Genomic DNA, 144,179 nt, shown 5'->3' with positions numbered 1-144,179 from the left:
TTAATAGTTGTTATGGAAACAATGGGTGGAATTTTAACACTGTGTAAAAATATGCTGGGCTGAATTTTGTGCGGACCTTGGCAACATGAACTGAGACAGTGGGGCGGACATCGAAGATCAGACATCGATGCAGCAAGCAAGCAATTAAAGTACATAAGAGACCTATTGACAGCAATTTTACTTGTGGTTTTAAATGTTATTAAAAGCACATGGGATTAACAGGGCTTCAGACACTTGCCTGGTTGAAGGAGGTGATATGGAGGCGGGAGCACAATGCTGGCTGCAAGGCGCGGCCTTCGCAAGAGGCAGCATTGACTGCCAGTCAGGGTGGAGAATGGAGGGCATCAGGCATCGTTGGAGGAGTGGGGGCAAAGGTCCCAGAATGGCAGGGGTGCCATTCCAAGGAGGACAACAGGCAAGTGTCACCTTGTCAGGGGTGACAAGTAGGGGAAGGAGGGGTCTGCTGGCAGTGAAGGCCTTGTACTTAGGGAGAGGCCATCTATCATGGGCGTCATTCATCCAGGCTTTGGGGACTCCGTTGAAGAGGAGGTGCAACAGCGGGAGGGAAGTCCAGGCACCTGCAGAAGCACCACAATGAGCTGTAAGGCCACAGCCTTCAGACAGTGGCGAAGGGTGCAGAGGGGAAAGACGGGTGGCTCTCCCATGCAGAAGGAGGCACCCTCCAGAGAGGGTCTCCAGTTGAGGCTACACTACCTGCAGATGTCAGAGAGGCAGTGCTAACAAAGATTCCGCCTCTCCTGGGAGGCCGTCACCTATCTATGTGCTATGATGCAGCATGAGCTGAGCCCAGGGGACTTGGTGGAAATCCAATGCCAGTGGCGCTGAAGGTCACCATGGCACGGAGCTCGTACACCCTGGATCATTCTAGGGATCTACTGGGGACATGTGTGGGATCTCACAATCTTCGGCTCATCGGTGCATCAAGGAGGTTCCTAATCCCCTTTCCTCAGGAGGGCCGGTGATTATGTGCACTTCCGCATGGACCCCAACTCTCAAGCTGAGTGGTCCATCGGTTTCGGGGCAATCGCTGGATTCCCCCAGGTGCAGGGGGTCATCGACTGCACGTATGTTGCCATCAAGGCTCCTGAACACCATCAACCAGAAGGGCTTCCACTCCCTCAACGTACAGCTGGTCTGCAACCATTTGGATCCTGCAGTTCTGTGCATGCTTCCCGGGAATTTGTGAGGATGCCTATATTTTGAGCCAGTCCATGTTGCCAGAACTTTTTCCGCCTCCTGCATGCCTTTAGAGATGGATCCTTGGAGATAAGGGCTACCCACTGAAGACATGGCTACTGGCACCTGTGAGGAATCCACACAGATACAGAGGAGAGGTACAGTGTCTGCCACGGGACAATGTGTGTAACTATAGAGCAGGCCATTTGTCTACTGAAGATGAGATTCAGGTGCCCAGATCAATACGGTGGAACCCTTCATTATGCCCCGGTGAGGGTTTCATGTATCATGATGGTCTGCTGTACACTGTACAATCTGGTGCTACAGAGGGGGGAGGCATTGAAGAATGAGGAATGAGAGGGCACAATGCCACCTTGGACAATGAGAATGTGCAGGAGGAAGCTGACCAAGCATTGCCCGATGAAGGATCCCAGGGACAACAGGAGGGACGCCATGAGATATGTGCAAGGGAGGCTCTCGATGCCCTTATACATTCTCATTTCCTTTGATCCTTACTGCCAGTTGTACATTGACCAATAAAGACTTACCTTTATGCAGCCCTGTTGTCACCTACTTTCCTTCAGGGAACAAATGCTCATTGATAAGTTGCACAGTGCTGAGCTGGCAAGGCTCCAGACTAGATCCCTCAGCTCGAGCCTCTTCAGAGAGGCTGGGTTGAAATGAAGCACCAAAGGCCTTACAGAATAGGAAGGAGATCTTGTTCATTGGAAAAAATTTTTTACTGACCGTGACAGCAAATGACACCCTTTCCATCGACAATACACCTTCACCCGTGAACATCCCATGCTTCTAGGTGCTCTACTTCATTCTTTTGCATGCACTCTTACATGGTGCTCCCCCTGTCAGCTGAAGTGAAGGCAGGCTGCTGACCTTGCTGTCCCTTGCTAGGGATGACGGTGGTCATCCTCTGGATGTATGTGGCCTGGAGGCCCCGGCATGTTGGGTGTCCTCCTGCATAGAAGCAGTAGCACCCTCTGTTGTCAGGGATGATGGAGGCCCTGGTATCACTGGTAGAGAGCAGAGGAACTGCTGGCTGCACCAGGAGCACCCTGAGAGGAACCCCCAGCAGTTGTGAGCAGCTGCTCCTCTTCCCTTACAGGCAAACCTGTGCCTCCCTGCTGACCTGAGAGGGTAGAGGACCTGCTGGTGACTCCAGGTCCCCTGTCCCTCTCTCGCCTCACCACTGTTACCTTGAGTGGATGGTCGAGGATATGCAGATCTGCATGCATGTCCTGCAGACACTGAGTCCTCTGCTGGATTTGACTTTCCAAGAGCGCCACAAATCTCTCAATGGAGAATGCCACTCGTACACCAGTCAGAGACAATGCAGCACTCAAGGCCTGGATGGATTCCTCCATCATCTGTACTTGGGCACACTTTGCCTCCGACATCTCTGCCAGATGTTGTCTGATCTCTCACTGCAGCTGCAGCATTTCCTGTGAAGTGGGCAACACCAGAGGCACGTCATGAGCCTGGGGCTTAGCTTGGGCCTGGCCTCCCAGTCTTCTAACTGTCAGAGACCTGGGATGTCACAACTTCCGTCAGCTGTTCAGGCAAGTGCGTGCTGTGCTCACCAGGTTGCACGCCCGAATTGAACCGCGAGCGCATACCCACGGATGTGAGAGCATCTGCGGTGCTGGAGGGTGCAGGGGTGTGAGGTAACGATGCACCGTCCGAGATTCTGGTTTCCCCCTCAGATGTGGCTGGCTCCCCTACATTCTCAAAGGTGGTTCAAGTCTGTCCTGTGTGGCCTGTATGAGAGAACAGAGACATTGAAAGATTGAGGGCCTCCCCTCCCTGCATAGCACACACCTCTACATTGGATATCCCTTTAGGCACCAGATGCGTGATGAGCAGAATGGCTGCATCACTGTAGATGCACCCTTGTGCCCCATGATGACCTTACTCACTGCCTTGGGAAGGTGCCCGTCTCTCCGTCCGCAACACTTTTTCTATCCTGGGGTCCAGCCAGCTGCATGGCCTCCTCCTCCATCGGGGTCAGGATGTGGAGAATCAGCAGTCCACCACCGATCTTGGCTGACTCTCTGCAATTGTGTGCAATCTTCTCCTGCAGACACAAGGATGAATGTTGTTGGTCTCCCAGTGGGGACAATCCCAAGACATACACTGCTGTTTATCCATCGGTGTTGGATGGGGGCACACATATGCCTCCTGTTTCTGGCCCTTTTCCAGGGATCTTGAGGGTCTGCAACGACAAACAGCCTCCTTTCAGGGCCATTTCGTTATGCCTCAGGCAGTTTGTCTGCATCCCTTGACCTTTGCCCACGTCTGGGTGGGCACCCCCTCTCCATTCAATGCTCCCTCCTGCTTTCCCAGATGCATTGCACAAGAGCTGAAAGCTTTAAGAGGTACTCACTTTTGCTGCCCGGATTAGGTCATTAAGCCACTTGCAGCACAATCTAGTTCCTTTGGGCGAGTCCATGGTTGCTGACCTCCTCCGCTATCTGCAACCAGGCTTGCTTGGTCAGATTCCCAGCTCCTCCTCCATTTCCTAGGGAAGAGAATCTCCCGCCTGCCCCCGGCAGCTTGTAAGAGCACATGGACGGAGGCATCACTAAAGCGTGGGGCCACCCGGGGGTCTACTGTCAGCCATTACTCTGCAGCCTTTCAGCATTCTGCAAATCCTCTCAGTGCACACAGCAAGATTGAATGCACGACTGGCAGCCCTTTAAAAATGGCTCCAGCACCCGCCGCAGCATCAGTTGACGCCAGCGTCTCCGCCCCTCCACCGACTACATAATTGGTCGGCCCATGCGCTGCATTGCCTTTAATTGGTCAGCCACCGCTGGATTTTGTGTGACCGGCCGCTCCTGGTCCCATCGTAACGTTCACCCACTTCCGGTCCCTGATGATGGAATAGATGTCTTCTAAACAAAATGCGGCCCACTGTTCTATGCAGTATTCAGAAAGGTAAATATGATAGGTGTTTTTCTAACATATCATGGTTAGTTATCTGAAATTGTAAAATATTTAATTTGGGCATAAGTTAACCACATTAGCTCTACAGTCCCTGGTCTTTTGCATATTGATGGTATGTGAAAATATAATGTTTTTTCCTGCCCTGCTACTGACTAAGGTTATAGCACAGGGAATAGAAATAGGCTCGGTGATTGTCTGATTATATTCACAAGAGAGACTGATGCATTTCCTCTTTCAGAAATATTGAGATTCAAGTCACTGAACAAAACCCACAGAATAACAAACCACACCCAACCCATTTTGTTTCATCTGATCTTTAAAAGCGTAAATCCTCAAGTTTTATTTCAGTGAATCCAAATGCGATGTACTGGACCACTGGTGTGGTGCACCATGATTGTTACAACATAGGCTCATATACATGGTTCTTCAAATGGTGAATTCCTGCTGTCAACTGAGTTATCTGAAGGGTCAACCTGTGCATATCTGCTGGGCACCTGCTGAAATCCACTCACTGAGGCCTCGGAGAAGTTAAAAAAGTAATGTGTGGAGAGGAGGGAGGGAAGATAAAAGGATGAATATTAACTCCAAAAATGGATGGGTTGGGGGTCTGTCAGAAGTTAAAATGCAAAAATCCTGAAACAGGAACCCAATGTGATTCAACTTCGCCCATTTCTGGCTTGAATAGAGGTGGGACAAGGGGCAGGTGACCAATATACTCGTGTGAAGTGGGTTGGACATTTAAATATTATAATGAGACAGCCTGCCCTCATTTTAACAGTCATTCTATTCTCAATTTCAGCTGGATTTACCAGGCTCCAGGATGTCTGTCAGCAGCAAGGAGGCAAGAAAGGCTGAATCCATAAGGTAAGTGCCTTTACGGCACTGCTTGTGGGCCACAAGGAGCAGGAATGTTTCCTCCAGGCCCAACAAGCTACCCAGTGAGTATCCAGCCCCTCGTGATCGGTCTGCTCCTCCCAACCATTGTCAGAACTGCTCGAACACCATTTGCTCCTCTGACCACCATCTGCTCTCCCCCAACCACCATTGAGCACCACCCAAGCATCCCACAATTGGGGCCACCCATACCACCACTGGACCAACCCTCCACAATTGGGTCCAACCACCCATGATTCAAACCCTCTTTCTCTGATTGGAGGGTTAAGATTGAAAGGAGGGGGGGGGGGGGGGGAGGGGGTTCCAATCTCTCTCACTCCCCCAGTACACCTGCCTGTTCTCATAGGTTTCAGCCCTTTGATGCAGGCGTCCATCCCCCTCCCACCCCAGTAGGCTTCCAGCCTATCACTCAGGCTTCATGTGGATGGAAACATGAAAGAGAAATATTTAAAGGGGCTCTGCAGTTGAAAACTGCAAGAGATTGAAGAACCCTGTTCTTCTGGGTTTCTCAACCACACAGCAGGCCCCTCATATGGAACTCGCCTCCAGGTCAACGAATTTAACATTGGGGAGAAAAAAAACTTAAGATATCCCTTTTGGACTTGGTCTAATATTAAATTTACTCAGTAGTTTACTCCATAGTTCTACATTGTGGTCTTTTTATCAACATTTTAGTTTCTATACACTTAGATAACTGTGATTATCCATATGAATTATATTTTTTAAAGCATTGAAGACCAGTAGGGAGATTTCATATCAAATCTGGTCAAGCGTACAAAATTTCTCCTGATGAAAGCATTCCTTATCAGAAGTTAGGGATCCTATCCATTGAAAAGTTAAGCTCTTGCAAGTGTAGAAGTGTGTGCAGTAAGTCAAGGAATCCATTGGACACTCATGGGGTAAAAATGATTGGGAAGTTGTGTACCAGTTTGAGGCTACTTTAACAACACTGCAGTTGAAGAGGAAGGAGACTGATTTTATTTCAAATCTTGCCGAGTGGGCACATTTAAAAACAAGTTTACTTGGAAGAATATGAGGTTTCAAGAAATGAAAAGAGAATATATAATTAAACAATGTAATTTGTTGCTCTAATATAATTAATTATTTCAACAATGTAAAGAAGGATGCACGCAATCAGACAAACCCGTGAAATTGAAATCAGCTGTACCTACAACATATCTGGAGTGCGTTCTCCCAGTGAATATTAAATTGTTCCTTTGATTTGATTGCTATAAAGCAACTACTGGGCAATAATCATCAAAAGAAATTGCTTCAATTTTTTTAATTGCATAAGCACATTTCATAATGTGCTTTCTAAAAACATTATTGACCTGTATTTAATTAAAGACATTAATGCCTTAGCTGCATCATTGGGGTCAACATCACTCAGTTTTCCTGTGTGGTCTTGGTTGCACATTTCTATACACGCTATTAGCCCAGCTAACTCAAAAAATGTTTCACTACATTGTATTCTGCTTTGCATATGCCTCTAACAAATGTGGTTTGTTCATTTCTGATTTTCTTTTCACACTGCAAAAAAATTCCACATAATTTTCCAAGGAACACCAATAGTTTGTAAGTGGAACAAATATAGAATTGATTTATGTTACAGATTTTATGACTCTGGGACTACAGTGGTTATTAATATTGAGGTGTCACTAAGGGGCGTAATCCTGCCTTTTACAACTGCATTAATGTGCAGCTACAAAAGCACCCGTTTGATTTCCAAGTTCAAGGAAAATGCACTAAGAACACCAAGACCATTAAAAAGCAATACAGCTTTGAGTCTGTGATAACTGCTCATTTCCAGCCTATTAATCTAGACATCATTTAATCACTCACAGAAATCCATTTTTCTTAACTGCTATTTTGAACTCTGTGCCCCATTGTCACAGGTACAGGTGACCTGTGACTCGATGGTATGAGCCTTTCTTTAAATTAGGACAATGCTGACATCCCTTTGGACATAACCAGTTTTCCTCTGAGAATCTGTCATTCAGTTGCAGTACACAAGCATCAGATGAGTTCAGACTCTAAACAAAGAATATTTCAGTTAAAGACAGCTGTTGGAAAGGCAATGAAAGGAAACAGAGGCTTATGGACCATAGGCAATTGGTTAAGTTCCTGTCTATGCAGCTCCTCATAGACTGGCACCATTTTAGTTCATTCCCTTGTTTCCTGTCATTCTTTTGTTTCCTAACTCAGTACAATGAACATCTGACATATTCACACAGTAAACTGAATGGTAACAGTTCAACATTTTGGAGGCTCAACTAGTAAAGCTATGTAGAATTTTTATTTTTCAAATTTGTATTGGTCTTTACATTTGTAGGATTGTAATTATTAATACACTGTTCAGAAAGAATTGCTTTTATGTATTTGTGGATATAGAAGTAGAGGTTGCCACACTTTTTTTCTGAGCACTCATGCATATCCCCATCTTCTAAGAAACAGTAATTTTATATAATTAAAGTTAGTGTAGATGTAACTGGTAACCCAGGACACCTCAGCAGTCTTGTCATAAGAGTTGTTTTAGTTCTGCTTCTTTAAACATTTGGATTTTAACACAAAGTCCAATCAGATCATTAGCATTCCTGGATGGAAAATTCCTCTGACCTGCTCCCCCTTCACCAGCATTACTTCACCAGAAGTACGACAGAAACATGAGCATAAATGGATAAATGGGGATGCTGCCGCAATTCCAGCCAAGTGTTGCCAGCAAAATAAGAGATCTGAGGAATTTCCTAGTCACTATGTTTTACTTTTTTGTTTATATGCTTTACATTTAATTGGATCTCTGAGTTGCTGTCCTGGACATGCAATAGAGGTGGACACAAAATCCATAATAGCTTTTAAATGCGGAGTGAATGAATATTTGAAATAGAAAAATGTAAAACAGTTATGGAGTTAGGCCAAGAGAACGGGAATAAGTGGATGACTGTTTCAAAGGTAATAGAACATGCACGGTGAGCCAAATTGCCTCCTTCTGTGCTATAAAATTCAATGAATTTTTGATATCAGCAAATTTCCTTTTTTTGGATGGAATTTTAAATCCACCGAACTGTTTTGGTTGCAAATGCTACTTCTTTCATATGCAAGTCGACAACATTTATATAGCACCTTTAGTTCAGAAAAACATCTCAGGGCACTTCAGAGATGTAAAAAGACAAAAATGAATACCAAGCCAAAGAAGATGATTATAGGAGGAGTGGCTAAAAGCTTGATCAGAGGTGAGCTTTAAAGAGGGTCTTAAAGCAGGAGAGGTGGCGAGGCAGACAGATTTAGAGAGGCAATTCCAGTGCATGGGGCCTGGATAACCACCCAAGGTGGAGCAAAAGGAGGGGAAGTATAAGAAACCAGAGTTGGAGGAACAGATTTCTGGTGGGGGTGGTGGGGGTTATAGGGCTAGAGGAAATAGGGAGGTGCAAGGCCATGAATGATTTAAATATAAGGATGAGAATATTAAATTGGAGACATTGGGTGACCACGAGCCAATGTAGGTCAGTAAGGAGAAGAGGGATGGTTGAGTTGCACTTGATGCAGGACAGATTACAGCAACAGAGCTTTGAATGAGCTGATGTTTATTGAAGGCCAGCGAGGAGAGCATTGGTATAGTCGAATATGGAGGTGAAAAAGACATGTGAGGGTTGCAGCAGCAGATGGACTGAGGTAGGGATGGAGGTGGCAATGTTACATAGATGGAAATAGGTGGTTTTTATGATGGAGATGATATGGGATTAGAATCGAAAAGAACACCAAGGTTGCACACAGTCTGTTTCAACCTGAAATATAGGCCAGGAAGGGGATGAAATTGGTGAGGAGGGTATGGAATTTATGATGGGGGCCAAGGATGAGGACTTTAGTTTTTCTAATGTTTAACGATGAAAATTTGGCTCATCCAAGACTGGAAGTTGGACAAGCAGTAGAGGGATTGAGTGTGGTAGTGCAAGGATAGACCTGGGTGTTATCAGTGTTCATGTGGCAATTGATCCTGTGTCTTTGACGGTGTTGCCAAGAATCAGCATGTACATGAGGAAGAGGAAGGGTCTGAGATCCTTGTGGGTGTCCAGAGGTAACAATGAGTGGGAAAAGAAGCCATTGCTGAAAGGCTGTTTATGAATGGGTGGGTGAGAGTGAAACCAAGTGAGAATGCGCTGAGTTAATATGGTGTCATTTGTGACTTTGATAGGGGACATTCTGGTACTGTTGCAGGGGTAGAGACCTGATTGGAGGGATTCAAATGTGGAGTTCCAAGAAAGATGAGCACAGATTTGGGAGGCAACAACATGTTCAAGGACTTTCGAGAAGGGGTGGACGGTAGTTTGCAAGAACGGTGGGGTCAAGGGTTGCTTTCTTTGAGTAATGGGGTGATGACAACAAATTTGAGGGAGGGAAAGTACCTGGAGAGAAAGAACTGTTAACAATATCTGCTAAAATAGGGATCAGGAAGGGAAGTTGAGTGGTCAGCAGTTTAGTGGGAATAGAGTTGAGAGAGCAGGAGATGGGCAGAGCATGGACAAGATGAGCTTGGAGAAGGCATGATGGAGATAGGAGAGAAACTAGAGAAATACATGGTCAGGGCTAGGGCAGGGGGGAGCTTCAGAGGAAGCTCAGCCCGGTTAGCTAGGGAAGGGAAGGAGGTGGCCGAGGTAGCTGATTAGATGGTCTCAATCTTAGAGGCAGCACGTCCATGAGTTCCTTGCACATTGTTGGAGGGGAGGGTAGAAGAGACAGGGGAAAGGGGTTTAAGAAGAGGGTTTGCAGTAGAGAAAAGCCAGGGCTAACCTTTGCATTCCAGGATAATCCAGGAATAATGAGCAGCTTTTGTAGATGAGAGCAGGACCTGATCTCTGGTCCAGCAGATCTGGTGACGAATGGCTAAACCAGTTGCCCGCCATATTTATTCAAGTCTACATCCCTTGGGCTTAAGGAAGCAGAGTTAAGCCTTACAGGTGCAATAGCAAGGGTGAGAGCAAGTAATGGTTTTAATTGAGACAATGGCATTAAAGATGGACATGAGGGTGTGGTTGAGCAAATCAGTAGCTTCAAAAATGAAAGCAGGGATTTTGAAAGTGCAGTTGTATGTGTTGTTTCCACATGCAGACACAGAAGGAAGTAGGATTGGGATTGGCAAGGGGGATATGGGTAGAGACTGATACAAGGAAATGATCAGAGAGAACATTTATTTTGTTATTTTCTTCCCTGCACCCCACACTATTCATGGCTGAGAGGCCTGATAAGACTTACTTACATTACCTCCCAATGCTGCTTTGGAACCTGTGAAAAGGAGGTGATTGAGGAGTTCCCTGTAATAACCTTGTCTAGGATCCCTCTTCAGAATGCCTGGTTGCTACTCAGGGCTTCCTGAGCAATACAGCCAAGATTGGGAAATCAGTGTTCTGGAGATCACAAACATAACCTCCATTTTATGGGTCTTTGGAACCGTGGAATGCTGCCCTGGAATGGCACTATATCAAACAAGATTGTTTAAATTACCTTCCATATACTAAAACATACTTAAATAGAGAAGTATTATTTGGATTTTCCAATAAATTTAATGTAGGTTTCAACTCTTCCAATAGCATTTAGGTATTTTCTGAGATACCAGATTGATATCAAAAAAGATATAAAGACATTTAAAGATAGAAAAGAAGAGATAATTGATAAACAAATCAAAATTAGAGAGGATAAAAACCCTGGTCCAGATGGATTGCTTTCACACATATTAAAATAAGTTAGAGCAGGGATAGCATAGGCACCATTATACACACACACATAGATATATATATATATATATATAAAAACAATTCATTAGAAAAGGGAATAATGTCAGAGTACTGGTGGACAGCTAATGTGATTCCTGTGTTCAAAAAGGGAGATAGAATAATTCCAGGAAACTATAGATCATTGGTGGTATGAAACATAATGGAATCCTGACCCAAAGACATGACAGAAAATAATCTAGAAGCTGAAAATACAATAAAGCATAGTCAGCTCAGATTTTAAAAGGGAAGATCATGCTTGATCAAGCTTATTGAATTATTTGAAGTAAGAGAAAGGGCAGGCAAGGATAATGCAATACATAGAATATATTTGGATTATCAAAAGACCTTCGATAAGATTCCACTTAGCAGACTCATGACTAAGGTCACACAGCATGTGGAGATAAGAGTAGTAGTAGAATGGATAACAAGCTGACTACAAAACAGAAAACAAAGAGTATTCATACAGGCAAAAGAATCAATGCTTGGAACACTATTGTTCACCATTTACATAGAGTTGGACTCTGGAATCAGAAGTCCAGTTGCAAAATTTGCAGACAATACTAAATTGGGGGTGTTAATACAGAGGACTACTGCAACAAGTCACAGAAAAACATTAATAAACTGGCAGAATGAGTGTGTAATTGGCAAATGAATCTCAATGTAGATAAGTGTGACGTAATACATTTTGGTAGTACGAATAAGGAGGCCACATACTCCTTTGAAAATAAGTGTCTAAATGGGGTAAAGGAGTAGAGAGATCTGGAGATACAGATACACAAAACACTAGAAGTAGCAACACAGGTTAATAAGGCCATTTAAAAAGCAAAGCACTGCCATTCATTTCAAGAGGGATAGAATTGAAAAGCAAAGAAGTTATGTTAAACTTGTATAGAACCTTGTTTAGACCACACTTTGAATATTGTGAATAGTTCTAGCCCCCATTTTATTAATGGGGGTGGTGAAGGTAACTGGAGAAGGTGAATAAAAAAATTACTGGAATGATAGCAGAACTGAGAGGTTATACCTATCAGGAAAGATTGGACAAACTGGAGCTTTTTTCTCCAGAGAAGACTTAGCCGTGACCCGATAGAGTTCTTTATGGTTATGAAAGGTAGACATAGAGATGTTTCCACTTGCAGGGGAGACCAGAACTATAGGCCATAAATATGATAGTCATTAATAAATCTAATAGGGAATTCACAAGAAACTTTTTTTTTACCCAAGCATGGTCACAATGTGGAACTCACTACCACAAGGAGTAGTTGAGGTGACTAGTATAGATGTACTTAAGGAGAAGCTAGATAAATATATGAAGGAGAAAAACATTTTGTCGGGGTTAGATGAAAAAGGATGGGAGGAGGCTTGTGTGGAGGGAGCATAAAAACTAGCATGGACCTGTTGGGACAAATGGCCTGTTTCTCTGTTATAAATACAATGCAATATACTTTTCAAGAGTGTAGCGGTATCCTAATGGCTCCATAAGTAGATAAATTATACAAATCAGCAAAGTCCAAGGTTCATTTCCTGGTATGGTGCTTGGTCAGGTAATCTAAGCTGCAACAGAATTAGGGATGCTATAATTTTCCGCAGTGCCTGGTTTCAGGAGAAGAAAAACAGCCAGAGTTCCCTCTGTGTCTGGACAGGAGCAAGCTAGACCATGATATCTCCAGGAGTACAATAGTTTGTTGATTTTTAGGCTTAGATTTTCTTCCTATATACTGCTCAAATTTCAGTAAAAAATTACACCAGGGAGGCTTCTTGCCTAATCCCAGCCTCTAAAATAGTCTTCCAGAACTTTTTTTCTATTTCCTCCCGCCACCCCAGAACTTCATTATCTAACTCGAAGGTAAAATCTCACCAGCCATTTTAATTAAGATGGTTTTCACATATATAAATGGCACATTCCAAACACCCAAAAGACTGGGTTCATCGATTAACCAATTAAAAGAAATCCTTCAAACATTACCTACATTTTCAAATTGTTAATTTAATCTTTTGCAACATTATTACACAAGGAAGACAATTAACATATTAATTGATTTTCCTTAAAAACTTTCCGATGGCACTAAATTGAATTCCAAAACAACTTCAGAAAGCCTAAAATTGGAATGTGTTCCAAATCAGTTTGTGTAGCTTTGAGATCAGAGCAGGATAGAAAATGGCTGCTGTCACCTCAGTCAGTAAAAGCTCAACATTATACATCAACCACAACAGCAGTGAGGTGTGGTTCAGATTTAGTAGTAAAATGGAAGTAATTAGTAGGGTTGCTAGCTAAAACATACCTAAGGATGACCTTGTATCACTCTGGTCAGGATGCAGGAATTGAAATGTACACTGAAACGGATACAGATGCTTTTATAAATTAAGAAAGCTTTTTAAGATATGCAATTAAAAGTGCATAAATTATTCTTATCAGTAATTGTTTCCTACATGAGTACACCATATGGATTTTGCTGATAATCTGCATTTTTATATATTCAAATGCTTTTACTGGTTGTGCAGAAAGCTTTTTACTGCTCTTCCTCTACCTGTGTCACTGGTAATCAGCTATTGCAATTAGAGAGCCTCATCCAAGCTGATTTGTAATGCACCTTCCAGCATCAATACATGATGTGAGAATTCAATATTTTTCTGGGATAAAAGGTTTGTCAACTTATATTAGTGTCAGTTTTTTTGTTAAAACAAGTTTAGTTCAGATTGAAACACTTTCAGTATAAAGCACTTGCCCCATTCTGTTCAAAAAGATTATCTTCCCAAACTCGTGTGTAAACGTGAACCTTTTAGAGAAAAACTGTTTTTAACACATTTAGTAAATACTAGAAGAGCAGATGTGCTTAGTTGGTATCAGCTACATAGACATCTGCTACACAGTCTGGAGAAAACCACCATTTTAGCTCATGGATATAAATTGGGAGCCATCCTGGCTTCCTAAACCAATAATCCTAAATTTTGTTGTTGGCCGGCTGCAAATACATCAAAATTGTGTGTATACCTGTTTAGGAATTAAAGGTCCAGAAATTTGATTGCATTTTTCAGGTGCTGCAGGACCCTATATGGACTGTGAATGCTCAGTCTGCATTTGAAATGCATCACACATCATATTGGCTAGGGTGCCCTATTATTGTCCAGGGCAATTGTCTGAGGCCCATAGCTTGTACAAATTGACAGGTTAGCGTCTGTTCCTGGCCCATTTGTAAAACTGGATTGTCACTGACCATAGCATGCATCGGTAAGCCCTGTATGCTGTGGTCAGTTTTCTTAGGTACACAGCAGCAAAACCACCAGTCCTTAAATGAACCTCTGAAGGCTGCCACCCAAAAGGTAAGTTTTAAATTATTTACTTACCTGAATGTCGAGCCAGGGGGAGCAGGAGTGCTCAGCCTTGCTCCACATTTAAGCTATGGGCTGTGCCAGGCACCACTTGCCCCCAACTCCCGATTGCCCACACCACATTGGACTCAGCCGAGAACCATGGCCTGTGACTCAACCACCTGAATTCACACTCCCTCAGCACCTAGCAGACTGCCTCTGCATTTGAATACTTCCATCAATCATTCTGTATCTAGACTTTTTTCCGGGTGTCAACGGTTTTTATTAAGTTAGATTTGGTAATCTTCCGGGTCGTAGAGTTCACTCATCAGCCAGTAGCTGTAAGAGCAGTTTCCCCCAATGTTGGAGATGACCATAGTGATCAGATGTTGAGTGTTTAAATTTATCCTCTACAGCACATACTGTGATATATAAACACGCAACCCATCCAGTTGTTAATATATGTCCAATTGTATTTAGTAGTAAATCTAGCCCCGCAGCACATTCTCGGAATCCATTTTAGTTTAACAACTGCAAAATTTATCTATAAATGTGTGAAAATAATTGAAGCTATTCAGATCTATAGCATTGCCAACTGCTAATTCAGTCTTGTGATTACCTCAGAGATGCTGATAAAAGACAATACACCGTCCAAATGAACCTGAACCTCTCCCTTGTTGGATAGTGCTCAGGAGTGGAACTCCTGGGTGATTAATCCCATCTAGCCGAAGCCATTATTGACATGTATCTATTATAGCTTACAGTGAGCACCAAATCCAATCACTAGAATACTCCAAGTGCAGCTTTTCAGGAGAACTACTACCAATGACTTATTTCCTACTGTATAGTCAATTTATTACTCCATTTACAACATTCTTTTTATACCCCAAAGGTTTTCACATTGGGCATCTGTGAGGAATCTTATCCACTATTTTCTTAAAGTCATAACATATGCTAACCATAATATAATTAAGATGATTTTAGGTTTTTACACCACATGAATTTTCTCTGAACAGAGCAGTTGTTTCCTTGAAAAAGGAGTTCTTAGATGAACTAGCAGGCCTCAACATTTTGGACAGCGTACTATGTCCGTCGTCTGGAGAAGTAACTGGAACGGGTGGGAACAGTTGCTTTATATGTGGTGAAGAATTGGAATGTGGGCAGGATCTTACTGCTGATAGGTCATTACATGCTACTGTTCTTGCTACTGATTGGTCAGCTAATTGTGCCTCGTGCTAAGTCGATACATACTATAGTTCTTGTCATGGTATGTTGGCTGCAGAGCAGGCCACTGTCTTGGAGGACAGTGTGGTGTTGATAGATCTCCATAGCCTCCTTGACACGTCTTGTACGCCAGTGCGTAATGGATGAGATGAGTTTGGATTGATAGCTGACTTGTCCCATTCACTGTGTTTGAAGCAGCCTTGGTGTTCCTTGAATCTAATATGTAGACTGCGACCTTTTTCTCCGATGTAGACATTCCCTTCTCCACCATGTATTAACCCACTATTTACAGCCGTTCCAGTAATTCCTCCAGATGACGGGCAGAGTACGCTGCCCAAAACGTCGAGGCCTGCCAGTTCTTCTAAGAACTCCTTTTTCCAAGGAAACAACTGCTCTTTTCAGAGCAAATTCACATGGTGTAAAACCATAAAATTGTCTTACTCAACATTACCGCTCTCACCATGCAAATCTTCAAACAACTCATAATTGTACAATTATTATTTTTTGTGGAATTCAGATAGATTTGCTGGATACTTAGTTTACAACCAATGAAAAACGTTTGAAGTGTAATCACTATTGTAAGGCCCGACAAACAGCAATGAGATAAATGACCAGTGAATTGGTTTTAGTTATGTGATCAAAACTGAAAGAATTTGCATTTTATAGCATCTTTCACAACCTAAGGACATCCCAAAATGCTTTGCAAGCAATTAAGTAACATTGAAATGTGGTCACTATTTGAATGTAGGAAATGCAGCAGCCAATTAGAACACAGCAAGGTCCAAAAAACTACAACAAAATTAATCAGCAGGTCTGGCAGCATCTGTGGAGAGAGAAGCAAAGTTAATGTTTCAGGTCTGTGACCTTTCATCAGAACTGGTCACAAATCTGAAACATTAACTTTGCTTCTCTCTCCACCGATGCTGCCAGACCTGCTGAGTATTTCCACCACTTTTTGTTTTTGTTTCAGATTTCCAACATCTGCAGTATTTTGCTTTTATTACAACAAAATTGATGTTCAGATCATCTGTGTTAGGCGTTGATCGAGGTATAAATGTCGGCCAGGATACCTGAGAACTCCCCTGCTGTCTATGAATAATGTCATGCAATCTTTTACATCTGCTTTAGAGGGCTGACGGGGTCTCGGTTTAACGTTTTATCTGAATGACTACACCTCTGACAGTGCATCACTCCATTGGTACTACTCTGAAGTATCACCGTAGATTATGTGCTGAGGTCTCTGGGGGAGATGGGGGTGGTTAAACCCACAGTCTTCTGCCTCAGGAAAGAATGCAGTCACTGAGCTGAGGCTGAAACCTAAAACTGAAGGACAAGTAGAAATCAATCAGACTTGGATATTTAAATGAATCATAATTGGATCCAAGTTTGAAATTTAGTTTCAAATTTACCTCTTTTAAGGACCAAATGAAAAGGTATGAAATGGTAAGAATATAAATCTGCTTTATGTTCTACAGAACAAGTTATTTTTGGTATTACTGTAAGATACTTTAGAGAAAATTTGAATGTCAGAGGTTTCCAGGGCATCTTAACAGACCTTTTGAGGCAACAAGATGACTGAAAGATCAGGAGCCAGAGGTTGAATTCCACCTTTGACAATATTAAGAAACCAGCTGAAATCTTGCTAAACATTACTAACTATGATAAAGCTATTTTGCATGTTATATACTCCTTCAATATTCCAGGATAGTTGATTTTTGAACAACAGAGTGATTGATAAGACTCATCACACTAAGTTGATATCAATATTGTACACAAGACACAAGAAAACGCAATAAATATATTTTAGTGATTCATGTTTTTGTGTGCATAGTTAAGCTGATTAGATAAAACAGTGTTGGAAATACACAGCTAGTCTGGCAGCATCTGTGGAGAGAGAAACAGAGTTAACGTTTCAGGTCTGTGACTTTTCATCAGAACTGGCAAAGGGTAGAAATGTAATAGGCTTTGAGCAAGTGAAAGGGGGAGGTGGGGGGGGGGGGGGGGGGGAAGGAGATTAAAAGATGCTGATTAAAACCTCCTACAATCACAGCAAACAAAATTTGGTAATTCTGAAGTTGCAATTTTTTTGTTCAGATCTTCCTGATTCTGTTGTGATAGAGGTCAAACCTTAGCCTTCAGAAGGCTGAAGAAGACAAAGGGTTAGGCAGTAATTAAGTTATAAATGAAAGTGTGTTCTTATTCTGGACCTACTGTGTACAGGATTAACATACTTTTAGCTATCATCTCTCTAATGAAAAGTTGAGTCTTCGCACAGAAAAAAAAATCGTGGGAACACCATCACATTTTCTTAACTGATCATATTCCAAGCAGCTCTGTGTTACCAAGGTAAAAGCATGGGAAGCTATCATAGACGTAAGTAAAATCTACAACAACTGAAGGGCTTTATCAAATTGTTTCAAATTGTAGTGGCACTGTCAATATCTTAACATGACACATTGACACTTATTGTGTGAATGATGTCTTGTAAATGTCAACCCATTTGCAAATTATTTGTCACTTTTCCACCATTGTTTTAACAGTACATAAACAGCCTCCCCAGTATAAACAGCCAGAAAAAAAGCTGAACTGAGCTTTTTCCTATAGTTGGATGCTGAGCAATCTATACAGGGACAAACGTACACAGGGCTGTCATTTGTCCAAGACTGTACATGATCTGAAGGTTTTTCACTTTAAACGCCAACCTATGTGGCAGATGATGTATGTGTTTCTTCAGTTCTGTGATTACCAGCTCAGAGCTGTGGTGCAACACTCTTCACCTCATCAGTTCCAGGAGCTGCGCTCCAACGTGGGTGAAGTATTCGCAGCAAGATGGCTTCTGACATTCAGTGAGGAGGTGGCATTCTGCTGTAATTTCAGTTTATAGATTTTTGAACAAATCTTCTGCTGCTGGCCAACTAAAACAATGTGTCTGCTGGACTATTAGTATCCATACATTATATTTGTGGATTTATCTTTTCAAAATCATCTAACTTTTATAGAAAGCTACTGTCACCATCTGAAGGTAGCAGCAGATACAATTCTTCATGTGCATAACCCAGTTTGGATTTGTAAGACCAGATAATGAGCAGCAATATTTCTCTATAGTGAATCATTAATCAGAGAAATGATCCTTGCTGGTGTTTCGATGTTTTACTTAATTCCTTACCTCTGGCCTGCTGCCCCACTAGTGTCAAAATTATTATTTCTCACCCAGCAGGTGATAAATAACAACTTCAGTCATGATTAATACTGTGAATTTCTCAACCAGACTAATGTAAAAAATAAAACCTGCAGAACAAGTGGGTGATAATTGTTGTGAGAGCCATGGGAGCTGTGGTCTCGCTTGTAAAAGAAACTGCAGGAAATGAAGCGCGCACTAGTAGCCCAGCTGATCCTAAGAGGCATCATTAGAGGTACATCACTAACAGCCTTCATTTGAACATCCCTTTACTTCTCCCAACTGCATATTTGAATCATTTGGTCAAAAATATCCGGCTGAAACTCATTGAAAAGATTCACAGAATCACGTTCAAAATTCTACAAATAAAGTGCTGCACTAACAATAACCACTATCATCAATTATGCCTTGTTGGTCATGAACTTTGATCAGCAGACAGCTGCACAGTGATATTACAATCCAGCTATCTTTGATATGCAACTTCTATCAGGATAACTATTTTATGACCTGAATAATTAATTGTCATGGATCAAAGGGCTTGGATGTTTCAAAAAGTTTAAAATACCTTTACATTCCCTATATTGTTACAACTGATATAGCGACTGTTTGATGACTACGATATACTGGTGGGCTTTAAATAGCATGAATAAGATTAAATTTTCAGTTTTTTGCCAGTATCTAGAATTGGGAAGAAACAGCATCATTGCTTTAAGTTTTCAAATCATGTCTGTTCTATAATATTATGATTGTACAATAATTTGCTTGGATTTGACACTTAGTTTTACTTTTGGTCTTTGCAGTTAAATTGTGTTTCTTTATTATTGTTGCTACTTACATTTGAGGCATGATATGCAACAACAGTAGCATAGTGGTAATGTTACTGGACTAGCAATCCAGAGGCTCAGATGAATGTGCCAGCATCACACGTTCAAATTCCCCCACGGCAGCCGGGGGTTTTAAATTCAATGAATCAGTAAATCTGGAATAAAATGCTAGTCTTACTAATAATGATCATGAAATTACCAGAATGTCGTAAAAACCCATCTGGTTCACTCATGCCCTTCAGGAGAGGAAATCTGCCAATCCTACCTAGTCTGGCTTACATGTAATTCCAGACCCACAGCAATGTGGTTGACTGTTAACTGCCATCTGAAATGACTGAGCAAGCCACTCTGTTGTAGGCAGCTCGCCATCATCTGTTCAAGGTGTTATGGCCGAGGCAGGAGCAGTGCACTGTTTGTTCTAGTTCCACTTTTCCACAGGTCACAAAATATATTTAAATTTTTTTCCACTTACCGAAAATATCAGCAAATATTCATGCTTGAGAATACTCTACTAAATTGCTGGTGTATACAGCGAAACAAGTCTATGTTGACCAACCTTTGGAATGACTCCATTCAGACTTTTATGGATAGGCATGTCTCCAAAATACAGGTTAAAGATGGATTATTAATTTGTCATTGGGACAGATTGATGACTACGATATACTGGTGGGCTTTAAATAGCATGAATAAGATTAAATTTTCAGTTTTTTGCCAGTATCTAGAATTGGGAAGAAACAGCATCATTGCTTTAAGTTTTCAAATCATGTCTGTTCTATAATATTATGATTGTACAAAGCAAATAATGCAATAAACCCCTTTAAATGTATGTACAGAAAGCATGCTACAAATCTCAGCCTTTCATTGCAACAAACATTTTGCCATGCTAGGCCCCCACCTGCCAAGAATGAGGCACGTTAATTTTGTCATGAACATTGATATTAAACTGTTACTGGAGTGAAGAAAGGACTTGTTAAACAGATCAGCTGTGGCTGGAAATGACATTTGCATATTAATAGACTGTGATTGGCAGGGCAAAGGACCATTCCCTGACACATTCAACCCACAATGGACCTTGATCACCAGGTATTGTGTGCAGGAGGAGCATTCCAGAGACTGCTAAGGTGAAACGATTCAAGACGTGGCCAGACCAGTTAGTCACATGACTAACCTGCTTGGCAAGCTGGGGCTTTCTGAATTGTACAAACAGTTTGAACTCAAAGACCTTTTGCTCCTGGACTGAGATTTACCCTGTCTGCTTCCATTCCTTTCTCACAAGCCTCTGTAACCACTGAACGCACATGAACCCCAAGAGAGAAAAGTCTCCTACAGCGAACAAGATTTAAGAAGAATACTAGGCCCCAACGAAAAGCAAGATCTACCTACAATCAAGGAGTCTACAGGACCTCGGAGAATCGTAACAAAAACTCTTCAGATATTGCCTCAAACTTTTCCACTTTATTTTTCTGATGCTCTTTCCTGTCTCTATTTGCATGTGTGTATTGTGTATGCATGCTAGCATGGGTGCGTCGTGTATCCGTAGGTATTAACCGAATGAGAGTTTAAGTTTAATAAATTTCAACTTTTCTTCTTTAAACCTAAGAAAGCCTGTTTTTGCTGGTTTATTTGCCTTACAATTGGAAAGCGGTGAACAAGGATTCACCAAGGGGGAGCTAGAAACAGTGTTTAAAATTAAACCCTGTTACGGTAAGACCAAGTGAACGCTGAGAGGGACCCCTATACACCTTTTTCACCTGGTCATAACAATTGCTTTACACAATAAAGCAATATAACATTAAAGAAAGGAAGGTTTCAGTAAAAGTTAGTTAGGGTTCACAGCTCGAAGTACATACATGAGGTGAAGATAGCAGCTCATTGGGGATAAATTCAATTGCTCCCAAAACCATGCCCATTGACTGCAATGCAGGCAGCATGCCAACTTTACATTGCCTGTTGTTTTAAATGATCGTAGCATCCAGCCTGCACCAATTGCGTTGATGATTGGCTGGGCGCTATTGCAGGGGGCCAATACTGCTTGCACCAATAAGAGATAGACTGCACCACTTAAAGGGAGCTGCACTGTGGCTGGAGCAGGTCTTTGTGAGCTGAATCCTACCTGGAAACATTGAAGAATGGACATGGGAGACAGCAGGCTCTGAAGTTTTCAGATGCTGCACTCCAAACTTTGGTGAAGGAAGTGCAAAGGAGTTTAGACGTCCTGTATCCTCAGGGGGACAGAAGACCCTCCAGACACATGTTCAGAAGTCAGTGAGAGCAGATAACGGAGGTCAAGGCCAGAAGTAAAGCCGTGAGTGCTGTAAAACTTTCAATGAACTCACAAGTGGTCAAGGTCAGTGAATGTATCTTCAAAATGTATCCTACCAACTGCAACACCAGCTTCAGACACAGTTCAATTCACCACATCCCCATCACTCACCTACCAACAATTTCTATCAATCATTGCTCAAACCTGACATTCATATGCTCCATCACATCATCACACACTTAACATTGGTGGAAGCCTCAGACCGAACTCTTGCAGCTTGCAATCATTGCCAGATATTCAACCATGGCAGCCACATCACCCAAACAGATTGCACCACACTCACTGACGCTTCCCTTGCTCATGCAGGACAAGATGGTGCAAGATTGGAGGCTGTAGGAGTTAACCAGAGGGATATAGGTGTGTTTGCATGTCCTAACACCCATGGAAGAGATGGTGCTGGCCATTATTGGGACAGTCATTGCTGAGGCCATGGCCAACAATGGAGCTGAAACCATCAAAGATGATCATATCCTCACACCTAATCCTCCTTCACATATCTCACCTACCCTTCATCCCACACTCTCTTCTGATTTACAAGCTGCAGATGGTGTAAGCATACAGCTCTTACTTTCTGCCCCCTCGACGCACAACCTTACCGTTGTGTCTTTCTCATTTCAGATACCCAAGAAATGTACCGTGGGCAGAGTGTGAAGGAACAGCAAGAAGACAGTGACGATGAAGACAAAGCACCACCACTATTTCACACTTGTAGTTTCCAGCTCAGATACTGGCACCATGTGTAATTTAGGGTATAGTGTTGAGGTGGTATCTGCATATGGTGAGACACTGGGGAGTGGCAGTGACTTCATGGAGCACAAACCTGCCAACCTCTCTCAAGAAGAGGACATTTGTCCTCCCACCTTTGCCACTCCAATCAGTGCCCTTGCTGTTGCCAGCCAGCTAGCCAGCCCAGACTTCTGCTGCCCATACAGAGACGGTGCAGCCTGCAGCCGGGCAATCTCGGCCCGGAGCTCCTCATGGTTGTTCTTCAAGGCCATCTGCAGCCTCCTCCACTGAATCAACAGCCTTCCACCAGCCATGCTGCAGACACTGGGGTTGCACTGTGTGGAAACACTAGAGCAGGCAAATGCACACAAAAAACAGGCACTAAAGGAATACACAAGGGTGATTAGTTGACTTTTGTATAGAATATGGAATGCTTTAATTTATAAATTTGGTTGGTGGCATTTATTTTTGCGTTGTGGCCAAGCCGATGCTGTGATTGGCAGTGACAGACAAATGGTAAGACGTGAAACTGTTGGTGAATGGGGAATTGGGATTGCGGTTACTGGTACCGTACTTGGATGAGTTCTTCACGTACTATTTTCATCATATTTGGTTGACACCCCAAACTGCGTATTCTTTTGAGGAGAATACATTGGCCTTGGAGGGAACACAGGGCAGATTTACTAGAATGATAGCTTATGACTTGGAGTCCAGGTGTGAGGACAGATAAAATAAACTAGGGTTGTATTCTGTGGAATTTAGAAGGCTCAGGGGTGATTTAATCAAAGTTTTCAAGATAGTAAGGGAAACAGATCGGATAGATTGGGAGAAACTAATTCTGTTAGTCAGTCAGTCTAGGACTAGGAAGCTTAGTTAAAAAATTAGAGCCAGACCTTTCAGGAATGAAATTGGGACACACCTTTTCAATGCGAAGGGTCGTAGCAGTTTGGAACTCTTTTCCACAAAATGCAATTGATGCTAGATCAATTGTTCATTTTAAAACGGGGATTTTTCTTAGCCAAAGGTATTAAGGGATATAGAGTTGGTCTATGGAGTTAGGTCACAGATCAGCTATGATTTTACTGAATGGTGATAGAGGCTCAAGTGGCTAAATGGCATACTCCTGCTCCAATGTATATTCTGCAAGTTCAGATATTTAAAAAGCAGTAGTGGTATCACAATTTGAACTCAATAATCTGCCAGCCATAGAATAATCTGATGAACAATATGACATACAACTGCAGTTAGGGGAGGTGGTGGTGTAGTGGTAATGTCATTGGACCAGGCTAGTGCTCTGGGGACATGGGTTCAAATCCCGCCAGGGAAGATTGTGCAATTTGAATTCAATTAATAAATCTGGAATTTTTAGGGTGGCATAGTGGCGCAGTGGTTAGCACTGTAGCCTCACAGCTCCAGCGACCCGGGTGCGGTTCTGGGTACTGCCTGTGCGGAGTTTGCTCAGGGAGTGCTGCACTGTCGGAGGTGCCGTCTTTTGGATAAGACTGTCCTCTCAGGTGGCAGGGGAGTGGTTCTGGCCAATATTTATCCCTCAATCAACATCACAAAAACATATTATCTGATCATTTTCGCATTGTTGTTGTGGGACCCTCCTGTGCGCAAACTGGCTGCTGCTTTTTCTATATTACAACGGTGACTACACTCCAAAAATACTTCATTGGCTGTAAAGCATTGAAATGTCCAGTGGTCATGAAAAACGTTATATAAATGCAAGACCTTCTTTTCTAAATTACATTTGTAGGTTAACTGATCTCACAATAAGTCAAACTGCCTGAAGGAAAATTGCAAAGGGATACATTTTAAACAGCTCACTGAAACTAACATTTTTCGATATATTATATAATGGACTTATTCAGATTTTATCCAGGCCAAGAAAACCTGCCATAAATGAAGGGAAATTTTGTCCAAATATAAGGTACTGGCTAACAGGCAGGACTCTGTTGACCACACTTGGACAGGCAAGCTCCTTCCAAGTGAGCTGACCCTCTTTCTGGCTCATTTCTGGAGGGAGCCATCCCATGAAATGCTAACATGAAACAGGGACTAATCATCTTGTAAACACAAAGATCTTCTTTCAATACATATTTGTTAAAAGCCAAAGAGAGCAGATTACCAGTTTAGGGCTATAACAGCTAACATGGTCATCCTCTATTGTGCAAAGCAAATAGTTTGTCCTTTTGTGATTGTGGGGGATAATCAGAAGTCACTGTTTGCTACATATTTGAAAGCACCAAGATCAAAGAGGACATTTAGAGTTTCTACATTATTCTTTAATGGACTTTAAGTAGATAGAGCTCCATAAATTGTTCATTAAATTTGTATTAAATGGAAAACAAAGCACTGGGTCAACATGCTAACAATTAGGGTCTGCAAATCTATGTATAGTGTTACACATACAATGTTACAGGAGATTGGATTGTAATTGTGTTAACCACACTAAACTTGGCAAAAAGCTCCTTCAATACTCTTCAGTTTTGTTTTTTGTAACTTGATGCAGTATTAATTATTGTCTTTCCAACAATAATTTCCTCCTTTTGCTTTCTCCTTCATTAATTACTTTGTGGAAGAACCTCTTGAGCACCTGGATGCTGAACTCAAAGCACTCTCTCGATCATGCTCTTCAAAGTAGTCTTGCTCTATTCTCCTACAAAACTTTATGAGGTTTTCATAATTTTTCACTTTTTCACCAAGTGCATCATCAGTCAACTGAGTTGTAAGGATTGTGAACAGATGACCAAACACCAGTGCATCCAGTTCTGTTGGCCTGCAGCACAAACATTAAAAGGTTACCTAACCATTATTTTAGAAGCCAACATTGAAGCCTGCAGCAATAGTCTGTCACAAAGAGGTTAAGGAAAGGCCATTGCAAGGGATATTAACATGCCACTTCTGTTCCCCAATAAACGGTTGGCATTTCCTAACTAAATTAAGCCAATCTCCATAGGTTTCACAGATGCAACCATCTTAATTTTTATTACCGTAATTTATTATACAGGTACATCAGCCTTGCGAAAAATCTGCCATTAACAGATTAATTACATTTTTCCCAAATGAACATAAATTAAAGACCAAAATAGTACACTTACAAATGTATGTAGGATAATGTCTTGTGACCACTGCCAGTTGCTTTTCATCTCTCCGTGAAGGAAAGAATACAGGAGTCTGCCTCCCCTGCAGCTACTGTGCATAACAAAACCATCCTTAAATAGAACGTTGCACTTCAAATAGCAAAATACATTGCTTCTGGGCAATGTTGATAAAAGAAACCACACAGTAGCAACATTCCTTCCTATTAGTGGCTAAACAAATGGAAATATAGAAAACTCAAAAATCAGATGAATACTGGCCTAAAAAGACCATCTCTTTTCTCTACTAATATACCTGTAATCATAACAATGTAACTTACTGTCGAGTAAAGAAATAAGGTTGGGTTCCCAGTCTTTGAGAGAGAGCCTGACAGCATCGATCTACATCTTCAAGTACCTAATAGTCACCAGAAGGAGAAGATCAGAAGTTTATATCGGTAATATGCTACTAAAGGCTGGCATGAAATGTATGATATATATCTGCTCACTTTTGAGTCAAATACTGTAAAGACAAGAATGACAGTGTTCTGCTTAGCTGAATACTGTTCATGCAACCAACATTTGCAAAGATATCTTAAAAATTCTTTTAAGTTAGATTCCACTGGGCTTCAAAAACAGCTAATTCTGAAGTAGGCTTTATACCACAGCAAGTTTGAAACAGAAAGTATTTAATATTATAGGACTTCAGAAAACATCCTTCTCCACACTTCTTTATAAACTGGATGCTTTAATATTCTCCATCTAAAAAATCCAAATGTAAAAGTGAAAAAATGGACATTTGAGTCCGTGTGATATCACGACTAGATCAAGTTGTCCCTATAGCCATTAATATGTCCAATTTAAGCGTCATGGCTCTGTACTCTTGTTATTAGAACAGCTTTAGTACTCCATTCTTACTCTGACAAGTGGCAACTTTACAGGTAGGGAAGGGAATGTTGCAATCAAATATTCACCGAGCCAATTATTGATATGCGGTCTTTAGAAAAGCAGGAAAACATGAGGCAGGCAGAGCAGAGTTTTCAATATTGTTGTCAGTCACTTCCATTGTACATAGGTAATTTCCATTATATAAGGTTACTTCTGGATTTATAATTCCATTAGAACTATTAATTTGTTTTATTTTTGTTTAAAAAATGAGAAATATATACCTGATTCATAATTGGTGCAACTTCCAGATCCTCAAACTCATTCATGGTCTAAACTGGATAAGCTAGTTGCTCATTGTATATTTTCTACTTCAAAACAGCAAGTTGCACATAAATGGCAGTAGGAAAAAAGCACTTTTAAAAATTCTCTATTTCACAATTATACGCTAATTATTAAGATTTTTAAGCATTAATGGAACAGGATGAGACATAAATGTAGCTAATCATTGTAAAGACAAAAAAGGATCCTCAGAACAGTCTTGTTGCAAAGCAAATTACTGAGCTGCTCAGAAGAGACCCTTAAATTGATGATGTAATATCAACATGTCAAAAATCAATGATACACCTAACTTCACATTTGAGTGTAAACATATGCCAACTGTTTAACTGCTCAAATTGCTCACAGAATCTTAAAAAAAGTAATCCAGAAAACAAATAATGAAAAAATACGAGTGTGGTAATGGCTAAACTTCAGGCGCACCTTAATTTGTATGTTTAGCCACCAAGAATTATTCCCTCAACACTTGTCGGGATGGGCAATAAATGCTGGCCTAGCCATCGACACACACATCCCACAAACAAATAAAATAAAACTTTCAAAACATTTAACTTCTGAACTGTTGGAAGACAACTCTACAATAACCACTTGCATTTATATAGTGCCTTTAATGTAAAAATATGTCCCAAGGTGTCTCACAGAAGTGTAATCTACGCACACATGAATTCAGATACACACAAAGGTTTGCTTTAAACAGGACAGTCTAAGTTCAGCAAAGAAAGAAGATATGTAAATGCAGATCCTTTTATTTTGAACCCAAATTAACTCCAGCTATTCAAAATTCGGTGGATGGCTGTCTGGCTGGCCCAATTTTCCAAAGCACAATTTTATGGGGCTGAATGAGACTCCGATACAGATGTATGCGAGCCTCATGTAAAACTAATTAAGGAATCACGACTTCGGGCCACGTTATTTCCCCAGCACAACCCTTACCTATAGAAAACAGGCATAAGAAAGCGAAAGTTTTTTTGTGGCAAAAATCTCTCTACTTGTATATTAAACACCTAGCTAAGCTCTTATATTCTCCTAAACTTTTGATGTTTTGCAGAAGCCTTCAGTTTGTTAGGGTACACTTTTCTAACATCTTGGCAATTACTGTTCCTGGACAACTTGTAGCTAATAATGTTGCAAGAATGGGAATCTCTTTGGCTGTTCTCATAGTGCTACATAAATTAGATGAGGAGAAGCATGCATGAGGGCACATCATTTTCAGGTTCACCCCTCAAGGGATACTTTTGCTGCTGTGAATACCAGAGGAGCCTTGCTAACAGACTACATAACTAGAACCTCAGTATGTCACAGAGGATCACTCCTTAGTACCTCCACTTCAACCTGGAAGTGGTGACTGAGCTATGCTACCTGCTGCATATGGATTGGTAACCAATTTTAAGGACTATGCCAGCTCTTCCCTGTGAAGGTCAGCTAATATGCAACAGGATACATTCACACCACTGCAAACAAGCCAGTCTGCAGTTCATTCCTGTACAAAGCAAACGATTGACACCATGTTTTATCATTTTTCATCAATTCAAGGGTACAGAACTATTAGCATCTAATTGGCTTCCCAAGTGTCTAGAATGTTATAGCTGCATCCATTTGTCCATTAGGCTACACACTTCAACTCAAATTCATACAACAGGAATGGATTGCAATACATAAACTGTGGCTTTATTTTTAATATTAATTCCCATTATCCAGGGCATTCCCATGATAATTTCATGATGCAGCAGCCTATGTTATTTGACAGTCCCCAGAGAATGAGCAGATTGCTGCTGGATACCAGAACTGCCTCCTGTAACCATAATTACTGACGCCAATTAGAAGAAGTGTGCAAATACAATGTGGCCCATGTCACCACCTGAGTTACTGTCAAATACATCATGTGGATGCTGAAGCAGCAATTGCTTGGATCTCTTTTGTGGGGTACTGTTCTCCAGTCTGGCTAAAGTCTCCAAAATCACAATTTTTTTGCATAATGTGTAATTTTGCCATCCAAAAAGCAGTAGGCATGCAGCAAGATAAGGAGCAGTCTCATGAGGCTTCAGGCAGGACAAACCCACCAGAGGTGGCAGCACAGTGGTACAGTTGTGAGGTAGTGGCCCTGGGAGACCTCATCATTGACTCTGGATGCAATGAAGTCTCATGGAACCAGGTCAAACACAGGCAAGGAAACCTCCTGCTGATTACCACCGACCGCCCACCCTCAGCTGATGAATCTGTACATTGCCACATTGTGCACCGTCACATTGAACACCACTTGCAAGAAGCACTGAGGGTAGCAAGGGCACAGAATGTATTCTGGGTGGGGAACTTTAATATCCATCAGTAGCACCACTAATAACCAAGCTGGTCAAATTCCGAAGGACATATCTGCCAGACTGGGCCTGCCGCAGGTGATGAGAGAACCAAAACAAGAGAAAAACCTACTTGACCTCATCCTCACCAATCCACCTATTGCAGATGCATCTGTCCATGATAGTCATAGAGTCATACAGCACAGAAACAGGCCCTTCGGCCCATCAAGTCTGTGTCAGCCATCAAGAACCTATCTATTCTAATCCCATTTTCCAGTACTTGTCCCGTAGCCTTGTATGCTATGGTGTTTCAAGTGCTCATCTAAATACTTCTTAAGTGTTGTGAGGGTTCCTGCCTCTACCCCCCCTTCAGGCAGTGTGTTCCAGATTCCAACCGCCCTCTGGGTGAAAAGATTTTTCCTCAAATCCCCTCTAAACCTCCGGCCCCTTACCTTAAATCTATGCCCCCTGGTTATTGACACCTCCACTAAAGGAAAAGGTTTTTTCCTATCTATCCTATCAATGCCCCTCATAATTTTGTATACCTCCATCAGGTCCCCCCTCAGCCTTCTCTGCTCTAAGGAAAACAACCATAGCCTACCCAGTCTCTCTTCACAGCTGAAATGCTCCAGCCCAGGCAACATCCTAGTGAATCTGCTCTGCACCCTCTTCAGTGCAATCACATCCTTCCTACAGTGTGGTGACCAGAACTGTACACAGTACTCCAACTGTGGCCTAACTAGCATTTAATACAGCTCCATCATAACCTCCCTGGCTCTTATATTCTATGCCTCGGCTAATAAAGGCAAGTATCCCATAATCCTTCCTATACACCTCATCTACCTGTGCTGCTGCCTTCAGTGATCTATGGACAAGTACACCAAGGACCCTCTGACCCTCTGCAATTCCTAGGGTCCTACCATCCATTGTATATTCCCTTGCCTTGTTAGTCCTCCCAAAATGCATCACTTCACACTTCGCCATATTAAATTCCATTTGCCACTGCTCCGCCCATCTATATCATCCTGTAATTTATTTATTTATTTATTTAGTGATACAGCACTGAAACAGGCCCTTCGGCCCATTGAGTCCATGCCGACCAACAACCACCCATTTACACTAATCCCATATTCCCTACCACATCCCCACCATTCTCCTACCACCTACCTACACTAGGGGCAATTTACAATAGCCAATTTACCTAGCAACCTGCAAGTCTTTGGCTGTGGGAGGAAACCAAAGCACCCGGCGGAAACCCACGCAGTCACAGGGAGAACTTGCAAACTCGACACAGACAGCACCCAGAACTGAACCCTGGCCGCTGGAGTTATGAGGCTGTGGTGCTAACCACTGCACCACCCAAATTAAGGAGTGCACCACCCAAATTGAGAAAGGCTTTCCTCCTCACTATTTACAACACCACCAATTTTTGTGTCATCTGCGAACTTACTGATCATACCTCCTATATTCATGTCTAAATCATTAATGTACACTACAAACAGCAAGGGTCCCAGCACCGATCCCTGCAGTGCACCACTGGTCACAGGCTTCCACTCGCAAAAAACAACCCTGGACCATCACCCTCTGCCTCCTGCCACTAAGCCAATTTTGGATCCAATTTGCCAAATTGCCCTGGATCCCATGGGCTCCTACCTTCTTAACCAATCTTCCATGCAGGACCTTATCAAAAGCCTTAGAGGTCCATGTAGACTACATCAACTGCTTTACCCTCATCTACACATCTAGTCACCTCCTCGAAAAATTCAATCAAGTTTGTTAGACACTATCTCCCCCAGACAAAGCCATCCATGCTGACTATCCCTGATTAATCCCCGCCTCTCCAAGTGGAGATTAATCCTGTCCCTCAGAAGTTTTTCCAATAGTTTCCCTACCACTGATGTTAGACTCACTGGCTTGTAATTACCTGGTTTATCCCTACTACCATTCTTGAATAATGGTACCACATTTGCTGTCCTCCAGTCCTCTGGTACCTCTCCAGTGGCCAGAGAGGATTTGAAAATTTGTGTCAGAGCCCCTGCTATCTCCTCCCTTGCCTCACATAACACCCTGGAATACATCTCATCTGGGCCTGGGGATTTATTCACTTTAAGCCCGCTAAAACAGCTAATACTTCCTCCCTTTCAATGCTAATTTGTTCAAGTATATCACAATCCCCCTCTCTGATCTCTACACCTACATCATCCTTCTCCATAGTGAACACAGATGAAAAGTAATTATTTAAAAGCTCACCTATGTCCTCTGGTTCCACACACAGATTGCCACTTTGGTCCCTACTCTTTCCCTGGTTATCCTCTTGCCCTTAATATACTTATAAAACGCCTTTGGATTTTCCTTTATCTTGCCCGCCTGTGTTTTTTCATGTCCCCTCTTGACTCTCCTAATTACTTTTTTTTTTAAAGTACTACTACACTTTCCATATTCCTCTATGGCCTCCGCTGTTTTCAGCGCTTTGAATCTGCCATAAGCCTCCTTGTTTTTCCTTATCCAATCCTCTATATCCCTTGACATCCAGGGATCCCTGGACTTGTTGGTCCTACCCTTCGCCTTTATGGGAACATGTCAGCCCTGAACTCTCACTATTTCCTTTTTGAATGACTCCCACTGGCCTGATGTGGACTTTCCGACAAGTAGCTGCTCCCAGTCCGCTTTGACCAGATCCTGTTTTATCGTATTGAAATCGGCCTTCCCCCAATTCAGTACTTTTATTTCCGGTCCATCTTTGTCCTTTTCCATAACTACCTTAAATCTTACAGAGTTATGGTCACTATCCCTGAAATGCTCCCCCACTGACATTTCTACCACTTGTCCGGCTTCATCCCCTAGGATTAGGTCCAGTACTGCCCCTTCTCTTGTAGGACTTTCTACGTGCTGGCTCAAAAAGCTCTCCTGTATGCACTTTAAGAATTCCGCCACCTTTAAGACTTTTGCACTAAGACTATCCCAGTTGATATTGGGGAAGTTGAAATCCCCTATTATTACCCTATTATTTTTACACCTGTCTGAGATTTGCCTACATATCTGCCCCTCTATCTCTCCCTGACTGTTTGGAGGCCAAATGATTGCCCCCTTTTAGTTTTTAGGTTCTATCCATATGGCCTCATTTGTGGAACCTTCTAAGATATCATCCCTCCTTACTGCAGTAATTGACTCTTTGATCAACAGTGCAATGCCACCTCTTTTACCCCCTCCCCTGTCATGCCTGAAGATTCTATACCCTGGAATATTGAGCTGCCAGTCCTGCCCTTCCTTCAACCATGTCTCTGTGATAGCAATGATATCATATTCCCATATGTTAATTAATGCCCTCAATAGTATTGGTCGGAGTGACTAGCACAGTCTTTGTTGAGATGAAATCCCATACTCACACTGAGGACACCCTCAAAAATGTGTAGTACAACCATTGTACTAAATGAGATAGATTCTGAACAGATCTAACAGCTCAAAATTAAGCATCCAAGAGGTGAACCATCAGCAGAAGAATTGCATTTCACCACAATCTGTAAATTCATGGCCCAACATATCCCTCACTTTACCATCAAGCCAAGGGACCAACCCCGGCTCAATAAGGAGTGTAGGACAGCACACCATGAGCAGTACCAGGCATACTTAAAAATGAGGTGCAAACCTAGTGAAGTTACAACACAGGACTACTTGCATGCTAAACAGTGGAAACAGCATGCTGTACATCGAGTTAAGCGATCCCACAACCAAGGAATCAGACCAAAGGTCTGTAGTCCTGCCACATCCAGTCATGAATTGTGGTGGACAATTAAACAACTAATGGGAGAAGGAATCTCCATGAACATTCCCATCCGCAACAATGGTGCAGCCTAGCATGTCAATGCAAAAGACGAGGCTGAAGTGTCTGCAACTGCCTTTAGCCAGAAGTGCTGAGTGGATGGTCCATCTTGGCATCCTCCTGTGATCCCCACCATCACAGAGGCTCGTCTTCAGTCAATTCAATTCACTCCATGTTATATCAAAAAATGACTGAGCACACTAGATACTGAAAAGACTATGCACCCCAACAACATCCCAGCTTTAGTGCTGAAGACTCGTGTTGCAGAACTAGCTGCATCCCTAGCCAAGCTGTTCCAGCACCGCTACAACACTTGCATCTACCCGACAATATGGAAAATTGTCCAGTTAAGTCCTGTTCACAAAAAGCAGGAAAAATCCAATCCAATAATTACTGCCCCATTAGTCTACTCTCAATCATCAGCAAAGTGATGGAAGGTGTTATCGACAGTGCTATCAAGTGGCACTTACCAATGCTCAGTTTGGGTTCCACCTGGACCACTCTGTTCCAGACCGCATTACAGGCTTGGTCCAAACATGGACAAAAGAGCTGAATTCCAGAGATGAGGGGACAGTGACAAGGCAGCATTTGACCATGTGTGGCATTAAGGAGCCCTCGTAAAATTTAAGTTAATGTGAATCGGGGAAAAACTCTCAACTGGCTGCAGTCATACCGAGCATAAAGGATGGTGGATGTGGAGGTTGGAGGCCAATCATGTCAGCCCCAGGACATGCTTGCAGGAGTTCCTCAGGGCAACGTGCTAGGCCCAACCATCTTCAGCTACTTCATCAATGACTTATCTTGCATTATAAGGTCAGAGGTGGGATGTTCAATGATAATTGCACAGTGTTGAGTTTGTTTTTAATCCTCAGATAATGAAGTAGTCTGTGCGCTCATAAAGCAAGACCTGGACAACATTCAGACTTCAGCTGATAAGTGGCAAGTAACATTTGCGCCACACAAGTGCCAGGCACTGATCAGTTTCAACATGAGAAAATCTAACCATCTCCCCTTGACCTTCAATGGCATTACCATTGCTAAATCTCCCACCATTAATATCCTGGGGGCTACCATTAACCATAAATTTAACTGGACCAGCCACACAAATACTGTGGCTACAAGAGCAGGTCAGAGGCTGGGAATTCTGTGATGAGTCACTCGCCTCCTGACTCTCCAAAATATGTCCACCATTTACAAGGCACAAATCGAAAGTGTGATGGAACACTCCCCACATGTCTGAATAAACACAGTTCCAACACTCAAGACGCTCGACACCATCCAAGACTAAGCAGCCCACTTGACTGGCACCACATCCACCACCTTAAACATTCACTTCTTCCACCAGTGACCCAACTTGGCTGCAGTGTGCAACATCGACAAGATACACTGCAGCAGTTCACCAAGGCAAGTTCCCCTCCAAGTCACACACCATCCTGACTTGGAAAGATAACACCGTTCCTTCAATGTCACTGGGTCAAAATCCTGGAACTCCCTTCCTAACAGCACTGTGGGTGTTCATACACCACATGGATTGCAGCAGTTCAAGAAGGTGGTTCACCACCACCATCTAAAGGGCAATTAGGAATGGGCAATAAATGCTGGCCTTGCAGTGATGCTTACATCCCATGAATGAAAACAAAACAGTAATTCCACCTAATGACATGAAATTCAGTGTTCTCAAGTTGGTATGTTCTTTGTTTTTGAGGTCACTTTGCAATGGACACTCAAGTTTCTTCTATGCCTCTTTAATGAATAATTGTCCCCTTAAGCGGATCTCTTCTAAGATATTACTGAGGGAACACCATGGTCTGTAAATTCTGGGAAAATATAAACATAGCAGCATGAATAGGCCATTCAACCTCGAGTCTGTTCTGCCAGTTAATAAGATCATGATCTGGACTCCATTTACTTACCTTTGTTCTGTATCTCTTAATGCCCATATTTAACAAAAATCGATCAAGTTCAATTGACTAAGCATCCACAACCTTTTGAGTGGGAGTGTTCCAGATTTCTACTAGATGCAAAGGTAACAGGGTTGTAGTGGTGGATGATTTTAACTTCCCCTATATTGACTGGGACTCACTTAGTGCTAGGGGCTTGGATGGGGCAGAATTTGTAAGGAGCATCCAGGAGGGCTTCATGAAACAATATGTTGATAGTCCAACGAGGGATGGGGCCGTACTGGACCTGGTATTGGGGAATGAGCCCGGCCAGGTGGTTGAAGTTTCAGTAGGGGAGCATTTCGGGAACAGTGACCATAATTCCATAAGTTTTAAGGTACTTGTGGATAAGGATAAGAGTAGTCCTCGGGAGAAGGTGCTAAATTGGGGGAAGGCTAATTATAACAATATTAGGCAGGAACTGAAGAATTTAGATTGGGGGCGGCTGTTTGAGGGTAATTCAACATCTGACATGTGGGAGTCTTTCAAACGTCAGTTGTTTAGAATCCAGGACCAGCATGTTCCTGTGAAGAAGAAGGATAGGTTTGGCAAGTTTTGGGAACCTTGGATAACGAGGGATATTGTGAGCCTAGTCAAAAAGAAAAAGGAAGCATTCGTAAGGGCTGGAAACAGTCGAAGCCCTTGAGGAATATAAAGACAGTAGGAAGGAACTTAAGCAAGGAGTCAGGAGGGCTAAAAGGGGTCATGAAAAGTCATTGGCAAACAGGATTAAGGAAAATCCCAAGGCTTTTTATCCGTATATAAAGAGCAAGAGGGTAACCAGGGAAAGGGTTGGCCCACTCAAGTGTGGAGCCAGAGCAAATGGGCAAGGTACTAAATGAGTACTTTGCATCAGTATTCACCAAAGAGAAGGACTTGGTGGATGATGAGCCTAGGGAAGGGTGTGTAGATAGTCTCGGTCATGTCGTTATCAAAAAGGTGGTGGTGTTGGGTGTCTTGCAAAGCATTAAGGTAGATAAGTCCCCAGGGCCTGATGGGATCTACCCCAGAATACTGAGGGAGGCAAGGGAAGAAATTGCTGGGGCCTTGACAGAAATCTTTGCATCCTCATTGGTGACAGGTGAGGTCCCAGAGGACTGGAGAATAGCCAATGTTGTTCCTTTGTTTAAGAAGGGTAGCAAGGATAATCCAGGAAATTATAGGCCGGTGAGCCTTACGTCAGTGGTAGGGAAATTATTAGAGAGGATTCTTCGGGACAGGATTTACTCCCATTTGGAAACAAATGGACTTATTAGCGAGAGGCAGCATGGTTTTGTGAAGGGGAGGTCATGTCTCACTAACTTGATTGAGTTTTTTTGAGGAAGTGACGAAGATGATTGATGAAGGAAGGGCAGTGGATGTTGTCTATATGGACTTCAGGAAAGCCTTTGACAAGGTCACTCATGGCAGACTGGTACAAAAGGTGAAGTCACACGGGATCAGAGGAGAGCTGGCAAGATGGATACAGAACTGGCTCGGTCATAGAAGACAGAGGGTAGCAGTGGAAGGGTGCTTTTCTGAATGGAGGGCTGTGACTAGTGGTGTTCCGCAGGGATCAGTCCTGGGACCTTTGCTGTTTGTCGTATATATAAATGATTTGGAGGAAAATGTAGTTGGTCTGATTAGTAAGTTTGCGGACGACACAAAGGTTAGTGGAATTGCAGATAGTGATGAGGATTGTCAGAGGATACAGCAGGATATAGATCGGTTGGAGACTTGGGCGGAGAAATGGCAGATGGAGTTTAATCCGGACAAATGTGAGGTAATGCATTTTGGAAGGTCTAATACAGGCGGGAAGTATACAGTAAATGGCAGAACCCTTAGGAATATTGACAAGCAGAGAGATCTGGGCGTACAGGTCCACAAGTCACTGAAAGTGGCAATGCAGGTGGATAAGTTAGTCAAGAAGGCATATGGCATGCTTGCCTTCATCGGTTGGGGCATAGAGTATAAAAATTGGCAAATCATGCTGCAGCTGTACAGAACTTTAGTTCGGCCACACTTAGAATATTGCGTGCAATTCTGGTCGCTACACTACCAGAAGGACGTGGAGGCTTTGGAGAGGGTACAGAAAAGGTTTACCAGGATGTTGCCTGGTCTGGAGGGCATTAGCTATGAGGAGAGGTTGGATAAACTCGGATTGTTTTCACTGGAACGACGGAGGTGGAGGGGCGACATGATAGAGGTTTACAAAGTTATGAGCGGCATGGACAGAGTGGATAGTCAGAAGCTTTTTCCCAGGATGGAAGAGTCAGTTACTAGGGGACATAGGTTTAAGGTGCGAGGGGAAAAGTTTGGAGGGGATGTGCGAGGCAAGTTCTTTACTAATCAGACCAGCTACAGAGGGTGGTCAGTGCCTGGAACTTGCTGCCGGGGGAGGTGGTGGAAGCAGGTACGATAGCGACGTTTAAGAGGCATCTTGACAAATACATGAATAGGATGGGAATAGTGGGATACGGTCCCTGGAAGTGCAGAAGTTTAGTTTAGGCAGGCATCAAGATCGGTGCAGGCATGGAGGGCCGAATGGCCTGTTCCTGTGCTGTTCTTTGTTCTTTATGTTTACACCTCTAAATGGCCTAACTCTAATTTTATGACACACAAACAGAAAATGCTGGAAATATTCAGCAGGTCAGACAGCATCTGTGGAGAGAAAAGCAGAGTTAATGTTTCAGGTTGATGACCTTTCACCAGAGGCAGTTCTTTCTGGGTGGATTCAAATCATGCTTTAAAACAAAGGGTGCAGAATATAATTGGGTATTGTACTTTTAAAAGAAGCTTCATAGGATTGTGTGGCCTGCCATTATAGTAAACTAACCTCATCCCCTGAAAAGGGTATAAAAAGTTGAACACATCAGAGATCTTGGCTGCAGTAGTAGCGACTAGCACTGCAGTCGAGGGAAGGAGACCCTAGCAAATAGTCAGAAGGAGATCTCAAGGAGAGGGAGCCTGGCCATCATCAGGAACAGAATCGATAATCAACAGGAGCTGGCCACTTTGGGTGACTGTATGACGAATAGTTAATTACATATTTGAGCTAGATATTGGTGACATATTTACTTGGTGTGAGTAAAGTAACAAAGCTGTTTTGTTGTTTCTTGTTATTTGCTTTTCTCTTGTTTCTCAATCTTTTAAATCTGTAATCATTTTCTGTAAACATTTTAATTTTCTTGTCATCATTTCAAATCTGTGCCCATTTTAAATCTGTAATAGTGGGAAAAATAAACCCCATTAAGCATAACAACCTTCTGAGCGAATCATCAATCTGTTCTCTTATAGTTCATTATGACCCATGAATTACAAGTAGACAGTGTTTTTAAAACCTAGAAAGTCTTACATTGGCGTCCCTGGGAGGGGTCAGATTGAGCAGTATAAAATTGCACTAAATTAAAAGGGGGAAACCATAGATGAACTAGTGACTAAGCATATAGCAGGAAAGTTACCTTTAATGAGGGATAGTTTTGAATGGTCCTTAAGTGGAGATAGTCCTGTTTGTGAAGGAAAACAATGGATGCAAAGTACTATCTACCACTCTGGCATGCTAAAAGCTGTTTGGCTTATGGAATACCAGACAGTTTAAAGATGATGAATGTGAAAAGATCAGGTTAAAAAAAGAAATTGAGGAAAAGAACATAAAAGCTAGTGATCAGTAGGTTGTGATCGACCAATTGCTGGAAGAACGAGAGAGAGAAAAGATTGTGCAGGAGGGTGTAGAGTTACAGCGTTCAGTAAAAGAGCGGCATAAAAAGAAACTCTGGGTTAAAGAAAATGATTAAGAGAAAAGAAAAATTTAAAAGGCCCACAGTAAAAATTAAAACTGCTGAGAGAAAGGATAGGTGTCATTTTCTGTTTTTAAGGGAAAAGCAACTGGATTTTATTTTCTGTATCTGTGTATGAGAGTGGTGGGAAACATCCTGCAAATGAAAGTCTGTTCATGTCTGTGTGCCTGTGTTCTTTGCAGAGTTAAAAGTCATTAACCCTTAGTAGATTGGCCTTTAATGTCGGAAGCATAAGGTTGTTACTTGTCCTTTCGGTGTGTCTAAGCACGTGCGTATTTTTGTAGGAAACTTGAGTTATGTTTTGGTTGTGAATTGGTTGAAGCTGTGTGTTCTTTGGGCTGGAGACCTGGGAATATAACACAGATTTTTGGCACTTTGAATTCATAACCCGTAACAGGAATCAATATTTCTAAGTTTTACAGAAGTATCAAAGTGTGAATGTGATTGTTGAGTCTATTTCAATTTAAGATTGTTCATACAGAATTGAAAAAATATAAAAACTGAAATGCATTTCAAGTTAAAGATGCTGGTGAACGTTTTATTTAAAATCTCGCTCAGCAACTGTGAAAGGCACTGAAGAGTTTGTTTTATAAAAGATAAGCTTCAGCCTTGAAAATATCTGGCAGAAATCCAATTCGAACATTTCAACACACTTCGCTTTAATTAGTCTAGAGTTTAAATAAACTGCAAAACAGCAATAGCAGTTTTAATTAAAAGACACGTCTTACTGATTGTTTTTTCAAATGAAGTTAAGTAGCAAACATTAGGAAATGAAAATTGGTTTGAGAGAGAAGGGATAAATAAAAGGAGATATGGGAAAGATTCTGTCCCCTTTTCAATTGTTAAAAGGATTGCAAGGTTACAGTGTTGTCTCTTTAAAACATTGGTATGAATGCTTGGACTTCACAACCTGTGAGAAACTCCACCCTCGTTAACTCTTTTTGGTGCAAGGATGTTGAAGGTTTTATTTAACTATGAAAGCTAACTTTTTCTTTAGTTTTAGAACAGTTGGGGAGGTGGTGGCGTAGTGGTATTGTCACTGGACTAGTAACCCAGACACCCTGGGTATTGCTCTGGGGACATGGGTTTGAATCCCACCATGGCAGAAGGTGGAATTTGAATTCAATTAATAAATCCGGAATTAAAAGCTAGTCTAATGATAGCCATGAAACCATTGTCGATTGTCGTAAAAACCCATCTGGTTCACTGGAAATCTGCTGTCCTTACCTGGTCTGGCCTACATATGACTCCAAACCCACAGCAATGTTGTTTGACTCATAAATGCCCTCTGAAATGGCCTAGCAAGCCACTCAGTTGTATCAAACCACTACAAAGTCGATAAGGAATGAAACCGGACGAACCACACAGCATCGACCTCGGCACCAGGAACGACAACGCCAATTAACAGCCTGACATTGTCATACTCACCGAATCATACCTTACAGGCAATGTCCCAGACACCGCCATCACCATTCCCCGGGTATGTCCTGTCCCACTGGCAGGACAGACCCACCAGAGATGACAGCACAGTGGTATACAGTCGGAGAGAGTTGCCCTGGAAGTCCTCAACATCAACTCTGACCCCATGAAGTCTCATGGCATCAGGTCAAACATGGGCAAGGAAACCTAACCCCCAGCTGATGAATCAGTACTCCTCCATGTTGAACACCATTTGGAGGAAGCACTGAAGGTGCAAGGGTGCAGAATGCACTCTGGGTGGGGGAATTTCAATGTCCATCATCAAGAGTGGCTCGGTAGCACCACTACTGACTGAGCTGGCCGAGTCCTAAAGGACATAGCTGCTAGACTGGCTCTGCGACAGGTGGCGAGGGAAATTAATTGAAATTTGGAATATTTGAGGGGATCATGGGTTGGAAACCTCTCACAAAAATGTTAAAATTTGGAAAACAATTGGCGTTTAATCTAAAATGCTGCCTTCTGTGATGAAAATGTTTTCCTTCGAAGTTGATGATGTTGCTGATGATTTCTGTCATTCCTAATCCCCAAGGATAAAACTTGAGCAAAATTGAAAAAAAAACAAAAGAATTGGAAAAAATCTGTTTAAAATGGCATTTGGTTCTTTTTCAATGGAATGATTAAAAAAAAATACGTAAGCTGACGGAACTGCATGCACGTGAGAAGTTTCCTCCACCTCCTTGCAAACAAGCACAGAATTAACCCCTTCTGCTGACAGCTTTTTAAAAAATTCACCACGCAACTTTTGTATTGCTGAGTGTAAATTTACATATTGGGCATTATTAAATTTTTAGTTTCTAAATTGACTGATATGATTGGACATATTAACATATTAACTCATTGGGCACTTGGGGAAAGCCACAATGGATTCTTTGTGCTTTTTAAAAAAAAAAATAGGTGACAATAGTTTTAGGGCCACAGGAGTACCAATACTGCAACAAGAGACCTAGCAGTTTTTAAGAATTTATCTTCACACATCAAGGGCTGAATTTTATGAGCCCTCCGGCGTCGGGTGTCGTGGTGGGGCAGGAACATTCTTCCGGCAGAGGCCCGCCATGACCTCCAATGCCGAGAAGACCCTGCCGTATTTTGTTGTTGGCAGCAGGGTCTTCATTTAAATATTAAAATTAAATTTAAAAGATGACAATTAACTTATCTTGTCCCGGCGGCCGTCCCAAGCTGATATTCCGGCCATCGGCCATAGCTTCTGTGCCTTCGGAACTCCATCGGGGGGTGGGGCAGGGAAAATACTTTGCATTGGCTGAGGGGATTGAGTATTGAGGGGATGGTGGGAAGGGGTTGAAAAGGGCAAATGTTACGAGGTGGGTGGGGGTGGGGGGGAAAGAGAGAGTTCGGGTTGGGAATAAAGTTCATTTTGGTGATATAGGATACAGGCCCAAAAAACAAACATTTTGGGGGGGGGGGGGGGTGGTGAGGGGGGAAAGAGGCGGAAGGGCCTCCAGCATTTATTTATATTTTTAAAAACAATCCAGAACATTCTAGTGAAAGTCAGGAAAGTGTACATGAGACCAGTAAATTGATAGCTTTCTTTTGAAGATGTTTGTATCTTTGCCTGTGAACTTTTTGAGAGCTGCATTTGATAGTCTAGCCACCACTACCCGAAACATTGGGACCAGGCAGGGGGAGATAAGCTCAGACTTCAGATGTGCTCAGTTACTTGAAAGTCCACGAATGGCTTGTAATGGATGGCATGTGTGGCATGATATTGGGATACCGGTATGAGGGTGCAGATGTGATTTGTTACATGTGAAGCAACTAACATGCAGAAATGCATGGTGAACTTGCACTGAAGAATGGGTCTCAGACATGCTCAGTTACTTGACAACAGCAAAATATGAAATGGTTAATGCAGCCAATAGAGTGAGACATTATAAATCAGCAAGGCATTGACACATACTCCATAGAGAAACTGACTTTAAAACAATCAGGATAGAATTAAACATATTGGTTACCGTCAGAAGGAGTAAAATTAAGTAAAAGTTACAAAATTTGGACTGGGACAATTACGGGCTAGGGAGAATAATGCTTAGTAAGAACTATCCACAAAATGGATAGGAGTAAATGGCTGGAGAATCTTTTAAGTTCAAGATTTGAGGATATGGTAAACTGTAGCTTTCTGTACAGTGTATTATGATTTTCTTTGCCTGTATCATAATCTGTTACCTGAATTGTATGTATTTATGTGCTAATATTTAGAATTAGCAGTACTTCTGCAAAAAGATAAGGAATATCACTGAGTGAGGTGACCATACAGGTGAGAAGTGCCAATCTATACACTTGTTAGCAAGAGCTAGGTTAGTAAGGGGTTGATTATGAGAAGTTAGTAAGGATATTGCTTTCTCAAGTATTTTCACGAGCTGCCTCTTAGAATAAGCACTTAACTAGAAAATGTATCTGTTAGAATACTGTTAATGAGTTAAAAGAACAAATACATGACTCAGTTCGGCTATAATTGATTGTAGGTGCTTAATAGTCCATAATAGGGTAGAAGTAGCTAAGCAATATGCTCGATGAATGTTGCTACCTTAGTACTTGTCAATAATGCGCTTAGATTCAACTTGCTCAATATGTTATTAAATTTGCTCTTAACATTCCAACCCTGCCAGGAAGCTTTAGCAAAGCTTAAAAGGACATTAACCAATTTGGAACAAACATTACTACAGCTAAGATATAACAATATCAAGACCACCAGTGATGGAAAAGAAACGAGTGTTACATCACACTGTACACTTGAGGGGGGAAATGTAGGGAAACCTTTTTAAATGAACTCACAGCACAAAAGCTTGGCCAATTTCTCCATTATGTCCTGCAACAAAATGAACCAGACTGAAAACAAATTCTCTTGAGCAAACCTAAGTTTTTCTAAAACAAACCCGCTGGACTTGCTGAGACACGAAAACTAATTCTATCAGGAAAACAACAAAGACAATACAGGCAAGTGAGAGAGACCAGGCTGGTATTTATACTCACACCGCCAAAAACAATGGTGGCCTGCCTGTGTGGTGGCCCGCAATATTAAACACGGCAGCTCATTTAAACAGCCAGGGTGGATTGCCCACCCCGATGACGTGGGGTGGGGGCAGGCTGTCCGTCGCCAGCAATGGCGTCAGCTACCTTTGCGAAGATGTTGCCACCATTTTTAAAGGGCTTCGAACCCTACATTTCAAATTAAATTTTTAATGAGATATTGATTAAAAAAAATAAATTGTTCTTGCCTCTCTCCCACCACCCCCCAATAACCATAGATTTGATTACCTACCCTCTCCCCCCCCAAAACACTTAGCTTGTATACAGTAAATGGCAGAACCCTTAGGAGTATTGACAGGCAGAGAGATCTAGGCGTACAGGTCCACAGATCACTGAAAGTGGCAATGCAGGTGGATAAGGTAGTCAAGAAGGCAAGTCATGCTGCAGCTGTACAGAACCTTAGTTAGGCCACACTTGGAATATTGCATACAATTCTGGTCGCCACACTACCAGAAGGATGTGGAGGCTTTGGAGAGGGTACAGAAGAGGTTTACCAGGATGTTGCCTGGTCTGGAGGGCATTAGCTATGAGGAGAGGTTGGATAAACTCGGATTGATTTCACTGGAACAACGGAGGTGGAGGGGCGACATGATAGAGGTTTACAAAGTTATGAGTGGCGTGGACAGAGTGGATAGTCAGAAGCTTTTTCCCAGGGTGGAAGAATCAGTTACTAGGGGACATAGGTTTAAGGTGCAAGGGGCAAAGTTTAGAGGGGATGTGTGAGACAAGTTTTTCTACACAGAGAGTGGTGAGTGCCTGGAACTTGCTGCCGGGGGAGGTGGTGGAAGCAGGTACGATAGTGATGTTTAAGAGCCATCTTGACAAATACATGAGTAGTATGGGAATAGAGGGATACAGACTCCGGAAGTGCAGAAGGTTTTAGTTTAGACAGACATCATGATCGGCGCAGGCTTGGAAGGCCGAATGGCCTGTTCCTGACACCGCCCCCCCAGTGCATTAACTTTGCACTTTAGCAGACCTGGTAGCATCTGTGGAGAGAGAAGCAGTGTTAATGTTTCAGGTCAGTGAGTCTTCATCAGAATTGGCCAAGATCAGCAATCCCTGCTCCAGTCCTCCATTACCCTCAACACCTCATCCCCTTCCCCCAGCACCTTGCCATGCAATCGCAGGATGTGTAATACCTGCACTTTTACCTCCTCTCTCCTCACTATCCAAGGCCCCAAACATTCCTTTCAGGTGAAGCAGCGATTTACTTGTACTTTTTTCAATTTAGTATACTGTATTGGCTGCTCACAACGTGGTCTCCTCTACATTGGGGAGACCAAACGCAGATTGGGTGACCGCATGTGGAACACCTCCGCTCAGTCTGAAAGCATGACCCCGAGCTTCCGGTTGCTTGCCATTTCAACACGTCCCCTTGCTCTCATGCCCACATATTTGTCCTGAGCTTGCTGCAGTGTTCCAGTGAACATCAACGCAAGCTCGAGGAACAGCATCTCATTTACCGATCTGGCACGCTGCAGCCTGCTGGACTGAACATAGAGTTCAATAATTTCAGAGCATGTCGGGCCCTTTTTATTTTCAGTTTTTTTTAAATTTTTATTTTATTTTAGGTTGTTTCATCTTTCATTTTTCTTAGCATGTGCCTGCCACTGTTTTTTTCATGCTTGTGCTTTGGGCTAGGGCTGTTCATTTTTGTGTCCATTAACACCCTCTCTGCACTAATGCTTTGTCTTTCAACACACCATTAACATACCATTTGCCTTTGCTCCATGACCTTCTGGTTAGTTATTCTCTGTGACCCTGTCCTAAAAAACACCTTCACTTTTTTTTTATCTCTTGCCCCACCTCGCTTTGTTTGCTTAAAACCTGTTACATTTCTAACCTTTGCCAGTTCTGATGAAGAGTCACTGACCTGAAACGTTAACTCTGCTTCTCACTCCACAGATGTTGCCAGACCTGCTCAGTACTTCCAGCATTTCTTGTTTTTACTTCAGATTTCCAGCATCTGCAGTATTTTGCTTTTATTTTAACTTTACACTTTACTCTTTCCCCTACACCAATGAGATGACTGTGACCCTGCTCCCACCCACGCAGAGAAATTTAACTGCTCTCCCACCCGCCAGTGTTCTGCCTCGGATCTCCAAATGGGGATCCGAAGGCGTGGGAGTGCCAGCCACCGGCACAAATATCGCACTGGGAGAGACGGCGGAAGCATAAAGATAGTTTATTCATTTACTTACATATTTAAATTGGGCTCCCATTACTGAGCAGCGTTGGGGGGGGGGGGGGGGAGAAAGAGGGGGTCTGCCACGAGGCCTTGCCATCGCCAGCAATATCAGGCCAGGCATTCCCAGCGTCCAGACCCAAGGAGGGCCTCTCCTGGAGGCATTTTCCAGCCCCCGCCTTGCCACGACCCCCGACATCTGGAGGTCTGCAATAATACTAGGCATTAACTGTGAGCCAAACAGAATCTAATACAATAATAGTGAAGTGGGTGCGAAATGTTTGATTTCAATTTAAGAACTAGGCACTAACCTTGAACAGTTTAAACTGTGCTCTCACTGAAGTCACCTCGAACCAATCACTCACTTTCAACAATATACTATGCTAAACATAAAATCCCTTTCAATGTCACAAGTTTACAAGCTAAATATGGATGAGAAAGCATCTTAGCTCATCCGTTTAGAAAGCCTACAATCCTCCATCATAGAATCCTACTGTTTCTTAAATGATGGTAAGGTTTTCCCCAGATGTCAACCACTCTGTGCATGAAAAATTTATTTCTAATACCTTACATTTGTGTAAGCACAGTTCACAACCTCAGGACATCCCAAAGTGCTTTACAACTAATGAAGTGCTTTTGAAGCATAGCCATTGCTGCAATATAAGGAAACACAGTAGCCAATTTGTGCAAAGCAAGATTCCAAAAACAGCAACGAGAGAAAGGACCGAATAATTTGTTTTAGTGATGTTGGTTGAGAGATAAATATTGGCCGGGAAACCGAGACAACTCACCTACTGTTTTTCCAAATTATGCCATGGTATATTTCATGTTCACCCGAGAGGGGAGAAGGGGCTTTGATATAACATCCCATCTAAAAGACAGTACTTCTGACAGTACAGTACAGTACTGCACTGATGCATCAGCTTAGATTATGTGTTCAAGTCTGTGGATCCATGGCCTTCTGAATCAGAGGCGAATGTGCTACCATTGATCAAAAACCAACACCAAGGATTGAGAGCAGTCATAAGTAAGCCTATCAACTGAACCTCTTGTTCTATCAGTTTAACTTGAAAAAGTTTTCTTGATTTACTTTTTCCATTTACTTTACTGCCATACATACTGTAACAAGATTGCCTCTCAGATTTTCAAGGAAGGCTCAGTTTTTCCTCAAGTCAATTTTCTATGAGAAAGAATCAATGCTCATGGGTGTGCACCGCATCAGTTTCAGAAATTTAAATGTTTCTTCTGTATCTTGGTGACCAAAACGAAACACAGTACTACAGGTGCAGTTTGAGTCATGCATCATAAACTTTCAGCATGACATCCCCCAATTTGTGATCACTCCTCCCCCACCCCCCAAGTTTTTAATCCACATCTACAAATTGTATTCAGAAACTCAACGTAAACTAGTCAAAATTCTCTTTTCTCTTTTGGGCCTCCTTATCTCGAGACACAATGGATACGCGCCTGGAGGTGGTCAGTGGCCCGTGAAGCAGCGCCTGGAGTGGCTATAAAGGCCAATTCTGGAGTGACAGGCTCTTCCACAGGTGCTGCAGAGAAATTTGTTTGTCGGGGCTGTTGCAAAGTTGGCTCTCCCCTTGCGCCTCTGTCTTTTTTCCTGCCAATTACTAAGTCTCTTCGACTCGCCACAATTTAGCCCTGTCTTTATGGCTGCCCGCCAGCTCTGGCGAATGCTGGCAACTGACTCCCACGACTTGTGATCAATGTCACACGATTTCATGTCGCGTTTGCAGACATGGACGGCCTGTGGGTCTGATACCAGTGGCGAGCTCGCTGTACAATGTGTCTTTGGGGATCCTGCCATCTTCCATGCGGCTCACATGGCCAAGCCATCTCAAGCGCCGCTGACTCAGTAGTGTGTATAAGCTGGGGGTGTTGGCCGCTTCAAGGACTTCTGTGTTGGAGATATAGTCCTGCCACCTGATGCCAAGTATTCTCCGAAGGCAGCGAAGATGGAATGAATTGAGACGTCGCTCTTGGCTGGCATACGTTGTCCAGGCCTCGCTGCCGTAGAGCAAGGTACTGTATGTCAAAATTACATATACTAAATTGGGGTGGGTGGCAGTTCAGACTGATGAGGCACCCAAGTAACTAGAAAATTAGTATGGTATTTCATATTTAAAGAAAACAAATGATGACATACATTCTCCATGAATGGTACTGAACTAATTAAGGGCGGAACTGGAAGATCGAGGGAATACTTAAATGCCCTCTCACTGTTCAGCAACAACTAACAAACCAAATAAAAGCTAAAGTAAATTGTTAAATCAATAGAGCACAAGTCAGAGGATATTGTGTTGAAACTGTACAGTGATGAATATTGTGTGGATCATGTTACAGGTTTAAGTAATAAATTGTCAGAAGAAGTATGCAAGGCAATAAACAGCTTCACAGTAGATTAGCTACCAGGGCCACAGGCTATAGCGTTTAATCAAAGTGCAGGAGCAGTTTATTACTATACACTTTATAAAGTCGAAAAGCATGAGTGAGTTTAAATTGTAGTGTTCAATTTGCTTAAGTGTATTTTTGTTCATTGAGATATTGTCACTTTCTTGGGCAGTGTTTCCCAATGTGAAACTCTTCTGAATTTTGATTGAATAGTGTATTTATGGGAATTAACAGTCATCGTATAGAAGTGAATATACATCAGTCACAATGTTGTTCTGAGTTGTGATTAATTTAATCATTTAGTCTAGTATTTTCATTTCCTATGTCCACTTGTGTTACAAATACAGATTTTGTAAGTGTATGGACAACAACTTGTATTTATACAGAATTTTTATGATAAAAACATTTCCCAAAACTCTCACAGAGGCATAATCAATCAAAAATAGATGCCGAGCCAAAGAAGAGGTATTAAGAGAGGTCACCAAATGCTTTGTCAAAGAGGTGGGTTTTAAAGGATGAGAGGGAGGTGGAGATATGGAGCGTTTAGGAATGGAATTCCAGCATGTGAATTCTGGGTAAACCTATGATTTTAAATAAAAAAGCACATCTTCAAAAATATAATTTCTATCTTGCTTAGAATTTATTTTAAAATAGCAAATAGTTTCATACAATACAAACTTTTGTATTATAATCAACTTTGGGTTAGAGTTGGAAAACAAGTTCTAAATATACCAATGGCAACACTGGAAAAATATTAACAACTGACCTGTTTAAGAGTTTTTCCAGCCCATCCAATTGCCTTCATCTTGCGCCTTACTTCCCATTGCTTCTGATAGGCCAATATATGATTTAGAGGCCAAGGATATGGTGAGCCATATCTAGAACGAGATATCTTAAAACACCAAAAGGTTTGGTCCATTAAAGGTTTTTAATTTTACACAATCGATAAAATAGTTTGAAGCTGCAGTTGATCCTTTAATTGGAGTGGTACACCATTTAAAAGAAATAATAAAATTGACCAATATTGTGATCGTCTCGAAATCTACTTCTAAAAAATAAGGTAGCAGCAACTCAACCAGACCACTCTTGACTTATCTCATTCTTTCTCCCCAGTGTTACAGTGTTAGGATCCCTTTTTTGGGGGGAAATATGTAGTGTGTCTTTAAGACAGCAAAGGATTAGTACTGCTTTAAGAACAAGCAAGCCTCAGGAGTTACCGAGAAGGTACATTTGGGTTGCCGAGAGAGAGAGATAACCAACCAGTTTCATGGTTGCCTTGGATACAGCCACTCAGAGAATGAGGATCGATATACAATGTTGTGATTGCCTTTTATACTGGCTTTTTATTTGAGACACACTGATCTAACAGACACAGACAGCTGGGCCAGCATGAACTGAACAGAGATCTCTGTTAATTTAAACTGAAGAAAGAATTTAAACTGTGACTATTGTTCATCCCTCAAAATTCTAAAGCCAGATTGATTCTATTGAAAGTGGTTGCATGTTGTTGATCTGCTGTGGTCATCGCTGGAAGAGAGAGAGGCTAGTGGACTTTAATCAGAGGATTGTTCATTGGGAAGTGTAAATCTGCAAGGACACTAATGTTTTCTATTTTAAATGTTTTTATCTTAGTAATGTTTAAGAATTTAGTTTTTTCTAATAAACAAGTTAATTCGTGGATCTGAAGACACCTGGTTTGATTCGACTCATTCGGGGGTTAATAGATAGTACAATTCTGCAGTAGTTTTCTTTAATTTGGAAAGTTTAAAGTGATATGTTAGGCAATCTGTGGAGTGACGGGACTGAACTGACACTGCTTTGCTTCCACCACGATCAGAATCATATATTTTGATTGGGGACTTCGTCTTGAGCGGTCGTGTCATAACAACAGTCTCTAATTTATCATTTATATTTTATATTCCAGTGTAAATTCTACATTCCTAATTACATGCCAGCCTTAAAGCTTTGGGAATAATGTTAATAAAAGCTTATTGCACTAAGGTGCAAACATGTGATAGTATCATATAAGTAAAGGCTTTAGAGTTTCTTGTTAAATTTAACAAATACTTGCTTGTAAATATTACGAGACACTTTGGGCTTATAATCACTTTCTAAATTGTTATTCATAGTAAATGATTATTGAGATGCTGCAACTTTGCACTCCTTGATCCTGACAAAATGTATCCATGGATAATCAGAATATTGCATAAAGTTACCCTACATTAGGATATTTGTAAAAGCAGCTGCTTCTGAAGTGGGATAAAAGCATGCAATGATTGTTGTGGTATTAAAATGAACACCATCAATGTTGATGTGCAAATTAAAAGCCCATTTCATTAAATTTTAATTGTTGTAAATGTGGACGGATTTCTCACCTTTGCTGAAGTGCTGTCATCACACCACTGTATGTAAAGCTACAAGATAAAACATACTGCCAAAAGTTAGTCAAGAACTAATCACACATATAACTGCAAATTGCGAAAATACATAAAACATGACAGCTTTAGTTGTAATCATTAATCATTGAAACAGAAAAGACCAACTGGGCTGTTTGTTATTGCCCTACAATATTAAGAAAACAAGAATAATATAATAACCTTTTGATCTGACATACCTCTGCTGTCAACAGCATATTATTCACCAATTCTGTGTAGGCTTTCATCTCAGCCTTCTGAATTTCATCCAGTCCATCACTGAGTGAGTGACCCTAAAGCAACAGATTATGCAGATGCAAGTGCAAACAGTAGATAAACTCATAATGCAATCAAGTGATAATCACCAATACTGCACAGTCAGAATTCATTTCCTTTTAAACGATCACATTACCAACCATAAAGGGTTGTGAAAAAAATGAAATTCAAAATAGTTCTAACACCTGTAGATTGCACTGAATTATTATTTTAGGAAAAAGATAAAATCTTGGTTCACAAAATTATCCTTTGAACATAAACTCCAATATTAAATTAAATTGAACATAAAGCTGGAGGATTAGAAGTGCCAAAAGTTATTCATGCCCAATTAATTTAGAAATTATTTTATTATGGGACAGTCTCACACATAGGTTACATTGAAAAATTATAAATATAAAATATTTCATTAAATATGGCAATACATGTAAGCAATTTTATCCATTCATTTTTTTTTACAAATTGCTGAATCAACACACTTGCCTAAAATTGACAGATGAAATGGCATTTATAGTGGCAATAACAAAGTATTCTGATAGCTGTAATTATTCTTACCTTGGCTTTTGCAAACTGCACTATAGGGCCAAGTTCTGATACAACATGATTACCCACATGTATGAAGGGAGCTTTGCCTAATGCAAAACAAGATCGCTGGGGTTATTACAATAATTTTATAGTGGAAATGGAAACACAGTTGTCAAAAATAATAGCCTTGAATAGATTATAGCTAAGAATATCACTCAAAAAGCCATCAAAATGTCATGAGAAGAACCACAGGGAAACACAAATTGTAAGCAAACAAGCTCAATTTCAAAATATATAATACTACCACAAATATGTTCTCTGGGAAAAAGAACACTTCATTTGATTATTTGCTTGCCATTTTTAAAATATATTTGCTTTTGGGCTTACTTGGCACTGCAAGATTGTCTTTCTTTCTTTTGGGCCTCCTTATCTCGAGAGACAATGGATACGCGCCTGGAGGTGGTCAGTGGTTTGTGAAGCAGCGCCTGGAGTGGCTATAAAGGCCAATTCTGGAGTGACAGGCTCTTCCACAGGTGCTGCAGAGAAATTTGTTTGTTGGGGCTGTTGCGCAGTTGGCTCTCCCCTTGCGCCTCTGTCTTTTTTCCTGCCAACTACTAAGTCTCTTCGACTCGCCACAATTTAGCCCTGTCTTTATGGCTGCCCGCCAGCTCTGGCGAATGCTGGCAACTGACTCCCACGACTTGTGATCAATGTCACACGATTTCATGTCGCGTTTACAGACGTCTTTATAACGGAGACATGGACGGCCGGTGGGTCTGATACCAGTGGCGAGCTCGCTGTACAATGTGTCTTTGGGGATCCTGCCATCTTCCATGCGGCTCACATGGCCAAGCCATCTCAAGCGCCGCTGACTCAGTAGTGTGTATAAGCTGGGGATGTTGGCCGCTTCAAGGACTTCTGTGTTGGAGATATAGTCCTGCCACCTGATGCCAAGTATTCTCCGAAGGCAGCGAAGATGGAATGAATTGAGACGTCGCTCTTGGTTGGCATACGTTGTCCAGGCCTCGCTGCCGTAGAGCAAGGTACTGAGGACACTTCATTTGATTATTTGCTTGCCATTTTAAAAATATATTTGCTTTTGGGCTTACTTGGCACTGCAAGATTGTACACTTTGTATATTTAGTCAAACCCACTACTGTACAACTCTAATGCTGTGAACAATTTTTTGGGGGCAGGAGATGAGTAATGATTCCAAGTTCACCTTTCTGAGTCCATCTGGTCACTGTGGCAATGGAAAATCCCACTCGTGAAGAACACAAATTGGTGAGAAGGGCTTCGGTCGTCTTCTTGTTTGCCATGTATCCAGAAAGTGCCAGGTATGATCCTATAATCTATATTAGGCTTTATAATTTATAAAATTTGTCACTACTGGTCATTTGAAACTAAATATCAGCAATGAATCATTGAATCATAGAAAGTTTAAGGCACAGAAAGAGGCCACTTGGCCCATCATGTCTATGCTGGCCGAAAAACGATCAATCCATTCTAATCCCACCTTCCAGCATTTGGACTGGAGCCGTGCAGATTACAACACTTGAGGCATATCCAGGTTCCTGTTGAATGAGCTGAGGGTTTCTGCCTCAACTGCCCTTTCAGGCAGTGAATTCCAGACCCCCACCACCCTCTGGGTGAAATAACTTTTCCTCATCTCCCCTCTAATCTTTCTACCAATCTCTTTAAATCTATGCCCCCTAGTCACTGACCTCTCTGCCATGGTAAATAGCAGACCCCTCAAAGTTTTGTACATTTCAATCAGATCTCCCCTTAGCCTTCTCTGTTCCAAGGAGAACAACCCCAGCCTATCCAATCTTTCCTCATTGCTGCATTTTTCCAGCCCCCGCAACATCTTCGTAAATCTCCTCTGTACCCTCTCAAGTGCAATTACATCCTTTCTGTAATGAGGTGACCAGAACTGCACACAATACTCAAGTTGTGGCCCTAACCAATGATTTATACAGTTCCAGCAGAACATCCCTGCACTTATATTCTATACCTCGGCTAATAAAGGAAAGGATTCAATATGCCTTCGTAACCACTTTATCGACCTGTCCTGCTACCTTCAGGGATCTTTGGACATTTACTCCAAGGTCCCTCACTTCCTCTACACCTCTCAGTATTTTCCCATTAATCGAGTGTTCCTTTGCCTTGTTTGACCTCCCCAAATGCATCACATCACACTTCTCCGGGTTGAATTCCATTTGCCACTTTTCTGCCCATCTGACCAGACCCTCAATACCTTCGTGCAGCCTACAGCTATCCTCCTCGCCATCTACCTCATGGCCAATCTTTGTGTCGTCTGCGAACCTCTTGATCATGCCCCCCACATTTACGTCCAAATCATTAATATATACCAAAAAAGCAGGGGACTCAGTACTGAGCCCTGCAGAACACCACAGGAAACAGCCCTCCAGTCGCAAAAACACCCAACAATTGCCCTTTGCTTCCTGCCACTGAGCGAATTTCGTAACCACCTTGCTACATTTCCCTGGATCCCATGGGATTTTTTTTTTTAAACCAGGCTGCCTAGTCAAAAGCCTTGCTAAAATCCATGTAGACTACATCAACTGCACTACCCTCATCTATCTTCCTCGTTACTTCTTCAAAAAAATTTGATCAAGTTGGTCAGACAAGATCTTCCCTTAACAAAGCCATGCTGACTATCCTTGATTGATCTGTGCCTTTCTAAATGGCAGTTTATCCTGTCTCTCAGAATAGATTCCAATAATTTGCCCACTACTGAGGTTAGACTGACTGGCTTGTAATTATTCAGTCTACCCCTCGTTCCCTTTTTAAACAGAGGTACAATGTCAGCAGTCCTCCAATCCTCCGGCACCACAACAGTATCCAGTGAGGATTGGAAAATGATGGTAAGACCTTCTGCTATTTTCTCTCTTGATTCTTTTAACAGCCTCGGGTACATTTCATCCAGCCCTGGTGATTTATCAACTTTCAAGGATGCTAATCCCATTAATACGTCCTCTCTCCCCATGTTGATCACATCCAAAACTTCACACCCCTCTTCCTTAACTACAATATCTGCATCGTCCCTCTCTTTTGTGAAGACAGATGCAAAGTATTCATTAAGAACAATACCAACAACTTCCACCCCGACACATAGGTTACCTTTTTGGTCTTTTATGGGCCCTACTCTTTCCTTAGTTATCCTCTTACTCTTAATATAGTGATAAAACATCTTTGGGTTCACTTTGGTTTTGCTTGCCAATATTCTTTCATGCCCTCTTAGGTTTCTTAATTTTCTATTTGATTTCACCCCTTTCTATACTCCTCTCAGCATTCTGTAGTATTGAGCAAAGGCTACGCGCCCTGACAATATTCCGACAATAGTACTGAAGACCTATGCTCCAGAACTTGCCGCGCCCCTAGCCAAGCAGTTCCAGTACAGCTACAACACTGGCATCTACTCAGCAATGTGGAAAATTGCCCAAGTATGTCCTGTACACAAAAGGCAGGACAATTCCAACCCGGCCAATTACCGCCCCATCAATCTGTTTTCAATCATCAGTAAAGTGATGGAAGGTGTCATCAACAGCGCCATGAAGCAGCACTTGCTTAGCAATAACCTGCTCAGTGACGCTCAGTTTGGGTTCCGCCAGGGCCACTCAACGCCTGACCTCATTACAGCCGTGGTTCAAACATGGACAAAAGAGCTGAACTCAAGAGGTGAGGTGAGAATGACTGCCCTTGGCATTAAGGCAGCATTTGACTGGGTATGGCATCAAGGAGCCCTAGCAAAACTGGAGTCAATGGGAATCAGCGGGAAAACTCTCTGCAGATTGGAGTCATACCTAACGCAAAGGAAGATGGCTGTGGTTGTTGCAGGCCAATCATCTGAGCTCCAGGACATCACTGCAGGAGTTCTTCAGGGTAGTGTCCTAGGTCCAACCATCTTCAGCTGCTTCATAAATGACCTTCCTTCAATCATAAGGTCAGAAGTGGGGATGTTCGCTGATGATTGCACAATATTCAGCACCATTCACCACTCCTCAAATACTGAAGCAGTCCGTGTAGAAATGCAGCAAGACCTGGACAATATCCAGGCTTGGGCTGATAAGTGGCAAGTAACATTCACGCCACACATGTGCCAGGCAATGACCATCTCCAACAAGAGAGAATCTAACCATCTCCCTTAACATTCAATGGCATTACCATCGCTGAATCCCCCACTACCAACATCCGAGGTGCTACCATTGACCAGAAACTGAACTGGAGTAGCCATATAAATACTGTGACTACAACAGCAGGTCAGAGGCTAGGAATCCCGCAGTGAGTAACTCATCTCCTGACTCCCCAAAGCCTGTCCACCATCTACAAGGCACAAGTCAGGAGTGTGATGGAATACTCTCCACTTGCCTGGATGGGTGCAGCTTCAACAACACTCAAGAAACTCAACACCATCCAGGACAAAGCAGCCCACTTGATTGTTTGTGGATGGGGCACCATTCACTTCCTCCACCACCGATGCACAGTGGCAGCAGTGTGTACCATCTCCAAGATGCACTGCAGCAACGCACCAAGGCTCCTTAGACTGCACCTTCCAAACCTGTGACCTCTACCAACTAGAAGGACAAAGGCAGCAAATGCATGGGAACACCACCACCTGCAAGTTCCCCTCCAAGTCACACACCATCCTGACTTGGAACTATATCGCCGTTCCTTCACTGTCGCTGGTTCAAAATCCTGGAACTCCCATCCTAGCAGCACTGTGGTTATACCCCTACCTCACATGGACTGCAGCGGTTCAAGAAGGCAGCTCACCACCACCTTCTCAAGGGCAATTACAGATGGGCAATAAATGCTGGCCCAGCCAGCGACCCCCATATCCCATGAATGAATTTTTAAAAAGTTCTTGGCGTCAGATATAAGCTTTCCTTTTCTGACACACTAGCCTAAAGGGGAAGGTAAACAATGCTACCAGTGGTTAAGGTGTCATTAATTACGAGTAAGTGTAGAATTGGGAGTCAGTTTAAAAATAGAATTGAGGAGGCATTGCTGTATACATTCCTATTCACAAAATTCAGAAAAGTTGATGAGCAGCATCAAAATGGTAGATGTGACCCCAAAACAGCTGACAACTCAAAAAACAATGTATAAATGAAAAACAGCCCCAAATAAACTCCTGCAACCAAGGTCACTGCTACATGGTAACTGAATTTTTCTTAATGTTCCAAAATTCAGTATGTTTCTGAAACCCAATACCTGCAAATATGACATACTAAAATGCAGTATTCCCATTTAAAGTTACTACCTGTACACATTGCTCACAAAAGCAAAATACTATCTAATTTTTCTGATTGGTAGGCTTCTAACATCTGTTCCAGACAAAATGAAGAACCACCTTAGAGTCAGAGTCATTTACAGCATAGACAGAGGTCAATCGGCCCAGCGAGTCCATGCCAGCTCTGTGTGGCGCAATCCAGTCAGTCGCACTCCCCCACTGAATTCCCATAGCCCTGCAAGTTTATTTCCTTCAAGTGTCCATCCAATTTCCTTTTGAAATCATTGACTGTCTCCACTTCTACCATCCTAGTGGGCAGTAAGTTCCAGGTCATTACCACTCGCTGCCTAAGAAGGTTCTTCCTCATATTTCCCCAAACCTTCAATCGGTGTCCTCGAGTCCTTGTACCAGCAATTAATGGGAACAGTTTTCCCTTGTCTAATTGATCTAAGCCTGTCGTAGTCTTGAACACCGCTATCAAATCTCCCCTCAATCTCCTTCACTCCAGGGAGAACCACCCCAGCTTTTCCAACCTAACTTGCAACTAAAAACCTCCATCCCTGGATCCATTCTGGTAAATCTCCTCTGCACCCTCTCCAGGACCCTCACATCCTTCCTGAAGTATAGCAACCAGAACTGAACGCAATACTCTCGTTGGGGCCTAAGCACAGCTTCATAAAGGCTCAGTATAATTTCCCTTCCTTTGTACTCCGTGCCTCGATTTATGGAGCCCAAGATCCCATATGCTTTGCTAATCACTCTCTCGATACGTCCTGCCACCTTCAAAGATTGATGCACATGCATCCAGAGGTCCCTCGGTTCCTGTAACACTCTTTAGAACTGCGCCATTAAGTCTACATTGCCTCACCATACCCCTTCTGCCAAAATGCATCACCTCACACTTGTCTGTATTAAATTCCATCTGCTACTTGTCTGCCCATTCTGCTAGCCCATCTATGTCCTGTTGCAGGTGGTTTGCACAATCGTCACTGTTTGCCACACCTCCAAGTTTGGTAGCATCAACAAATTTTGCAATTCTACTCTGTATTCCAAGATCCAAGTCATATAGATCTAGCAAAAAATGCAGTGGTCCTAGTACTGACCCTTGGGGAACACCAGTGTCTACCATCCTCCAGTCTGCAAAACAACCATTTACCACAACTCTCTGTTTTCTGTGCTTAAGCCAATTTTTTATCCAACTGGACATTAACCCTTCTATTCCATAAGCCTCAATTTTGTTAACCAGCTTTTTATGTGCTACTTTATCAAACGTTTTCTTAAAATCCATATAAACAACGTTCACCACATTCCCTTCATCAACCTTCTCTGTTACTACATCAAAAAATTCAATTAGAATAGTCAAGCATTATCGGCTTTTTCCAAATCAGTGCTGGCTATCTTTAACTCAAACCTGATTATTGTTTCTAAAACTTTACCCACCACTGCTGTTAAACTAACTGGCCTGTAGTTGCTAGGACTGTCCTTACACCGTTTCTTGAATAAGGGTAACACATTTGCCGCTCTCCAATCCTCTCGCATCTCCCCCATATCTAGGAAAGATTGGAAGATTATGGGAAGCCCTTCTGCCATCTCCACCCCTACTTCCTTTAGCAACCTGGGATACAAGCCATCTGGACCAGGTGACTTATCTACCCTAAGCAAAGCCAGCCTTGCCAGTACCTCCTCCCACTCAGTTCTTACCCTATCCATTGCTTCTACTCTAACTGCTTCTATTAATATTTTGTCAGATTCTTCTTCCTTTGTAAACACCTATACAAAGTACTCATTAAGTATTCTAGCCTTGCTCTGTGCCTCTAAGCACCTTAAGACCCCTAATTACAGTGATACTCTAGACATGCAAGATTTCAGGGCATTCTTGGACAAGGGCGAGAAAGGCAGTGAAAGCACTAATTTCCATCAGAATGATCTGCAGACAGATCTTAGGAAACAGTGAAATGCTGATTGTCGGCATGTACCAATAATAGCCACTTGAGAGCGGTCCTAGAAAATAACCAGAGCCTGTGGAACCAGATAACAATGAGATATCAGCATTAATATGAAGAGGAAAAGAAAAGGAAAAAAGTTTTTTTTAATTCATTCATGGGATGTGGGCGTCACTGGCCAGGCCAGCATTTATTGCCCATCCCTAATTGCCCTCGAGAAGGTGGTGATGAGCTGCCTTCTAGAACCGCTGCAGTCCATGTGGGGTAGGTATACCCACAGTGCTGTTAGGAAGGGAGTTCCAGGATTTTAACCCAGCGACAGTGAAGGAAAGGCAATATAGTTCCAAGTCAGGATGGTGTGTGACTTGGAGGGGAACTTACATGTTCCCATGTATTTGCTGCCCTTGTCCTTCTAGTTGGTAGAGATCGCAGGCTAGGAAGGTGCTGTCTAAGGAGACGGTGCATTGCTGCAGTGCATCTTGTAGATGGTACACACTGCTGCCACTGTGCGTCGGTGGTGGAGGGAGTGAATGTTTGTAGATGGGGTGCCAATCAAGCAGGCTGCTTTGTCCTGGTTATTCTCCCTTATAAACTGTCAGGAGTGATAATAATTTGAAGATGTGAGGAAATAAAAGAATTAAATCACAATTACGAACTAAATCAAGCTCTGTATAGTGAAGCAAATCAGTAAAAAGAGAACGGTTAAAATAAGGCAGGACTCCCGAGAGGAAAGCACTGTCAATTTTTCAGATGACAATCAGAAAATGGTGCAGATATTTAATAAGTACTTTGCATTGGTCTTTAATAAAGAGAAGGATAAGTAAATCCTGAAGTGCTGAGAGTGAGACGAGTGATAGTAGGATCCCGAGGGGCATAACGCAGGAAATTGCCAAGTACCAAGAAATTATAGCCCACATTTCCCCAGCAACTTGTGCCATTATAATGGTACATCTACATTCTAGGCACCCTAGAATGGTGCAAAAGAAAGTGGAAATTATGGAGTAAGTGACTTACGCCATTATTTTCCTGTGATTTTTGTGCCGCTCTGGCATTAAGCTCGGTGCAAACAGGTCATTATCAGAGCCCCGCCCCAGTAAAATCAATGCTGATTGCAAATTTCCTGCATTTAAGCCAGTTTTCAACACCAATGCCACTTAAGACTTAAAAATATGGTCTAAGTGCCCTGGCAGCCGCATGATTTATTGCACCAAGATCAGGTTTAAACTCCCAGTTGTTAAAAATAGATTACTATTGCAAAGATTAAACTAGGATCTTAGAATATCCACTTCCTGCACCTGGGATTTCCAATTTGAATATTACCACACCATATGTCTGGAGTCCTTTCAATTTCTGGCATTATTTTCAGAATTTAAATGGCCACTTCTGTTTTCTCCAAAGGGTCAACCTCAGTGAAGCCACTAACACAACATATATTTTCTTATGAATCTAGTGTGCTTAATAATCACTTGTTTCAGTTATAAGTAAATTGTTTCACATATGCCTCAAAAACATTTCAAGCCCAGTTACTCAGAGGAAAGTCAGCATTTCATTATGTAAATGTCTGTTGTCCATAAAGATTTGTAATCTTTAGTCCAACTCAGAGCAAAAATCATCAGAACTTATTTAGTAAGTTAAAAATTCACAGTTAGCTTGTTTAGATCATTTTATCTCCTCACTATGCATAGAAATAAAGGTCAATAATTATTTTATTCTTAAATTAATCATTTATTATGTGGCGACTTGGTAGTGGCCAGAACTCATAGGTCACACACAGTCATGAAACTGACAGAAATTTCAGAAGTCGAAAAGGGAGGCATTTAAGAAGTTAGGACTTCCATTCACTGGCACCCTCCCATGGCTCTAGATGCTGAATATAAGGTAGCGTTGAGTGACATATTGCCTGCCATGCTCCCAGTGGCATATTCCAATTAGAAAACCAGCAAAATTTGCAACACATTAGCAATGGTGAGATCGGTGCACTAGATGGCACAGTTTACAGTGTACATTGCCAATCCCGCTTTTGCAGGAAAATCTGGGCCTTATTTCAGGGCTCTATTGAGTATGGATGTGTATTAGAGGACTGGAAAGTGGTAAATGTAGTACTCATCTTTAAAACTGGAGATACAGTTAATTCAGGTAAATACAGTCCAGTTATCAAACATCTGTGGTAGGGAAAACTTTGAGTTTCTAAGAAATTACTTTGTACCTAGGTAAAGAGAAAATAGAAGCAATCAACACAGTTTTCGAAAGGAAAATATCATGCTCAACAAACCTCATCAAATTCTTTTGGGAGATAATAGACATGGTAGATGGGGAAATAAAGTGGATGTTGTGTACATGGACTTTAGGAAAACTTTTGACAAGGTACCACAAAGGAGATTACCAGAGAAGATTAAGATGTATGGAATTAGGGGACGATAGCAAACTGAATTAAAACTAGTTAGAAAACAGGAGAAAGAGAGTAAAAAACAGTCATTAGGAGTGGTTGAATATGGGTAGCGGTGCCCCAAAAAGTTCATCAGGACACTTATGTTCATTGCGTATGTCAATGTTTTGGACACAGGCTCAGAAAAAATGGAGTTGAAATTTGCAATGATACCATAATGGAAGGTAGAGACAATTATTTAGAAGACCAAAGGGGATAATGATAAAGGAATGGACTAAAAAAATTGCAAGAGGAAATTCATGTCTAAGTGTGAGGTAATGCATTAGGTTCTATGCTGTAGAACAGCAGAGTAATTTGTAGGAAGAGGTTCACTGGCCATTAAAGGCAGAACCTCAGGTTGAAAAGTCTGTACAAAAAAAGCTAATGGGATTCTAGTTTTGTTTTAGGTTTTTATCATGAAATATATAGAATATAAAAGCCAACAGGTAATGATGAGCCAACAAAAAAAATTTCTGGTTGAGTCATGTGTTAAAACCTGCTATCATAGTGATATTAGATGGTACCATCTGTGACTGGTCAGGGTGCTGAGTGACAGTTAAGTAAGCTGGCCACCTACAAAAAGTGCCAACAGCTTCAGGTGAAGGATAATGGAACTCCTGATGGAAGAAATGCATTAACAGGAAGATGAGCTGATCCTTGAATTATCTAATGGCATACACAACCTGTAAGCCATGCCTCAGCTACAGTGCATACTAAGCTAACAAAAAAGATACCCTTAGACAATTCAAAACAAAATATTAGAGTTTAAGTGCCTGCTTTCAAGTGGAGGACCATCAGAGGAGCTTTGGCAGTAGTCAACTGATGATGATGATGATACAAGGGGCTGTATTTTACCTTAGGCAGACAGGAATGCGCCACCGACGTAAAAGTCGCTTCCGCCTAGCCCAGGGATCCGTCCCGCATTTTACGGGTCCCCAGGCTTTAATTGTCCCGAGGCGGGACTTCCATCTGCTTGAGGGAGGAGGTCCCGCCTCAGTGAGCTGCCGACCAATCAACAGGCTGGCAGCTCTTAGTCCCAGCAGCGCCACCGGGAGCGGTGGCCACTGCTAGGACTGCAGCCCAGCCAACAACGTGGAGCCAGGTGTGAAGGTAAGTTGGGCATTCCTCACCCGGGGGATCAGTCGTGCCCTGGTGGTCTTTTTGGGGGGAGGAAATCTTGGGTCCCAGGGTGGATTGGAAGACAGGGGCTGCCCTCAGTTGGGCACCCTGTGCCCGACTGCCATGGCACCACCACCACCCCCCGGCATGTGGAAAGGCCGGCAGCTATCGCTGGCTGGCCTTTCATGTCCCCAGCACGCCTGCTTGCCACGGGTAAAATAACCGTGCAGGCAGGCGAGGGCATTTAAGTGGCCGTTAAGTGGCCACTTAAGGGCCTTGATTGGCCTCAGGCAGGCGGGCCATTCCTCCCCGCCCCAGCCTACCGTAAAGTTGGCCGCAGGCAGGAATGGACTGGGAAGGCCGCTCGGAGCCTCCCGCTCAATTTTATGCTGTTCCCATCCGTTCCCACGCCACTATCCGACCCACTGGGGTGGTGTAAAATTCAGCCCAAGACCTCAGTTACTGTATTGTGTGCAGTATTGGCAGAAGAGCAAGCTGCCAGTGTCACATGTCAGACAGCTCAGCCTTCTAAATAAACAAATTTGGGTTGGCCTCGGGCCTTCAGTTTCAGGCACACATTGCTGTCGTGTCATCAACTTCGTGCCCATGCCCGTAAAACAGCCCTGACAAATTTATACCCTATGTCAACATTCAAGATTAGATTGGATAGGTGGAGGATGCAAGGATAAGGAAAGGTGGATAAATGTAATTAATATTAATTGCTCACATGTTGGGTAAACACCAATGCAGACTGGTTGAGCTAACTAGTTTATTTCTCTGTGATAACTTCTGCATAGTAGCAGCAGTGTGTACCATCTACAAGATGCACTGCAGCAACCCCACCAAGGCTCCTTCGACAGCACCTTCCAAACCCGCAACCTCTACCACCTAGAAGGACAAGGGCAACAGATGCATGGGAACACGACAGTAGGGCGGCACAGTGGCGCAGTGGTTAGCACCGCAGCCTCACAGCTCCAGCGACCCGGGTTCAATTCTGGGTACTGCCTGTGTGGAGTTTGCAAGTTCTCCCTGTGTCTGCGTGGGTTTCCTCCGGGTGCTCCGGTTTCCTCCCACATGCCAAAGACTTGCAGGTTGATAGGTGAATTGGCCATTATAAATTGCCCCTAATATAGGTAGGTGGTAGGGAAATATAGGGACAGGTGGGGATGTGGAAGGGATATGGGATTAGTGTAGGATTAGTATAAATGGGTGTTTGATGGTCGGCACAGACTCGGTGGGCCGAAGAACCTGTTTCAGTGCTGTAACTCTAAACTAAACCACCTGCAAGTTCCCCTCCAAGCCACACAACATCCTGACTTGGAACTATATCACTGTTCCTTCACTGTCGCTGGGTCAAAATCCTGGAACTTCCTTCCTAACAGCATTGTAGGTGTATCTACCTCACATGGACTGCAGCGGTTGAAGACGGCAACTCACCACCACCTTCTTAAGGGCAATTAGGGATGGGCAATAAATGTTGGCCTAACCAGCGACAGCCACACCCCAGGAATGAATTTTTAAAAAGTATTTCTATTTAAAACACTTATTTTGGATGCAAGAAGAGGAAGTCCTATGTGAAAAAAGCTCATGTCAGCCAAGACCTTTCCTGGATGCACAGTCTCTTCTTCTACGGAGTGCAAAGCTCTCTGATCTGAACTGAGGAGGCAGCCTAAGTTGTCTATGCTGGCTGTAGAAGCATTGGAGACAAATAGTCTGTGTGTGGCTGACTTTCTTAAAGACTTGACAAGCCAGACTTGGCTTGTTTGTTTTGTTTGAATGGCTGATTACTCTTTCACCATTTCCCTTGTGCCTCAAAAAAAACCAATTTTGATACAGAAGTAAAAATGCAACTAACCTCTACAAATCGCCAAATGCAGGGTCAAACCAGAGGGAAACCCATGGCATTTACGGAAGTGCTTGGCAATCTGTGCATGAGCAGAAAAAGTTTGGGGGCATTCTGGGATGATTTGCCTATCACCTTTGTGTACCACTGCTTGGGCCTTCACAACTACATTAAACTCTGCGCATGTACATAATCAAGCTGTCATAAAATTCTGGGTGACACAGTTGAAAGTGGATTTCCATCAGAAAATGCTGACACTGGTGGGTTACCACCAGTGTGAAACATCAATGGTTGGAATGTATTCAGTAGGATATTACAGTACACTCTTTCAACAGTGTGGTGGCTGTGCCTTCAGAAATCTATACCCTACAAACTGGAATTCACTTTCTAAACCCCCTGCCTCTCTACCTCCTTTTTCTTCATTAAGATCCTCCTTGAAACTCGTCTCTTTGACCAAACATTTAGTCACCCCTCCCAGTATCTTTGGCTCAGCGTTCATTTCTGTAAAGCACCTTACAGATCGAAATCTAATGGCATGTCCTACCCACACTGCTGCCGCTTCATCACTAATTCTTTCAGACCATCTTACCTATGCAAGCACCAGCACAGAGACAACTACTCAAGAGGAAATAGATAGCGAGTCAGAATGGTACAATTTTAAATGGGGTGCAAGAACAGAGTGACTTGAGGATTCACACACAAATTTTTGAAGGTGGCTGGATAAGCTGATAAAGCACACAAAATCCTTGTCTTCATAAACAGGGGCACAGAATACAAAAGCAAGGAGGTTATGGCAAACATTTATAAATCACAGATTAAACCTCAGCTGGAGTATTATGTGCAATTTTGAATTTGGCTGTCAAGCCCTTGACAAAAGGGGATTTGCTGGAATACTAGAAGGGATAACGGTTATGTGGAAAGACAGGAAAAAGATGGGATTGTATTCCTTAGAGCAGAGAAGGATAAGGGGGATTTAACTGAGATATTTAAAATGATGAGGGACAGGATAGGGAGAAATAGTTTCCACCAACAGGACTAAAGGGCACTGATTTCCCAAAATACGTGTTAATTACTGTAGCAGGAAGCTGATTTAGCAATTGTAACTAGGATGCGAGTCATAAGCTCTCTATCAGTAGACAATGTTTGCTACCACACAGAGTGATCAGGGAACAGAGTGCTTCGGGAACAGAGTGCTTCGTAAATAGAGTGCTAAAGTCAGGAATATGGTGCAAGAGAGAATTCAGTGCAGAGGGTGCGGGAGGTGCTACTTTTTATTCCTTTTGTTTTACCTCCAGTAGCTGGTGAGTGTTTTTGTTTTATTCGAAGGTGGGAGACTGTAACTTGCTATTATTTTACTAAATTAATAGTTAACTAATCAAATAAATAAATAAGGTTAGATAGACATGGAGAACAGGTGGTGTGCCATGTCTACAATATATGGAAGTGCCGCAAGCGCTGGAGCCTCAGTTATTTACAAATTATATTAATAACTTAGGTGAAGAGACCGAGAGGAACATATCCGCGTTTGCTGATGATACAAAGTAAGGAAGGAATGTATGCTGTGAGCAAGACACAAAGAGGCTGCAACGAGATATGGACAGGTTAAGTGAGTGGACAACAGGGTGACAGATGCAGTATAATGAGGTAACTGTGAGGTTATTCACTTTGATAGTAATAGAAAAGCAGAATATTTTTAAAAAGGTGTGAAACTTCTAAATGCTGATGTTCAGAGAGACTTGGGGGGGAAAAAAATGTTCAGAGAGACTTGGGTGCACTTGCACATGCAACACAGAAAGTTAGCATGCAGATACAGCAAGCAATTAGGAAGGCAAATGACAGGGGGTGGGGGGGGGGGGGGGGGTTGGGGGGAGATAGTGGTGTAGTGGTAATGTCACTAGACTAGTAACCCAGAGCCCCGGGAATTTTAACAAAAAGCTACACTACTGGTGATCATGAAACCAATGCCGATTGTTGTAAAAACCAATCTGGAAAGGAGATCTGCAATCCTTACCTGGTCTGGCCTATGTGTGACTCCAGACCCACAGCAATGTGGTTGCCTCCTAACTGCCCTCTGAAATGGCCTACCAAGCTACTGAGTTGTATCAAACCACTACAAACTCTAAGAATAGGAAGGAAACCGGACGGACCACTCGGCATGACCTAAGCACCGGAAACGACAACGGTAAACCCAGCCCTGTCGACTCTGCAAAGTCCTCCCCACTAACATCTGGGGGCTTGCGCCAAAATTGGGACAGCTGTCCCACAGACTAGTCAAGCAACAGCCTGATACAGACATACTCACGGAAACATGCCTTGCAGACTATGTCGCGACACCACCATCACCAACCCTGGGTATGTCCTGACCCACTGGCAGGACAGATCCACCAGAGGTGGCGGCACAGCGGTATACAATCGGGAGGGAGTTGCCCTGGGAGTCTTCAACATTGACTTCGATCACATGAAGTCTCATGGCATCAGGTCAAACATGGGCAAGGAAACCTTCTGCTGATTGCCACCTACGCCACCACACTGCACACACCCTCCCCCCCCCATCCACCCCCAACCTCAGTTGATGAATCAGTGATTCTCCATGTTGAACACCAAATGGAAGAAGCACTGAGGGTAGCAAGGGCATAAAGTGTACTCTGGGTGGGGGACTTCAATGTCCATCACCATCACCAACAGTAGCTCGGTAGCACCACTACTGACCAAGCTGGCCGAGTCCTAAAGGACATAGCTGCTAGACTAGGTCTGCGGCAGGTGGTGAGGGAACCAACAAGAGGCAAAAACCTACTTGACCTCATCCTCATCAATCTACCTGTCGCAGGTGCATCTGTCCATGACAGTATTGGTAGCAGTGACCACCTTGTAGTCCTTGTAGAGAAGTTGTCCTGTCTTCACACTGAGGGTAGCCACCATCGTGTTGTGTGGCACTACCACTGTGCTAAATGGGATAGATTTCGAACAGATCTAACAGCTCAAAACTGGGCATCCATGAGGTGCTGTGGGCCATCAGCAGCAGCAGAATTGTATTCAACCACACTCTGTAACCTCATGGCCTGGCATACCACCACTCTACTATTACCATCAAGCCGGGGGACCGACCCTGGTTCAATGATAGTGCAGGAGGGCATACCAGCAGCAACACCAGGCATACTTAAAAATGAAATGTCAACCTGCTGAAGCTACAACACAGGACTACTTGTATGTCAAACAGCGGAAGCAGCAGGCAACAGAAAGGGCTAAGTGATCCCACAACCAACAGATCAGATCTAAGATCTGCAGTCCTGCCACATTCAGTCATGAATGGTGGAGAACAATTAAACAACTGACAGGAGGAGGAGGCTCCACAAACATCCCCATCCTCAACGATGAGGGCTCCCAGCACATCAGTGCAAAAGACAAGGCTGAAGCATTTGCATCCACCTTCAGCCAGAATTGCCGAGTGGATGATCCATCTCGGCCTCCTCCTGAGGTCCCCAGCATCACAGATGCCAGTCTTCAGCCAATCCGATTCACTCCATGTGATATCAAGAAACGACTGAAGACACTGGATATTGAAATGGCTATGGGCCTTGACAACATTTTGGCAATAGTACTGAAGACTTGTGCTCCAGAACTTGGCCCCTAGCCAAGCTGTTCCAGTACAGCTACAACACTGGCACCCACCCAGCAATGTGGAAAATTGCCCAGTTATGTCCTATGCACAAAAAGCAGGACAAATCCAACCCGGCCAATTACCGCTCCATCAGTGTACTCCTGATCATCAGAAAAGTGCTGGAAGGGGTCGTCAACAGTGCTATCAAGAGGCACTTAAACAAGGGCAATTATGAGGGCATGAAAGCAGAGCTAGCTAAAGTAAACTGGCAAATAGGTTAAGGGATAGTCAGTAGAGAGGCAGTGGCAGACATTTAAGGGGATATTTCAGAACACACAGAAAAGACGCATTCTAATGAGAAAGAAAAATTCCAAGGGGGGGGTGGGGAACCTTCCATCCGTGGTTAACTAAAACAGTTAAAGATAGTACCAAACTTAAAGAAAAAGCATATCGTTGCACAAAGATGGGTGGCAGGTCAGAAGATTGGACAGAATGTAAAAAACAGCAAAGACTGACAAGGAAGATAAAATTAGAGTACGAGAGAAAGTTAGCTAGAAATATAAAGATAAATAATAAGAGTTTCTATAGATTTTTTTTTAAATGTTAACAAAATGAACGTTGGTCCTATAGAAAGTGGGTCTAGGGAATTAATAATGGATAATAAGGAGATGGCAGATGAATTGAACAGGTATTTTGCATCGGTCTTCACCATAGAGGATACAAGCAACATCCCAGAATGAGCTGTAAGTCAGGAAATGGAAAGGCGGGAAGAACTCAAGAAAATTACAATCACCAGGGAAGTGGTACTGAACAAATTGTTGGAGCTGCGGGCTGACAAGTCCCCGGGTCCTGATGGACTTCATCGTAGAGTCTTAAAAGAAGTGGCGAGTGAGATAGTTGATGCGTTAGTTTTAATTTTCCAAAATTCCCTAGATTCAGGGAAGGTTCCACTCGACTGGAAAATAGTGAATGTAACACCTTTATTCAAAAAGGGAGACAGAAAGCAGGAAACTACAGGCCAGTTAGCTTTACATCTGTCTTGGGGAAAATGTTAGAAGCTATTATTAAAGACATAATAGCAGGGCACTTACAAAGGTTGAAGGCAATCAGGTAGAGTCAATATGGTTTTGTGAAAGGGAAACCATGTTCAACCAATTTATTGCCGTTCTTTGAGGGAGTTACATGTGCTGTGGATGAAGGGGAACCAGTGGATGTATTGTACTTAGATTTCCAGAAGGCAGTTGATAAGGTGCCACATCAAAGGTTATTGCAGAAAATAAAAGCTCATGGTGTAGGGGTAACATATTGGCATGGATAGAAGATTGGCTAGCTAACAGGAAACAGAGAGTAGGCATAAATGGGTCATTTTCTGGTTGGCAGGATGTAACAAGTGGTGTGCCACAGGGATCTGTGCTGGGGCCTCAACTTTATACAATTTATATAAATGACTTAAATGAAGAGACCAAAAGGCATGGTTGCTAAATTTGATTACACAAAGATAGGTAGGAAAGTAGATTATGAAGAGGACATAAGGAGGCTACAAAGGGATATCGATAGATTAAGTGAGTGGGCAAAAATCTGGCAGATGCAGTATAATGTTGGAAAATGCAAAGTTGTCCATTTTGGCAGGAAGAACAACAAAGAAGCATATTATCTAAATGATTGCGGAGCTCTGAGATGCAGAGGGATCTGGGTGTCCTAGTGCATGAATCGCAGAAGGTTAGTATGCAGGTACAGCACATAATTAGGAAAGCTAATAGAATGTTATCATTTATCGCAAGGGGAATTGAATACAAAATTAGGGAGGTTATGCTTCAGCTATACAGGGTATTGGAGAGACCACATCTGGAGTACTGTGTGCAGTATTGGTCTCCTTATTTAAGGAAGGATGTAAATGCATTGGAAGCAGTTCAAAGAAGGTTTACTAGACTGATACCTGGAATGGCCGGGCTATCTTTTGAGGAAAGATTAGACAGGCTAGGCTTGTATCTGCTGGAATTTAGAAAAGTAAGAGGCGACTTGATTGAAACATATAAGATCCTGAGGGGTCTTGACAGGGTGGATGGGGAAAGGATGTTTCCCCTTGTGGGAGAATCTCGAACCAGGAGTCACTGTTTAAAAATAAGGCATTGCATTTTAAGATAGAGATGAGGAGAATTTTTTTCTATCAGAGGGTCTTGAGTCTTTGGAACTCTCTTCCTCAAAAGGCAGAGTCTTTGAATATGGTTGATAGATTCTTGATAAGCAAGGTGGGGGGGGGGGGGGGGGGGGTGAAAGGTTATTGGGGTAGGTGGTAATGTGGAGAAATCAGTTTAGCTATGAACTTATTGAATGGTGTAGCAGGCTCGAGGGGCCGAATGGCCTACTCCTGCTCCTAATTCATATGTTCGTATCGTATGTTTGTACTTGCTCAGCAATAACCTGCTCACTGATGCTCAGTTTGCGTTCCGCCAGGGTCACTCAGCTCCTGATCACATTACAGCATTGGTCCAATCATGGACAAAAGAGCTGAACTCCAGAGGTACAGTGAAAGCAAGGCAGCATTTGAACGAGTACGGCATCAAGGAGCCCAAGCAAAACTGGAGTCAATGGGAATCAGGGGAAAACTCTCCGCTGGTTGGAGTCATAACGAGAACCAAATGGTTGTGGTTTTGGAGGGCAATCATTTCAGTCCCAGGACATCACAGCAGGAGTTCCTCAGGATAGTGTCCTAGGCCCAACCATCTTCAACTGCTTCATCAATGACCTTCCCTCCACTATAAGGTCAGAGTGGGGATGTTTGCTGATGATTGCACAATGTTCAGCACCATTCACGACTCCTCAGATCCCGAAGCAGTCAGCGGCCATATGCAGCAAGACCTGGACAACATCCAGACTTGGGCTGATAAGTAGCAAGTAACATTCATGCCACACAAGTGCCAGGCAATGACCATCTCAAACAAGAGAGAATCTAACCATATGCCTTTCATGTTCAATGGCATTACCATCGCTGAATCACCCACTATCAACATCTTGGGGGTCACCATTGACCAGAAACTGAACTGAACCAGCCACATCAATCTGTGGCTACAAGAGCAGGTCAGAGGCTGGGAATTCTGCGGTGAGTAACTCACCTCCTGTCTCCCCAATGCCTGTCCACTAGAGTGTGATGGAATACTCTCCATCTGCCTGGATGGGTGCAGCTCCAACACCACTCAAGAAGCTCGCTCCATCCAGGACAAAGCAGCCCACTTGATTGGCACCCGATCCACCACCTTCAACATTCATTCCCTCTACCACCGATGCACAGTGGCAACAGTATGTAACATCTACAAGATGCACTGCAGCAACGCACCAAGGCTCCTTAGACAGCACCTTCCAAACCTGCAATCTCTACCACCTAGAAGGATAACTGCAGCAGATGCATGGGAACACCACCACCTGCAAGATCCCCTCCAAGCCAAACACCATCCTGACTTGGAGTTATATCGCCGTTCCTTCACTGTCGCTGGGTCAATATCCTGGAACTCGCTTCCCAACAGCACTGTTGGTGAACCTACACCCCAACTACTGCAGCAGTTCAAGAAGGCAGCTCACCACCACCTTTTCAAGGGCAATTAGGGATGGGCAATAAATGTCGGCCTAGTCAGCGGCACCCACATCCCCTGAATGAATAAAACAAAACGTTGGCCTTTATTGCCAGAGGACTGGAGTACAAGAAAAAGGAAGTCTTGCTACAATTGTATAGGGCTTTAGTGAGATCACACCTGGAGTACAGTGCGCAGTTTTGGTCTCCATATTAAAGCAAGGATATTGTTGCATTGGAAGAGGTACAGCGAAGGATCACTAGATTGGTTCCTGGGATTAGAGGCTGAGTAAATTGGATCTATTCTCTGTGGAGTTTAGAAGAATGAAAGATGATCCTTTGAAGGGGCTTGACAGGGTAGACACTGAGGTTGGGGAATCTGGAACACAGGGACACAGCCTCACGATAAGGGGTCATCATTTAGGATTGAAATGAGGAGAAATTTCTTCACTCAGAGAGTTTTGAATCTTTGGAATTCTCCATCCCAGAAGGTTGTGGATGCTTCATCGTTGAGTATATTTAAGGCTGAGAAAGACAGATTTTTGGTCTCACAGAGAATCAAGGGATGTGGGGAGCAGGTGGAAAAGTAGAATTGAAGCAGAAGATCAGCCATAATCGTAATGAATGGTGGAGCAGACTCGAGGGGCTGCATGGTCTACTCCTGCTTGTACCTCTTATGTTCTTATTTAAGATAATTGGTCAGCAGGTGGTTATGATCTGAAATGCACTATCCCCGAAAGGATGGTGGAAACAGTATAAGCAGTAACTTTCAAAAGGAAGTGGATATAGACTTGAAAAGGATAACTTTTCAGGGTTATAGGAAAAAAACAGGGCTATGGGACCAACTGAATAGGTCTTTCAAATAGCCAGCATTAGCATGAAAGGCAAAATTATGTTCTTCTGTATGATTCTACAATTCTAAAAGTATTCACTGGGCGAGGCATTGAACACTAGTGAGAATGATGACCAGAGTATGAAAGAGGAGGAACAATGTTGCTTCTCCACAGTGGATGGAGTGGTTGGAGTCTCCAACTCTGCGTTTACCAGCCAGCTTTTCAGGCACCATGCAAGTGGTGTGAACAGATATCTAAAAAGCTGACTGCTCCTAGCTGATGAACCTAACACAAATTTTCCATTTATGACTGGCTGAAAGCCCCTTTTCACTCAAAAATGAGTCACACATGCATACATATTTGGGAGGGATTAATTCTCACATTTTATAACACATTGGATAACGTATTTACAGAGAATTAGTGTGTGGATGCTGTTTTGGCAGAGTCATTAATCTACAGCAACAAATTGCTGTAGATATATCAAATATATAATATCAAATTCCTTTAATATAGAAAAATGTTCCAAAGTTCTTTGTGGAGGCATGACCAAAAAATGGACACTGTGTCAAAGGTGGTGATACTAGGAGGGATGAACAACGGTGTGTTTTAAGGAACATCTTAAAGGGGGGTAGGAAAGTGCAGAGGGAGGGAATTCCGGAGTATGAAGTCGGCAGTTGATGACACAGATGGAAGTAGTCACAGAAAAGGAGGGTTTGAGTATGGGTTTGTAAAGCCAGAAGACATTACAGGAAGGGCCTAGGCCATGAAGAATTATGAGATCCTTTAAGGATCTCATGAGATGATGAGAATTTTAAATTTGAGGCATTGGAGGGCCAGAAGTCAACATAGGTCTGCCGGAACAGGGGTGATCGGTGAATGGATTAAGATACAGAAAGCAGATCTTTGGATGAACTGAAGTTAATGGAAATGGAAGATGGGTGGCCAGCCAGCAGAATATTAGAATATGAGAGTCTGGAGAGGACAAAGACATGGATAAATGTTTCATTTATTTTAATCATTCATTTCTCTTGAACAGCCTTCAGAGAAATTTCAAATCCATTTTTTTTTTTTTTAAATTCTGGCATCTCACTTGCTCTTCTATGTCCAGCAACTTTGTTTCACACACTTTTTCCAACTTTACCCCTCCATTCCTCTAAATCCTAGTTCCTGTCCCTATCTGCAAACCAAAGATGCAGGGAATCAATGGACAGGGATTAGGAGTAGGAACCTGGCTGTTTTTGTCCCGCCTTACAGCCAATTGTATTATGTATTGCATTATGGACAACTGTACTATTGCATTGTACCTAGCTAAGATAAGCTAACTCAACACAAATAAAACCTGGGGTCTTCCTGGTCACTATGGCTCGGTCTCTTTTTCTCTTCTCTTTGGCCTCCTTATCTCGAGAGACAATGGGTAAGCGCCTGGAGTGGTCAGTGGTTTGTGGAGCAGCGCCTGGAGTGGCTATAATGGCCAATTCTAGAGTGACAGACTCTTCCACAGGTGCTGCAGAAGAAATAGTTTGTCGGGGCTGTTACACAGTTGGCTCTCCCCTTGCGCTTTTGTCTTTTTTCCTGCCAACTGCTAAGTCTCTTCGACTCGCCACACTTTAGCCCCGCCTTTATGGCTGCCCGCCAGCTCTGGCAAACACTGGCAATTGACTCCCACGACTTGTGATCAATGTCACAGGACTTCATGTCGCGTTTGCAGACGTCTTTAAAGTGGAGACATGGACGGCCGGTGGGTCTGATACCAGTGGCGAGCTCGCTGTACAATGTGTCTTTGGGGATCCTGCCATCTTCCATGCGGCTCACATGGCCAAGCCATCTCAAGCGCCGCTGACTCAGTAGTGTGTATAAGCTGGAGATGTTGGCTACCTCGAGGACTTCGGTGTTGGAGATACGGTCCTGCCACCTGATGCCAAGTATTCTCCGGAGGCAGCGAAGATGGAATGAATTGAGACGTCGCTCTTGGATGACATACGTTGTCCAGGCCAGTAGTACACAAGATAATGTGCACCCCCCAATAGGCAACTGGGGAATCATTTGTACTCATTCAAATTCTTTAATATCTTCGTATAGAAGATGCCACTGCCCAATCGTGAAGACAGGTAGTTGGGCTATTCCAAGGGCTCTGTCAAGGATGTTCTTCAAAAAGTTGGTAAAGATTAGTGACAGCAAATCACCTTGTCTTTATATTCTCCTTCAGAGGTTGGGGAAGGGAGCAGGAGAAAAATAAAATCCTTCTCAGATAGCCAGCTGGGATTATAATATATTGTTAGGGACCCAATGAGCTATGAAATAGCTTACTACCACAACAATGCCACCCTTTCTCAGTGCATTTATGAAATCTATATTCACATTAATTCTTTAGTTTGTATCCAAAGCCACTGATATCAGTACTCACGGTAAACTTGTAGTGTCACTGAAATAACTGTGGCTTAAAATGCAAGTGTGTAGTCAAAACAGATTTAAAAATTGTTAAAACATTTAATGCCAAATGACACACTGCCCGAAGTAATTTCCAAAGAATTAGTCTAATGTTCTCAGTCACCCTTTTAGGGCCTCTTGAGCAATGTAGTATTCCCCTGTTGAAGGGGGAGGGCAGCTGATTGCTCTTAGGTCTCTACCCATTGCTGTTCAATAACCAACTGCTAGGAGGTATGGTTAGGGTGACTTCTTCCTCCAATTTTCTCTTCCTTTTCTCAACACCTGCTGCTATGGAATTATAGGTGCACTCCAATAAAATACATATTTTCTCTTGATAGCTCTCAGCAGTAAATGTTTAGTAACATCTTCAGCATTTCATTTTAATGAAGCTTAACAGAACTGTCAGTAAAGCTTTTGCACAAACATACACAAATTATGTTTTGTTTCATATCTTGAAAAGCAAAAGATACAGAAAACTGTTTTACCCAAATGCACAAAAACTGCTGTTAAGGTCAGTTCATATACAGTTCACACTAACAGCAGGCTCTGTCGTGGTTCTTTTGAATAGATTCATTCTTCATTGCCTTCACAAGCAGCCTTAGGGTAATAGATGAGGTGAAATGCATGAACAAAAGCCTCATCTGCATCCATACGATAAGTGCATCACAAAAGAATTGCAGGTCTCTTTGAACATAGTGATCTCCAAGCTTTTATTCATGTGTGTTCAGGCACAAAGGAAACCCCAATAAAGGCCAAGAGCATCAAATAGACACTAAGATCCAAATGTCAGTCTCAGGAATTTTGAGTCTATCCACCATCTAAATCTTTTTCTTTACTTAGGACAGTATAGATAAAGGTATAAGTGAATTCTACTGAAAAACATAGTTACTAATTTGCTTAATTAAAAAAGTGTGTGGTTGGTATGCAGAGCATTTATGGTCATATGTTTGAACAGTTACATTGTATGTAATCTATGTAATGTGCTACTTTGCATACAAGGTCATATCATCACAGACAATCCTAGTTTACACACACCTCAATGAAAATTCCCAAACTGCAACCTTTAGTCAATTATTCCTCAAATAAGCAAGGCTGAGAATGAAGACGGGGTAATGCAAAAATATATGTAAAAAAAATAGCTCATGACCAGTACAGTGCTGTTTATAGGTTACTGGATTAGATATGTTGCCATGGAATCACAAAACAACCCCTCCAGGAATTTAATTCAGCTCCAGACTTACCAGATGGGGACATGTACTCTGCATTTGCCCTACAAACCACCTGGACTGGCAGATTGCACATCCGCAGAAATGCCTGAAACACAGCAATATTTTGTTGTGAAACTAACATTTCAAAAATATAGATTATATCAAACCAATTATCACAATGCAATTTAGACAAATAAAAGGGTAAACACAACTTTAGTCAGCAGAGCTGGAGTTCGTCCAACTGAAAAATGATCCAAAATATCAAGATAGGATTTCTCCCATTCCCCACCATATAGACATATATAAATAAGACCTGAAAATATTCCAGTAATGAGGGTTGTGTTAAATGTGTACACTTAATTCTTATGATATTAGTGGCTTAAATTTAAAGATGTAAACCATAAATAATATATTTTTAAATTAAATGAACTGATTAGTCAAAATAATCCAATGATCTCAAAAAAATCTTTTCAGCAACAGGGATGGGGGGGGGGGAGGAAGTGGGGAGAGGATGACTCATGAATTTTGTTTGATCTTATTTTTATAGCACAATACAAACAGCAGCACATATTTCATTAGGCTATCAAGGTCCTATTTTACTCTAAATGCAGCTTTCTGTTTACTTAGCTTTACAATCATAGAAATGGTGCCAATAATATTTTTCCATCAAAAATACTGAGAATTATACACAAGTATCAGAGTTACAAGTGCTACATCTTTTCCTCATCAATTCTAATGCAATTCTAAACTGGTTCAAGCTAGAAAAAGGAAAATCTGACTGTGAAGTAAAGTAACAGAAATTTACAGGTTTGACACACAGCAATTCATAATTATTTTGCTTGGCACACATGTTGAGAGTGCCTCCCCAAAGACTTAGAGGAGCATAATGTTAGAGACAAACAATTTGCTGGCACTTTGCCTCAGTTTGCAATGCTGCCAACCTTCAACCATGTTTCAAATGATTCCACCAACCATTTTATGCACTATATGAAAGCAAAGTAACTTAGCCTGAGGTAAACTTTATAATTGTGTCACCAGGTTGCTCACTGCTGCTGCTATGAAGAGCACTGTCTGAGCTGTGGTGTATTTGTGCTGCCAGCCACCTAGCTGACTGCATTGGCCCAGGGTGGCACACTAAGACTGGGGTCCTGTGCTAAACTGCCAACATGGAATTCTCAGGATATTTGCATTATATTAAGATTAATGCAATGTCAATTTTCTGTCTCTAAAGAGTAGGAAGTAGATTTTTTTTGCTTCCACACTGCAGTACTAGAAACTCCATCTTTCTTCTCCAAGAGCATTTGTTTGCATATCAGCAGGTAAAATCAAAGAAGTAGGCTGCGCAATTTTACTTACAATTATAACTGGGATATTTGTTTGATTTCTCATGATCCTTTTGTATAAGCTGGCAGGACATGATCATTAACAACCAAGTACTGGAATATGCAACAGAATCAGTACTGAGACTGTGATAATCAATGCTCAGATGCACAGTTACTGAAGCATGCACTTTATGGAGAATTGGTGGATAGCAAAGGAAAGCAGGGAAAAGGTGCCACAAAGATACAATAAAGGTTCACGTGATGCAGTGCAACATGGTCATTGACTCTTGGGAAATCCTGACCACAGATACCAATAATATGTTTCAGTGAAAGGAGAAGTGAAGTGCTTTGAGCTGCAACACCATGCCAGCATGGAGGCAAGATGTGAGAGACAGAAGGGTTAGCAAAATCAGAGGTATCAATTGGTGAATTATCCAAAAATGTGGTTATCTGTTTGTGGTAGACATTGTCATCTACAGGCCTGCATGGTCATCAACAAACTGCTCTACCAGGATCATATGCGCCCTTCTTTACTGGCACATTCATCCTAAAGCATGTGGGACACACAACTAGTATTGCTATTGTTATATCTCATCGTAATTTTAAAAAAACAAAGCATGTACTAGATAATTTGACAAAAAACATGCACAGAGGTTTCTACTGGAACTGTTTCACAATCTCTTTATAAAGACAGAACTAATCATTGACCCACTAGGGGTCAGCTAGACAGAAGCCATGCTTCTGATTGACAGCTCCATGATCAGGCAGAGAAATTATTCTGCACCCTTTGGTCAACTCACCAGTATTTCCTGTTCTATCAGCATGGAAATGATCACATAAAGACTCTATGGGGTAAATTTGACCTCATAAGTTTGAGTTGCGGGCACTGGTCCAGGTTCAATGTGATGAGGAGAGTTAGTGAAACAAAATGCCTTTGTTTTTTTCTGACTGGGAACTGAGGGGATTATGTTGCAAGCTAATGAAATCTGTTGTTGCAAGTTAATGAAATTTGTTGTTCCAATTTCTTGTTGTATAAGTTTTTACTTTTAATAAATCTGATTCATAGAGTATAGCCTAGCCACATAGTCTACCAGAGTGATTATTCTTCTATTATCTGAAGACTAAGAGGACATGACAGGTCTTGCATCATTTACGGTGACCAAATCACAGTCACAAGGCTGCAATATTTGGGGTTGGGGTGGAGCGGTGGGGGAACAAGATAAATCAGATCGTGCGCACGGGGTGGAGGTGGAAGCGGGGGAGGGAGGTAACAACAGGTTAGCTTGGGAGGGTCAGAGGGAAGCACTCCTGCTCCTGCTGGCACACAAGAAGTGTTGGAAGTGCAAGGACATGATGGATCTGGCAGCTCTCGTCATCCTGTGGCTGCCAGTTTCCCAAGCCCTGGAAACTGGCCCACAAACATTAAATCCAACTGGCTGCTATAATCTTATCCATATAGCTTTGTTTAAATATTAAAATTACTGTCCTGCCTCTCCAAAGCTGGTTACTTGTTCACTTGCCCTCCACTTCAATCCAAACACAGGTAAACCAGAAGTAGAAGTAGGGTTGGGGTCAAGTAGCCCATTTTTAAAAATAGGCTGGCATGGGCTGCTTCATTATCACAGGCATTATGAATGCAGCTGCAAACAATGGAACAGTCAGTGAATAGCCCCACTCCTGACATGATAGAGGGAAGGTCATTAATGAAGCAGCTGAAAAGGACTTGGCCAAGGACAGCATGTTTACCTGAGGGAATAGAGGGGTTGGAAGGTAGAAAACTATATACAAAAATCAAAATAAAAGGAAAAAAATCATTAGCACCAGTCAGAAAGAATAAATACATATGATGCTTATGGTATATTACTAGTAGCAAGTAGAAAATATTAATAGTAAATGAATATGGTTTGCTGTTGTGCAGTGAACTTGTGGTAGCTGTAAATATGCCCAAAAACTCAATGAAACACATAGTAAATTATTTCACAGTATGTGTCATTTCAAAATATGTAGTCCCTACCATAAGGTTAAGTGCTTAGATTGTATACAGGTTTTTCCAACTGGTACATGTAATAGTTCTATTTAATATGTTACTGATTTTTTCTAAACATCTAGTTATCTGTACACTATTTCTTTAAAAAAATGATTTAATAATTTTTGAAGTAAAATTGTACTTTCTTCAGTTAGTACATATAATTTGTTTCCTAATAAGGACATAAGAAATCAGAGCAGGAGTAGGCCATTCGGCCCCTCGAGACTGCTCCACCATTCAATATCATAGCTCATCTGATTATGAACGTCAGTCCATTTTCCAGCCTGCCCCCCAGAACCCTTGTCAATCAAAAATCTGTCTAACTCAGCCTTGAATATATTCAATGACCCAGCCTCCACTGCTCGCTGGGGAAGAGAATTCCAAACACCAATGACCCACAGAGAAAAAATTCCTCCGCATCTCCATCTTAAATGGGAGACCCTTAATTTGAAACCGTGCCCCCTAGTTCCAGTTTCCCCCACGAGGGGAAACATCCTCTCAGCATCCATCCCGTCAAGTCCCCTCAAAATCTTACATGATTCAATAAGATCACTTCTCAATCTTCTAAACTCCACTGACTGCAGGCCCAACCTGCTCAACCTTTCCTGAAAGGTAAACCCTTCATCCCAGGAACCAGTGTTGTGAACCTTCTCTGAACTGCTTCCAATGCAAGTGTGTCCCTCCTTAAATAAGATGACCAAAACTGTTCGCAGTACTCTAGGTACAGTCTCACTAATGCCCTGTATAGCTGTAGTAAGACTTCCCTACTTTTATACTTCATACCCTTTGCAATTAAGGCCAACATTCCATTTGCCTTCCCACCTTATTTGCTGCACCTGCATGCTGACTTTTTGTGATTCAGGTACATGGACACCCATGTCCCGCTAAACCACAGCATTCTGCAGTCTCTCTCTCCCCATTTAAATAATATTCTGCTTTTCTATTCTTCCTGCCAAAATGGACAACTTCACATTTTCCCACATTATACTCCATCGGCCAAATTTTTGCCCACTCACTTAACCTATCTATGTCCCTTTGCAGACTCTTTGTATCCTCCTCACAACTTGCTTTCCTACCTATCTTCATATGATCAGCAAATTTGACTACAAAACAGTTGGTCCCTTCATCCAAGTTATTTATATATTATATTTGTAAATAGTTGAGGTCCCAGCACTGATCCCTGTGGCACTACACTAGTTACAGTTTGCTAACCTGAAAATGACCCAATTATTCCGATTCTGTTTCCTGTTAGCTCGCCAGTCCAATATCCATGGTAATATATCACCCCCAACACCATGAGCTTTTATCTTGTGTAGTAATCTTTTATGTGGCACCTTATCGAATGCCTTTTGGAAATCCAAATACATTACATCTACTGTTCTCCCTTTATCCACCCTGCTTGATACATCCTCAAAAAACTCTTAATAAATTTGTCAAACACGATTTCCCATTCACAAAACCTTGTTGACTCTGCCTGATTGTATTGTGATTTTCTAGATGTCCTGCTACTTCCTCTTTAATAATGGATTCTAGCATTTTCGCAACAAGACATTAGGCTGACTGGCCTATAGTTTCCTGCTTTCTGTCTCCCTCCTTTCTTTAACAGAGGTGTTAGATTTGTGTTTTTCCAATCCACTGGGACCTTTCCAGAATCTAGGGAATTTTTAAAGATTACAACCAATGCATCCACTATCTCTGCAGCCACTTTCTTTAAGACTCTTGGATGCAAGCCATCCAGTCCAGGGGATTTGCCAGCCTTTAGTCCCATTAGTATTCCCATCACTTGTTCTCTAGTGATAGTTCTAAGTTCTTGCCTCTCTTTCGCCTCCTGATTTTCTACTCTTCAAGATACCTATTGTGCCTTCCACTGTGAAGACAGATACAAAATACTTGTTTAAATCCTCTGCCATTTCCTTGTTACCCATTATTAATTCCCCAGTCTCACCCTCTAAGAGACCAATGCTCACTTTAGCTATTCTTTTCCTTTGCTGGTTTCTAAAATTTTCCCCAATCTTCTGACCTACCACTAATCTTCACAGCATTGCATGCCCTTGCTTTCAATTTGATACCACCCTTAACTTCCTTAGTTAACCACGGATGGTACATCCTTCTGGTAGAGTCTTTGTTCCTCAATGGAATATACCTTTGTTGGAAGTTGTGAAATTTCTCCTTAAATGTCTGCCACTGCTTCTCTACCATCTTACCTTTTAACTTTGCTGTGACCACGGCGGGAGCAACACACTGGCAATTCAATCCCGTCACTCCACAGGTTGCAGCATATTATTAAGCTTTCACACCCAATCGGAAAACAGCTAAAGTAAACACTCTCGTAACTCCTGGAATAAAATAGACTAAACCAGGTATCTTTAGACAACAACAAATGAACTATTTATTTAAAAATTAAATCTTAAACACTATTAAGATAATCCTATGTGTAAAGATCTTATAACTTCTTATTTTAACCTAACTCCCGCATTCACACACATACACTCAAAAAAACTAAGATAGCCGGTTTATAAGTGGAGTTTTTAAAAATTAGCTGTCTCTTAAGAATAAATAAAATAAGTAAGTTTTTGTAGGTTACGTTCCTGATGGATAAAGTCTTCTAATGTGAGAAAATAATCGAAGGTCACTCAAAGTCATCCTGTGGATTTGATGAAAATAGTCCTTCAGAAGATAGGCATTCAACTCTTCGGCTGCAACAAGCATTAAACAGTTCTTGGAATGATAAACACAGCAAAACAAATGGTGTCTTGAAAAAAAGGCTTTTCTTCTTTACTAAGGGAATTCACTTGGCTTGTAGCTCTTAGTAGAATTTTTGCAGAGAGAAACAGCTTCTTTTCTCTTCAGTTCGCCTCTCTGGAAAGTCTCTCAGAACTAACTGGTTTCAGCTGGTTTCTGCCAGTTCCACACAGAGCCAAGTGGAAACATTACCATGTGACACCTCTCTCTCCTGCTGTTGCCCAGGGTAACAAAAATGCAGTTGGTATACTGTGTCTCCAGAAATTCCAAAACTTTCTCCCTTAAAGGTGCACTGTTTTTAACAAAGTCTTAAACGCTCACACAGCGCTGGATTTTACGTCGGGCGGACAGGAACTGGCCACCGACGTAAAAGTTGGTGGTCATCCTGCTTCCGCCTAGCCTGGGAATGTGTCCCACATTTAAGGGTCCCCAGGCTTTAACTGTTCCGAGGCGGGACTTCCACCCACTTGAGGGAGGAAGTCCTGCTTCACTGAGCTGCCGGTCAATCATCGGGCCGGCAGCTCTTAGTCCCAGCAGTGCCACCAGGAGCGGTGGCCACTGCTGGGACTGCAGCCCAGCCAAGGACATGGAGCCCGGAGTGCAGGTAAGTTTGGGTTGCCTCGCCGGGGGTAATCGGTTGGGCCCTGGCAAGGAAAGGGTGATCGTTTGGAAGGAAGGGGGCCGTCTTGTGTCCTAGAGGTGGTTGGGGTGGTGCAAAATTCCAGCCACACTGTTTTTAATCCGAGGAGAAAAAATAGTTACAGGTCCGTGACAACCTATTTTCCCAGTCCCTGGTAGGTTCTAGAATGTATTGTTCCAAGAAACTGGCTCCATATACACTCTATGAACTCATCTTCCAGGCTACCTTTGCCAATTTGATTTGTCCAATCGATGTGAAGATTAAATCGCCCAGGATTATTGCTGTACCTTTCTTGCAAGCCCCCATTATTTCTTGATGTATATCTATCCTACTTCGTAGCTACTGTTAGGGGGGCCTATAAACTACTCCTACTCATGACTTCTTTCCTTTGCTGCTTCTTATCTCCACCCAAACTGATTGTACATCTTGATCTTCTGAACCAAGATCATTTCTCACTAATGTACTGATCTCATCGTTTATTAACAGAGCTACCCCACCTCCTTTTCCTTTCCTCCTGTCCTCCCGAAATGTCAAGTACCCTTCAATATTCAGCCGAAGTTCAATATAGATTCACAATTATAACTCGTATTCCATCGTCCGACTATATGATTAAAAGCTTTGCATATAATGCTTGTTGCACATCGTATGTGTTGGTCACTTTAAATTTACCTGCGGCACAAAAAATGCACATTCCACTATTTACACTAGTTTAACCATGTTGCTTGGCTCAAATATAGGACAGGTAAGAAATATGTCAAATCAAGAATTCACAATCCACAGAAAGCAAGTAAAATGCTTAGCTTTTTTTTTTTAAGAGCTACCAAATATGAACTAACCACCTTAATTTATCAGTGGCAGAAAGAACTTTCTGCAAGTGCTGCAAGCAGCTATCTTACTTCTCTACTAATCTCCATTCCTCTACGTTAGTTACGCACATTAGAAATGCTTCCCTCTGGAGCCTAGGGCTTCAGTGCTACTGCATTGTGCACCCGGGACTTGCTTGTGTGAACTTTGGTACCAGCTGTAGTTCATGGACAAATTGTAGCTAAAATATTCAGCCAGGGACTGATGAAAAAGTAGGAATTTCAGCATTCTATCATCTTACGTTATTTGGAAATAATTTAATGAGAAATCTGCAACCAGTTTAATTAATTGGGAGAACGCTTGAGCTGGAAAATAGAGCTAATCGTCGCAAAATCAGAAGAGTAAGTGGTGGTGGATACTGCCTGCAATGTGCAGGGCTCAAGGCAAGGACTTGCTACATTAACCTTGAGCACAATGTAAAGAGCAGTAAATCACCCACACAATGCCATACAGTACAGGTAAGCGAGGAGTCTGGGTAGCAGAGGACCTCATCAAAAAGGGCTTTCCACCTCCCATGGAAAGACGTCAGTATTATTCCCTGTCGTTTACCTATCTGCGCCAAACAAGTTCTCAACATCATCATGCAAATGTTAATTGAAATCTATTTGGGTCTTTGAAACACTGGTTGCAAGAGACACATATTAAAAGAAAAAGCAATGTGGATCTGAGGACCATATTATTTCATATACAAGCCAGATATTAGAAGATATCATCCATAAGCAATTCACGCTCTATATGGCTGCAAGCTAAACTTGATTCAAGGCACTTCTGCATGTCTGCTGTGAAAGTGCTTTAATTTGGCATAGCAAAAGCCTGCCTATAGAAGTATAAGTGCTGCTGGCTTTCCCCATGCAATTCCTTTGCTTCAGCCAATTGTTTCTAAATTGAATAGCTAAAATGGAACTCCACTCACTTTATGATTTTCAAAGACTCAGTTGGAAGATTCGAAAATGGACTAAGATTTCAGACAGATTATTATTTTGCTTTTAGAATCAGTTTAAGTAATGCAAGTGAAATACTTACTTCTGAATTATTGGCTGCATGTCTTTTATTTCTGTATATTTAAATATTTTAGAAGTAAATTTGATTAATTTCAGTCTCAGTGATACAAACTGACAGCAAGGCATTTTATTCCTTTCGGAAAGCACGGGAATGCCTGTTGGGCAGCCTGTGTAACCTCTGACATAAAATGTGTCAATGAAAGATAATCGTTAATCTTGCAACACACTACTCCCATTCATGGCACGCATAAAGGTGTAAGTTTGAGATAATAGAGAACACAGATTTCTCTATGGAAACTGCATTCTGCTGCGAACACAAATAAAGAAATTGGGAGAAAGCCTGTATTGTCATATTGAGATGTGGTCCTTGTTTTTTGGTTACGGGGTTGGGGGGAGGCGGTGGAATCAAGCGAAACTTATAATTTTTCACATCCATTCTGTCAATGGAAAACAGTGTTTACAATGTTGAACACTCAAGATGAGCTTATTTCCAGGAGTACTTTTTTAACATTAAAGTATTACTTACATATATGTTTTCCTTTATTTTATATTAACATCTGCGTCACTAAAAAATCTTGTGCATTCTTATCTTTTGAATCTTTGAGTTGTTTTGTTTCCTTGTCTTTAAATTTTAAATCTGTGGTTCATACTTTACTAATTTGTGGAAAAATTAATAACGTGCAGCTGTTTACTCTTCTTCCTTTCTGCATCTTATTTTGAAATACCGCTTGTACAACTGCACAAATACAACCAATCTTGACAGTGCAATCTCAAACTCAACACTGAGTTAGCTTTGCGCAACAATGACAAAATAACGGCAAGGGACATTTAGAAAACCTCTGTCAGACTCACTGAACAATGTCACAGTCGGTCCATTGTACAGCCTGTGGTGAAACAGTGAATGACAGATCACAACTAAGAATTTCCGTGTTAATCTGCGCTTGCGCTAAATCCTGAAGTTGCAGTTAGATTCAGAGGGGTACCCAATTCAGACAGTTCACCGTTAACACCCCGCAAATTCCGGATCAATATATTTGATACAATCAGAAACTCCACAAGGGGACAAGGACTCAGAAGCTCAAAAGAGTAATGGTGAACAGGAAGATTTGATTTAATTACGTTGCAGAGTTGGTGGTTGTGTGAAATAGACTGCCCAGGAGACAGTGGAGGGAGCCTGACTGTGTTGGTGAATTCAAGGTGAAGCTGGATGCCTGTTCAGCAAGGAGAGTGGTCAACTGAAATGGCAAATGGACTTCTATACAATATTTTTCAGACTTTGAGATCAGCCTGATGGACCATTAGCATCTTCTCTGATGCTGTACATTCCTAAACTTGCAGTCACTGGATTGACTGAAGAATTTGAAGAATTCAGCATTAGAAATACACAGCTTAATTTAAATTATAACAGGTCCAAAAACATTCTTGTCAAAATCATTCTATGTCTTTTATATTTTATAAGGGGATACTGAATAGTGGCCATCTGAAGGATACTGTTGAATGGCAGATTTGAAAATTCATTTCAAAACTTGCTACACTGTACTACCCGTCACCTAAATCTTCACCTCAACCAAATCAAACAGCTATTATTGTATTGAATGGCGGAGCAGGCTCGATGGGCTGAATGGCCTACTCCTGCTCCTATAAACCTGACTTGGGGTGCTTGATGCTGGCACCAATTGGGGTGCTGGAAAATCTTCCATTCTGCAGGAAAGATTTTCCTTATTTTGCCAAGTACAAAATATTTAAACTGAAAATTAATAGCCTAATTCCATTTTTTTTCTCTCTTCTTGTTTCAGATCTTTACTCAGTGGCAGCAGTCCTCCTCCCAGTTCTCAGGCAATGCCATTCACAAGCAAAATATTAGGTATGTGCGTGAAAGCAACCAAGGGATACTCCAACTTTTCACCCTTTCCTGTGAGAAAGCAACTGGACTTCACTTACTATGTTCACCCAAGTTCATAAACAAAATGAGGAACTCCTACAGAAACGATACATCCTATCATTCAGTTGCACAACAGATTGCAGTAACAGTACAACACTGCCTCCATTTATTCAGCATCACTGTGGGATTTCTCCCTATTCTTTTGTCTTCTGCATACACCAAAGAGATAGTTTCCATAAAGCAGGCCAAATCTTCTATGAACTGAAATCTGAATCATTAGATGAACAATGAGAGACCTTCAAAGATGAGATAGTTCAGGGACAGACTAGATACATTCCCATGAGGGGAATAGGAAGGGCATCCAAAGCTAGAGCTCCCTGGATTACTAAAGATATAGAGATTAAAATATAACAACAAAAGGAAGCTCATGATAAATGTCAGGTTCAAACTTCAGTGGAGAACCAAGCTGAATACAAAACGTACAGGACAGAACTTTAAAGGGAAATAAGATTATATGAAAATAGATTAGCAGATAACATAAAAGAGAACCCCAAAGTCTTTATAAATGTAAATGGTAAAAGGGTAATCAAAGGAAGGGTAGGACCAATTAGGGATCACTACAGAAATCATCTTACTGAGGCAGAATTTTTTTTTTTTTTTAATTCATTCATGGGATGTGGGCATCACTGGCCAGGCCAGCATTTATTGCCCATCCCTAATTGTCCTCGAGAAGGTGGTGGTGAGCTGACTTCTTGAACCACTGCAGTCCATGTGGGGTGGGTACTCCATGCATGGCTGAAGTACTAAATGACTACTTTGCGTCTGTCTTCAGTAAAGATGATGTTGCCAATGTCACTGTAAAGATGGTAGTGGAGAAATTGGATAGGATAAAAGTAAATAGAGGAGGCACTTAAAAGGTTGGCAGTGCTCAAAGTAGAAAAAGTCTAAATGGGATTAACGGACCCTTTAATTATTTTTTTGTCTTGCTGTGCATGTGCAACTTAACTTAAAAGGGTTGACTTGCGCGTGGCAAATTTCGGATTGCCACACGGCCACGCAATTTACAGGAACACTGGATGGGTGCGTTCTAAGTTGCTGAGGGAAGTAAGGCTGGAAACTGCAGAGGCTCAAGCCACAATTTTCTAACCTTCCTTAAAAATGGGAATGGTGCCAGTGGGATTGGAGGATGCAACTGTTACGCCGCTATTTTAAAAAAGGGGAGATAGATAAACCCAGCAATCAAAGGTCAATTAGCTTTTTGTTAGTGGTAGAAAATCTTTGAGACTAATCCAGAACAAAATTAATGAAAGTCAGCACAGATGTGTCAAAGGCAAATTGTGTTTGACCAACTTGATAGAGTTCTTTGATAATGTAATGGAGAGGGTGGATGAGGGTAGTGAGTTGGATGTGTATATGAACTTTCAAAAGGAATTTGATAAAGTACCACATAATAAGACTTGCTAGTAAAATTGAAGCATATGGTATTAAAGGGGCAATGGCTATATCGAAATAAAATTGAATAAGGAACAGAAAGCTGAGAGTAATGGAGAACGGATGATTTTCAGACTGGATAGAAACATGCAGTGATGTTCCCCAGAGGTTGATGTTGGAACCATTGCTCTTTTTGATATATATTAATGCAAGGGATAATTTCAAAGTTTCCAGATGACACGAAACAGGGAAATGTAGTAAACAGTGAAGAGACTGGTAACAGACTTCAAGAAGACACAGATTGGTGAAACAGGCAAAGATATGGGAAATGAAATTTAACACGGAAGTGTTAAGTGATCCATTTTGGTAAGAAAAATGAGGAGAGGCAGTCTAAACTAAATGGCAAAATTATAAAGAGGATGCAAGAACAGAAAGACCTGGGGATGCATGTCTTTGAAGTTGGCAGGACTAGAACATAGAACAGTACAGCACAGTACAGGCCCTTCGGCCCACTATGTTGTGCCGAACCTTTAACCTACTCTAAGATCAAACTAACTACCTACCCTTCATTCTACTATCATCCATGTACCTATCCAAGAGTCGCTTAAATGCCCCTAATGTATCTGCTTCTACTACCACCGCTGGCAGCGCATTCCACACACCCACCACTCTCTGTGTAAAGAACCTACCTCTGACATCTCCCCGAAACCTTCCTCCAATCACCTTAAAATTATGCCCCCTGGTAATAGCCCTTTCCACCCTGGGAAAAAGTCTCTGGCTATCCACTCTATCTATGCCTCTCATCATCTTGTACCCCTCTATCAAGTCACCTCTCATCCTTCTTCGCTCCAGTGAGAAAAGCCCCAGCTCCCTCAATCTTTCTTCATAGGACATGCCCTCCAGTCCAGGCAGCATCCTGGTAAATCTCCTCTGCACCCTCTCTAAAGCTTCCACATCCTTCCTATAATGAGGCGACCAAAACTGAACACAATATTCCAAGTGTGGTTGAACCAGGGCCTTATAGAGCTACAGCATAACCTCGCGGCTCTTAAACTCAATCCCCCTGTTAATGAAAGACAACACGCCTTCTTAACAACCCTATCAAGTTGGGTGGCAACTTTGAGCGATCTATGGACATGGACCCCAAGATCCCTCTGTTCCTCCACACTACCAAGAATCCTGTCTTTAAGCCTGTATTCCGCATTCAAATTCGACCTTCCAAAATGAATCACTTCACACTTTTCCAGGTTGAACTCCATCTGCCACTTCTCAGCCCAGCTCTGCATCCTGTCAATGTCCCGTTGCAACCTACAACAGCCTTCCACACTATCCACAACTCCAGCAACCTTTGTCTCATCGGCAAACTTGCTAACCCAGCCTTCCACTTCCTCATCCAAGTCATTTATAAAAATCACAAAGAGCAGAGGTCCCAGAACAGATCCTTGTGGAACACCACTGGTCACCAAGCTCCATGCTGAATACTTTCCATCTACTATCACCCCCTGTCTTCTATGGGCCAGCCAATTCTGTATCTAGACAGCCTAATTTCCCTGTATCCCATGCCTCCTTACTTTCTGAATGAGCCTACCATGGGGAACCTTATCAAACGCCTTGCTAAAATCCATATACACCACATCCACTGCTCTTCCTTCATCAATGTTTTTTGTCACATCCTCAAAGAATTCAATAAGGCTTGTGAGGCATGACCTGCCCCTTACAAAGCCATTCTGACTGTCTCTAACCAAACCATGCTTTTTCAAATAATCATAAATCCTGTCTCTCAGAATCCTTTCCAATAATTTGCCCACTACCGACGGAAGACTGACTGGTCTATAATTCCCATGGTTATCCCTATTCCCTTTCTTGAACAAGGGAACAACATTTGCCACCCTCCAATCATCCGGCACTACTCCAGTGGATAGTGAAGACGCAAAGATCATCGCCAAAGGTGCGGCAACCTCTTCCCTCGCTTCCCGTAATATCCTTGGATATATCCCGTCTGGCCCCAGGGACTTATCTGTCCTCATATCATTCACAATTTCCAGCACAGCCTCCCTCTTAACCTCAACCTGTTCCAGCATATCAGCCTGTTCCACGCTGTCCTCACAAACGACCAGGTCCCTCTCACTAGTGAATACAGAAGCAAAGTATTCATTTAGGACCTCCCCTACCTCCTCCGACTCCAGGTACAAGTTCCCTCCACTATCCCTGATCGGCCCTATCCTCACTCTGGCCATCCTCTTGTTCCTCACATAAGTGTAGAACGCCTTGGGATTTTCCTTAATCTTACCCGCCAATACTTTTTCATGTCCCCTTCTAGCTCTCCTAAGTCCAATCTTCAGTTCCTTCCTGGCTACCTTGTAACCCTCTAGAGCACTGTCTGATCCTTGCTTCCTCAACCTTGTCAGCTTCCTTCTTCCTCTTGACTAGCTGTTCCACATCTCGTCATCCAAGATTCCTTCACCCTACCATCCCTTCCCTGCCTCATCGGGAGCAAGTGCTCCCTAACCAACCTCCACATTTCTGTCGTGCATTTCCCTGAGAACATCTGTTCCCAATTTATGCTCCCCAGTTCCTGCCTAATAGCATTGTAATTCCCCCTCCCCCAATTCAATATTTTCCCATCCCGTCTGCTCCTATCCCTCTCCATGACTATAGTAAAGGTCAGGGAGTTATGATCACTATCAACGAAATGCTCTCCCACCGATAGATCTGCCACCTGGCCTGGTTCGTTGCCCAGCACCAAGTCCAACATAGTCTCCCCTCTAGTCGGCCTATCTACATATTGACTAGTTGAGAAGTCGATTAGAAAGGCACATCAGATCCTCAGCTTTATAAAGAGAGGTATAGAGTTAAAAGGGGAAGGAAGTTATGCAAAACCTTTATAAAATACTGGTTAGCTGGAAGCTGGAATTGTGGGCAATTCTGGGCACCACACTATAGCAAGAAAGTCAAGGCCTTAAGAGAGTGCACAGGAGATTTACTAGAATGGTTAGAGGGATGAAAGACTTCAGTTAAGTAGAGAGACTAGATAAACTGTGGTTGTTATCCTTACAGCAGAGAATGTTAAAGGGAGATTTCACAGAGGTGATCAAAAGTTTGAAGCTTTTTGATAGAGTAAACAAGAAACTGTTCCCAGTGGTATAATGGTCATTAACCAGAGGACACAGATTTAAGCTAATCGGAAAAAGAACCAGAGGTAGCTTGAGGAAAAGAAATTACTGGGAAAAAAAAAGTGTCCGTTTCCACATGTGATGATGACACCCAGCTCTACCTGACCAACTCTCTCCATGACTCCAGTGTCTCTAAATGGTCACATTTGTCTGACATTAAGTACTGGATGAGTGCTAAATATTGGGTTTTGTGGAACCACCTTAAGATGCTGTAAGTGAAAGTCACCAGTGGAAGTGATGTCACGTCACACATGACCAGGGATCTGTGGGTATAGCCCGACAGAGTGAGATGTGTGTAGATGTGTTCATGTAGTAGTTGTGTATATATATGTTCCAGTTAAGTTATAATAAAAATCCACATATTCTTTGGATATCACCTGTAGTCCTGTGAATCTTAAACAGTTCACATAAGAAATGGACAAGTAATATTCATGGTGACAATGTCTGGGATATATTTTTTCTGAAGAACACCAACTATTACATCGCAGCATCATTTGATTTGATTTTCTGAATAACACAGTAAGAGGAAACTAGGAACTGCCGATTGTCTACCTTGAGTAGCTGAAGGTTCAGGCAGAGAACAGTTGGCAGGAGACCCCACAACAGTGCAGCAAGCTAGGACTGCAGACAGGACCCCAGGAGGTGTTGAAAATCTGAGTACAGCAGGCAAATTGCCAGGTGGGTGGAGCTTTCAACGAATCTGGCAGTGGGTCGAAAAATTTGAAAAGTCACCACAACCATTAATGCATGAGTTTTCCCCGGGGGTGTTTTGCTATTTGGGTGGGGCCTAAGCCACAAAGAGTGGGAAGAGGTCCAGCACAAAGTAAAAAGGCTGGTTATGGCAGCTGCCAGTACTGCAAGCTGAAGTTCTCTGCAGAAAAAAGGTACTGCTCAGTTTAAAAAGTCTGCGTAAACAAAGAAAGTTGTCACGTCACAGTTTTAAAAAAATGATGAGCTGGGTAAACAAAAAAAGCAGCTTTTATCTCACTCTTAAAGTGGCAGGCCTGCAGAAAACAAATCTGTCTAAAGAAGAAAAAAAGTGTGCCTGGTAAAAGAAAACCTGTGAAAAGTCCTACATTTATATAAAAAAAAGCAGGATAATCTAGAAAATGGCTTTCAGGTATCTAGTTATGGATTGGAAGGTATCAGACATAGCTTCAAGTTTAAACTGTTTCAACAGCAGATGGAACTGTGTTTCCTGGATCAAGAAGTGAGCAAATCAGAGAGACAAGCTGTAAAAATCAAGATCGCTCTGGCAATGACAGCCTGTAATTAATCACCAAATCAGAATTGTCAGCTGAGGATCAGAAGGACCCGGGCAAGCTATGGACAATCTTGGAGGAGCAATTCAAGGTAAAGGTCAATTTCGGAGTACAAAGCTTGAGCTTATGACCTACCAGCAAAGGCAGGATGAGTCCATTAACAAATTTGTTGCAAGGTGCCAAGACAAAGCTCAAAAATGCGACTTCGCATTATTAGACTGGGTTATAGCACTAGCAATTGCATCTACCCCAATAGAGGCCTTTCAAAAAGTCCTGATTGAAAAGAAGGGCACACCAAAGATGCACTACTTAATCCTGGAAGGAAATCTGAAGCCATCATGGCTGGGTGCCAACAGTTACAAATGTTGGGGGTGGCTACAACAATTGGTATGGTAACCAAGCTCAGAAGTCTGCTAAGCCTTGTGACAAATGTGACCTGTCTCACCCAATTCACAGTTGTCCAGCGTACCAGCACCAGTGCAAAACTTCTGGCATGCGAAGACGTTGGGCAAGGCAGTGCAGAAGGCCAAACTCAGATACTGTACACAGGAATGGTGGCAGATCACATGCTGAAAGAATGTCTGCAAGACAGGATGGCAAAATGCAACAAAAGGTATGCCAACACACAACAAAAGCCCAAGCAGGTACACCAAGTCAGCAGACAGATAGATTGTCAGGAAGACACAGGTGAAGAATTCACTCGTGTGAACAGCAAGCATTTCACATAGTTCATTTGAATCAACATGTCAATGCTATTACACAATCTTGAGGCATTTGTGATGATTGGGATCATATGTCCACAGAAGAGTGGCAGGCAGACGCTCAGAGCAAAAACTGACACTAGAGCAAGTGCAAATATTCTATCTGTATACTGAAGGACATGTACTTAAAGAAATGGGAATCTGTGGCATGACTCACCATGGCTCAGCTGACTGCCTACAATGGTTCTCCAATCAAGTGCATTGGAATGATAACCTTGCAGTGCTATGGGAGCTCCAAATGGCTAGCACAAATGTTTTATATTGTAGACACAACTGGATCATCTGTCGCAGGACGTCCAGTATGCCTAGGTCTACGAATTGTCACAATACATGAAGTCAGTAACACACCGAAGATGGTAGAAAATATCCAGATCGAGTGTATCGGGTCAGTCCATGTAAAGGCTGGGAGGCTTGACACAAAGAGACAATATGAATGGGAGTCTCTCCTCGGACTTCAGTTAGTTGTAGCAAGTACCCAGAGGCTAAAGGAATTGCTGGTGATGTTGCCAGACGCCATTTTTCTAAGCTTTCCAAACAAGGGAAGATGAAGGTATTGTATGACAAGCAAAGCAGGACCAGAATTAGCTTATTGCGAGTAGGACAGAAGGTCAGAGTCCTTAATCATGCGTTGGGAACTTGGTAACCTGCAGAGGTTGCTAAAATATGCGACCATCCCAGATCGTACGAGGTCCAGACATCCAATGGTGCGATTCTCAGATGGAACCAAAATCAACTGAGAGAGATGTACAACAACACTACATGTGACAACCGTGTGGCATCGTGGACATGTTCAAAGACAAAGTTTGAAGATGAATGTACAGAGGCAGAACATGCTAACCAGAGTCTCGAGTCATCAGAGTTTCAGAGGAGTCAAGATGAGCTCAGCTCTGGGAAGAGGTTTACAATAAGATTGGGACAAATAAGCAAACCACTTCTATGCTTCAGAGTGTTAAACTTGCTTACTTGTAAATAACATTTTGTTTTAATCATGTATAGTTAGGCTGAACCGCAACATCATCGTATATTGTACATATGTTTTTATCTTTGGAAAAAAGGGGGTTGTTGTGAGGTGACCTTAAGAGGCTGCAAGTGAAGGTCACTGAAGGAAGTGAAGTAACGTCACACATGACCAGGGATTGTGGGTGTAACCTGAAAAGAGTGAAACGAGTGTAGATATGCTCAGGTAGTAGCTGTGTATATAAAATATGTTCCAGTTAAGTTGTAATAAAAACCCGTGTATTCTTTGGATATTACTTGTAGTCCTGTGAATCTTACAACAGTTCACATACCAAAGGAATGTTCAATATTACAATGGGAAGACTGAAGCCACCATCTTCGGTCCCCGCCACAAACTTGCTTCCCTAGCCATTGACTCCACTCCCCTCCCTAGCAATGGTCTTGAGGTTCAACCAGACTGTTTGTAACCTTGATATCATATTTAACCCCGCGATTAGCTTCGAACAACATGTCCATGCCATCACTACAACAGTCTATTTCCACCTTTGTAACATCGCCTGACTCCACCCTGTCTCAGCTCATCTGCTACTGAAACCCTTCTTCATGCCTTTGTTACCTTTAGACTTGACTATTCCAACACACTGATGACCGGCCTCCCATTTTCTGCCCTCCATAAACCTAAGGTCATCCAAACTGTCCATGTCCTAACTTGCATCAAGTTCCATATCACCAATTACCCCTGTGCTCGCTGGCCTACATTGGCTCCTGGTTAAGCTATGTCTCGATATTAACATTCTCATCCTTGTTTTCAAATTTCGCCAAGGCCTCGCCCCTCCCTATCTCTAATTTCCTCAAGTCCTACAACCATCTTGAGATATCTGCACTCCTCCAGTTCTGGCCTCTTGAGCATCCCCGATTTTAATCATGCCATCATCCACTGCTGTGCCTTCAGCTGCTAAGGACGGAAGCTCTGGAATTCCCTCCCTAAACCCCTCTGCCTCTCTTTCCTCCTTTAAGACACTCCTTAAAACGTACGCCTTTGACCAAGCATTTGGTCATCTTCCCTAATATCTCATTGTGACTTAGTGTCATATTTTGTTTTATAATGCTGTGAAGCACCATGCTATTTTACTATGTTAAAGGCCGTATATAAGTACTGGTTGTTTTTGTTGATCTGGAGTGCACTGCTTGAAGCAGATTCAGTAATAACTTTCAAAAGAGAATTGGATAAAAGTTGAAAAGGAAAAATTTGCTGGGAAATATGGAAAAAACAGGGGAGCTAGCACAGGCACAATGGGCCAAATAGCCTCCCACAGTGCTTTATCATTCTATAATTCTACACGTTATGAGTGAGATATCATGCCACATGAGTAACAATTACCTTTGAATTACAGTATAATGGACTGGGATGCCCACCATGTTTTCCAGTTTTCTCCAAAAGGCTGTACACACTACTTTGAAAACACAGAAGTTAAAACTGTCACTTGACTCAGATATTATACAAAAACAGAATGATACAGCACATTAACCAAAGTACAAATACTTAGAAAGCAAAAAGATAGAATCAGATCACAAGGAGTTAATATTCCCTTTCAAATATATTTATTATACAATCTTCCAGGTAAAGAAGCGATTTAACTGTACGTCCTTCGATTTAGTATATGTATTCGCTGCTCACAATGCGGTCGCCTCTCAACTGGAGACACCAAACGCAGATTGGGTGACTGCTTTGCAGAACACCTCTGCTCAGCGCGAAAGCATGACCCCGAGCTTCCGGTCGCTTGCCATTTCAACACCTACCTGCCTGCCGCCACCCACCACCACCACCCCACCCCCTCACTCCCGCTCTCATGCCAACATTTCTGTCTTTAGACTGCTCCAGTGTTCCAGTGAACATCAACGCAAGCCCGAAGAGCAGCACCTGATCTTTCAATTAGGCACTCTACAGCATTGTGGACTGAACATCAAGTTCAATAACTTCAGAGCATGACTGGCCTTTCTATAAATATTTTTATTTTACTTTATTTTTTAAACTGTGTGCCTGTTTTTCATGTAGACAGAGCTGCTCATTATTCCACTATTAACACTCTCTCTGGACCAATGTTTTGTCTTTCACCACAAGCATTAACACACTCTTTGCCTTTGTCCCAGGACAGCTTCATTTAATCTCTCCTGCCCTCTGTCCCATCACACACCTTTCCTTTGTTCTCTTCCCCACCAACCACCACCCCCATCACTTGCTTAAAACATAATTTTTTTCCAATCTTTGCCAGTTCGAATGAAAGGTCACAAACCTGAAACGTTAACTCTGCTTCTCTCTCCAAAGATGCTGCCTGACCTGCTGAGTATTTCCAGAACTTTCTGTTTTTATTTCAGATTTCCAGCATCTGCAGTATTTTGCTTTTATTTATTATACAATCCTTTTGGGTGAAACAGTCTTTCAAGGGCTTCTTGGTCCAACATCATACGAGTGTGCCGGATTCCCATATCAACTTTATAGAGTTCCACTTTACAGCAACATGAACACTTAAGACGTGAGAAAAATATTCATCAATTAACTCAGTCCAAAGGTCTCGGAGTAAAGTGCCGTCAATTAATCAAGCCCAAAGGTACAATGGTGCTTACTTTGTCTAGAAGAACCCAACAAGCAGATGTTCCTACTTTGTCTAGGTTTCACTCGTCGATTACATTTATTAAGCATGATTTGATTTACATCTCTGAATCATGACTAATTTACAGATCAAATACCATGGTTTGGATCTTGCAGAGAACACAGCTTCGGTTTCCATTTTGAAATTTGCTGGTAAAAATCTGTGTCTACTTTGATTCTAGTTATTTCTAAATTGGATGACACAAAATTCAGAAATTTTCCAAATTTGACTCAGGATGAAAAATCTGATTTTATCACAATTACTCCAAAATTAATGAAAACAAAAAAAAGATACCTTGGAAAATAATTATTCTTACATGATGAGGAATTAGCACCTTAATTCACAGTTAACTGCAATTCATTTGACCTGTGAAAATTACCAAAGATGTTCTCCACACAGCAGTCATCATAAGTCACATTTTAGTTTCACATTGCTGTCACCAGTTAGAGACCTCTTGGGACACTGTTAAGGTCACATGTGAGGAGCATACTGAATGTCCATAGTTCTAATGATGCACATCTCCAGCCCAATGATATTGCTACTATTTTCTACAAGCACACATACATTTAACATAATGCCAGCAGAGGGCAAGATACATTACTTAAAAAATGGCAATGTTATTAAAACTGTAGCACTGCTCAGCATAATAAAAATGGAGTATCTAAAAGTATAGAAATTACAAAAGGAAGTTAGACTGGGTTTCACAGTGTAAAATTGGCAGGCATTCATAGTTTAGATGGATTTTGGCCTTTCCTCTGAACAGTAATTAGGGGCATATGAACAGATTCGATTTTAGCTAGTGACCTACGTCAATTTAAATAAATTCGCAGTTTCTGCTGGGATCAAAATTGCTATCAACCATGAAGTAAACTCCTTGAAGTTCAGTGAGAGGTGTTACGACCAGGTGGGAAAGGGGTCTAGAGCTTCCCTCTCAGCCTTTTCCTGGTTTGACCGTAACAGGGTTTAATTTTTAAAGCACCGTGTATTTAGCTTCCCCTCAGTAAATCCTTGTTCACTCCTCTCCAATTGTAATGGCAAAGGAACCAACCAAACAGGTTTTCTTACATTTAAACAAAAAAGGTGTAAGTTTATTAATCTTAAAATTCTAATTCAGTTTAAACTACTAAAAATGCACGACGCGACCATGCTAGCATGCATACGCGATGCACACACATGTAAAGAGACAGAAAAGGAGAAAGAATCAAAGGGAAAGGTTTGAAGCAATAGCTGGAGTTCAATTACTGTTTTTTGAGTTTGACGTAAAGTCTTTGGTTGCAGTTCGGTCTTGCCGTCTCATTGGGACCCAGTACACTCTTTCAAACTTGTTTCGATGGGTTTCTGTCTTCTTGAAATCCAGTTGCAGTATCTTCTTTTCGTGAAAGAGGGAGATGCTCTCTCCAAATTCAGTTGCAGTCTGACTTCAAACTGTTCTGTGAACACAATTCAAACCAGAGCCAGCAGGCCAGTCATGTGACTAACTCTTTTTTCTCGGGACAACCTACCGGCGAGGTTTGTGGGTTCTTTCAATCTTAGTAGACATCCTCAGCAGGGGGCCGGAATGCTGACTTGCACACATTCAATGTCTGGTGATCAAAATCCATTTGGCTAATTGAATCAGGGAGCAGTTCCATTGTCTTCTCCAGGCAACTGTCTCTTAGAATGTAAATGTTTCCAGCTACTGTCCTGTTAGAATGCAGGTGCAGCCATGTTTTCAGTCCAGTAAGAGTTTAAAATTAATGTTCCATATGACGAAATTAATATGCCTCATTCTTGGCAGGTGTGGCTTTCATCACAGAAACATGCACTCTGATTTGTTTAATTAACTTCCAATGTCAGTCAGTTGTTACCACATATTTTTTCAAATGCATTGAAAAGAAAATATTGAACTTTCCAAATATCAAAATAGAAATTCAGCTGCCAGTGGGCCTAGCACTTTGGGATTGGTCGCTTTATAAAAGAACTGCATGCTGACTATAACAAAAACCTGAAAAATAAACACCAGGTGCTGCCCTATAGCATTACAATTTGGAGGCCCAACAAGTGGCCTCAAAGAGCAGTACAGCACACGTACACTGGCATGCTTTAATGAGCTTTTGACCTCACCTGTGCTGTCAATGTCCAGACAGCCTACTCCATTTGAAGGAGGGAGGGGCACAGAGGAGGATGAAAGATCATCAAATTGGAATGTTCACTAGGTAGTTGAGCAACAAAAAGGTGGTTGGCAGCTCCCTTGGATGCAGGCAATGCGAGTTAATGAAATGGGACAAAAGTAAGCCAAGAAAATCTAGAGGAAATTCAAAGATGGATGTCCCAAAGCAAATTCAAATACTGGGGCCAATTTCATATCATATGGTAATATAAACTGTGGAATGGAAAAATTAATATTTCACATTATGCTCATCTCCTGCAGGTTTAATCTAGACACAAATATAAAGGTTTGTCAAGTTCAATAAAAAAAAATTTAAAGTTTCCTTTGCAGCTTCAGCTTACTAAAACTAAATGCAAAAATCCAAAGCTTAGTTTAGATTTTATAGTTATACTATCCATAATTGAACTACTATGTCTGTGGTTACAAGTAAAAACCACATTGCATCATTCTTCATTTCGGAGTCAGAATAAATTCTAAATTTGGTTAGTCTAATGGCTCTATTTGCATTTTAACACAAATTAAGATGCTAATTACATTAAATGCAATTGTAAACAATGTAACAAATTTCCTCGATCCTATGAATGTAATTTACCATCCAGCTACAATCATTTTCAAAATCAATCTATTTTACACTGCTATGAACTGTACAAATGCCGTAACATAATCTTATTGTTGTTCTGCATTAGCACAAATGAGGTCCAGAAGTGATAAATGAAGATACTATACATTCACCAGTAATTTTAGGATTGTTATATTTGTTTCCTCATCACTCGTAGTAAAATTTACAGGTTATGGTGTCTTAAGCATAAACACTCTGAATTAGATAAAGCAGATTCTCAAATTCAATTTAATTGCTGCATATACCGCAGGGAATGCAGCACACATTCCTGTCCTTTGAGTAGTCAATGGAGAAATCATAGAACGTACACAGTTTAACACTAAAGGTTACATTTTGTCTCCTGTCTATGCTACCTTAATGTCGGTAAAACTGGAGGCATCCTCTCTCGATTCTGACCAGCATCCGCTTGCTTCTTGGTTTTGACTCCATCAACCTCCCCAGCTGCTACCTCAAGCTAAATCTGGACGGCAAGCATTTTGGCATATTGCTCAATCCAAAATTGAGCTTTCTTCCTCCAATTTGTTGCATTACAAATGCTTCCTTGCACTTCCACCTCGATTTCCATTATTGCCTCTTCCCTGCTGAAACCCTAATCCACATCTTTTATCACTTCAAGGTGCTCTTCACTAATGCTGTCACAGTTGGAATCCCATCCCCCCACCCCTCTGTCACAAATTATAATTTATTCAGAATACCATACCCACATTTCCAGATACATGAATTGATGAACTCCCATTACCCCACCCTGGCTCCCTTGTCCCAGTGAACTAACTAAATTTCAACTCCGTTCATAGCCTCATGTCAACACATTGACAATCTCCAGCTCTGAGTGCTGCACGCAGCCTCTGCTCCTGACATCAGATTATACCTGGTTTTCCATTCTTTCCACTACACCACTGTTAACTGCTGCTTATGACTCTGCCGCCAGACACCCTCTTTTAAGTCCTTTAGCATGCTACTTCCTTCTTTCAAAATCGTTATCTTTGAATGGGCATTAATTCTTCAACATTCCTGCTTTCTCCTCCTTTTCAACATTTACTATATTTCCCCATTTTTGTAAAGTAGTTTGAGACTTTAAGAAACACGAACTACTGTATGCATAAAGAATCCAACACTAAATGCATGTAGTTATTGATTTATTTCAAACACACTTGGTTACCTTTTAACTCTGTTACAAGCAGTTTTTTTGCTGGTCATACTGGATATATGTTTAGGACTAAAAATAGGGAGGGAGGTACTTGCTTTATACTTGAAACATCCTTCTTCCATCAAATTTCCCTCCTAGTAAAATAATTTTGCCAAGCCACTGAACGTAGCAGCACCATCATATTAGTGCATTCCTAAGGCAAAAAAGAACTTGCATTTATATAGCGCCTTTCATGATCTCAGGAAATTCCAAATTCTTATACAGCCAACGCTGTAATTTTTGAAGTGTAGTATGTTGTCACTTTTGTGATGTAGCTAATACTCCATTCTACTCTTTCAGCATTTTGATATCTAAGTGACAACTTTTCCTCAAAACTTTTGTCTAAGTTCCTGTTACTGATTTAAAATTAGAAATAGCCTAGCGAGATAAATACAGTAAAGGAGTTTTAAAATCAGCAGGAGTCTGGAGTGTAGTCAGAAGAGACTGTTCCCATTTAAATATTATAATATTGGAGCAGATAAGACGACACTGGTTGAAATGAGATGCAACAGAGGTCCAGCTGTGACTTGGAACCTGTCAGCAACCACGGGATGCGAATTAACCCCTCTTCTGCCTTCTGAAGCCCCGAGCAAAGCAAGCCTACCACCATGCATATGGTGAGGACTTCAGGAATACAATTTCAGCTGAGGACTATTGAACTTACAAACTGTATTTAAATTCTATTTTTTCCAGTCTTTAATCCAAACCACCAAATCTGTTTTCCCTCTGTAATCTACTTGTGTGTGTGAGACTCTCGTGTGAATGTGTGCATGAATGTGTAGCGCATTTTTCATTGGGTTAGAGTGTTAAGAGTAATAAACTTACATCTTTCTTGGTTAAACTCAAGAAAAACTGTCTGTTTGATTCTTTTGCAATCACATTAGAGGAACAGGAGCAGACGCTCACTGAGGTGGTAAGTTCAACCACAGTGTTAAAAAAGGATAAACACTGTTGCGGTCAAATGAGAGACAGGGCGAAAGGGTAGCCTGAAACCCCCTCCTCACCTGGCCGTAACAATAGATACATTTATGGGGAAGCTGGATAGGTACATGAAAGAGAAAGGAATAGAAGAAAATGGCATTGGAGAGTACAGAAAAGATTCATGAGAATGGTTCCAGGGATGAGGAACTTCAGTTATGAAGATAGATTGGAGAAGTTGAGACTGTTTTCCTTGGAGAAGGGAAAGCAGAGAGGAGATTTGATAGAGGTATTCAAAATCATGAGGGGTCTGGACCAAGTGGATAGGGAAAAACTGTTTCCACTCGTGAAAGGGTCGAGAACGAGAGGGCACAGATTTAAAGTGATTGGCAAAAGAAGCAAAAGCGACATGAGGAAAAGCATTTTCACGCAGTGAGTGGTTAAGGTCTGGAACGCACTGCCTGAGAGTTTGATGGGGGCAGGTTCAATCGAGGCTTTCAGAACGGAACTAGACTGTTATCAGAAAAAGAATGTGTAGGGTTATAGGGCGAAGGTGGAAAAATAGCATTTGGAAAATTGCTCTTTCGAAGAGCTGTTTCAGACACGATGGGCCGAATAGCCGCCTTCTGCACTGTAACAATTTTGTAATTCTGAAATGTTGATAGGGTGAGATGAAGGAAAGAGAGAGGAACTTGGAACATGAACACTGGCCAACAATTGCCACAATTAAATACCACACAATAAAAAAGTATACCGCTGTCACCTGTTGGGCCAAATGTCTTGTTTCTGTGCTGTACAATACTACGATTTAAGTAGTTACAACTAAAGATACTCTATGTCCAGTCTGAGAAGCAAATCAACTGTGTCAAACACAGGGAGGCTGGGCAGGGAGGATTGATGCCACATGTCTGCACGTGTGGAAGAGTCAATCCCTTATGTGCACCCCAGAGCATGGCACTCACATGACAGGCTGAATCCATCTGACACACTGACTGTCACCCACCTTTTGTTGTAGCACCCCTGTTGTGCAAAGCATCATGTAGTTGTGTGTCAATATTTAACATCTGCATCCTTGCTCTTCCAGGCAAAGAGTACGCACAATGCGAGGGAGTTCTCCACGACTGAAGGAGGGGTGCCGGACCTCCGACCACTGAGCCAGGCTGCGGAAGAAGCCCTCGAAATACGTGGCGATCATGGAGGACGTCCAATTTCAGAAGTGGAGCTTGGCTTCCAGGGTGAACATTCATCTCTTTGACAAACGCAATGATTATTCAAAATATTTCCTTTGTGGACACAATGCTGTCAGATGAGTGATATGTACACCAGTGAACTTAAAACCATGCTCTTCACATTGTAACTTGCAGGGCGATGCTCCGAGGTGGCATCAGAGGCCCCAGAGAGAGCCGGCAAATCTGAGGAGACGACCTCAGAGGAAGCAGCGTCCCATGACACTCCCACACCTTCCACCAGCGCAGAGAAACTCACCACGGTGGGAATGCATTCGGCTCTGGAGTCTGGGTCACAAGCTGGTGAGACCACAACACACGCGCCCGAGCAGCTGGCTGAGGCTGAGACAGCCGAGGCCTCTGACAGTCGGAGGACTGCGGGTGGCCAGGCCCATGCTGAGCCTGAGGTTGATGATGACCCTCTGCTGTCAACAGCACAGGGCATGCTGGAGTTGCAGGAAGAGGTAAGGCAACATCTGGCAGAGATGCCACATGTCATGCGCAGCCATGAGCAGATGATGAGGGAGTCCATCCAGGACATGACATCTGCCATGTTGCGGGCAAATGAGCACATGGCTTCCTCCATGGAGAAGATGGCGACCCTCATGGAGTGCCACATCCCACAGATGCGCGCTGACCTGCAAACCATCACCTCAGCCATGAGCTGGATGCAGCAGTGGATTGACGAGAGTGGGACTGAGGCCTGGACACAGTCTCTGCACCTGGTCCTCAGGAGAGCAGCGAGGTTCCCACAAGCCTTGAGATGGAGGAGGAGAGGCAGCTGTTCATATGTGGGGTCTCCCCTCAGGGTGATTCCAATGTGGACACGAGCCCCTCAACCCCTCCACCGATAAGTCCAGCTCCAGCAGCCACAATGTCTGAGGAGACCCCTGCACTGGTGCAGGAGGCCCTCAGGCAGCCGGGGCCCTCCAGGCATCGTGCGCCCAGAGGATGACTGCCAAGTCATCCAAAGTCAAAGGCCATCCTGATCAGCAGCCTGCCTCCAGCCAAGCTGCTAGCGCACAGGTTGCACAGCGAAAGAGCACCTGCAAGTGGCGAAAAAAGACACAATGACACATATGGGTCATCACGGGTGCAAAGTATATGTTCTGTTAACTTCTCATTAAATGTGTTTATCTAACAGGTGTCTCCTTTTTACTGTGTTAATGACACATGTCAGCATGTGCTGACTATGTCTCCTCCCATGACATCATTGCTCTGGAGCAATGCCAATATGCATGATGAATGCACTGTAAGAGTGCAGTCACATGGGCAATCACTCAGTCATCTGCTGCCAGTAATAGTGGCGACACAGATGTCGGAGACTGCCTACCGGATGCAGCATGGTGATGTGAGAGATGGGGAGCATATTCTGCTCCTCAGGGATAGTGGAAGGCGTTGCCGAGCATCCCTTGTTCTTTGCTTGCCCTGTCTGCGATGCCTCCATGATCTCTGTCCTCCCATGTGTGTATGCTGCTGCTCTTCCTGTGTCCTCATCGTGCAAGCATGTCTCCTGCTCGTGTCTCTACTTTTCCTGAAAGGCGTTTCCCTCTGTTTGCAAAGTTGTGCAGAGCACGTTACACCGCAACGATGCGCGCTACCCTTTCTGGTGAGTACTGTAGGGCCCCACCTGACATGTGCAGGCAGCGGAAGCACATCTTGAGCATGCCGATGGCCTGCTCGATGGTAGCTCATATTGAGCCCTGGCAGGTGTTGTATCTCTTCTCTGCATCGCTGGCAGTGTTTCTCACCGGCGTCAGGAGCCATGTCTGCAAGGGGTAGCTTCTTGGGGTCAAGATGCGTCTCATTCATCCTTCCAACGCCTCTCTGAACATCTGCAGCCGCCTCTGACACTGGTGATCCGACATGTGCAGGTATGTCACATGGGGCCTGCAGAGCCGCGGTCTTCTCTGGCATCGAAAGCGCCTTGGTGACTGCTGCTGCTCGCTTCCATGAGCTTCCACTTGGGCTGTGCCTGCCTGTTGGTTCGACCTCCAGCTGATAAGGCTCCTCACAACACTTGGATCAAGAGAGACAGGATGGACCAGCCCCATCTGAATGCTGCAGGTGCCTTCAGTGGATCAATGGCACCTCTCAGGGCAGACAGTGATGTACACTGGTGCTTCAGCAGCATTCCACCATCCCCTATATGGTATGACATCGCCCATACTAGCTTTGCATGAAAGCAGAGCAGCACGAACATGGTCATGTTGCTAACGTCACGAGGATACAACCATCGGCCACATGATCTTCGACCCCAGACCATTTTTGGACCAAACACCACACAGACGGGGTCGTGGAGTGCCATTGCTCCCCGCTCCTCCAAACAGCGTTGACAGAGAGCAGGGTCATCCCCCTTCACCACCACGCCAAACGCTAGCGTGCACAGAGTGACCCCCTTTATGGTTAAAAGGCACGGGCCCCTCCCTTCTTTCATGCAGAGTTCTGTCCCGCGGGAGATGGCTCGGAGAGCATCTGCAGCGCACTGTCAGCAATGCTGGTACCGGCGCACGAGGATGTCGCTCACCTCCCGAAGGACGCGGAGGAGATTTCCAGGCGTCAATGGTGGGAACAGAGGAAATGGCTTATTACCTGCACCCCCTCTCTCCCCCCCTCTTCCCCTTCCCAGCTCCACACTCTCAGTTCAGTTCAGCTCACCAAACCCCCCCACACCCCCTCCCCCCTCACAACCCCATCCCAGCGCCCCCCCCGCCCCATCTTCCCCCTGCACCCCCTTCCCGTGCAGCCCCCCCTACCCCCTTACAGCCCCCTTCCCAGCTCCCCCTCGCACCCCCATCCCTCCACCCCTCCCCCTTGCACCCCCTCCTCCCACCGGCATCATCCTACACTTGTGTCGGGGCCCTAACAACCCCACTGCCTTGTGGGCATCTCGGGAGAGACCAAGGCTAAGGGAGTAAACTCTAACAGATAATCCAGAGCGGAACCCCGTAGGCGGTCATGTATCACCTTTGGCATGTTTCCGGCAGTTCCTGCAGCCATACCGGTGCCAAACGTCGTGCTCTGCATTCCTTTGGACCCCACCAGAAAGGCCGAGAGGGGGGTTTTGACGATTGGGCAACACAACCTCCACACATTCGCCCAGGCATGCGCCATGGAGGGGTCACTCCATAGTTGCCTCACAGCGACTGAAACAACACAGAAGGCAGCAGTTACGGGTTATAAGTCCAGCTAAATTGGCGTAGAGATTGGGCGCCACGGGTTGTCTTTGTCGGTGGGAGAGGTCATCGCACCTCACTGGACAGCTACCGCCCGCCTCAAACCGGGCAGCCCCCGGTCAATAAGGTTCTGTCCCGCCACAGTCCACCTGCTTCAATGGGTGCTTGGAGCTAAGGGTCATTGCCCGAAAGGTGGACTGCAACACCGCACCAAACAACATGAAAAAAGGAAAGAAGGTACCAGCCCTTCGCTTTGCAAGCTGGAACGTCAGAACTGTGTGTCCTGGCCTGTCGGAAGATCTTACACAAATCAACGATTCTCGGAAGACCGCCATCATTAACAACGAGCTCAGTAGACTCAATGTAGACATTGCAACACTTCAGGAGACACGCCTCCCCGCGAGTGGATCTCTAGCAGAGCAAGACTACACCTTCTTCTGGCAGGGCAGGGATCCTGAAGAACCAAGACAGCATGGAGTGGGCTTCGCCATCAGAAACTCATTGCTCAGCATGAGAGAGCCTCCCTCAAATGGCTCGGAACGCATACTGTCCATCCGACTGCTCACCTCCTCTGGTCCAGTACACCTACTCAGCATCGATGCTCCAACACTCTGCTCCCCACCTGAAGCTAAAGACCAGTTCTACGAGGAACTCCAGATCATTAGCAGCATCCCCAACACCGAACACCTGTTCCTACTGGGGAACTTTAATGCCAGGGTTGGGGCCGACCATGACTCATTGCCCTCCTGCCTTGGGCGTTATGGCGTTGGAAGGATGAATGAGAACGGGCAGAGACTGCTTGAGTTGTGTACCTATCATAACCTCTGCATCACCAACTCATTCTTTCACACCAAACCCTGTCACCAGGTTTCATGGAGGCACCCAAGATCGCGTCGTTGGCACCAGCTAGACCTCATCGTCACAAGGCGAGCCTCCTTAAACAGTGTTCAAATCACACGCAGCTTCCACAGTGCGGACTGCGACACCGACCACTCCCTGGTGTGCAGCAAGGTTAGACAAAGACCAAAGAAGTAGCATCATTCCAAGCAGAAGGGCCACCCGCGCATCAACACGAGCAGAATTTCTCATCCACAGCTGTTACAAAAATTTCTAAATTCACTTGTAACAGCCCTTCAAAACACTCCCACAGGGGATGCTGAGACCATGTGGGCCCACATCAGAGATGCCATCTATGAGTCAGCTTTGACCACCTACGGCAAACGTGCAAAGAGAAATGCAGACTGGTTTCAATCTCATAACAAAGAGCTGGAACCTGTCATAGCCGCTAAGCGCACTGCACTGCTGAACTGCAAGAAAGTCTCCAGCGAGTTAACATCCGTGGCACTTAAAGCAGCCAGAAGCACTGCACAAAGATCAGCCAGGCGCTGCGCAAAGGACTACTGGCAACACCTATGCAGTCATATTCAGCTGGCCTCAGACACCAGAAACATCAGAGGAATGTATGATGGCATTAAGAGATCTGTATCGTCAGATACAGGAGAAATGCCACGAACAACAGATGCCCCTCTACATTGCTTTCATTGATCTCACCAAAGCCTTTGACCTCATCAGCAGAAGTGGTCTCTTCGGACTACTAGAAAAGATTGGATGTCCACCAAAGCTACTAAGTATCATCACCTCATTCCATGACAATATGAAAGGCACAATTCAACATGGTGGCTCATCAAAGCCCTTTCCTATCCTGAGTGGCGTGAAACAGGGCTGTGTTCTCGCACCCACACTCTTTGGGATTTTCTTCTCCCTGCTGCTTTCACATGCGTTCAAGTCTTCTGAAGAAGGAACTTTCCTCCACACAAGATCAGGGGGCAGGTTGTTCAACCTTGCCTGTCTAAGAGCGAAGTCCAAAGTACGGAAAGTCCTCATCAGGAAACTCCTCTTTGCTGACGATGCTGCTTTAACATCTCACACTGAAGTGTGCCTGCAGAGTCTCATGGATAGGTTTGCGGCTGCCTGCAATGAATTTGGCCTAACCATCGGCCTCAAGAAAACGAACATCATGGGGCAGGACGTCAGAAATGCTCCATCCATCAATATTGGCGACCACACTCTGGAAGTGGTTCAAGTGTTCACCTACCTAGGCTCAACTATCACCAGTAACCTGTCTCTCGATGCAGAAATCAACAAGCGCATGGGAAAGGCTTCCACTGCTATGTCCAGACTAGCCAAGAGAGTGTGGGAAAATGGCGCACTGACACGGAACACAAAAGTCCGAGTGTATCAAGCCTGTGTCCTCAGTACCTTGCTCTATGGCAGCGAGGCCTGGACAACGTATGTCAGCCAAGAGCAACGTCTCAATTCATTCCATCTTCTCTGCCTCCGGAGAATACTTGGCATCAGGTGGCAGGACCGTATCTCCAACATAGAAGTCCTCGAGGCGGCCAACATCCCCAGCTTATACACACTACTGAGTCAGCGGCGCCTGAGATGGCTTGGCCATGTGAGCCGCATGGAAGATGGCAGGATCCCCAAGGACACATTGTACAGCGAGCTCGCCACTGGTATCAGACCCACCGGCCGTCCATGTCTCTGCTTCAAAGACGTCTGCAAACACGACATGAAGTCCTGTGACATTGATCACAAGTCGTGGGAGTCAGTTGCCAGCGTTAGCCAGAGCTGGCGGGCAGTCATAAAGGCGGGGCTAAAGTGTGGCGAGTCGAAGAGACTTAGCAGTTGGCAGGAAAAAAGACAAAAGCGCAAGGGGAGAGCCAACTGTGTAACAGCCCCAACAAACAAATTTTTCTGCAGCACCTGTGGAAGAGCCTGTCACTCTAGAATTGGCCTTTATAGCCACTCCAGGCGCTGCTCCACACACCACTGACCACCTCCAGGCGCTTACCCATTGTCTCTCGAGATGAGGAGGCCAAAGAATAAAAATATGTCCCAGTCATTGGAGACCCTCACCCACCCACCTTCGCCTGCCTCAAGGACTGACACTTTGTTGCCACCAGCTTTTCATGGACGTGAACGTGACAGCACATGACTGCCGCTCATCGAATAAAGACTGAAACCTGCTGTCTGAATTGCTGCGGCCTGCATATTAATGCATGGTAAGTAGCTATATACATATTTTAATGCGGGTCACGTCGCTGAGCGGCGGGCAGCTGCCACGAGGCTTCACCGCCACCGAGATTGGTATGGGGACGCCTCCGTTCTTACCTTCATTGCCTCCCTGCCACCGTTCCCGGCATCGGAGGGCCTTTAAACTCCAGCCCATAGGGTTTTATTTTGTTTGTAGAGATCCCTAGTGAAGAACCAATACCATCTAAAATTCATGGGCACTTCTGAGTTTTGCACAGCACGTAAATAAAAGAAGCTGTAACTCTTAAAGAATATCAGTAAAAATGGAAACTTTTTGCTAAAGCCCAGAATACAATGAACAAGTTCATTGTTTTTTTCAATTTAGGAATGCTAAAGGAGTCGTTGATAGTCAGGTGTTACACATCCTACTGACAAAGTAATTTCTGAGGATCTTTAATTTTTTTATTGCAAAACTGCAACCTTGTGAAAACGTCAATATGCAACACCAATTCATATATTTGAAATGTATGAATTTTTTAAAAATCATGCTGATCTATAGCAGGAAAACAAGTTTAGAGACAAGTGAGATGATTGAACTTAAGTAGAAACCCTAAGAAAATCTGAAGCAACTGTATAATAAAAATTGTATAAACAGGCAACTATATGAGTTGCAAAATAAAGAAAACACAATGGTATTTTTCAAATCATCCACAACATAAAATGGCTATTTGGCCCATTGTGTCTGTGCCGACTCTTTGAAAGAGCTATCCAATTAATCGACTCCCTTCTCTTTCCTCATAGTCCTGCAAATATTTCCTTTTCAAGGATATATCCAATTCCCTTTTGAAAGTTACTGAATCAGCTTCCACCACCCTTTCAGACAGGGAGGGCTGGATTGTATGCACCTGCTGCTGAGGCAGCAGCGGATGAAAAAAATGCTGTGGGCCGCATGCCACCATGATCTTCCGCACACCTGCCCACAATAATATGCCGGTCGGGCCGCACCCCCTTCCCACCCCCACAACAATCACGTGCAGGGGGCGGGGTCTCCTATGCCGGCAATGGCATCAGCTGCCTGTGCGCAAGCACTGGCGCCATTTTTAAAGCCCTGCCGACTAATTAAAAAATTTTCAAGTTATACCCTCTTCTCTACTGATTAAAAATCTGCCGCCCCTTTCCCACCCCCAATAACAATAAAATTCATTATTTGTCCTCTGCCCCCCCACAAAGCAATTACCTTCCACACTTGACCTTCCCTTCCCGCCCCCGACCAACCCCTGCCCCAAACTGAACAAAATGCACAGGTCACCCCTTCCCCCCATCCCCTACACTAATGATGTAAATATGACACACCCCCCACGCCACGCACTAAAAATCTTCAGCTTCCCTCCTTGTCACCACTACAGCGCCTGCTTTCCTCAGACGGGAAAATGAAGGCGCGTGAGAGCTGGCTGCCACTCAGTAGATCATGGCCCAACAGTAAGATTGGAGTCAATTTTATTTAAATGTCGGCAGTCTGCTAATTTGAATATTTTAATCCAGATCCCGTTGCCCTGCAGCGGGGGGGGGCCACCACGGAACCTCACCGCCGCTGGGAAGAAAGAGCCCAGCCCTCCTGTCTTTGGGCTCCGTGGCGGCCGCTTCCGAAATGTTCTTCCTCCTCCCCCAGCACAGACATCAGGAGCTTTGTAAAATCCCGGCCTGAATTTCAGCTCATAACGATTCTGCCTAAAAAGAAAATCTCATCTTCCCTCTGGTTCATTTAATTAAGCCTATATGGAAAAAAATGGGAAAGTTGACAAAAATATTAAATTATATATGTCAGACCTGCCAAACAAATAACCTACCCCAAAAGATCAGCACAAATTTGCCACAATTAGATACCCCACAATAAAATAGTATACCACTGTCATCTAGCAGTGACCATCAATATTCTATGAACCTTCCTTTCTATAAAAGCTATTCCACAACTTTTAGGGGCCAACAATATTTAATGAACAAAAGAGAGCTGTAGTATACTGTACAATGTTCAAATTTGAGATCATCTTTCTTTCCAATTGATCCTGAGATCACTTCTTACTGCTGTGCATTCATTTTCTCAAACATTCCTCTGCAAATTGAACAAGTTTTTAAATGCAAACAAGTTTTAATGAGTTACATATAAGTTGTCATATCAGGTACTATTTTAACAATGTATTTGGTTTTCTTTCAAACTGAAAAGGTTTTGCATCTAATCTGGTTAGTTGACTTTTAATACCAAGAACATCATGCTTATATTCCTACCTGAACAGCAAGACACGAAGCATTGTCTGACAGCAAAATCTGTTTCCCTGCATAATGAGAGGACAAAAGTCATTTGGAAGGTAATTTTATCACCTGAATCAGACCATAAGTACACCACAATCTTTTTGCATTGCTTATTTAAAACGAGAAAAGTCTCCAATATTGTTCTAAAAAGCTGTTTGAAGCTAATGTTATAAAACATTTCAGTCTGTCAGAAGAAAGAAAGATGACAAGTTCACTGCAATAAAAATTCCTTGGTTTAGAGGACTGGGGCAGCAACCCATTAGTCTTCATTACTTTGCAGTCTTCTGACAACTGGAGCAGGCTGCTGTGCCCCAAATGGGGGCCATAACATGAGCTGATGATATATGAAGAGCTGCTAAAAGAAACCTGAACTGTCTCTGCCAATGTGAAGCATTTTAAGTTTTTTTTTTAATGAGAGCCGTATTTGCCATAATATTTAAATAACTGATAGACCTACAAATAATTTCCCAACTGTTGGTAAACCTATCAATAGGTTCTCCAAGCATATCATTTTACACCTAGCTGCTTACATCAGCTGATATAATGGCTCAATAATAAATCATGAAGGTTAGATTTCATGAATGACTTGTTTATGTTGACAGACAGATGTCAGTAAAACCTCTTAATAGGATGAAATAGTACCAAGTATTAAAACTTTCCACTACATGTCCTGAATTTTTTATTAAACAATGCAGTTAATGGCAAAAAAGTGAGCCATTTACTGTGCTTGTATTGCAGTACAAATAATTATAAGATTTAATTCCAAAATGCAATGCCTACCCTTCAATGGTTGATATAGTGTTGCATTTTCTGGCCAAGGTTCTGCAGCTGTGAAAACACAACATACTAAATAAATACACTAAATGAAATATACAAGCATAGAGACCTATTTCTGAATTTAAAACAGTAGAGCTAATTTCTGAGGAGAATTATCTCCATCTCTTCGATACAATAGCATGCCACAAGCCACATCTACTATGCTCCTGAATCCTAACTGTACACTATAATACAAGACTGCAGTCACTGAAAAGGAATCTGATAAGACAAATTGAAGAAACAAAGATGATTTCCTAAATATAGCAATCATGTTTTTGTTTTTGTCTTAGTACCTCATATTTGATGTTTTCTAGCAATGAGCTTATTCATTTGACATAACACTAACAGTTTGATGTCAACGATGAAGAAAGTTAACCCATTCACTAGACTGCCATTGTAACATATCTTTAGATCCTTGACTCATTCTGCACTACTCCAAAGTGAAATAATCAGACATATTCTGAGACGAGAATTGTTAGTTGGTGGCAAAATTGAGAAGAAACTTTAATAACGAACAATTTCAACAATCTGAATGTAATATTTGAGTTATAAATGGCTTAGATAAAAGCATAAAGAACTATATATCTAAGTTTGCTGACATCGCTAAGTTAAATGGCACAGTAAATAGTGTTGGTAGGAGTAGAAAGCTGCAAAGGGACATTGATAGATTAAGTGAGTGGACAAAATTGTGGCAGATGGAGTTCAATGTGGAAAAGGGTGCAGTCACCCGCTTTGGACTCAAAATAGATCAGTGTATTTTTTAAATGCCGAAAGGTTTGGAACTGTGGATGAGCTGAGATCTAGTGGTGCAAGCACAGAGATCACTAGACGCTAGTGGTTGGGCACAAAAAATAATTTGAAAAGGGTAGCGGAATGCTGGACTTCTTCTAAAGCGAGCTGGAAAAAGAGGGGTAAAAATTATGTTATATACAGAGCTCTGGCAAAACCCCGTCTGGAATAGTGCATTCAGTTCTGGCACTGCACCTCTGGAAGGAAGTACTTGGCAGGTTCACAGAGTCACAGACTTATACAGCACAGAAACAGGTCCTTCAGCCCATCATGCCCATACTGGCCATCAAGCACCTATCTATTCTAATCTCATTTTCCAGCCCTTGGCCTGTAGCCTTGTATGCTATGGCGTTTCAAGTGCTCATCGAAATACTTCTTAAATGTTGTGAGGGTTCCTGCCTCTACCACCCCTTCAGGCAATGTGTTACAGATTCCAACCACCCTCTGGGTAAAAAATGTTTCCCTCAAATACCCTCTAAGCTTCCTGCCCCTTACCTTAAATCTACTCCCCCTGGTTATTGACACCTCTGCTAAGGGAAAACTTTTCTTCCTATCTATGCCCCTCATAATTTTGTATACCTCAATCAGGTCCCCCCTCAGCCTTCTCTGCTCTAAGGCAAACAACCCTAGCCTATCCAGTCTCTCTTCATAGCAGAAATGCTCCAGCCCAGGCAACATCCTGGTGAATCTCCTCTGCACCCTCTCCACATCCTTCCTACAGTGCGGCAACCAGAACTGTACACAGTACTCCAGCTGTGGCCTAACTAGCATTTTATACAGCTCCATCATAACCTCCCTGCTCTTATATTCTATGCCTCGGCTAATAAAGACAAGTATCCCATATGCCTTCCTAACCATCTTATCTACCTGTGATGCTGCCTTCAGTAATCCTTGGACAAGTACACCAAGGTCCCTCTGATCCTCTATATTTCCTAGCGTCCTACCATCCATTGCATATTCCGTTGCCTTGTTAGTCCTCCCAAAATGCATCACCTCGCACTTCTCAGTATTAAATTCCATCTGCCACTGCTCTGCTGATCTTACCAGCCCATCTATATTGTCCTGTAATCTAAGGCTTTCTTCCTCACTATTTACGACACCACCAATTTTCGTGTCATCTGCGAACTTACTGATCATACCTCATATTCACGACTAAATCATTAATGTACACTACAAAAGCAATGGTCCCAGCACCGATCCCTGCAGTACACCACTGGTCACAGGCTTCCAATCGCAAAAACAACACTTGACCATCACCCTCTGCTTCCTGCCACTAGGCCAATTGTGGATCCAATTTGCCAAATTGCCCTGGATCCCATGGGCTCTTACCTTCTTGACCAATCGCCCATGGGGGACCTTATCAAAAGCCTTACTGAAGTCTATGTAGACTACATCAACTACTTTTCCCTCATCTACACACCTAGTCACCGCCTCGAAAAATTCAATCAAATTTGTTAGATATGATCTCCTCCTGACGAAGCCATGCTGACTATCCTTGATTAATTCCTGCCTCTCCAAGTGGAGATCAATCCTGTCCCTCAGAATTTTTTCCAATAGTTCTCCTGCTACTGATGTTAGACTCACTGGCCTGTAATTACCTGGTTTATTCCTACTACCCTTCTTGAATAATGGTACCACATTCACTGTCCTCCAGTCCTCTGGCACCTCTCCTGTGACCAGAGAGGATTTGAAAATTTGTGTCAGAGCCCCTGCAATCTCCTCCCTTGCCTCACATAACAGCCTGGGATACATCTCATCTGGGCCTGGGGATTTATCCAATTTTAAAACCGCTAATACCGCCTCCTTTCAATGCTAATCACAAACCTCCCCTCCCTGATCACAACAGCTACATCGTCCTTCTCCATAGTGAACACAGATGAAAAGTAATCATTCAAAACCTCACCTACGTCCTCCGGCTCCACACACAGATTGCCACTTTGGTCCCTAATGGGGCCTACTCTTTCCCTGGTTATTCTCTTGCCCTTAATATACTTATAAAACGCCTTGGGATTTTCCTTTATCTTGCCCGCCAGTGTTTTTTCATGCCCCCTCTTCGCTGTCCTAATTATTTTTTTGTAACCCCCCCCCGCCCCCCTACACTTTCTATACTCCTCTCGGGCCTCCGTTGTTTTCTACGTGCTGGCTCAAAAAGCTTTCCTGAACACACTTTAAGAGTTCTGCCCCCTTTAAGCCTTTTGCACTAAGATTATCCCAGTTAATATTGGGGAAGTTGAAATCCCCTATTATTACCCTATTATTTTTACATGTCTCTGAGATTTACCGACATATCTGCTCCTCTATCTCTCCCTGACTGTTTGGAGGCCTGTAGTACACTCACAGCAAAGTGACTGCCCGCTTTTTGTTTTTAAGTTCTACCCATATGGCCTCATTTGAGGAACCTTCTCAGATATCATCCCTCCTTACTGCAGTAATGGACTCCTTGATCAATAGTGCAATGCCACCTCCTCTTTTACACCACCCCACCACCCTCCCCCCAACCCCTGCCATGCCTGAAGATTCTATACCTTGAAATACTGAGCTGCCAGTCCTGCCCTTCCCTCAACCATGTCTCTGTGATAGCAATAATATCATATTCCCATGTGTTAATCAACACCTTCAATTCATCTGTCTTACTTGTAAGACTCCTTGTGTTAAAATAGATGCAATCCAGCCTTGCATTATTCGCTTGTGCCTTAACAGGTCCATATTTGCTCTGACTTCCAGACTGACTTAAATTCTCTTCTTTATTTGGCTGTGCATCACCCCCTACTATACCTCCACTCTGTGTCCCATCCCCCTGCCAAACTCCACCTCACCACCCCCCCCACCCCAAACAGCACTAGCAAACCTCCCTGCAAGGATGTTGGCCCCGTTCCGGTTCAGGTGCAACCCGTCTGACTTGCACAGGTCCCACCTTCGCCAGAAACAGACCCAGTGACCCAGGAAACTAAAGCCCTCCCTCCTGCACCATGTCTCCAGCTATGCATTCATCTGCTCTATCCTTATATTCCTATACTAACTTGCACGTTGCACCGGGATGCAGTCCAGTTTCACCAGAATGATACCAGACTAGGCTTGTATTCCCTTGAATATAGAGATTAAGAAGTGATGGAATTGAGGTCCTTAAAACGATTAAAGGACTTGCTAGGGTGAATGGAGAAAAACTATTTCCTCTGGGGGGAAAAAAAAGAGTTCATATCAAGGGAGCAGAACCTTAAAATTAGAGCTAGACTGCTTAGGGGTCACATCAGAAACTGCTTCGTCAAATAAACAGTAGTGGAAATCTGGATCTTCCCGCCCCCCTCCACCAAAAGGTTGAGAGGGTAGGTCAATTGAAAATTTCAAAACTGAGACGGATAGAATTTTGTTAGGCACGGGTATTAAGGGTTACAGAACCAAAGCAGGTAAGTGAAGTTAAGACATGATTAAGATGAGTCATGATCTAACTGAACAGCGTGACAGGTTCTACGGGCTGAATGGCCTACTCCTATTTCTATGTAAACAGATCACCCACGGCATTACTCGTGACATGTGAAATGCTGGCTGACCCTTAGGATCACATCGATGGTTTATAAGGCCTGTGTTCTCAACACTTTGCTGCATGGCTGTGAAATATTGACGACTTACAGCTACCAGGAAAAGCAGCCCAATAATTTCCATCTTTGCGCATTATGGATATATTCTGGCAGGACAAAACCCCAAATGCAGCAGTCTCCACAAAGGCAGAGCTCCCAAGTGTGTTGGCACTAATCACAGGCGACTTCGGTGGATCAGCCACGTCCGCAGGATGGAAGACAGTCGCATACCCAAGGACATTCTGTATGGTGAGGTAGCCAGGACCAGACAACCAGTGGGATTCCCAAAACTCCGTTTCAAGAATGCTTGCAAGCATGACATGAAGGCCCTAGATGTCAACTATTGCACCTGGGAGTCACTAACTGGTAAAAGAGGGAAATGGTGACACATCCTGTAGACTGACATGCACTACCATGACAACCAGTGGCTAAAGCAGCTTAGGTACAGGCGCAATGCCGAAAACAACTCACAGCATCACTTGGCAGCTTCACATGCGACACTTGTGGCAGAACCTGCCTCTCAAGAATTGGCCTTCACAATCATCAGTAAAGGTGCACCAAAAGAAGTCACCCCACCTAAATGGATTGTTTGCTGTGTATCCATCATCTCTCGTAGATGGAAGAATGCCAAACAATCAAATGCTATCCTGTTTCATAATAGCAGAAGTATTAAATATTCAATGTATTATTTTTCTATTAAAGTAAAGCTGTTTTAAAGTGGCCCATGTATTCAAAACTGGAAAGTCTGGCTGTAAATAAATCTTTAAAATTAGATATTTGATCAAGCTACTGATTGTAATGTGATGATCAGTTTTTGGTTAGAGCAGTGAAGTTTCCAGAATTTTTCAATTGCTTTTAAAGCCCGGCATGTGATGCTTGTAAATGCTAATGCACTCTTTTTAATATGCTATTAGCAGACCTCCCAAGTTTTGCATCTATAACAATGTGCGATGGCTTCAGCAAACAAATTGCACTTTTAAATTACAGCATAAAAAGAATGTCATAGAAGACTCTTACTATTAAAAAGATACTTTATAGATTGGAGAGATGAAAATGGAAACTGAGAAAGAAAAATTGCTAGAATGCATTTAAGGTACAGGCTAGGAACATTCCAATAAGGGCAAAAGGTACAGGGACCAAGAACAAGGCTCCTTGGATGATGAGGGAGATAGAGATTATGATGAAACAAAAAAAGAGGGTGTATGATGCATGTCAGGTGAACTCATCAAGTAAGAACCAGGCCATATATATAAGTTGACAGGGGAGGTGAAGAGGAAAATAAGACTGGCAAAAAGAGAATATGAGAATAGAATGGCAGTCAACATAAAAGAAAACCCAAAGATCTTGTAATGGTATGTAAATAGTAAGCGAGTTGTAAGAGGTGGAGTGGGCGTATTAGGGACAAAAATGGTAATATATGCTTAGAGGCACAGGGCAAGGCTAATATACTTAATGAGTACTTTATATCAGTGTTCACTAAGGAAATGGAAACTGAAAAAATATCAGTAGAAGCGGAAAGAGCAGAGGCGATGAATTGGATAACAATTGAGAGGGGGAAGATACTAAAAAGGCTGGCTTGCTTAGGGTAGATAAGTCACTTGGTCCGGATGGCTTGCATCCCACGTTGCTAAAGGAAGTGGAGATGGAGATAGCGGAAGAGCTTGCCATAATCTTCCAATCTTTCCTGGATACGGGGGAGGTGCCAGAGGATTGGAGAGTGGTAAACAAGAAAGGGTGTAAAGATAGTCTCAGCAACTACAGGCCAGTTACTTTAACATGTGGGTAAGGTTTTAGAAACAATAATCAGGGAAAATATCAACAGACACTTAGAGACATTCAGGTTAATTCAGGATAGCCGGTATGGATTTGTAAAAGACAGATCACGCTTGACTAACCTAATTAAATTGTTTGATGAAGTAACAGAGAAGGTTGATGAATGGAATGTGGTGAATGTTGCTTATATGGAATTTAAGAGTTGGATAAAGTATCACATAAAAGGCTGGTTCACAAAATCGAGGCTCATGGAATAGGAGGGTCAATGTCCAATCGGATTTTAAAAATTGGCTTAAGGACTGAAAACAGCTATAGTAAATGGTTGCTTTTCAGACTAGAGGATGGTAGACAGTGGTGTGCCCCAAAGGTCAGTGCTGGGACCACTGCTTTAGTGGCAATACTTTTTTTTATTGGTTTGTGGGATGTGGGCATCGCTGGCTGGGCCAGCATTTATTGCCCTTGAGAAGTTGGTGGTGAGCTGCCTCCTTGAACCGCTACAGTCCTTGGGGTGTAGGTACTCCAACAGTGCTGTTTAGAAGGGAATTCCAGGAGTTTGACCCAGCGACAGTGAAGGAATGGCGATATAGTTCCAAGTCAGGACCGTGTGGGAACTAGCAGGTGGTGGTGCTCCCATGCATCTGCTGCCCTTGTCCTTCTAGGTGGTAGATGCCGTGGGTTCAGAAGGTGTTGTTGAAGGAGTCTTGGTGAGATTCTGCAGTGCATCTTGTATATGGTACACACTGCTGCCACTGAGAGTCGGTGATGGAGGAGTGAATGTTGAAGGTGGTGGATGGGGTGCCAATCAAGTGGGCTGCTTTGTCCTGGATGTCAAGCTTATTGAGTGTTGTTGGAGTTACACCCATCCAGGCAATTGGAGAGTATTCCATCACACTCCTGACTTGTGCCTTGTAGATGGTGGACAAGCATTGGGGAGACAGGAGGTGAGTTACTCGCTGCAGAATTCCCAGCCTTTGACCTGCTCTTGTAGCCACAGCACTTAGGTGGCTGGTCCAGTTCAGTTTTTGGTCAATGGTAGCCCCCAGGATGTTGATAGCGGGGGATTCAGCGATGGTAATGCCATTGAACATCAAGGGGAGATGGTTAGATTCTCTCTTGTTGGAGATGGTCATTGCCTGGCACTTAAGTGGCACAAATGTTACTTGCCACTTATCAGCCCAAGCCTGGATGTTGTCCAGGTCTTGCTGCATATGGACATAGGCTGCTTCAGTATTTGAGGAGTCACAAATCGTGCTTAACATTGTGCAATCATCAGCCACTTCGGACCTTATGATGGAGGGAAGGTCATTGATGAAGCAGCTGAAGATGGTTAGGCCCAGGAAACTACCTTGAGGAACTCCTGCAGTGATGTCCTGGGAGTGAGATGATACATAAACGACCTGGATCTTGGAATACAGAATAGAATCTCAAAATTTGCTGATGACACCAAACTTGGAGGTACAGCAAAGTGAGGAAGATATGAACTGCCTGCAACACGACATAGATAGGCTGGCAGAGAGGTGGCAGATGGCATTTAATACTGACAAGTGTGAGGTGATGCATTTTGACAGAAGGAATAGGGAGAGGCAATATACACTTAATGGCACAGTTCTAAAGAGTGTGCAGGAACAGAGGAATCTGAGGGTACAAGTGCATAAATCTTTGAAAGTGGCAGGACAGATTTAGAGAGTGATTAGTAAAACATATAGGATCTTGGGCTTTATAAATAGAGGCATTGTGTACAAAAGCAGGGAAGTAATGCTGAACCTTTAGAAAGCTCTGGTTAGGCCCCAACTGAAGTATCGTGTCCAGTTCTGGTCACCACACTTCAGGAAGGATGTGAGGGTCCTTGAGAGGGTGCAGAGGAGATTTACCAGAATGGTTCCAGGGATGGAAGATTTTAGTTACAAGGTTAGGTTGGAAAAGCTGTGTTTGTTCGCCTTAGAACAAAGGAGAGTGAGAGGAGATTTAATAGAAATGTATAAGATTATGACAGGCTTTGATAAGTTAGACAAGGAAAAACTGTTCCCATGAACTAAAGGTACAAGGACAAGGTGACACAGATTAAAACTTTTGGGCGAAAGATGCAGGCGGAATATGAGGTAGCAGCGGGCGCTAATGACCTGGAACTCGCTGCTCACAAGGGTGGTGGAAATGGAGACAATCAATAATTTCTGGTAGAAGTTGGATGATCACTCGAGAGAAAAATGGACTTGCAGGGTCACGGGGATCGAGCGGGGGAGTGGGACTAACAGGGCCGTTCCGTGGAGAGCTGGCATGGACTTGATGGGCCAAATGGCCTCCTTCAGTGCCATAAATTATTTTATGAGGTGCAGAGCTAAAAAGCAACTGAACAGAAAAGTCTTCAGTAGGCCTTTGAAAGCAGGAATAGAAACAAGGTGAAACAATTTTGAGAGAAGATGGGTAAAACAGCAGCAGGCAACAATGGAGCAAAGAGAATGGGGAACAAGCAATTGACCAAAGTTAGAGAAGCAGAAGATGCCAAACCAATGTTAGAGGAGCAGAGGACAGAAGGCTAAGGGGGCTCACTCAGATTGAGGGGGGCAAGGCTCTGGAGACATGTAAAGGGAGGATAATGATCTTGAAATTGAGTCAGTGGAGCACAGGGAGCTACTGAGTCCTGATGAGCACGAAGATAACAAAAAATACAAGACCTTAAGCAGCAACAACAGGAGCAAAGGTTTGCTGGAGGAACTGCAACTTATGGAGGGTGGAAGATCAGGAAAGTATTAGAGAAATCAAGCTGTGAGTTACTAAAGATGAAAGTCTCAGTGACAATAGTAAGAAGTAGACATCGAGACTTACAAACTAACAAAGGTGGAAGGCGGCAGTATGCAGTGCGATGGCTATAAACTCAATGTACTGTTATTATAGTGACAGTGTGGCTCTGTGGTAGTACTTTCACCTGACAAAAACAGAGTATATTCGATGTCTACGATATACAAACTGTTTTTGAAGCCGTCTGAAATCTAAGGGAATTCTCCAGGAGCCCTGGCTAGCAAGAATGAGATCCAGACTCTACCATCTTGCTGTAGATATGAGTTTCCTTAGCAATTCTACTTGCTGAAGCCAATTTTTAAAACACATTCCTCTTGTTTGTCTTTTTTTTAAATTCATTTATGGGATGTGGACATTGCTGGCTCGGACAGCATTTATTGCCCATCCCTAATTGCCCTTGAGAAGGTGGTAGTGAGCCGCCTTCTTGAACCGCTGCAGTCCATGTGGGGTAGGTACACCCACAGTGCTGTTGGGAAGGGGGTTCCAGGATTTTGACCCAGTGACAGTGAAGGAATGATGATATAGTTCCAAGTCAGGATGGTACGTGGCGTAGAGGGGAACTTGCAGATGGTGGTGTTCCCATGCAACTGCTGCCCTTGCCCTTCTAGGTGGTAGAGGTCGTGGGTTTGGAAGGTGCTGTCTAAGGAGCCTTGATGCATTGCTGCAGTGCATCTTGGAGATGGTACACACTGCTGCCACCGTGCATCAGCGGTGAATGTTTGCAGATGGGGTGCCAATCAAGAGGGATGCTTTGTCCTGGATGGTGTCGAGCTTCTTGAATGATGTTGGAGCTGCACCCATCCAGGCAAGTAGAGAGTATTCCATCACACTCCTGATTTGTGCCTTGTAGATGGTGCACAGGCTTTGAGGAGTTAGGAGGCGGGTTACTCGCCGCAGAATTCCTAGTCTCGGACCTGCGCTTGTCGTCTATCATAAAAACAGCAGAAATTTCCCAAATCATTACAGGACAGAAAATCTCTACTTGGTGTATTTATCCTATTTGCATTTTTTCCTGAATCTGAGGAAAACCACCTACCTTTAAAATTTACTTTATACAAATAAATATTCATGTCAAAAATTCTGATACCTTCAACATAATAAAGCACATAAATCTGTTACAATGTTGTTCTACTAATTATGGATGACCTGATCACCTACGCACCACCCTTACAACAGGGAATAATTAAAGAAAAAGGGCAAATACGTTCCGAGAAATGTTAGAACTCCAGTAGTTTGTAGAATAATGGCACTGTGCGATTTTGGGATAAGCAAACTAAACATTCCTGTAATACTTAAGTGATAAATATTGCTTGAGCTCCTATATTTCATAGCATATGAACAAAATCAGAACAGCTAAAAACTTTCAATATGCACTCCTTCAACAATGGAAAACAAGGAACAAAAGCAAAATATATTTTATCTTGACTTTCTTTTAAAGTACTGGATTAATGTTAAATTTAATTCAGTAATACAAACTAATGATCTGCTAAATTCAAAACCAATTTTTAAAACTGTATGCATTACATTTTAATTACACTTACAATGCAATCCACATGACATTTCAGGTAGAGAATCAAGCAAAACCATGCCCCTTTTTACTGTAATAACTTCAGATGTTATATTTACAAAAGAACTTCAAATACAGATTTCGTAAAACATAAAAGTAAAGATTTAATACAAAAACAGTTCTAAGTTTTATCAACCAGCAGTCTTCTGCTGTTTTTGAACCTTCTGTCTGACAGACTGTTGAGGGTCAATAAATAATAGAACAGTAAATATCACAGTTGGCAGCTACAGCTGTGATTTTCAAGCTAAAATAACAGCCTTATACAGAACATGCATTTTAAAAGTACTGAACATGATGCGAAATTTCTTATAGCACCAAACACTAAAATTGCATGTAGCTTAACCACACAAGCTTGTTTTCTTCTACCACAGTGATTTATGAGACAAAAATCTGCACTAAAATCAAACCTCGTTTATCCTTGGGCTACACATTTTCATAACAAATGGATTACAGTTTGCAGCTCACCATGTCTACCATCAGAGCATAACATTTCCCCAAGGCTTTGTGCTCACCAATAGAGGTCTCTATAACATTTCAAGATCTGATTTCGTAAAGTGTAATTTAAATCTTTGCTTTTGCCTAGTATCACATTAAAAAAAGTTCATTCCCCTTAGTCTCCCATTCTATACTGAAGGCACTGCCACTTTGCTCAGGTCTAGCTCCACACAGGCACAGGCAGCTCTTCACTACCTCACCAAAGTGCCTATTCTTCATTTATGAGCCAAGAGAGCAAATTTCAGCAGGCTGTTAAGCTACACTGGGGATTGCAACCAAGACTGATATACACATATTCCCATTTTCTAGTACAGCTCACAGAATTGTGACCAAGAGCCTGACTGACTTGCTAGGTATTTATAATCATTTAACATGGCTGTTTACACATATAGATGTATGCACTGAATTATGCATAACTCCAGCTCATTAGTTCTCTTTGCAGTTTGAGTAATATTCAAAAAGCTAAGTAACTAGTTGAAGAAATTATGCCAATTGCCATAACATCTTGCAGGGCCGATAAATGCTTTATGGTGCAAATTATTCCCCATAACTTCCTCAGTGGGTAAGCACACTGCCTGGTGTGTGCCTAAATTGGCAATCTCAGTTCGGGGACAAGTAAAGCTATTTGTGCCATGTAAGTGTTGCTGCTTCCACAAGATTAGCCACTGCTAGAGGAATAAAAATATACATTTACAAAAAGCAGAAACAAATCTGGCTTAGCCCGTTAAGACAATGGGCAACTGAGTTATATGGAGCAGTAAGGTCCTTGGTTTTATCTCCAGTCTTTGCTGAATTAGCTGATCTTGGATGTAATGGAGTGATAGTAGGGATGTTATAATTCATCGAGCCCCCAGGGTTAGGAAAGGAAGGAAAAAAATAAACACTCAGGTGTTCCTGCTCCTGATCAATATGCAGCAACCATTGCAGGAAGTGTACATGGAGTGACATTGGGCAAGGACAGTAATGGTTGGGCTGATTCCCCTGGTGGTTGACACTCACCGTCTAGATTCAGACATGAAGAGTAGCTACTTGGCTGTGGTATCAAGGATAACCAGTGCCCATGGAACTGTATACGAGCAAGAACTGATACCTTCATGGGAAAAGAAATGGTACACGGGAAAAAATGGTTGAGAGGGAAAATGCTAAAGCAAATATTTCATAAGATGCATCCTTTTCAGCAACATATTTTATGCATAGACACCAACTTACAATCACAGATGCTACACAAAGCCTCGTAACTTTCAGTAAACCCAGATTACATTAACAGCCTTTGAAGCCTCAGGGAGAGCAATAAACAGTTGGAATTAATCTGTTCTCTGGTCACAGAAGCTGGAGTTACTCAAGACATCACAAAACAGATAATGCAGTGGGTTCACATACTGTTCTTTCTCAAACTGAGTTTGAATCCATCTCAAAATCCCAGTCCAGTGGAATGAAAATCTCCTGCAAGATGCTTAAGTGAAATGAGTTGAGGAAGCTACAATCTGGTTCCTTGTGTGCATAGTGCTACATCATAAAACTATCCATAGTTTAGCACAATTTTGTAATTATTTAGCAGTTATACCGCTTTAAGGATAGCTGGTGTGAGAAATGGAAATAATTGTTTTTTCTAAGGTTGGGACAAGTTACAGGGAGCTTTATTCTGCATCTACCATGCTATAATAATCTGGAAATGCTGGATGTTGACAGTGATCCCCAAAATGGAAAAATGCTTCATTCCCCAACTATGACATCTTATCTTAATTAGAAGGATTACAGTGTCACGCACATCAGAAGTGAGATGTTACAACATTCATGGACTAACTCTGAAGAGTTACGAAAAAACGAACGTTTAAAAAAAAAAATGAAACTTTATTTTAAAAAGTGGACAATGGTCCAAAATGGCCAAAGTAAAAGGTGATTTGCCTTTTGTGTATCCAAACAGCCTGACAAAGACAAAAGGACAAATCTTCAAAGTCAAAAAGTTTTAATGAAACCTATCTTATACCTTTCCTAAAACATTCCAGAATCGAATGTCTTCTTCTAAAACAAAAGGGGTGTGAAGTAGCCACATCCTGGGCCATTGTGTGAGCACCATGGTAGAGAAACCAGAGTGTTTCCTAACAGGAGGTGAGAGGTGACAGTTTTACCTTAAAACAAAGACAGCCAGAGAGAGAGAGAGAGACTGACCCAGAGGTGAAGCTATGTCTGGGAGGCTCTGAAATCCAACAACCCTCCAAGAAGTTGCTGTTTCAAGCAAAGAGATGGTCACATGACCGACCTGCTGCTAAGACTGGCGCTTTTGAATTGTGCCTCACAGAAAGGAAACAGACTGCAACTGGACTGGCAGAAGTCTCTCTCTCTCTGTCTGTCTCCCTCTCCAGCAAAGTCCCAGGGAAACCATGGTGCCAGCTGAAACTTCAAGACTGCAGAACTTTACAGACAACCACTAAAACGATAGTCAAACCCTCCCTTCAGCCTTCTGGTACCAGAGAAGCAAGCCTGGAATTGTGCACGTGCCCCCAGCAAAGACTCCAAAACCTTAACGTCAATTGAGGACATTGTACCAAGGACATTAAGAACCCTATCTGTATTCCAATTATTACAAACTCTACTTCAACACTACCCCCCAACTCTTTCTTCCCCTCTGTATCTATTTACGTGTGTGTGCCTCTCGTATGTCTGGGAGCTTGGATGCGTCGCGTATTTTAGAAGTTTTAACAGGGTTAGAGGGATAAGGCTAATAAACTTGTATCTTTCCTGTTTAAACTCAAGAAAACCTGTCTGATTGGTTCATTCACTGAGGTGATAAGCTAAAATCACTGCGTTTTAAAGATAAACCTGGAAAGGGGCAAGAGGGGAGCCTGAGACCCCTTCCTCACCAGGTCGTTAACACTGGTTTTGACATGTCTGTGCCTACCTTGTGAACAGATTGCTTAGTATAGCTTGGGTGACCAAGAGCACTGAGCAAAAACAGAGCAACAGTTCCTAGCTTTCTTTCTCACTGTGGCAGATAGCAGAGTTAATAAAGTGATTTCATCCATGGAGAACCTAATCTACTCTCAGATAATCTCATTTACTGTCCCTCCTGTGGGACAGTATAACAACAACCTCAAGAAAGAATTAGGTCTTAAAAGATTCATGTGGTAGACGTAGCATTCACATAGCTCACTGGGTATTCGTCCACACAGTCTACTTTCCTACAGATTTCCACCACACATCCAATGAACTTGTAATGTATTACACTACATGAGTAGCACAATATAGTACAGTAGGAAATAGTAATGTATTAGGTGGGGTCAGAGTGAAAGTGGTAGACGGTACTAGAGAAGGGAGTAGTTCTGTATTAGTTGGGAGTGGACTGAGAAGGATTACGAGGAATGCAAAGACATGATGACAATGCATGTGTGTAAATGCACAAAGTGTGGCAAGTTGGTGAGCTACAAGCACAAATAGCAATTTGGGAATATGATGTAGTGGCAATAATAGAAACGTGGCTTAAAAATGACTAGGATTGGGCGTTTAATATGCAAGGATGCAAAGTGATCAGGAAAGATAGAAAAAAAATAAGGGAGGTGGGGTGGCAGTACTGATTAGGGACAACATTGCAGCGTTGAAAGGATGTCCTTGAAGGGGCAAGGACAGAATCCATTTGGTTAGAGTTGAAGAGCAAAAAGGATATGATCGCCCTACTAGGGGTATTCTATAGACCTCCAAATAGTGAGAGACGGATAGAGGAGCAAATCTACAGGGAAATCATAGAGATGTTCAAGGAGTATAGAGTGGTGATATTGGGGGGCTTTAATTACCCAAATACCGATTGGGATAATTTTAGAGTAAAGGGTAAGGAGGGGGAGGAATTTCTGAAATGTGTTCAGGATAACTTCCTTGATCATATGTTCCCAGCCCTACCAGAAGGGAGGCATTGCTGGATCTGGTGCTGGGAAATGAGGTGGGACAAGTGGACCAAGTATCTGTCGGGGATCACTTGGGTAAGAGTGATCATCGTATCATATGGTTCAGACTAGTAATGCAGAAAAGCAAGGAACAAAATAAGGTAGAATGTCTAGATTGGAAGAGGGCTAATTTCAACGTGATGAGAAGGGATCTAACCAGGGTAGAGTGGAACCAAAGACTGACAGGAAGAGCTGTATCAGAACAAAGGGTTATCTTTAATGAAGAGATGCTTCAGGTACAGGCTAGGTAGAATCCAACAGAGGTGAAAGGTAGGGGAACCAAGAACAGGGCTCCCTGGATGGTGAGGGAGATGGCGATTATGATGAAACACAAAAGAAAGGGTGTACGATGCATGTCAGGTGAACTCATCAAGTGAGAGTCAGCCCATATACAATACATTGAGAGGGGAGGTGAAGAGAAAATAAGACTGGCAAAGGGAGAACGTGAGAACAGAATGATAGTCAACAGAAAAGGGAACCCAAAAATCTCCTACCGGTATGTAAATAGCAAGCGAGTTGCAAGAGGTGGAGTGCAGCCTATTAGGGACAAAAATGGTAACATATGCTTGAAGGCGCAGGGCAAAGTTAATATACTTAATGAGTATTTTGTATCAGTGTTCACTAAGGAAATAGAATCTGACAAAATATTAGTAGAACCGGAGAGAGGAGAGGCAGGAGATAGGATAAAAATTGAGTGTGTGCAGATACTAAAAAGGCTGGCTGTGCTTAGGGTAGATAAGTCACCTGGTCTGGATGGCTTACATCCCAGTTTGCTAAAAGAAGCAGGGATGGAGATAGCGGAAGGGCTTTCCATAATCTTCCAATCTTCCCTGGATACAGGGGAGGTGCCAGAGGATTGGAGAGTGGCAAATGTGACTCCATTATTCAAGAAACGGTGTAAGGATAGTCCTAGTAACTACAGGCCAGTTAGTTTAACATTAGTGGTGGGTAAGATTTTGCAAACAGTTTTTAGGGAAAATATCAACAGACACTTAGAGAGGTTCGAGTTAATTAAGGCTAGCAGCACAGATTTGTAAAAGGCAGATCATGCTTGACTAATCTAACTGAATTTTTTGATGAAGTAACAGAGAAGGTTGATGAAGGCAATGCAGTGGATGTTGGATAAGGTTCCACATAAAAGGCTAGTCAACAAAATTGAGGCTCAAGGAATAGGAGGATCAGCATCCAACTGGATAAGAATTTGGCTTAAGAAAGCAGCGAGTCATAGTAAATGGTCGCTTTGCAGACTGGAGGATGGTTGACAGTGGTGTTCCCCAAGGATCAGTGTTGGGACCACTGCTATTTTGGCTATATATGACTTGAATCTTAGAGCAGAATCTCAAAATTTGCTGATAATATCAAACTTGGAGGTGCCGCAATCAGTGAGAATGACATGAACCACCTGCAACAAGACATAGATAAGCTGATCGAATTTAATAGACAAGTGTGAGGTGATGCATTTTGGCAGAAGGAATAGGGAGGGGCAATATATACTTAATGGCACAGTTCTAAAGAGCGTGCAGGAACAGAGGGACCTGAGGGTGCATGTGCACCAATATGGCAAGACATATTGAGATAGTGGTTAGTAAAGCATATAGGATCTTGGGCTTCATAAATAGAGGCATTGAGTACAAAAGCAGGGAAGTAATGCTGAACCTTTATAAAGCTTTGGGTAGGCCCCAACTGGAGTAATGCGTCCAGTTCCGGTCAACACACTTCAGGAAGGATGTAAGGGTGCTTGAGAGGGTGCGGAGGAGATTTATCAGAATGGTTTCAGGGATGGGGGTATTTTAGTTACAAGGTTAGATTGGAAAAGCTGGGTTTGTTCCTCTTAGAACAAAGAAGAGTGAGGGGAGATTTAAAAGAAGTGTACAAGATAATGACAGGCTTAGTTAGACAAGGAAAAACTGTTCCCATTAACTCATGGTACAAGGACTAGGGGACGCAGATTGAAAATTTTGAGCATGAGATACAAGGGGAAGATGAGGAAGCACTTTTTTTTTAATGCAGCGGGTGGTAATGACCTGGCATTCGCTGTGCACAAGGGCGGTGGAGGCAGAGAAAATCAATGACTTCAGAAGGAAGTTGGATGGCCACTTAAGAAAAACAGACGTGCAGGGCTACGGGGACCGAACGGGGAAGTTGGACTGACTGGAGAGCCGGCATGGACTCGATGGACCGAATGGCCTCCTTCTGTGCCATATATGACTCTATGGTTTTATCAACACACTTTGACTTATCAGATACATTCTTTGCCAAGCACTGCAGTGTAACAGTTTTTGTGGTGGCCCTGTGTATATTTTTGAGTCTCTTATGAAAGTTCAGCCAACCTAGGATGTCATCCCTTAATCTAAGTACATCGTTGACTATATTTCTGTAGTCTTCCCTATGTCTCACTGACTGTGTTAGTGGCCATGCACTTGGTACCCACATGGAAATTCAAATGGCAAGAATCCTACAGGTTCTTGGGAGACCTCCCTACGAGCAAATATAGTGATATTTTAATAAAAGCAAAATACTGCAGATGCTGGAAATCTAAAATAAAAACAAGAAATGCTGGAAATACTCAGCAGGTCTGGCAGCATCTGTGAAGAGAAAAGCGGAGTTAACGTTTCAGGTCAGTGACCCTTCTTCAGAATAGCAGATATTAGAAATGTGAAAGGTTTTAAGCAAGTAAAGCGGGAGTGGGGCAACAGATAACAAAGGTGGTGTAGATAGGACATGGTCACGGAGAATAACCGACCAGGTGGTCATGGAGCAAAGGCAAACAATATGTTAATGGTGTGTTGAAAGACAAAGCATTAGTACAGATAGGGTGTTAATGGACTGAAAACTGAACAGCCACAAGCACATACATGAAAAAAAACTGTGGGTAGGAAAACTGAACAAACTAAGATAAAATAAAATATACACAAAAAAAAGAAAAAATAACTAAAAATAAAAGTAAAATGGGGGGCCCGTCATGCTCCAAAATTATTGAATTCAATGTTCAGTCCGGCAGGCTGCAGTGTCCCTAATCGGTAAATGAGATGCTGTTCCTCGCGTTTGCGTTGATGCGCACTGGAACACTGCAGCAATCCCAGGACAGGGGAGCATGAGAGCAGGGGGGGAGTGTTGAAATAGCAAGCAACCGGAAGTTCGTGGTTATGCTTTTGGACAGAGCGAAGGTGTTCCACAAAGCAGTCACCCAGTCTGTGTTTGGTCTCTCCAATGTAGAGGAGACCACATTGTGAGCAGCAAATACAGTATACTACATTAAAAGTACAAGTAAATCGCTGCTTCACCTGAAAGGAGTGTTTGGGGCCTGGGATAGTGAGGAGAGAGGAGGTAAATGGGCAGGTATTACACCTTGACAAATACATATAAAGTTCTGCTTATGTTGAACAGAGCATACATGAGTAGACTGTACAACCCAATACCAGTGTGTGTAAAACAAAGCAGATGTGGTAACTGACCCAAATTAAGATTCTGGCAATCTCAAAGTCCTTAGAAGGTCGCACGAATTAAGACTCTTACTGAGTAACCACAGTTCTTGCAGCTGCACTCAGGAGAGCTACTAGCCCCTCGTTTACCTGTTGCTCCCTCGACCAGGGCCCAAGCTAACCCCGTTATCCTCTGGTTTGGCACAGCACAAAGTGGCTCTGGAATCATTACCTGCCATTTGGCAAACAAACACGTCTGTTGCTATTGACATGCCGCAATAGTGCTTTCCTCCGCCAAGAAAAGCTTCAAGATCTTCTCAACACAATGTCAACCCAACAGCAACGCACTTACGACAAAGAACACGTCACATCCTGCATTGGTGGCAAGTGTCACGCGTGCGCAGTGTCTGCAGTGCTTCTGGTGAAGGTTAAGGGTTGTTGTTTGGAGATAGGCGGGCGGTACGGAGAGAAAGTAAATTAGGTGGTGATAAACAGTAGAAGTAACATTGCCTTTCAGTTAATTCAGTTGACACGGTGTATTTTGTAATTTTTAGAAGAATATCTCATCAGAAGTTAAAGTAAGAACTTGCATTTTATAGGTAGGAAAACGCCCCTAAACCCTTAGCGGCATAATCCGGAGCCAAAGAACACTAGGATGGGTGACTAAGAAACTGGTAGGTTTTAAGGAGGAGCGGGAGAAATTTAGAGTTTGGGTCGATACTGCTGAAGGTGTAGCCACCAGTGATAGAGCAAAAAAACTTGCATTTAGATAACACCTTTCACAACCAGAGGATGTCCTGTAGCACTTTACAGCCAATGAAGTACTTTTGCAGTGTAATCACTGTTGTAGGAAATGCAGCAGTCAATTTGTGCACAACAAACTCCCACAAACAGCAATGTAATAATGACCAGATAATCTGTTTTTGTGATGTTAATTGAGGGATAAATATTGACCAGGAAACTGGGAATAACTCACTGCTCTTTGAAATAATGCTGTGGGATCCTTTACATCCACCTGGGAAAGCAGATGGGGCCTCAGTTTAACGTCTTATCTGAAAGATGGCACTGCAAAAGTGCAGCAGTACCTTAGTACTGCATGTAATGTCAGGTAGATTTTGGTACTCAAGTTCCGGATGGGGACGTAAATCCCCAATCTTCTGATCAGAGGCGAGAGTGTTCTCAACCGAAGCCCAGGAGTCCAGAGTTGGAGAAATGCAGCTTTCTCGAAACATCATAAGGCTGGAAGTGCTTGCAGAAATAGGGAAGAGTGAAGCCATGAATGGATTTCAACATGAGTTTGAGAATTTTAATCATGAGCCACTGTAGGTTAGTGAACACAAGTGAATGGAATTTGGTGAGAGTTAGGATATGGGTAGCAGAGTTTTGGATGATTTAAGGGAGATGGTGGTGTAGTGGTAATGTCATTGAACAAGTAATCCAGAGGCCCAGGCCAATGCCCTGAGGACATAAGTTCAAATCCCACCACAGCAGCTGGTGGAATTTAAATTACATCATATTATTATTCAATTAATTATTGGAAAAATAAGCTAGTCTCAGTGAAACTATCAACAATTGTTATAAAAACCCATCTGGTTCACTAATGTCCTTCAGGAAAGGAAATCTGCTGGCCTTACCTGGTCTGGCCTACAGGTAACTCCAGACCCACAGTAATGTGGTTGACTCTTAACTGCCGTCTGAAGTAGCCTAGCAAGCCACTCCGTTGTCAAGGGCAATTAGGGATTGGCAACAATGTTGGCCTTGCCAGCGCATCCACATCCATGCAAGAATATTAAAAGTTTATGGAGGGTGGAAGACGGGACACCGACCAGAACAGCATTGGAATAATCAAGTATGAACATAAGCATGGATAATGGATTAAGCAGCAGATGGATTGAGGCTGGGGTGGAGATGGGTTCCGTTGTCATAGAATTGATATAGCACAGAGGAATGCCATTTGACCCATCGTGTCCGTGTACGTCCTTCTAAGGAGCAATTCACGTGCCGCCATTCCCCTGCCCTTTCCCCACATTCCTCCTCCTCAGATATTTAGAAAATGTCGAAAAAAATTACGGCACAGAAGGCGTCCACTCTTCCCATCGTGTCTGCGCCTACTGAAAAACGAATCACTCAGGCAAATCACATTTTCCAGCACTTGATCCATATCCCTGAAGTTTGTGGGACTTCAGGTGCATATTCAGACACCTTTCAAATGAGTTGAGGGTTTCTGCCTCTATTACCCTTTCAGATAGTGAGTTCTAGACCCCTACCACCCTCTGGGTGAAAAAACATTTCCTCATCTCCCCTCAAATCCTTCTACAAATCACTTAAATTCTATGCCCCCTGGTCACTGACCCCTCTGCTAAGGAAAATTGGTCCTTCCCATCCACTGCATCCAGCCCCTCACAACCTTGTACACCTCAATCAACACTTCCCTCACCCTCCTCTATTCCAAGGAAAACAACCCCAGCCTATCCAATCTTTCCTCATAGCTGCAATTTATGTTACAGAGGTGGAAGTATGCGATCTTTGTGAACAGACCATAAGTGCTAAGATTTTAAATGAAGAAGGACCTCTGTGTACAGATACAGAGGTCTTAAATGTGAACAGTTCAGGTAGGTAATCTGCCAAGTTACAATACCGGAAAAATAGCGACAAAAACACCAGTAACTCAAAAATCTACATACAGTTGAACAACCATCCCGAAATAAGGTTTTTACTGCATTTGATTTCAAATTTTTGTCACTGCTTTGTGCCCTTCAGTAATTCAGTTTTCTTTCTATTAAAGGTAAATATTTATTCTTCACCCTATGACATGTTAAAAATAGTTAGAATGGGGGTTCAATAGGAAATAAGCTTAAACTATAGGCATAACTGATATTCCATTAGTTGTATTATACAGAAAAAAACTAAAGTCCACAAATGTCCATTTTTGACCGTTGTAATTTAGACATTTCTGAAGAGGGACACCAGGAAGCCTGGGAGAACATTTCCCCATGAAATTTTAATATTTTTGCTGCATTTTGGTATCTACTGTAATTTTACTTGTGAAACAAAAGTTATGGAATTATGGTGAGTGCATTTGATCACAGTTGCTCCTGTGCCGAAAACACACATTTAGAATTACAAAGCCAAATAAGCTCTTTTGTCAATGTAAATTGAAAAGCTTCCTTTCAGTTTCTTTGCCACATCACCCAAAGTGTGATATTGCTGCATAAATATTGCAAGTTTAGAGAATTCAGAATACATACTTACATAATTAAGGATAGCCAGCATAGATTTGTGAAAGGCAGATCATGCTTAACTAATCTAATTGAAATTTTGATGAAGTAACAGAGAAGGTTGATGGAGGGAATTGCAGTGGATGTTGTCCTTATGGATTTTAAGAAAGCGTTTGATAAAGTACCACATAAAAGGCTGGTTAACAAAATTGAGGCTTGTAGAATAGGAGGGTCAATGTCCAATTGGATTTTTAAAAATTTGCTTAAGGACAGAAAACAGCAAGTCGTAGTAAATGGTTGCTTTTCAGACTGGAAGATGGTAGACAGTGGTGTTCCCCAAGGGTCAGTGCTAGGACCACTGCTTTTTTTGCTATATTTAAATGACCTGGATCTTGGAATACAGAGTAGAATCTCAAAATTTGCTGATGATACTAAATTTAGAGGTGTGGCAAACAGTGAGGATGATATGAACCGCCTGTAACAGGACATAGATAGGCTAGCAGAATGGGCAGACAAGTGACAGATGGAATTTAATACAGACAAGTGCGAGGTGATGGATTTTAGCAGAAGGGATACGGTGAGGCAATATTGACTTTATGATGCAGTTCTGAAGTTTGCAGAAACAGAGGTACCTGAGGGTGCATGTGCATTGATCATTGAAGGTGGCAGGAGGAGAGAGTGGTTAGTAAAGCATATGGGACCTTGGGCTTCATAAATAAAGGCATTGAGTACAAAAGCAGGGAAGTTACGCTGAACCTTTATAAAGCTCTGTTTTGATCCCAACTGCAGTATTGCATCCAGTTCTGGTCACCACACTTTAGGAAGGATGCGAGGGTCCTTGAGAGGGTGCAGAGGAGATTTACCAGAATGGTTCCAGGGATGGGGGATTTTAGTTTCAAGGTTAGGTTGGAAAAGCTAGGGTTGTTCTCCTTGGAGCAAAGGAGATTGAGGGGAGATTTGATAGATGTGTACAAGATTATGGCAGGCTTAGATAAGTTAGACAAGGAAAATCTGTTCCCAGTAACTGATGGTACGAGAAGTGAGTGATAATGACCTGGAACACTCTGTCCACGACGGTAGTGGAAGCGGAGATAATGATTTCAAAAATAAATTGCAGGGCGATGGGGATCGGGCGGGGAAGTGGGACTGACTGGATTGCTCTGCAGAGAGCTGGCATGGACTAGGTGTACCGAATGGCCTCCTCCTATGCTGCAAATGATTTTATGATGCAATGGATGTTTATTTAAGGTAGACAATAAATTTGTCAGTATTGTACCTATTTCAATTTGGTGGAGGCAAATTCCTGTCAACATATTTACATGTTTACCATCAGCCTTTGACTCAAGCCCAAACTGTAAGTTGTTTCAACTAGATCTGCCTCTTGATGGTAAGGGGAAAAAAGCAAGAAAATATAAAATAAAATATGTGGAATTTAGCCCAATTGTTAATTTGACTAATAGATAAATGCTGGCGATACCTAGCAGCTCTGGTGGCATCAGTGGAGAAAGAAACAGAGTTAATGTTTCAGGTCTGACAAAAGGTCATAGACCTGAAATGTTAGACAGAATTGTACCAGCCCCATGGATACGGGCGGGGGGGTGGAGGGGGAGAGGGCTACCGGTAAAATGGTATGGGCCTGAGTCGGGCCGGCACTGCAACATGTTCCTGCTGCCAACCAATTTTACCAAGATGCAGGTAGCAGGACGGATTAGTGGCTGAGAGATTCATGGTGTGTCGGTTAATTACAGTTGTTAAACAGCCAATTGTCAGGTATTTTCCTACCTTTTTCTGATTTTACCAATGACACACAGGATGCATGGAAGCTCAGAGTTTCGCCTACTCAAATGAGGCGAGATCGGAGTGGCAGATGAGTTATGGAGAGAACTGGCAGCCCTGCTGCAAAGCTGTCTGCAGGCTGTGTGTTCAAGAGGCACTGCAGAGGGTGGAGCCAAAGTGAAGTTCTCCTAGTGGAAAGGTGTCTGCCAGGTCCACACAGTCAGTGGAGGCAGGACTAGGTTCTTGAGAGGCTCATCGCAATGGAGACTTCATCTGGCACGGGATCAGTATTTTCAGACTTTTACTCATCCAGTGAGGAGGAGAGTGGCACAAAGATGGGGTGCAGCCACATGGAGCAGCAGTCCAAAACTCAGGGGAGCTCCAGTGGCTTGAGGAAGCCATTGAACATGGACAAGGAGAGCACATGAGCAAGAAGGTTGCCTCATGGTTGCAGAATGTGGTACCCAGCTTAAAGGGTGTACTGTCAGAGGCTTAGCTTCATCGAGATGTCCGAGCACCAATGTCTGCAAAGACTGTGCCTCTCCAGGGAGGTGTTGGTGGAGCTGTGCGCTATGTGGAGCAGAAGTTGATGCCAATGGGTAGTGGCAGACACCCAATGCCTGTAGCCTTAAAGGTGACATTGGCACTCAACCTTCTCGCCTGTGGCTCGTTCCAAGGATCATCTGAAAATCTACGTGACATCTCTCAGTTACTGGCCCATCACTGCATGATGAAGGTCACGTATGCCCTATACCATTGGGCTGGGCAATATGTCAAGTTCACAACCGATCAGGCCAGTCAGGCCATGGCTGGATTTCCCCAGGTGCAGAGGATCATTGACTGTACTCATGAGGCCATAAAGGCTCCCTTAGAGCAATGAGGCATCTTTGTGAAGAGGAAGGGGTTCCACTCCCTCAATGTTCAAAACATCTGCAACCACCATAAGTGGTGCGCAAGTTTTCCAGGAAGCTGCCATGACTCCTATATCCTTAGACAGTCCCAATTGCCTCAGCTCGTCAGGTCACCCGAACACCTTCACGGCTGGATACTGGGGTCAAGGGGTATCCACTGAAGTCCTGGTTTCTGACCCCTGTACGCAACCCCAACACACAGTTAGAGGACACATACAACCACTGCCATTTGACTATAAGGGCCACCATCAAGCAGGCTATTGGTCTTTTGAAGATGAGGTTTAGATGCCTCATTAGATCTGAGGGTGCCCTGCAATATGCAGCTTCAAGAGTATCCCACATCATTGTTGTCTGCTGCGCATTGCACAACTTGGCGCTCCAGAAGGGAGTAGCGCTGGAGCCAGAGGAAGACTGAGTGAGCCGCATCCTGAGGAGGAGGGTGAGCATGAGGTGCCTCAACAGGTACCAGCTGATTAAGATTATGCCGTTGGGCCCAGCTCACAGGACAGTCACATGTGTGGCAGGGAGATTCATAACTCTCTGATCAGCAGACGCTTCACACAAGGACAAGTGCAAGGGGCCACCAAACCAAGATGTTATCTCCCAAAGGTGGCCTTGCTGACCTTTCATAAGAGGCCCTTAGCATCTCTCTGTACCCGTCAGCATTCAATGTCACAGCCTTCTGTCAACACAGGCACTCATGAGGCCCTCACTTTTACATACCAGCCACCTATTTGATTCCCCATCTGGTCACTGTCAACTGGTGGATAAAAATAAATACACAAGTCATTATGCATTGAATGTCAAGACCTTTAACTGTCATTGCACATTACAGGCTTCTGCAGTTAACAAATTATCACTCATTGAAACCCCAAGTGCTCATCCATGCATTTACATCCTCGCTTACAGTCACTTCTACGGGGTGCTTCCCCTGCATCTGGAGTTGATGTGGAGGCAGGCTGCTGCCTTTCTTGCTCTGGTGCATTATATAGCTGTGGCCTGCATCTTTTGGGTGCCTGAGCCCTGCTGGGGCCCTGCATTTTTGGGGCCACCTGCATGTGTGCAGGAGCCACCTCAGTCATCAGGCCAACATGCAGCATGTCACTGTCAAAGGGGCTGAGGATCTACCTTCAGCTATTGAAGTGCCTTAAAAAGAGCCCCCAGCCTGCCCCTCCTCTGCCATTTCAGGCTCCACATGCACTCCCGTGGTTGCCTGGAGTGGTTCAGCTCTTGGCAACAAGGAGCTGCATGGTTGGCCAATTTCACCCACCCATTGTTCCATAGACCTCATGGATGAAGCCATGCAATGGAAGTCTGTGCATATCACCTGCATCCACTTGGTGCTAAGCTCCATGTGTCTCTCCATGAGGGTCACCACTCTCTCAATAGAGGGAGAAACGCATTAACATGTCAGAGATACGATGCCACTCATGGCATGGATGGACTCCTCTATCATTTGTCTGTGGGACTCCACTGCCCTTGGAAACTCCGACAGATGTTCACAAATTTGACGCTGCTGCTGAAGCATCTGCTGCTTTGTTGATGACCCTGAGGCTCGCCATCTGCATGGAGCTGAGCATCGCTGGGCTTCTCCTCACTCTTCCAGGGAGAAGCGGCCGCAGCTGTCACTGCGTCTGTTAACTCCTCCTATGCATCTGTGCTGTGCTCAACAGATTGTGCCACCTGTTCTACATGCACAACAAAGCTCACCGATGTAAATGTATCTGCGCCGATGGAGGGTGTGCTATTATAAAGTGACGGAATGTCTTGAGATGGCATTCCATCATCTGAGCATTCCAGCATCTGAGCATTCCAGCATAGCAAGAGCCCTGGTCTGTTCCTCATCTACTGTATCTGGTGGAGAGAAGTGATTTCAGTGAAACAGCTGCTCCTTCAACCAAGCCTTGGTGCCTTCCCTTGGTCAGGAGCTTTCTGTGGAGTTAAAGGTCCACACAGGTCGTTTGGGGAATGTTGGACACATCCACTTGAAGGAAATTGACTTGCAGGGCTACGGGGATTAAAGAGGGAGTGGGACTGACTGAAAAGCTCCACAGAGAGCTGAATTGAATTTGATGGGCCGAATGGCCTCCTCCTGTGCCATAAATGACTCTATGGCTTTACTCACTCACCATAGCTTCCACACCTGCCTCGCTCTCAGCTACAGGCTGCCTTGCCATGACTCATCTGATCTCCATGGCCCCTTCCTCCATTGGTGTCATGGTGGCAATGAAAGGCACTTCACCTCCGGTTCATTGATGCTTCCTGGCACTGAGCGTACTTCTGCAAGCACAACTATACGCATTGTCACTCCTGTCTAATGGCCCGTCTGCGCTTGGCACTCTGAGGCACTGCAAATGTGCAACACCACGCCACTAAGTGGCATGGTGACATGACCATTGAGCCATCTAAATGCATCATTCACCTATCACTGACCATGGGTTTCAGGTGTGTGTGAACTGGAAGCCTCAATGTGGACGTTGGTGCCTGGTGTTGCCCCATGCATGGGTCTACCACCTGGTCTCAGATTTCCTGGGCGCCTTTTAATTCATGTTGGGCTTCCAGTTTGCAACTCTAAATACCATTCATCTTTCCGGACCACAGCAGGTCATTAACTATCTTTCTACACTGGATCCAGGTTCTTACAATGACGCCTTGGCTGCTTACGATGACTGCCACTTCCAGCTATGCCTTCTTGGTGGGGCTTGCTGGTCTCTGCCTTCTATCTGCTGGAAACAGGACATCTCCCCTTTCTCTCACTGCCTGCAGGAGCGCCTTCAGGGAGACATCGCTGTTTCATGGATCAGCCTATCCTCGTGCTGAAGTCATTCTTTTTTTTAGAATTAGAACATTTAGAACATTACAGCGCAGTACAGGCCCTTCGGCCCTCTATATTGCGCCGACCTGTGAAACCATCTGACCTACACTATTCCATTCTTGCACTACATCTGTTGCTGTAGACCCCCTCCTTTCTCCCTGTCTTCAGCCTGCCTGACTGCTGCACATATGCCTTTAAAAATGGCGCCTCCGTTAAAACTGCCGGCACTAGGACCCACCCACCACCAATAATTGGCCGGCTCCCCCGCCTGCTGGTCCTTAATTGGCTTTTCACGGTAAAATAACAGAGGAAGTCCCGCCGCCGACCAGCATATCCCCCCGACGTCTGGTTGTCCGCCTGATCAGTAAAATTCAAGCTGTTAACTCTGTTTCTCTATTAACAGAGGCCGATAGATCTGCATTTTCTGATAAAATGGGCAGCTGGGTTTATATCTGTCACAATCCTATGCTGCCTGGAAAATAACACGACCTCACATGTAGACAATCCTGTTTCACCCAATCAGTCTGCTTTGCTGTTCATCTTTCCTACTGGCAGTACTCCTAATCTCATATGCCTAGCCTTTCCATGCCAGGAGTTAAGACAATCAGAGCCATTTTGAGACTGGGGCCTCATCTATGTAGAACTGGCAAGCTGCCCAGCCAAACCCACTTGCCAGTGCAGCTTGTCAGATTCAGGCCGGAGCACTGAGGCCTGGGATGGTGCGGGGGCCGGGGGGGTGGGGGGCATTCGCAATGCCAGAGGGGTGGGAGCCTGGGGTAGCAGCAGCCTCAATTTGCTGGTGTACTCCTCCTGGCCAGATCTTTTTGCGACCTCTTCTGCTGTACCACCAGTAAAACTGGTTGGTCTGTTTATGGCACATGTTCTGTCCAGTTGATTCCCAAAATAGGGTTTAAGTACATTGTAGGACCTAAATAATGTACATAATTTTAATTTAGTATTAAAATGGCCTACTACCTGAAACAGGCAGATGTTTTGGCCACCCAGCAGGAGGAACCTTTAAAAATGGCAGCGACCAGGTGTTGGCATTAATGGGGTGGGAAGTCTACTGACTCCATTTTGAGGTCATTAGTGTCTCGCTAATGACAATTGGCCGTTAAAAGTACTGCATTCCACAGCTTCACAGCTCAATTTAAAATAGTTTCTCCAGCTCTCTATCCTAACTATCTGACATTTAATCTTGCAACTATAGCACTTCACTGTAGACCCCTCGGCCAACAGAAGCAGTCTGTCTCTATCTATTACTGGTCAAACTAATGGAGCTGCGGGCTGACAAGTCCGGATCCTGATGGGCTTCATCCTAGGATCTTAAAAGAGGTGGCTAATGAGGTATTAGATGCAATGGTGTTAATTTTTAAAAATTCGCTAGGTTCTGGAAAGATTCCATCAGACTGGAAAGTAGCAAATATAACCCGTCTATTCAAGAGGGGGGGAGGCAGAAAACAGGTAACTACAGGCCAGTTAGCTTGACGTCTGTCGTGGGGAAGGTGTTAGAATCGATCATTAAGGAGGCTATAGCTGGGCACTTAGAAAAACTCAATGTAATCGGGAATAGTCAGCATGGTTTTGTGAAAGGGAAATCATGTTTAACCAATTTATTGGAGTTCTTTGAAGGAATAACATACACTGTGGATAAAGGGGAGCCCATTGACATACTGTACTTAGATTTCCAGAAGGCATTCGACAAGGTGCCACATAAAGGTTATTGCACAAAGTAGGAGCTCATGGTGTAGGGGGTAACATATTAGCATGGATAGAAGATTGGCTGGCTGGCGGAAAATAGAGAGTATGCATAAATGGGTCCTTTTCTGATTGGCAGGATGTGACAAGGGTCAAGGATGTCTCTGAACGGACAGAGGGCATTCTGAAGGGGGAGGGTGAACAGCCAGAGGTTGTGGTACACATCGGTACCAATGACATAGGCAGGAAGAGTGATGAGGTCCTGCAGGGGGAGTTTAGGGAGTTAGGTAGTAAGTTAAAAAACAGGACCTCTAGGGTTGTAATCTCTGGATTACTCCCTGTGCCACGTGCCAGTGAGGCTAGAAATAGGAAGATACTGCAGCTAAACACGTGGCTGAGCAGCTGGTGTAGAAGGGAGGGTTTCAGACATCTGGACCATTGGGCTCTCTTCAGGGACAGATGGGACCTGTACAAGAAGGACGGGTTGCATCTAAACTGGAAGGGCACTAACATCCTGGCTGCAAAGTTTGCTAGCGTCACTCGGGAGGGTTTAAACTAGTGTGGCAGGGGGGTGGGAACCAGAGCAGTAGGACAGCTAGTGAAGTAAATGAGGAGGGCATAGTAAATAAGGCCAGTAGGACTAAGAGGAAGAGCAGGCAGGGAGATGTTGCTGAGCACAGGGGGACTGGTGGACTGAAGTGCATTTGTTTCAATGCGAGAAGTATAACAGGTAAGGCAGATGAACTTAGAGCTTGGATTAGTACTTGGAAATATGATGTTGTTACTATTACAGAGACTTGGTTGAGGGAAGGGCAGGATTGGCAGCTAAATGTTCCAGGCTTTAGAAGCTTCAGGCGGGATAGAGGGGGATGTAAAAGGGGTGGGGGAGTTGCATTACTGGTTAAGGAGAATATCACAGCTGTACTGCGGGAGGACACCTCAGAGGGGTCATGCAGCGAGGCAATATGGGTGGAGCTCAGGAATAGGAAGGGTGCAGTCACGATGTTGGGGGTTGACGACAGGCCTCCCAACAGCCAGCGGGAGGTAGAGGAGCAGATATGTAGACAGATTTTGGAAAGATGTAAAGGTAACAGGGTTGTAGTGGTGGGTGATTTTAACTTCTCCAATATTGACTGGGACTCACTTAGTGCTAGGGGCTTGGATGGGGCAGAATTTGTGAGGAGCATCTAGGAGGGCTTCTTGAAACAATATGTAGATAGTCCAACTCGGGATGGGGCCATTCTGGACCTGGTATTGGGGAATGAGCCCGGCCAGGTGGTCGATGTTTCAGTGGGGGAGCATTTCGAGAGCAGTGATCATAATTCCATAAGTTTTAAGGTACTTGTGGATAAGAATAAGAGTAGTCCTCAGGTGAAGGTGCTAAATTGGGGGAAGGCTAATTATAACAATATTAGGCAGGAACTGAAGAATTTAGATTGGGGGCGGCTGTTTGAGGGTAAATCAACATCTGACGTGGGAGTCTTTCAAACGTCAGCTGATTAGAATCCAGGACCGGCATGTTCCTGTGAGGAAGAAAGACAAGTTTGGCAAGTTTCGGGAAGCTTGGCTAACACGGGATATTGTGAGCCTAGTCGAAAAGAAGAAGGAAGCATTTGTAAGGGCTGGAAGGCTAGGAACAGATGAAGCACTTGAGGAATATAAAGACAGTAGGAAGGAACTTAAGCAAGGAGTTAGGAGGGCTAAAAGGGGTCATGAAAAGTCATTGGCAAACAGGATTAAGGAAAATCCCAAGGCTTTTTATACATATATAAAGAGCAAGAGGGTAACCAGGAAAAGGGTTGGCCCACTCAAGGACAGAGATGGGAATCTATGCGTGGAGCCAGAGGAAATGGGCGAGGTACTAAATGAGTACTTTGCATCAGTATTCACCAAGGAGAAGGACTTGGTGGATGATGAGCCTAGGGAAGGGAGTGCAGATAGGTTCAGTCATCTCATTATCAAAAAGGAGGAGGTGTTGGGTGTCTTGCAAAGCATTAAAGTAGATAAGTCCCCAGGGCCTGATGGGATCTATCCTAGAATACTGAGGGAGGCAAGGGAAGAAATTGCTGGGGCCTTGACAGAAATCTTTGCATCCTCATTGGCTACAGGTGAGGTCCCAGAGGACTGGAGAATAGCCAATGTTGTTCCTTTGTTTAAGAAGGGTGGCAAGGATAATCCAGGAAATTATAGGCCGGTGAGCCTTACGTCAGTGGTAGGGAAATTATTAGAGAGGATTCTTCGGGACAGGATTTACTCCCATTTGGAAACAAACGAGCTTATTAGCGAGAGACAGCATGGTTTTGTGAAGGGGAGGTCGTGTCTTACTAATTTGATTGAGTTTTTTGAGGAAGTGACGAAGATGATTGATGAGGGAAGGGCGGTGGATGTTGTCTATATGGACTTTAGTAAAGCCTTTGACAAGGTCCCGCATGGCAGACTGGTGCAAAAGGTGAAGTCACACGGGATCATAGGTGAGCTGGCAAGATGGATACAGAACTGGCTCGGTCACAGAAGACAGAGGGTAACAGTGGATGGGTGTTTTTCTGAATGGAGGGATGTGACTAGTGGTGTTCTGCAGGGATCAGTGCTGGGACCTTTGCTGTTTGTAGTATATATAAATGATTTGGAGGAAAATGTAGCTGGTCTGATTAATAAGTTTGCAGACGACACAAAGGTTGGTGGAGTTGCGGATAATGATGAGGATTGTCAGAGGATACAGCAGGATATAGATCGGTTGGAGACTTGGGCGGAGAAATGGCAGATGGAGTTTAATCCGGACAAATGTGAGGTAATGCATTTTGGGAGATATAATGCAGGTGGGATGTATACAGTAAATGGCAGAACCCTTAGGAGTATTATAAAAGCAAAATACTGCGGATGCTGGAAATCTGAAACAAAAACAAGAAATGCTGGAATCACTCAGCAGGTCTGGCAGCATCTGACCCGAAACGTTAACTCTGCTTCTCTTTCCACAGATGCTGCCAGACCTGCTGAGTGATTCCAGCATTTCTTGTTTTTGTCCCTTAGGAGTATTGACAGGCAGAGAGATCTGGGCGTACAGGTCCACAGGTCATTGAAAGTGGCAACGCAGGTAGATAAGGTAGTCAAGAAGGCATTCGGCATGCTTGCCTTCATCGGTCGGGGCGTAGAGTATAAAAATTGGCAAGTCATGTTGCAGCTGTACAGAACATTAGTTAGGCCACACTTAGAATATTGCGTGCAATTCTGGTCGCCACACTACCAGAAGGACGTGGAGGCTTTGGAGAGGGTTCAGAGGAGGTTTACCAGGATGTTGCCTGGTCTGGAGGGCATTAGCTATGAGGAGAGGTTGGAAAAACTCGGATTGTTTTCACTGGAACGACGGAGGTGGAGGGGCGACATGATAGAGGTTTACAAAGTTATGAGTGGCATGGACAGAGTGGATAGTCAGAAGCTTTTTCCCAGGATGGAAGAGTCAGTTACTAGGGGACATAGGTTTAAGGTGCGAGGGACAAAGTTTAGAGGGGATGTGCGAGGCAGGTTTTTTACACAGAGGGTGGTGAGTGCCTGGAACTTGCTGCCGGGGAGGTGGTGGAAGCAGATACGATAGCGACGTTTAAGAGGCATCTTGACAAATATATGAATAGGAAGGGAATAGAGGGATATGGGCCCCGGAAGTGCAGAAGGTGTTAGTTTAGGCAGGCATCAAGATCGGCGCAGGCTTGGAGGGCCGCATGGCCTGTTCCTGTGCTGTATTGTTCTTTGCTCTTTGTGACAAGTGGAGTCCTGCAGGGGTCTGTGCTCGGGCCTCAACTTTTTACAATTTATATCAATGACTTAGATGAGGGGAGCAATGGCATGGTAGCTAAATTTGTAGATGACATAAAGATAGGTAGGAAAGTATGTTGTGAAGAGAACATAAGGAAGTTGCAGACCGATATAGATATGTTGAGTGAGTGGACAAAAATCTGGCAGATGGAGTATAATGTGGGAAAATGTGAAGTTGTTCACTTTGACAGGAAGAATAAAAAAGCAGAGTATTTCTTAAACGGGGAATGACTGCAGAATTCCGAGGTGCAGAGGGATCTAGGTGATCTAGTGCAGGAATCACAAAAGGTTCGTATGCAGGTACAGGAAGTAATAAAGAAGGCTAATGGAATGCTATCCTTTATTACGAGAGGAATTGAAAATAA

The 144,179-nt window shown here is 43.0% G+C and overlaps 1 protein-coding gene across 1 annotated transcript; it reads right to left on the bottom strand.

The window, feature by feature from the left end:
* Positions 1–24,667: 24,667 nt before the first annotated feature.
* On the bottom strand, positions 24,668–129,972 carry mtx2 (metaxin 2). Its single transcript, XM_068035488.1, has 10 exons — positions 129,822–129,972; positions 111,202–111,249; positions 110,398–110,444; positions 75,123–75,195; positions 50,902–50,978; positions 50,274–50,366; positions 50,035–50,073; positions 48,426–48,551; positions 25,826–25,902; positions 24,668–25,183 (listed from the first exon to the last, which is right to left on the bottom strand). Exons 1-10 carry the CDS (start codon positions 129,859–129,861, stop codon positions 24,973–24,975), a joined length of 831 nt encoding a protein of 276 aa, XP_067891589.1. The 5' UTR covers positions 129,862–129,972; the 3' UTR covers positions 24,668–24,972.
* Between the last annotated feature and the right edge of the window lie 14,207 nt (positions 129,973–144,179).

This window comes from Heterodontus francisci, chromosome 7 (genome assembly GCF_036365525.1).
Source record: "Heterodontus francisci isolate sHetFra1 chromosome 7, sHetFra1.hap1, whole genome shotgun sequence".
In the NCBI taxonomy this organism is placed as follows: Eukaryota; Metazoa; Chordata; class Chondrichthyes; order Heterodontiformes; family Heterodontidae; genus Heterodontus; species Heterodontus francisci.
This window is presented reverse-complemented; position numbering and strand designations above follow the sequence as displayed.

Coding starts and splice junctions, on each gene's coding strand:
- mtx2 (XM_068035488.1), bottom strand. CDS start 129,861: ATGTCAATAGCAACAGACGTGTTTGTTTGCCAAATGGCAG. Junction 50,979..75,122: donor AGAGTACATGTCCCCATCTG/GTAAGTCTGGAG, acceptor GTTTTGCATTAG/GCAAAGCTCCCTTCATACAT. Junction 50,074..50,273: donor ATATGCTGTTGACAGCAGAG/GTATGTCAGATC, acceptor TTTATCTTGTAG/CTTTACATACAGTGGTGTGA.